This window comes from Antechinus flavipes, chromosome 2, assembly GCF_016432865.1.
Source record: "Antechinus flavipes isolate AdamAnt ecotype Samford, QLD, Australia chromosome 2, AdamAnt_v2, whole genome shotgun sequence".
In the NCBI taxonomy this organism is placed as follows: Eukaryota; Metazoa; Chordata; class Mammalia; order Dasyuromorphia; family Dasyuridae; genus Antechinus; species Antechinus flavipes.
The window spans coordinates 596,604,192-596,748,370 of NC_067399.1; the positions used below are offsets into that span (position 1 = coordinate 596,604,192).

The window sequence follows — 144,179 nt, forward strand, 5'->3', positions numbered from 1 at the left end:
CCTGAACAAGACTCTATGAAATAACTTTAAAAATTTACTGTTGTTTGATGCATTTTTAAAAGGCCCCCGATTTTAGATATTAGACTAATATCATATTTACCTTAATAATTCCCATCTACTTTTGCTTCTAAAAAGGGAATTATTTAGTGAGCGGACAAAATAGGAGCTCTGCTTCTCAACTTCTCTTGAAAGTTGTATCACTATCAGTGCCAGAAATTCTCTAGCTAACAAGAATTTCAAAAGCCATGCAGTGAGGGGATTTTACAAATGAAATAGGATTATGTCTGACATTGCTACGAATGTGACAATGCATAGTCTGCATCACACCCCAATTGCCATTTTGCAATATTATTAATGAATTATAATTTCTCTACCTTCAGAAGTTTAGGGCTGCTATTAATGATCAACAGAGACTCACAGAGGGGAGACATGTTCAAAGAATCTCAAAATTTGGGTAAAGGGGAAATGGTGAAGGGATACCTTCATGTCTTTAAAAATGTCTTTAAAATGTCTTTAAAAGGGCATAAACTTTTGGCTCTATTAACTGCTTTGTTACTAAATCTCTAAAATCAATGCACTTGCTTAAGTTGTTAAAAAAATTTTTTTTGAAATGGCCTAATGATTAGATTTTGATGACTTCATTCAGTGTTTTATATTGTGCAATTAGAAGATCTTTTTAAAAATTTTTTTCTTAGAAGTCACTAAATATGTGAGAAGTATATCTTATTATATGGAACATTGTCTCACAATAAATTTCTGTGTTTTTTGTTTGAATTGAGATGTTTTGTTTTTTTCCCCTAAATTGAATGTGTGTAAATCAGAAGTCTTTCTTCATAAAATTACAAATAGACCAGCTGGATATGGGGATGTATGAAAGTAATCTCTGCCTGCCACTTGGTGTCTAAGGTTGGTGGAGCATTTGAATTGTAGAGTTCGGAGCTACAACTTAAAATTAAAGCTGAGAACTAGAGTTATGTCAGGCATCGATATGGTGAGTCCCCCATAGTAGGAGGCCTTAAAGTTTCAGTTCTGAAACAGAGTAGGTCAGTTTTCCACACAGATTAGCAGTGTTGTTGAGACTGTAAGTGTTCATTGTACTCTCTGCTGCAGCAAGATAGGCAGATTGTTTAAAAACAAAAACAAAAATCCCAAACATAGTCTGCATCACACCCCAATTGCCATTTTGCAATATTATTAATGAATTATAATCAAACCCACTGAAATACAATAAAACCTATTCTAGTGGCAAATTTGAGAAGCTACCAAAATCACCAGTCTGCTTATTTTCACATTTCTTATATTATCTCCATAATTCCCATGTTACTGCTTTCATCTATCTCACTTGTTAACTGGGCATACTTTTAAAATTGTTTAGAAACCATATCAAATTTTAAAAAAATTTGCATGAAGATTTTGTTGTATATTTGAAAAGAATAGCAAGTTGTGCATAGTAGATTTATTATTTCATGTAGTCATCTCTCTTATTGTACTATATTATAGAAATGCTTATTTTATTCCATAAATAAAAATAAAAACTATACTGAAAATAAAAAAGATCAAATTTTATCTAAAATGCTTCTCTATCATTATCATTTTCAAAATGCAAATAACAAATTGGGAAATTGTTGATAATTTTTAATAAGTTGTAATGAGGTGCTATATCACTTGTCACAGCAGATCTGAAAAAAAGTTTAAGGATGTACATATTCAGAATCTTTTTAAAGACAGTTGCTAGCACCCATATATGTCTCATAATAGTGCTATTATTCTGGAGTAAGTTATAGTTGTAAAATCTCACATTCTCAATTCTCAGTAAGGAAACATAGCTAAGTTTAAAATTTATTACTAGAAATCACAGAAAGACAACTCTCCCCAAGTTTAGGAAATTGTCTATCCAGCTCAAACCAATCCCTGCTTATTAGCACTCGTGCAAACATAAAATAAAATACAACTACTGCAATTAGTACTTATCTTCTTTTGTCCTTAGGTAAAGAACACCTGACAGATGCATGCAGAGCAAAACTAACAAAACCAAACCATTCCTTTGCTTGAAGAGTTAAGTTACCATTACTGAATCACTGTCATAAAATACCTTATAGTGCATTCAAATACATTACCACTTATTTTAAATAAACACCAATTTTGAAACAATCAAGTTTGAAAAGCTGCACAAGTTAAAAAAAAATCCCTGATTACATTTCTATTTATTTATTGTTGTGGCCTGAAATATTGTATTTTTAGAGAATACCTACCACTTAATTTCTTTTTTTTTAAATCCCCTTTGTAATGTAGACTAGCAGTGAATCAGGAAAATTATGTACCTGTCACTCAGTTTCACCATAAATAAGAGCTGTAATAAAATGTAGTACTTCCATCATATCAGTACATGATAATATACATATCACCACACTATATGGCTTAGAATGTCCACACTGCCTGGAACTTAAAGGTTTGAGTTTTATCTGACTCCCACAACCATGCCAAATATAGTAGTTTATTTGAACTGAAAAATTTCCCGTGGGAAATCTTTGCATGGTTCAACTACTGGAATTTTCTGTTCCCGTATGCTAAACCATGACTCTGTTGTGGTTCACTCTGACTAAGGCAGCATCAATTAGATGTCAGTATCTCAGATATAAATTCTGCTCCAAAAACCCTCAGAACAGACTTCAGAATGGAATTTGCATGCATTAATGGCAGGAAATAATTTCATTGCTGCTGTAGTCACTCTATCACAAGATATTCAAGTATGACAGAAATTGATTTCTTCAGCATCTATAAAAGTGCCAAAAATTGCTAGATGCCAATGTTAATTAAACTACAGTATGGACATACACAAAATATTTACAATGTGTGGTATATCAAAAGTTAAATTCATTTGGGTAATTTAATTATTCAATAAGTGCCATAATATTTTTCCTCACTAGAGATAAAGAGTGGTTAGCCCATCATTTAAAAATGGATTTTTTTTTAACCATTGGAAAGTTATGACAATAAACAAAAAACAGCTAGGAAAAATCTTATCCCTATATAGTACAGAAAGACCAAAACCCAAACTGACTTGAAATTCATGTTGTTACAGAACTTACCAATGTGTATAGCTAAACTACATACAATGGGGCATTTAATCTAAATTCTTGAAAACATAAGTTCAGAATTCCAAGTCCTTGACAAGACACCCAATTTCATTATGTGCTTATTGAAAAGGAGTTCCAAAAATGGCAGCCATTTGGCTCACATATTAGCAGTTGGAACTGTCTGTCTCTTTGATTTTTTCAACTCTATCTTCTTTACATTCTTGTTTGTTGCCATCTTCATCCTCCTTGGGTTGACTTGATTCATTTTCAGCCACATGGTCTTTGGTTTGGGATTTGCTTGTGGAAATGGGATCTAAAAATACAACTGGACCCACTTGCTTTTCAATGCCCATATGTCTTCTTGCACCTCCAACATTATTGGGTGGTCTGTGGAAGGAAGAATTAAAAACAAAACAAGAGAAAACAGAAAATAAAAAAAAGCAGAGAGAAAATATTTGTCTATGATATTCCTTGATTTTAAAAAATCTAGTTAACTTTCAGATTTTTCACTAACATGCACAGAGATAGATTTGTAATCATAAATGCCAAACATTCAACAATGAAATGGAATTATTAGATTAGATAGTAAATGTACATGAAAAAGACAAAGAAAGGCAGTGACAGGAGAAAAGGAAAGAGAGCCAAGTAAGAGTAATACAAAAGTTGTGGGAAAGTAAACTGTACCTACCTTTTAAATTACGCTCTTCTCAGAAAGCATAAAGCCAATGGATACATTGTGCTTTCTTCCTCACTCACTGGCTGATCCTTAGAACTCTCTTGTTACAACTTTACACAGCTGGAAATAGCATCTTATCCCCTAATTAAGGATCTTAAGTAAAGTTTTATGAGAATATTGTCATGGCTGAGGAGCTAGTTGTGGCTCAACTTGAGGATCTGAAGGAACACAGCTTGGGCCCATCTGCTCACTGCTAAGATAATGCCTGCCCCAATAATATAGATAGATTGCTCTATGACAATGATCTTGAGGGAAACTTGACATCAGTTGTTGACATTATCAAGTGGAGCAATTTGGTTAAAACTGTTGTAGAGTAGGGAAACAGCACTCCCTCCTCCCTTTCCCCTCCAAGAGGTTAAGAGCACATACAGAAGAAATTTCCCCAAATCTTAAGCATAGAAACTTGACTAATACCATTTTTTAGAATTCTAGAACCAAAGCTCACTTCCAAAACCAAGAGACCTGAAATGTTTTCTGAATGTAGTTAGGTAGGTTTCTTGCCTATCTGAAGTTATAGTCCTTTCTTTTCCTCTCTTGAAATTGTTTTTGAGTCCCTATTTCTCAATTTGAGCAGTACTGCATTTTTTTTGCATCAACAGATGTTGCAGGTCCCCTCTCAATTACAGAATAGTACAGAACTCCCTTATCTATTCTATATCTTAGAAAATAGGCCATAATTAGGAGAGGGCTACTAAGACCATGGCCCCAGGGTTTATGGGATACCAAAGTTTAACACATGTACTTCTCTGACAGCCCAGAAAAATACTAACTTTTCCACCTAATTAATAAATTAACTCATAGAAAAAGGAAGCTACCATATGCATTACTCCTCTACCCACTCAACTCAATCTCTTTATTTCCTGTATTAACTTATTTACATGATGGATTTCAAAGTTGATTTGAGGGTCTATTCTGTACTACTGCACACATCAAATTTGCTTGTTAGATCTCTATAACTTGGAAACTTGGATGATTAACTTTGTCCAAGACAGGTTTCCTGGTTGTTGTGATTACCTTCATAAGGCTAACTTTTCAATGAAAACTTTTTTTTTTCTTCAATCAAGTCCCAGTGCTTAGACAATTGGCCAATTTTACGCATTTAACTGCTAGGGAAGCTACATACCAAAAATTTACTGTTGAGGTTTTACCTCCCATTTATGACCAGAATGCAAAAAAGGCAACCCTATTGGCTTTCTTGTATTTTTTTTTCTCAAAAATGCCTTCACAGATGGTCTCTATTAATAAATGATATCTTAAGTTCTTAGAGCTCAAAATGAATGCACTTTGGAGGACTCCATTTAGGTAGCCTAAAAAGTTTTGTTATGATGAGCCTTGGAAACCTCTTTCTCCCCACCCCCAAATTACTTCCCTTCACAAGGAAATTAATTATGATGTTTAAGCTGTTCTGAGGTGTTTTTTTTTTTTGTTTTTTTTTTTTTTTTTTTTTTTGATCATCCCAAACCAGCATGTTGGTTTGTCATTCTTTGTTAGAATTACTAACAAATATAGAATGAATCATAGCTATTGATTACTATGGTTTAAAGGTAGAATTTAATCTTTCAATTACTAATGAATACTTCATTTCCTTTAATTTATAGTTAAAGTCTATCAAATAGGAATTTGGAAAAAAAAAAAAAACTAGTGATGGCCAATCTAGAATGTTAGCCAAAGAAAAAGAGTGATTAGAAAAGTCTAGGATGAAAAGTTACTAATCTAGCTAGTCCCAAATCTGCCATTAGCTAAGATTATAGCCTCTCTGGGTCTGTTCATGTACCATGAACACATTACAGGGGTTCATTAGTAGCATTGTACTCTCTTTACCATGGGGTTTTAAAAAGTATGCCATTTCAAACTCTGGGAATCTTCCACAACATGGAACATTTATGGAGCCTTTCCACATGTACCAATCTCAACATCTTGGGTACAGGCAGAATGTTAATTCAACTTGCTTCATTTGCTTGAAAGCCAAAACACTACTAGATGAGATCCTTAGACGATTCCATACTTTTCTATGCTATATACATATACATACATATATGTGTATGACTGTATCTTGAATACTGAACATATCTTAGAAAGTGATAGGGGGATGCTTTGACCACTTAAAAATTTCCCTAAGTGTTCTCTGGGCTCTACTACTAAGATGAATAGTCATATAATGTTTAAAACATCTGGAATGTTTCATGATAATTTCCCTGAAATCATCTTGGTTTATAAATCCAATTCAGCAATGTGGCAATTTTGATAGACAATTTTTTCCTCTGTTTGAAGTCCAAGATTGTTTCTGAGTAGAAAAGCAAGTTGTAGTTTTTAAAAATGAATCACCTCATGTTATCATTATTTGATTTTTCTTTTCTTTTAGCTTTTCCAAACTATCAGTCTGGCTTCACCACTGAATTGCCCCAATTCCAAGTCTGCTTAGCTGGTAGTCAAGACTTCCCTTTGGAGTTTGATCTTTGTTCATTTTAGAATGTTCCCTATCCTGCTCATATTTCTATCTCATGGAAAGAGTGATCATCAGAAACAGATGCTTCTACTGTTAAAGAAACAAAAGTTGCTTTATTTTTTTCTCTAAAAAAGTCTGATAACAACACTACTTAGACAACTCCAAGTTTCATTGTCTTGTTCATGCCAAAAGCAGAAGTTCATATGCTGCATAATAATTATTACATACTGTATCTAAGTTTCATTTTATCTTCTATTATTAATTTTCTAAAGAAGATGAAAACAAGTAAAAAACACACTATTTGTGGGAATTCTCATCTATTATTGCCTTATGCAATGCAAAATCTACTTGACCTAATTAGAGGAATAGGTGGTGAAATATAACATTAGCCTCAAAGAACTATAAAGCTAGAAAGGAGCCTTATAGAGATGTACTAAATCAATACCTTTATTTTACAGATGAAAGCCTTAGACCTAGTATCTTCGGCAAAGTCACACAGTAGGGAGGGTACTCACTCAGGTTCAATGCCCACTCCATAAATTCATAAAATGTTCAGAGTTGGAAGGATTCTTAATTCACCCTGCTCATTTAATAGATAAGGAAAATGAGGTTTAAGCTAGAGGCAATGACTTGCCCAATAATAAATGTTATAGCTGACCTTGAATAGAAGCCTTCTGATTTTAAAGAAATTATTTTGTTATTCGGTGCTATTCAATAAATCCAATTAATTTAGATACTTATAATGGGTGACTTTAGGGGCTTGTGTTTAGAAAGTTTTATATGATAAAAAACCAAGTCCAATTGATCTGACAATATATAACCCTGGAGAGGTTATAAGTACATCCTGATGGACTATTAAGTACGGACTATTTTTCTACAACAAGAAGACACAATATCATGCTGAATTTCAAAGGTGGTGTCATTTCCTGATAGGAAAGACTTGGCTCCAAAGGTATTGTGGCTGGAAGAATCATAACAAATGAAAATTATTTTGGCCCAGTGGAACTTTGGGGAATTGGTGAATTTCCCTGTTTGACAAAATTCAGCACTCTAGATTTTTAAAAGCACATCATTGTTTGTATTTATTGAAATTCCTTTCAAAATCAACTTTCTATGTTCCAATTATATTCAACAACATCCAAGCTAACGTTTCAGCTGCAATTCATATTAACTAATGCCCAAACAAGCCCTAATAGATATGGTTCTGAGCTCAATTGAAAACAATCAAAGCTCATGAAATGAAGGGTGAAAATGCTCATTTTATGCAAATTCTACATATCACTCAAGCTTAATTTTACTGATAATACAAGGTGGGACATTTTGAACATTACAGTGAATATAACTTTTAAGCAGTGAGAGTTATTTTATAAAATAGTACCTCTGAAAAGCTGATTGCCAAACAGTACAAAAACGGTCTCTGGAATAAATGCCAAGTTCATTTTTATTTCACTTCGAAGGGAACTATCTTTCAAATCTCAACAGCTGGACTATTTAACACAATCTGGTGAATCAAAGTATAGTTCTTCTCTGGGCTCGCAGTAGGGTGTCTGCATTAGTGCATGGCAGTGGTCCAGCAAATGACAAACAGCCAGACAGTTTGAACTCTGTTTCATTTACAATAAAATGGCAATCATATTTACCACCTTCATGGACAGAAAACTGAAAGATTTAAATCTGTCTTTATAAAGTAGTTTAGTAGAAAAACTCCAGAGAACACATCTATTCTATACTTTCCCAAGGTTTAAAACAACAACAAAAAAGAACGAGAGCCTAGAAATCCTTCTTACATATTTTATTCTGGTCCTTCACCCAGTTACTACAGCAGTTAGACAGCAATGCTGTGATGGCAGAGATGGCTGAATTGTCTCTTTTAGAAATCCTGCTTTTCAGGGCCTTTTAATACACTTGTAGAATCTCTCCTTGTGTTAAAATGTGACAAAAAGTTTCAAGTAAAAGATAAAACTTCAATGAACAAAACATGAATGTTTCTGTGATTTTTTAAGAAACTGTTTCAGATGAAAAGAAAAATTTAATTCTGCATTTTGGGCTCCTTTTTGTCTTCTGGGAGAGGGGAGAGAAATAATGTCCTTTTATTCTGGGAAAAAAAAAACAGTTCAGCAGAAAAATGGAATAGTGACCACAGGTTAATATTTATATCACCTAAAAGTTTTATTTGTATTTATCTTGGAGATTACTCTTGGGAGATTTCATTTCTATAATATCTATGTGCTTTAAACATGATAAGGATGCCACAGCTACTCAGCAGCACTATTTTTTAAGTGAGTAAATGTAATGATATACTTCACAACTTTATATCTTTTAAAAAATGACAAGATTCATCAACAGCAATGACCCCACTAATAATGCCTCCTGCCAATTCTTTCCCTCTTAAAATAAAAAACATTTTTGATTGTGTCACAATTTAGCTAAACATAAAAACTTGGAGGTCTTAAAATATAGCTGAGCATAATTAATCATTCTCCAGCCAAGTCAATGCTGCTAATTATTTGCTATCATTGATTACATTTTAGCTTTTTAGCTGTAGTGCAAACAGTGGGTGCCTAATCAATGTTTGCAGGGTTGAACTGGATTTTAATGGTGACAAAGGTGCTGAAATCTATGTGACCTTGATTCCTACTTTGTTTATAATACCTATATACAATAAACCAAAGAAGAACAAGGTTTAAGATATTTTAATTTATCCAAAAGCTTGAAAAATTAGACAAGTAGGTTCAATCTGTACACCCTTACAAAACTATTATAGCTTAGGCATGTCACTCACTTTAAAAGTCTGAAAATCTAAACACTGCTTAAAAACAGGGACTTTAAAGGAGCAAAGTCTCCCACATGCCTTATGTGGTATATTCTTTATAATCATACATATATTTGTACCCCCAAAAAAGATCATCTTTCTCAAAACTCTTATGTTTTTGTTCTAAGCTCCCAAAACAATTAGATTCTGTAACAAAAGCTTTTTAGACTTATGACATGTTTTTTTTTTTTTAAGTTTGCCCAAATGTAATGCTTTATCACTAAACTAAATAAACAAACAAACAAAAAAAAAACTTACTTGCTCCTGTGAGCCTAAAATTACATTTTGGTTTTAGGAGGTCATATTTTTAATTGGTCATTTATTTATTCATTTGCTTGGTTAGGACTAGACCTGTGGTTTCATTAGAAGAAAAATTTCTCATTCCCATCATGGACATTTCTCCACTGGTGTGGATTTACATTTGCTCTGCAACTCAAAATAACCTTAGATTTGCCTCGTTAGTTATTTTTAGAAATTAAATTTTGTTTTCTCTATGTTAAATATATCCAAAGTGCAGCCTGAGATCTTGCAGAAACTGTTGAAAGGTGATGAAAAAAATACCAAAGCAAAAGCAAATACCTTACGATTTATCTTTGTGCTCAGTTCTCTATGTAGAAAGAAATAAGATATCCTATGCTAAGTCTCTGGCAATTACCAATGCTTTGAATAAGAAGTGAATGTTACACAGAACAAAATTAATTTGTTGAGGTATTTACATTTTTGGAATAACCAAGGAGCATTTTAAAATGCCAGTTTTTCACTACGTATATTTTTTTCACTACACATATGTCTATGACAACTGATGGGAGGATGTGTTAAGAACCCTTATATGATTATTAAACAATCTTTCTAGGAGCACATAATAATTCTGTAACAAGCAAATATGCAGAAAGTGTGTGTGTGTGTGTGTGTGTGTGTGTGTGTGTGTGTATTTTGGAGGGTTAAGGTAAAGAGGAGGAGGTGGGGAATTGTGAATTTGGGGGTAGGGGAGAAAAAAGAATCTCAACTTCCAAGACATCCAGTTGTTCTCCTAATTTTGTTGTTAAAACTTAATTGCCCATGTACAAGCTGCACATGGAAAACCTTTGTAGTTGCATCTTGCTGAGGCAGAGCTGTTTCCTGCAGTGTGAGTAGACAATTCAGTGGTACTAAGATTACAGCAGAGAGGAGAGCAAATCCTTTAATTGTACCAGATCATCAGATTAGGCTGGACCTTCTCTGCAGCTCATTCTGCTAACCAAGTTGTCTACTGCCCAGAAACCAATGTTTACTAAGTACAGAGAAGGTGAAAACACATAAAAAAAGAAAGAGGAGGAAGACCAAGCCTTAGTCTCATGGTGGGAGCAGCAGTGTGAAAGCATACCTTTTTTTTTTTTTTTTAAATGTAAGTGTGCACCATAGGAGCCAGGAGAACCTCTTGGGTTTCCTGCTGAACAAAACATTACCTAGAGACTTCTTAAGGAATAGTTGTGTGTCCATCCAAATTAAATTCCAGCTGAGACAAATATTTAGAGAGATAATTATATACCGAGTTTTCCTACAACAGAGTTCAGACCCTTAATTTCTATTTGGTGGTTTTAATCAGGTTTGACAACTTCAAACCAATGATTCAGTCATTTTCAACTTTTTAAAAAATTAATATCATATGGGAAGTAATAAAGTTGAAAAACGTTAAAGATCAAACAACTCAATCATCCTTTTTCTTACAAATATGAATGTGAACCAAGTTCACTTTTTAGCTAATAGAAAAATTTTATTTGTGTAAACATCTAAAATTGTTTTTTATTCACTATTCTTTGTTCTATGAATAGGGGCCCAAATGAGATAATCTCAGAAAAAATATGTAGGATATAGAAGACAGAAAGTCAAATACCTACAAGAATATCATCAATATGAAAAACAACTAGAAATAAAAAGTGAATCTTTAAAAACTGAAGATCAAAATCCTAACTATAACAATCTTTTTATCTTTCTGAGACAGAAAGTGATGCTCTCCTTCCATCCCATTTATCTAACTAATTACAAACAATATGTGGATCAAGTGGAAAAGCTTATAACTAGACATCTGTGAGTTTGAGGCATTTGCCCTGCATTTGAGGCTTAAGACTCCATTCATAGGAATAGAGGCTACATTCTTGTTAATTTAGGTAGACAGGAATTGAATTGGGCAGCCCTTCACTACAAAAAACTCCATCAGTATTTTCTCATAAAACCTTCACAACAATATTATGAAGTATCTAATACAAGCACTTCTCCAATTTAAAAATGAGGAAATCAAGAAACAGAGAGGCTAAATTATTTGCCTGAGACCACACAGCCAGTTTGTGTCAAGGCAGTGACTTGAACCCAGGTCTTCTGATTCCAACTGTGGTGTTCTTTACATCATAAAGGACTACTAATATTCTCTAATAATCAGTCAGAAAAACAGTTAAACTTCTGAGTTGCCTTTTCCAGTTAATGATGTAAAAAAAAAAAAAACAACAACAACAACAACAAAAAACACAACCGATGAGCCTTCATGTCTCATGGAGTTTTATATGATACTAATTTTCCTGAAACAGATTTATAGGAAGAGTAAATAATGAAGCTCCAACTTCAATACAGTAAATAGCTCAACCTGACCATATCTAAATGATACTACCTCAGAAAAGGCAAAAAAATTCCCCATTCATCACCTACATGACTATAAAATTTATGTTCTTTGAAAAGACTATAGTTTTTTGTTATCTAATACTGACCAAAAACATATTCTGGTTATTATTAGAGATAGCTTATAATTTTTACTTTATTTGTTCATTCATTCATTCATTTGATGATTTTCACTGGAGTAGGGAATGCCTGGTAAAGTCCTTTTCCTCTAGTAACATATACCTGCACCTAACCTGCAACTTTTAGTCTTTCAGAAGAGGGGAGGGGAGGGCATAGTGAGCATGGAGACTTTCCAGTAGCCCATATAAACATTTTGTATCAGAAAAGAAACTTAAACTCAGGGCTTCCTGACTCCATGATTTTTGCTCTGAAAGTACATGGGGAAATCAGTATCTCCTTGGGAATTCCTGTCTTAGGTGCCTGCTCTTCAGAAGTCTCTTTGGTGAAATCCTTGGTGATTCCTCATGAAAGACTAGATTGGGAGAGAAAGACACAAATAAAGGGAGAGGAAAGAAGGCAGGAAAGAGGAAAGGAAGAAAGGAAAGAAGGGAGGGAAGGAGAAAGGGAGGAAAGAAGGAATGAAGAAAAATAGTCTTTTCCTACAAGGTAGAGATGTCCTGAAGTCACCCCTAAAAACAAAATGGTCATTAAGTAGCATAACTCTGGAAAAGCAGGGTTTCCTTTCACGGAACAGCCTCCAGGGGCTCACATTGCCAATACTACAAATATAAGTAAGTGAAAATTGATCTTTGTCTTTACAAAAATAAATGGACACTTTAAAAAATTCTACTATGCCACAGTGCTGCTTAGAAAATCACATAAATACCAAACAAATAAAGCAATAATCAAAACAGTCAAAGGGTAAAAAGTTTAAACAATCCCTTGAAGAAACATAGGTAACTCAATTATCTGTAATAAAGGGAACAGAAAGCACAGACAGCCCACAGTGATGGATAATTCAAATCCACAAGCCTTTTTCTTTTGGCTTTGTGAGTAGAAACTCACTAATTCGGAATCTGTGATGATTCAAACAGGGGCTTGACCTTTATAGTCTTAGCAGAAACAAAGAGCTTCTGTGTGATGAATAGAAGAACAATTTCAAGAAATGTTTATTGTCTATTCAAGAAGACTGGAAGAAGTAGGACCCCGTGGAAAAAGGAGTGGATTTGGTGTCAAATGGATCTCAGTTCAAATCCTGACCCTGTCACTTCTACATAGGAAAATAGACAAATCATTAAATCTTTCAGGGCCTTGGTTTCCTCATCCATGGAGTGAGCTGGTTGGATTAGAAAATGTGCAAATGCCTTCCTTATCTAAAGGTATAATCCTAGATTACACCACCCTCATTTACTCTGGCTCTAGAATTTTTTTGCTTACTTGAAAATAATCACAACTGGATTTCTATACAATTATTTTATTTTAGACTTTTCACTAATCCATTCTGGCCTTCTCCCAAGTAGTCTGAATTCCTGGGGTTTTGTGCCGAATTAGTATTCGGTTTTGCTTTGTTTCCCTAGCAAGTTTACCTTCTAATTATATTTGCTCTAGGCTAGTCACAGAGAAGGAAAGAAAGAGAAGAGGAAACCCAGGAGTGGGCTTTGAAAAAGGAATTGACTGTCCTGGAATAAAAAGCAGGCCTTCCCCACCCCTGAACCCATGAGTATAAATATGTGCAATGGCCATAGAGTAATGTGGATGGAGAACTCAGAAATTGGAAGTCTTTTCTCTCTCTTCCAGAAGGAAGGGGATAGTTGTTAATTGTCCCACAGCATTATCTTTTAATATTTAATAAGTTATTCCTATTCATCTCTGGGGAGAAACTGTTTCAGTATCTACCATCCTTCATTCAGCCTATTTCTATAAATCTAATTTAATTCATTCCTGTTACAATTTAACCATATTTTCCCCTTTTATGTCTCCTGTGATGATGAAGGGAAAAACCCAACTTGTCATTCTGTAATCTTTTACCAGTGTAAGGAATAAGGAGACTATATATGTTAAGATCAAATGTCATAATAAAACATGGGAGCCCTTTTAAAAAAAAAGCATAAAGTGATACATAAATAAAACACTTGAAGCTATCTTAATATTTACGACAGGCTTTTGAGAAAAATACTAATACCACTTTTAAAACAATATATTAGAGTAATGCTGGCTTTTTACTCTTAAAATTTTTTTCATCTTGTTTTTGTGACCGAGTTACTAATTAGATTTCTTCATCTGTTGAAATCTTAATAATGCTATCTCCTGATCCCCAACTATTGAAAAGAACCTTGTTCAAAAAAAAAAAAGCTTATGCATTTTGTTTTCTTTTTAGCCCTTCCTATTTATATGTCTGATTGCCCCCTACATTCAAATGACAAAACTATCTTGTTTTAGTTATGAAAACTAGTTCTCTTGAATAAGCCTCACTACATTAGCTTATTCTCAGGTACAATATATTTTGGAAAGTAATAAAATGGCATTTCCTTTTTTAAATAAAAGATTTAAACTTTTTTAAAGTGGGCTGGTCTTCCCTGATTCCCTCAAATAGTTTGAAATAATACATTTTAGTATAGCTATTCTAATTTCACAAAATTGATCTGCCTCTATCATATGATTATATTGGAACTGCACCATATTTAAAGGAATATTCATAAAGAACTTGAAAACAGCAATATTCTTGATATTGTTTACATGCTCATGAGATTTTGCACTAGAAGCAAAAAAGCAAATCTAAAAACAAATAACTTATGTTTAATGGATGAGGATGTAATGTAAATGTTTTGCAAAAATAATTAAAATGATATTCATAAGTCCTGATCCCTAATATATGGTTGTATTTGCTTTGACCAGATAGTTATAATAGTGTTAATTAATTCAGTCTTGCAAGGAAATTCTGAAAATATTTTATGTCGTCCCAACTGCTTTTGCAGATTCACAAGTTATAGTAGTAGTGATAAAAGGCAGCAGCTATAACAAGAACAATAGCTAGCACTAATGTAGCACTTTAAAGTTTGCAAAGTGCCTTATAGACATTATCTCATTTGATCCTTATAACAGCCTTGTAAGGTCAGGTACTATTATCAAGCCCCATTTTATAAATGAGAAAACTGAGGTTGAGAGTGGTTAAGTGACAATTAGCAACTATCTGAGGCAGGATTTAAATTCTGGTTTTCCGGATTCCAATTCCATCATTCTACATACTGTGCCAGGTAGCTATCTCAGTAGTAAGATGAACATTAGGTTAAGTAATGACAGCATATTTTAAATTTATATTTTACTCTGTGGTTTACAAAGAATTTTTCTATGAAAATCCTATGAAGTAGTTTCTGCAATTATCATCATCCTATTTCCAACAGATGAGAAACCAGAAATAAAATAACTTGTCCTTAGTTACACAGCTGGTTAAGTAATGGAGCTGTGATTTGAACCCCAAACTCCAGATTTCCAGGTATAATGCCCTTTCCACTGTAATAGGATGATTCTACAACTTTAATAACAATAATCATGATGATAGTAATAATGATAATGATAGTAATAAAAAACATCCTAGCTCTCTTTATACAGGGCTTCTGAGTTTGCAAAGGGTCTTACAAATATTATGTTACAACAACCCGGGGAGGTAGATGCTGTGTTATCCCCATTTTATAGATGAGGTAGTCACATAGCTAGGAAGGGTCAAGATTGTTAAGAGATAAGCAGCTCGATTCTGGATTCATTAAGTTCTTCAAAACTGGGGGTTTTCTCTTTCCTATAATGTTACTAATAGCCACAAGACAAAGACAGTGAACACTGTTACAAAATCACAGACTGAGGACAGGAAATCTTGATCCTTTTATTGTAAAGGCCTGCAGAAGCAGCTTTAAGGATCTGGATGAAACTCTAGCAAGGCAAGGGCATCTTCAGCAAGTCTTCATCAATAATCCCTTCTTTTTGCTAATGTTTTGTCTCTCAGCAAAGTAGCATCCAGGGAAGGGGAATCCAATAACTTCCTATCTCAGAATTCCACTAATCAAGGGCTTTGTGTCTCAAGAATTATAACAGTCTACAATTTAGTCAGAAGACCTCTTAACAAAAGCTGATAACACATGGTAAATGACAATAACTTGTAATGACTATTCCTTTCAAAGTTTCCTAAATGCACATTTCCACAACAAGTTTACAAGTCAAGTAATACAAATATTATTATGCCCATTTTACAGATGGGGATACTGAGATTTGGAGAGGTATATATAGATCCTGAAGTATGTCTGAACCCAAGTCTGCCAGCTTGTGGGCTTCTCTGTCCAGAATTGCTAGTGCCTACTCCAAAATTAAGTGATAGTCTGCAGACAACATAAGTAAATTTCAAGTGTAGACAAATGACCTCAAATACTCTGTCAAACTTTATGACACAAGGCAAGACAAACAGATTAATTTGGAGTGAAGAAAGCAGATGAAAAGATTGAAGAGTTGTAATGAAACTCAGATTATTCAGTTCAAGCCTTCCTGTTATTGAAGAGGATGATGAGTAGTGGAGAGGCTGTGACTAGTTCAAGGTCATACAAAAAATGAAGAGACAGAATATGAATCCAAGCCAGGTTTTTGGATTCTAATTCAAGAACAAGACTTTCTAGGCATATAACATTAAAAAAAGACCAGAAAGTCTAGTGGCTAAACTAGAATTCATGAAGTGCTACTTATAAACCCTGCAGTTTCACATTTCATTCTTCTGTCACTGTTAGGTTAAACTTCATTTAGATACAAAGGGACCAGATTGTACACAATGAACTCTATCGGTTTGGGAAGTAAATAATTACCATGTTTTAAAAAAAATCCCTGGACTTGTTTAAGTAGTGTAATTGTACTTAAGAAATGGGTTTTTCAGGATGGTGCTGTTGTTCATTAATTGACTGTCAATATGAAAAAAATATGTGCCATTTAGTCATTTCAGCTAAAGAACGTCAAGAACTAAATAATCAAGCATTAGGTTACAAAGTTGAAAAGTTAACACAGCAATACACAGTGTTTGTATTACTGCTTTAAGAAGGTAAATTAAATTGAAATGTGTCTCTTAGGCAGTCATTGAACAGGCAAGATGAGAAATAAATTGAGCTTCACATATGCCTTTAAAGCATCTAACAACGGTGTCTGTCAACACACGGATCCTTTTCACTGTCAATTCACCACACATTCTGCAGACCGTGGGCCTGCAATTATTTCATTTCCTTTCTTGGAAATGTAATTTCCACTTACTTTTGTTGAATAAAAGGCAGACAAAAGGTGGAAGGAGTTGCAGTATTTTCTGATTAAGATTATCTATGTAATATGGTAGAAGGGAAAAAAATCTATACACACACACACACACACACACACACACACACACACACATACACACACACACACACTTTGAAGCATTTGTCAGAAATTAACTTGTCTCAACCCAGTGGCTTTTGTGTCTGGATATTGGTTCTACTGCAGCCAGATTGTTGATGCCAAATTAGGTATTAAACAAATTTAAACAGAAAGATGAAAGGTGAGTATGGATCATCTTTCTGTCTAAATGATTCCAGTCAAAAGGATGGGAAACATTCCTGGAGGAAAAAAGAAATGTGCTTTTGAAAACAAAATGAAATTAGCTAAAACCATAAATCAGCAAAGAAAGTCTTTCATTTTGAAAAAGGGTTGGGGGGAGGAGGAGACAAGGAGGTACAGAAAGGTTAACAACAGCAATAAGAGAATGTAGCAGTGGGAAAAAAAATACCCATTTGGTAAAAATAGACTCAAATTGAATTTCCAGTTCATTTGTCCAGGATTCACCCTTTGAACTAAGTAAGACAGCCCGAAGTACAAAAAGAGGGTCCTTTCTCTCCTGGTGGAACAGGAAATCAGAGGTTTAATTAACCATGATTACAATATTCTGCTGATCTGATTTGTCTCACCTACTTCCTTTTCTTTAAGTGACAAACCAGATGATATCCTGGCAAGAGAACTGAAGCAAAACTGTAGACTAATTTCGAAAAGAGGCTGGCATTGTTAGAAAACAAAATGATCCTCTACCGGATCTGTTGGAAACATAGACTTCTGTAGCAGGATTAACTCCTTGATGCTGACAGTGGCACTTTGAAGATCCAGGTCTGTTGAACCACATCTCTTTACTAGTCTATTTTCCCTCTTGGGATAGTTCAGTATTCTCTTCTGATAAATCTTTTCCAATGGTTAGAAAATGAGAATATGAAAATAGATATTTTTAAACAGATCTCTGGGACATCTGTCTACTGTCTTCTTGTGCTTGTCAAGTACTGACTTAAGAAGTGAAATCTTGAAATATGTAAATCTTGAAAAAAAATATTAAATCCCACATAACTTAAGACAAGCTAAGCTGTTTCTTCATTCAGTATTTTCAAGATCAAATTTTAATAGAGAAGAAACTGGTTACTATTTAGTTTAAGGAAAAAGGAATTCAGGGAAAGGAACTGGAAGATGAAGTTTCCTACATTCTTGAAGGAATTTAATAGAATTTTATTGTCTATAATAGGAATATGACTTCAAATGAAGAAAGAAGAGATGCTAAAGGAAGCAACTGTTCAATTTCAAGGACTTATTGACTATCTAGAGAATTTTCCAGAAAGGAAAAAAAAAAACACAAACAAGAATAGTAAGTTAGTAATCACAAATTCTGCTACATACTACATAAAAAAGTGCATCATTACTTACTGAAATGTAACCTTGGAACTTGTGCTTCCTTCCAGTTTATGAGGCCCTCCACCTGGCTCAGGTGTTTTGGGGGCCGGGCTGTTGAATTCTGCCTCCAGAGTTTTCTTGTTCAATGCAGTTTTTGTTACACTGGATACAGAACCCAACACTGGCATGGATTTGGACTCTGAAGTGGCTAATATCCCCGTTGGACCTTAAAACCAAACACATACCTACAGTTTAACAATTATGGGTTATGCCTGTGTATAGGATATTGAAAAATAGTTTAAATGAAAATGCCTAGACCTGGTCAAAATTCAGCTGCATACAGAACAGCTGAAATCCCAAAAACATTCTGAAAAACATTCCTTTTGGAAATCTGTTCTACTTCTTTGGTTCTGTTGCTTTTAAAGTGGTGCAGAGGGAACAACTATAGGACTTCTGTATTGTCCTTTGGAAGTTCACCTGGTCATTTCCCTGACCAGAGTCTATGGCTGCTCTAGGAGGTTTATAAAAACCCTTATTATAAAGCTCTGGTTTACTAGCAACCCTCCTTGAAGCAACTCTTTATCCTTCAAAAAGTTAATTCTTCACATAACACCGCTCCACATTTTTAATGGAAAAGGGAAAAGACTTCTTTTAAAAGGTTCATAAGGCTTCTCTAATATAAAACAGCTTTTATAAAATATTTCATTTTCAATGTGAATGAGAAGTGGATTTATTTCCTCTTAACATAGAGAAAATGGGTAGAGAAATTAAGAGATAAATTAAGAGGTCTAGACTTTTGTGATCTCTAGCAAGGTATTCAAAGACTACAGAATAAGATTTAAGTTCACTGGCTATTATAATTATTAATACTGCATGAATCATTAGTATCAATATTTATTATGCATCAACAAATAGTTTCATGTTAAAATCTGTTATCTACTGATTTTCTTCATAACAGGAATTTATCATTTGTTTGTTTCTGCCCCTGAAAACTTTTAAAATCCCCAGAAAGGCCAGATTCATGTCACAAAAATATGGGCAAGCACTGGCATAGTAGAAAAGACTACTCTTTTTTAGTTTGCCTAGAGATTAAGAGATAGAGAGGGTAGGAGTCAATTAGGTGAGGTAATTAAACATCCTGATTTTCCTTTGCCCTTCATGTTGTGGGCATGAAAATAAAGAGATGGCATTAAGGTCAATAAATGAATGAATATAGCTGTAAGGAGACTGCTTTAAGCCATCTAATCTGCATTTCTCCTTTCCTCAGTTCTGAATACACTAGTTCCCGCTGCTCATTCCGTAACTGAAGCCTTATTAAGGAGGAGGGGGAGTAGGCGAGCCCTTGCTTTTCCTACATCTAAAAAGAAATAAAGAAAAATACATAATGGTTAAGTTGGACTTTTCTTCATCCTGTATAAGCTTCCCAATGTTTTTTGAGAGGCACTTGCTGCTCTCTAAAAGACCAATTTTGTAGACCAAATTACTAGGTAAAATGTGGGAATGACAATTAGAGCCATATGAAGTGTTTTAAAGGAAAATACATTTTAACAGGCCACTGGAGGAGACCAGCTGCAACTTAGGATTTTGGTTCTACTAGCCTCAACCCTGTTCCCAGCCACTCTTGTGTATTTCTCATTATAATTCTCCTGTTTCTGCCTGTCACCTTACATTTGAATACATCTATACTTCTTCTATAAGCTTTTGTGTGCAGATAACACACTGTAACATAATGATATCCACTTTCTTCTCGCTAGAGACAAACACACCTGTCAGGACATAATCTTAATAAGTTCCTCCAATTGCTTTTAGAAGATGGAGGGAATTCGAAGAGTCCTTTTTCCTTCTAATTCTCACCATGTCTATAAATTTGCTCCTGACATTCTCTACACAATTAAAAATAAATTTCATAGCTACAAAGCTGACTGGGATCTATGTGAGAGATGATCCAGTCCAATCTACTCATATAATAAAGAAAAAAAAAACAAAACAAAAACAGAAATCCAGAGAGGCAATTGATTTGTCCAAGGTTACACAGGTAATAAGTAATAGTGCTGGAATATAGACAGCTCTTCTGACACCAAATCTGGTGTTAAAGTCACTGTACCAAGTGGTCTCTTATTCTTTCCTCTGTATGTAAATCTTTTCATTAGCACACTGGAAGACTTTTCATTTCTACTGAAAAACAACTTACTGAGAAGCATTTTCTTTCTGACACCTCTTCCACTCACTGCTTTTAGAGGGTGATTTTCTGTTTGTCTACATAAGGATGGGAAAATGTGGACAGCAAGGAACTTTGCTAACAGTTTTGCTAATAGTTTGGTTGAGTCAGAGTCACACTGAGAAACAGGAATCTATTATTTCATTTCAGGTTTCAAAGATACTTTTAGGAAGGGAGTAATTATAAGTTTTTGGAATTTGAACAATATTCAAGGGTATTTAGTATGGTGGGGAAAAGAAAAGGCAATAAAATAAAACTGACTGAAAGAATAACAGTAAATTGGGCAAAATCTCAAAGGTGAAAGAGTAGAGAGCTCAACAAACTTCTCCATTAGCTGGCAGAAGAGACTCAGATGCGCTTTTTTTTTTTTTCCCAAGTATAAAACACTCTTTCAGTGACTGATCAAATATCAAAATCTTAAGTATTTCCCTATGTTTTAGGGAATGTTTAAGTCCATTAAATTTAGTTTCTTTTAAGAAAATCATTAGCAGGAGTAAAACTGGCAATGAAATCCAATGGGAATCACTTTTATCATAAGAGAAATAGGTTTCTTTCCCTCTCTGATCACCTCTCCTCTTGGTTACTCTTCTCTGGGTTAAAATTCAAAGACTTTGCAAAAGGTGGAGGCTAATTTCTTATGTGGCAAAAACAAAATCTTAAAGGCTGCTTCAAAGTCTTTAAGAATTGAGTTTTTTTTTTTTCTTTCATTCTATGGAATCATAGAATGTTAGAGTTGAAAGACACCTCAAAAAACTTCTATTCTAATATCCTCATTTTACAGATCAGGATATTACAGATAAGGAAACTGAGGCTTACAAAGATAAAGTGACTTGTTCAAAGGCACACTATAATTCCACTAATCAGCAAAATTTGCCTAATGTCTTTAAATTATGAGCTGAATTATAAGACTTTAATTGATGTAAAATGGTTATATAGTTTTTGCAGTGAGCTACATAGAAATACAAAGTATTTTTATATCTAGGTTTGTTGAATCATCATAATGTAGTGGGAAACCAAATATCCTAGGTTCAGATGAATCCTGTTCTGTTACTTATCAGTCATGTGACATTAGGCAAAGAACATGATTTCCACTATTTTCTGTTCTTTGTGTATAAAAAATAAAATAAAACTTACTACTAAGTCAATATTATTTTGAACATGAAAATATATGTAAATTGCCATATAAATGTAAGTCATTACTAGTAGTGATATTAATCATAGAAAGCTGAAGCTAGCATAGATTTTAGATATTGCCTAATCCAACTGACCCAAAGGGAGAGGGAGAAATGACTTACTTCTCTGGGTCTTAACTTCCTCGTGTGTCCACCCAATACTTCTCACTCACATTAGAAAATTTGCTCAATAATTAAGAAGAGATTTTTTTCATACTTAAAGATCTAATTTAAAGAAATTGAAGAGTAGGACTGTGAAGAATTCAAACCAGCTTACTACTGCTATCTGGCTCTGTTGTCACCTTTCTGCGCCGTAAAATTCTTTCTAACTCAGTTTCACTGTTTTCAGTATCAAAAGATTTTAAGTTTCTTGAACTAGCAGATGTGTTAAGTGTCTCCTAAAGTAAAAACAAAACAAAACAAACAAAAGATTAATGTCTTAATACAACACAGAGAAATTTATAAATTCAAACAACAAAATCATTACCAGAATTTGAATGGAATTTAGAAACAAAACACAAATATCTATTAGAGAACCAAAAGAAAACAAAAAAGTGGTTTGAATTCCGTAGAACACTGTGAGGATCTCTTTTACCTATGACCTTTTTAGGAAGTTAAAAGATGCTATTGAAGATGTAGATGGTAAGTTTCATGTAGAAAGAAGACAATAACTGTATTTCTTTATGAACTACTTCCTGCATGAAGTTCAATAATGGAAAAGTTCTGTACATCAATGATTCAATTTCTGATGTTTGTGGAGTCAATGTGGAAGAGAAACAAATGTGATGAACTCACCTTAGAGAGAAGCACATCTTGACATGGCAGCCATGTGTCAAGGAACCCAAATCCTGTGGTACTTGGGAAAAAAAACTGTAGCTGATCCTTCAAATACAATGACTTTTGATTCATTGATTTGCTGCTCAAAGCAAGTAGAATTATTGCCAATGGAGGTCTATCATAACCTCAAGCTGGCTCCCAGAAGAGAGGGTGCATCAAATGCACCATGATTCAGAATTAGAAAATGAAGCAATATAGCTCTTTGGGAGATGGGGTGGGGAAAGAGGGTGTTAGGGGATGAAGGAAAGAAAGAAGGTGGTCTTCATTCCATTTTTCTTAATGGAGGTAAGAAGATTATATCCAAAGCCCAAAAGATTCTGGAAGAAGTAGAAGGCACAAAAGTTGTCCTTCCCACCATCCACGCTTACTATAGCTTCAAGAAAGATAGAGGGGACCTGGTAACTCTAAGTTCTTTTGATCTAATTCCTCTGTGGTGAAATTTCTGAATGGAGATCAATGGAAACATTCCCACAAACAGACATTATACGTGCACACACACACACACACACACACACAAAACCGCTACTATTTTTCTTTACATTTATATATAAGAATATACCCCCCAAGATGTCAAATATTAAAACTTCCAACCCATTTTATTTTTCATGAGATGCCTAGTGATTTTATCTTACCTGTGTTACAGGTAAGACTTTTAAAAGCACAATGCTGATTTGATTATAGGGAATGATAGATCTGGCATCATTTATGTACCCAAATGATCATTCTTTATCACTTAAAATTTCTTGTGCTAGAGTTCGAATGAGGTTACTGTCATCATTGATTATCATGACATCAGTCTAGTCTTTATTAACCTTGAATCTTGTGCTTCCCACTTCCAATCCCAGTTTCTATTTAGCATCTTCATCGAATAGACCATTTTGCTTATAATTATATCCCCAGAAATTAGCCATATGGACCTAAACATACTAAGTGATTAATAAATACTCGCTTATTCCCTCCCTCTCTCCTTTTCTTTCTTCTTTCTCCCTCCCTCCCTTCCTCCCTCCCTCTCTCTTTCTTTCTCTCTCTCTCTCTCTCTCTCTTTCCTTTCTCTCTCTCTTTATCTCTCTCACACGTACACACACACACACACACACACACACACACACACATACATCTCTTTATATCACCTATAAGTGTGGTAAGAATGCTACCTCTACTTTTATCCAAGTCACTGGTTTTTGTCTGGATCACAGAAAGACTCTCTCACCTTCATTCTTTTTTTAAATTGGATTACCCCCACAAAATTCAAGGCATAAGAATTTCATTTACTAGTAGATTCCAGATCTCTTCCTTCATCAAAATGCTAATACATTTAGTTTAACTAAGGACATTAAAAAGTAACAATACTAAATGAAAGAGGTGTCATTATATAATTCACATTTGTACTTGGGAAGCAAGTTACTATTACTCATTTTCAATACTAAACAATAATATTAATAAATATTTGTTGACTTGACTTGCGATTGAAGGCTCACAAAGCCAATAGAGCCAAGGTCAAACTTAAAGACAAACTAATTTAATTCTTTTACTCTATAGATCATAACTTACACTCTCTGAAAATGTCACTCAATAGGAAAAAACCAAACTCCAAATGTTTAACAGTGTAGAATGACTTTCAAAATTCTTACAATTTATGACAAGTTCAGTAACAACAAATATAACTTTAAAAAGTAGAGGAATTGAACTTGAGAAAATGGTCTAACTTCATAATTTACAAAATAATTTGTTCTATGTTTCATTTAGAATAGAACTAGGTTCCTTAAGTTCTCTCAAATGTACCCTTGCCAATAATCTATGACCTTACTATAAGCAGTAGGCTTGAATGTCACTGTGCTTTTCACAGCTAGGGACTCTGAATTCAGCACAGAAACCTCTAGGGCATCTTTCATCTGATGAGCTGAACAACTATGCCTTTTCCTTTTGCTCTACACTGTTCAAGGATTTTTAATAATCATCTTGGCCCAAAAGGATAAGACACTATAGGGCTTCAATATGTACTGCTTCCCCTTTCCAGGAAAGCTCTATGTTTTTTTTTTTTTATCTTTTTCTTTTTTAAAGGAATTTAAAGAGCCGAAAGAACATTACTTCATAAAATGTGATTGCAAAGCACTATCATTAATAAAGTTAGGTGTCAGATTAAAAAAAAAAAGTAGTTTCTAGTCAGATTTTATGAGAGCAGTCATTTCATAACAGTAGAAGATGTACCTGAGACCAACTAGCAGCAGAGCATATAAAACTTGGTGAATCCAATATTTCCTGAATCTATATACCAAACATTCGGGAGGCAGGGGGTTCTTTAAATTAGTAAAGTAGTTCATCTTCTGAAGATAAAAAATGAATCCTCAATCTAGATATTGGAAGGTAAAAGAAAATGCTAGTTTTCATAAGAGCACATTTTTTGTTTGAGTGGTTTGCTTGTTCTACATTCTACTGAAATTCTAAAAACTGGACATTGGAGGATATAAGACTTATTTTACATATAATTCTACCTCAAAAAGGAAAAAAGTTCTTACCATTAGCAAGAAGTTAACTTTGCTTTTTAGAATTATTGGGAAATGGAAGTTATTAGAGTTGCCATATATCCCTAAGAGGTCTGATTGAGATTTATTTTTTAATTTAAAATATGATACTTAAAAACTACACTAAATATATCATTAATCTTTAATAATTCAGAAGGTACTTTAGGATCTTATATTGTCTGACATTTTTTATTAATATCAATAATTGTTACAAAGTAGACAATAATAATTCACATTCTTATAGGGCTGAAAAGTTTCAAAGGTACTTTCCCACAACAACCCTGTGAGATAGGTAAGTGCTGCTATTATCCCTATTTTACAGAAGAAAAATCTAAAGGTTTGAGGAGATGATATATGATCTAACTTGCAGAAGATCATACATTGGTCAAGTGCTAGAGTAAGGATTTGAACCTGTCTCCAGGCTTCAAGCTCCAGCATTCTTTCCATTTCATCTTACTAAGACAAGTGGAAGTCTTGGCTTATATAAAGTTCTAGTTAGTAGAACAACAAATAGAGTTTTCTGCATAAGAGTCCCCTTAGATAACCATATTTATTATACAACAGCTTAAATTTGCTATTCTGTAGGTTGACTGAACCACCCCTGTTAACCAATGATATGCATCACTTCAGAGCTAATCCTACTCACCTAAAACTAAAGCAAATAATTGAGCTATTTTGCTTTTTAAGTCTACAATTTAAAGACAGACTTAATGAAAATAATTTTGTTTACGACAATTATGTGGATGTCTGCATGAAATGCATAATTAGCACAGTAACAACAAACACAGGAGTATTTAGTCCTGCACCTCCCGCCCCCATGTTTGTTGACGTACTGTGCATAATAACTGGTATTGAGAATAGAATCCTTGTATCCTAAACACTTTCCAAGCAATGAGTTTGCCACAGAAAACTCAATGATTGTTCAAGCTAGTGCAACATTCATTTATAAATTCAGTGATGGCTCACAGACATTACTGAACTATAGAATAGAGAACAATGACTACAGATAAGGACATTAAGCAACTTTAAAAATATCTTTGAATTTCTTTTGGAGGATAAATTCAATTGTTTACAAATTAATATTTTAATGTATAATTTATCATCAAAGGTTTAAAAGAAAAATACAAATGAGAATGGATGATAATAAATCTATTAATTGGTAGTTCCAACAAATTTGGGGTATGCTCAAATTTCCACATGAATGTCAGAATATTCTTCTCATACACTAAGCAAACTTCTATCTCTCTAAAGAGTCCTAATGTATTTCTATTAACTAACAAGCATGACATTTGTAACATATGGGTCAACATTTTATCTTCAAATTGGAACTTCAGGATAGAAAAGAAAGAATAGGAAACAATTATTTTGGCAATTTAGTACGAGTATAAAAAGTGATTAGGACTAACTCTCAAATGGAAATTACAAATGTGTTATTTGATATGTTATTAACACCTGTGAAAAAGAAAGGGAAAATAAATATGGAACAAAGCAAATAATCAGAGAAAGAAACATGGCCTCAAAAAAAGGTCTCAAATATATCAAATGTAATTATTCAGAAAAAAAATCAGCTTTATAAAAACACTTTCCTCTAATCCTCCACTAAATGAAAGTGAATGAAGATAAGCTAAGGTTTGTTCTTACCAGTATTCCTTTTAGTTCATTCACTGCACTTTCTGAGCCTTTTGAAGATTCTGGCTATAATTAAATGGGGAAAGGGGTGGGGAGGAGACAGAAACAGCAGGTGTATTATTCTGAATTTAAAACTATTAAGCCACAGAAATATACATTTGTCAAAAGGTGCTATGGGTTATACTAGCAACATACATGAATTGCATCATTTTGTTAGGGCCATTTCTTAGGATAAGAAAAAAATAAAAATAAAATTAGAAATGTTAGTGTTCCCATGGAACAGTTGGCAAACTAAAAATCAGTTGTTTAAAGCAGTGTGAACTACCCAATCCAAGTCAAAGTTACACTTCCTCTGTAACTTGGAGAGTTACCCAAGACACTGAGAGATGTGACCTTGACTTGACCTTGTGACCCAGCCAGTTTGCATCAGGTGGACTTGAAATCCAGGTTTTCCTGACTCCAAAGCTTCACCTCTCTGTCTACCACACTATGTTTCCATGCAAACCCAAGATAATGGACTTGATAATGTATAATTTGATTTTTGTATTTAATTTGATTAACATCACTGTGCAAAGAGGTATATTAAATAATAAGTTTCAAACATTTCTTCTAGGTCTTTTCAGGGCTGTTTTCAACACACTTTCTCATTTTAATTACTGATGCTTCTTGTCAAGAAGAATGGGAAGCATCTATACTGAAGAAGCAGCAAGCGAAAGGACAGAAAACTCATTCTCTATCTTTTTTTTGGATCTAGCTGGACAATTATCTACCCCAGATTATCATTGAATGCCATTTCTTTTCCCTATGAAGGGATGGTGAGCAGAGAGACTCAAACAGAATGGTCAATGCTGGAAGGGATCCCTTTTTTCCTTCCGATTTTATAAACAAAAACTGAAACTTTGAACATGTTGATAGTTTTTCAATGTCATGTAGCTAGAAAGTTGAATAGTAGGAACTAGAAGTGAATTTTACTAACTCCCAGCACAATTCTTTCCACTATACTAGAATGGAGGGAAAAAGAATGTGAAGATGAATGGATCCGAAGTTTTAAAGAAGCTCTGGACCCTTGATGCACCTGGCAAAAATCCCTATTTATGCTCAATTGATGAAGTTGACTATGGAGATCAATTTTGATGTGGGGCCTTCAAAGAAAAGATGGTGAAGCAGAAGATCTCTAATTTTCCTATTGTTTCCTCTAACAAAAAGGTAGTGATAAAAAAAAAACACAATATCATAATTATGATTGTTAATGATAATAATAATAGCTATTATATAGCATTTTTAAGTTCTGCAAAATACTTTACCTACATTATATTATTTGATAGAACTCTCTATGATAGGCGTTTATTATTATCACCAGTTTACAGAAGAGGAAATTGAGGAAGACAACAATTAAGTTACAGACAATTAATTAAGTTAAATGTCCTAGGGTTGCCACTTCCTCTACTTTAAAAGACACAGGAGGCCTCAAACCCACCCTCCTCAGTAAAAAAGAAAAAGAAAAAAATGTAAAGAGACAATCAGGCAGTGAGAGGGTGGAGGGAAGGAAAGAGTGGAGAGGGAGGAAGAAAGAGACAGAAAGAGAAAAAGAGACAGAGAGACAGAAAGGAATTTTAATTGTTATTTAAATGCAGATTGAGCAAAGGAACTAAATTTTCACTGCCAAAAGTTTTCCTTAGAGATGCCACATGCCATCAGTGCCAGTCAAAAGCTTTGGGAGACACTAGCTTAATCACAGCATCCACAAATTCATTTAGAAAACATGGCCTCCGGGCTGGCCTATGAATGCAAATTATTCAGCCAGAAAGCTGGTGCTCTTGAACTCACTGCCCAAGCCAGCCAACTGGAAGGCAGCTGTGAACATACACTCTCTTCACTTTTAGCACGACAGATAAGCAGGGATGATAATGCAGAAAGGGGCTTGGACTGTAGCATGCATCAAGCGTGAAGGTTATTTAAAAAAAAAAAAATTATTGACCAGTTAAGTCAAAACTAAATCTACACAGGTTAATTATTACCATCGAAAAACCCAGTAGTCCACTGATCGTTGTTCAGTTTCTTTCCAGATTTTGAACTGACTTTAAATAATGTGTAACTGCTGAAAGAGTCATATGAAGAAGAAAAAAAGGTGATATACCAAAAGTGGGGTGGGAGGAATATAGCTAAATATTGATAAGTTTAAGAATAATAACTTTTTAAAAAGCATTTCTTCCTATACAACATAATTTAAGATTTATTTGGGTCAGTATATTACTTTTGTTTTGTAATAAATCAGGTTTGCTTATCTATAGCTGAGTTTATTAAGTTATGAAAAAAAATTCTTTTAAAAAATGGCCTTTCATTTTTATGGTGCTTCCACATACATTCTAATCACTACTACTACAATCCTTCCAATGAAATATGTAGACTCTGTATTATTTCTACTTTATTTATAAACTGAGAAACAAAATGTGGTATGATTTTCAGATTAACATTACTATTATACACAATCAATATCGATTTGAATCAGGTGTCTAAGACAATATGGGACCTAAAAGCCAGCTAGTTAAGCTCCCTCATTTGATGAAGAAACTGAGACCCCGGGACTTTAAGTGACTTGCACAGGCTCATGAAGGAACTATGCAGAAAGGCAAAGTTTGAATCTGGATGACAGGTTCAGGACTACCACCTAGATCTCCTAATTCCTTATTCAATACTTTTTTGGAGGGAAGGGAATTTAGATCACTGGACCATAGCACCAAAGGTTAAGAGACCCAAACAATAGAAACAACTTGAGCCAGGGAGCTTAAACCATCTTACCAGCTGTAAATTCTCAGGGGGCTTAAGCCATCTTATCAGCAGTAAATTCTTTATCTTGGTGGGGAAGCTGTTTTGACATTTTTTGTGTTATTGGTGTAGGAATGAACATTCTCATGTAGAAATAAGTTACTTTCTATAGATCAGTTACTTTCAGATCAGTCCAAGCTGAAAATATGAAAGATTGCTCTCCCATCTCCTTACTTCACTTGGGATGACCTACACACAGTGGTCATTCTGATAGCAACCTAGCTAAATTTGCTTTCTACTTATGGTAAAAATGTAGGTCCAGAACATCTGATTCTAATAAAACCCTAGCAAACTCTGAAAGGCACAAAAAGGTACTCTTAAGGGTAAGAAAGAACTTTTAAATTGAGGGAAGGAGAGAGAAAACTGTTCAGAAAGCTCTAATTAAAGGGAAGAAATTGTCCATCAAAGTGATTTTTTTAAAAATTTCATAGCATCATTTCAATAAGACAGGGATACAAAGTAAAAAGAAGAGTGAGATGTTAATCATTGTATCAAAGAATTTCAAGAAGGACCCTGAGAGTTCATTCATTTAGGTGGGGAGGTTTCTGGACCAAATAATTTTCCAGTATATTTTTTTCATCTCTAACTGTCTTAGAGGGAATTTGATGACTTAAATTTTTTGAAAGTAGCAACTCTGGATCTTTTCAGTGTTTTTCAAAATTATGTTTATTGTTCTGGCACTGTAAATCTCCTAAATGAATCTTAATCAAATGAAAAAAATCAAGGAACCAAGGACAGAAAACATGATGAGAAGGACTACCTCACACCTTGTCTTTTGTTTGTGGGAATAACTAATCTATTGTCATGATTCTTTAATAAGAAAAAAAAAACTAAAATATCATGAATATTGCATAGATTGGGGTTTGCCATGGAACAAAAATTATGTCCTCCCAAGGTAAAATTGCACAAAAATAAATCTTGACATAATGCAACTGTATTAGAATATCCATATCAGTCCTGTTCCTTGACATTTATATAAAGGTATTACTCTATGTTCCATTTTTCATTTCTAAAGTAAGCACAAAAAATGGGAGAAAAAAGAAAGAGGATTTAGCTGCTATATACCTTGGCTTTTGGCCTGGTTGCTTGATTAACTGGTCTAAGATGAACACCCTTCTTAATCCTATCCATCATTTCTTCAACTGCTTGTCTCTTCAGGTCTGTGACTTCTTCTACTGTTCAAAGAAAACACATTTCATTGAGTTTCAAATGAAGAAAGCCCAGGAAAACTGTAAGAAGAAACATTTTTTCTACTGTGAAATGAGAATTATCTTCTCAATCCATTGCTACTTTTCTACAATTTGTGATTTAGAAAGACGGCAATGTGCCACACCACACAGCCACTATTCAGATGCCAAGAATCACAGAACACCATGATCCTATTCAAGTGAACAGCAGTCAGGTAACAAAGTTTCTATAACAGAGCTGAGTCATAAAAATAGGAAGGTTTTTGTTGTGGTGGTCTTTTTAAATTAAGGTATTTAAGTCAATAATGACTCTGCCACATCAAACAATTAAAATGAATTTTGCCCTATTTGTCAACATAATTACAGACTTATTACTGAATACTTGGTTCAGCTCTGGAATTTCTCCAGATCTTATTAAACCCAACTTTGCACTTAATCCTAAATAATCATGCCTTTTTTCCTTGAAGGGGATTTTATACCTTATTGGCAGACGTCATATATTGTCCCTCCAAGAAATCAGTATAAAGGGGAAGGAAGTATCACAGGTTTGACTGAAAATACATAAGATATATTTTCCTCATTGGAGGAAATCCAGACAGAAACAAATAATAAGTCTGTTTTTCTTCATGTCTACTTTTTACTGATGACTCACATGATATTCAGACAAGTCTGTTAAATTTTAAATTTCCTGTTGGACAAAAACATAAATCCAACAACGATTTCAACTAAGTAATTAAATTTTAAAAGAAAATTTATTGGATTTACATCTGAATTCTATCAAACATTTAAAGATCAATTAACTCCAATGCTAAATAAACTATTTGAAAAAGTAGGGATTGAAGGAGTCCTACCAAACTCCTTTTATGACACAGATATGGTACTGATACCTAAACCAGGTAGGCTGAAAACAGAGAAAGAAAATTATAGACCAATCTCCCTAATGAATATTGATGCTAAAATCTTAAATAAAATATTAGCAAAAAGATTACAGAAAATCATCCCCAGGATAATACACTATGACCAAGTAGGATTTATACCAGGAATGCAGGGCTGGTTCAATATTAGGAAAACTATTAACATAATTGACTATATCAACAACCAACCAAACAAAAACCATATGATCATCTCAATAGATGCAGAAAAAGCATTTGATAAAATCCAACAGCCATTCCTAATAAAAACACTTGAGAGCATAGGAATAAAAGGACTTTTCCTTAAAATAGTTAGGAGCATATATTTAAAACCTTCAGTAAGCATCATATGCAATGGGGAAAAACTGGAACCTTTCCCAGTAAGATCTGGAGTGAAGCAAGGTTGCCCACTATCACCATTATTATTCAATATTGTATTAGAAACACTAGCCTCTGCAATAAGAGTCGAGAAAGAGATTAAAGGAATTAGAGTAGGCAATGAGGAAACCAAACTATCACTCTTTGCAGATGATATGATGGTATACCTAGAAAACCCCAGAGATTCTACTAAAAAGATATTAGAAATAATTCATAATTTTAGCAAAGTAGCAGGATACAAAATAAATCCCCATAAATCCTCAGCATTCTTATACACCACCAACAAAATCCAAGAGCAAGAGATACAAAGAGAAATTCCATTCAAAATAACTGTTGATAGCATAAAATATTTGGGAATCTACCTACCAAAGGAAAGTCAGGAATTATTTGAGCAAAATTACAAAAAAGTTTTCACACAAATAAAGTCAGACTTAAATAATTGGAAAAATATTAAGTGCTCTTGGATAGGCTGAGCGAATATAATAAAGATGACAATACTCCCTAAACTAATCTATTTATTTAGTGCTATACCAATCAGACTTCCAAGAAAATATTTTAATGATTTAGAAAAAATAACAACAAAATTCATATGGAACAATAAAAAGTCGAGAATCTCAAGGGAATTAATGAAAAAAAAATCAAATGAAGGTGGTCTAGCTGTACCTGATCTAAAATTATATCATAAAGCAGCAGTCACCAAAACCATTTGGTATTGGCTAAGAAATAGATTAGTTGATCAGTGGAAAATGTTAGGTTCACAAGACAGAATAGTCAACTATAGCAATCTAGTGTTTGACAAACCCAAAGATTCTAACTTTTGGGATAAGATTTCATTATTTGATAAAAACTGCTGGGATAACTGGAAATTAGTATGGCAGAAATTAGACAAGGACCCACACTTAACACCACATACCAAGATAAGATCAAAATGGGTCCATGACCTAGGCATAAAGAACGAGATTATAAATAAATTAGAGGAACATAGGATAGTTTATCTCTCAGACTTGTGGAGGAGAAAGAAATTTGTGACCAAAGATGAACTAGAGACCATTACCGATCACAAAATAGAAAATTTTGATTATATCAAATTAAAAAGCCTTTATATAAACAGAACGAATGCAAACAAGATTAGTAGGGAAGCAACAAACTGGGAAAACATCTTTACAATTAAAGGTTCTGATAAAGGCCTCATTTCCAAAATATATAGAGAACTGACTCAAATTTATAAAAAATCAAGCCATTCTCCAATTGATAAATGGTCAAAGGATATGAACAGACAATTTTCAGATGAAGAAATTGAAACTATTACCACTCACATGAAAGAGTGTTCCAAATCACTATTGATCAGAGAAATGCAAATTAAGACAACTCTGAGATATCACTACACACCTGTCAGATTGGCTAAGATGACAGGAAAAAATAATGATGAATGTTGGAGGGAATGCGGGAAAACGGGGACACTGATGCATTGTTGGTGGAGCTGTGAACGAATCCAGCCATTCTGGAGAGCAATCTGGAATTATGCCCAAAAAGTTATCAAACTATGCATACCCTTTGATCCAGCAGTGTTTCTATTGGGCTTATACTCCAAAGAGATACTAAAAAAGGGAAAGAGACCTGTATGTGCCAAAATGTTTGTAGCAGCCCTGTTTGTAGTGGCTAGAAACTGGAAAATGAATGGATGCCCATCAATTGGAGAATGGCTGGGTAAATTGTGGTATATGAATGTTATGGAATATTATTGCTCTGTAAGGAATGACCAGCAGGATGAATACAGAGAGGCTTGGAGAGACCTACATGGACTGATGCTAAGTGAGATGAGCAGAACCAGGAGATCATTATACACTTCGACAACGATATTGTATGAGGATGTATTCTGATGCAAGTGGATTTCTATGACAAAGAGACTTAACTGAGTTTCAATGGATAAATGATGGACAGAAACAGCTACACGCAAAGAAGGAACACTGGGAAATGAATGTGAACTATATGCATTTTTGATTTTCTTCCCGAGTTATTTTTACCTTCTGAATCCAATTCTCCCTGTGCAGCGGGAGAACTGTTCGGTTCTGCAAATATGTATTGTATCTAGGATATACTGCAACATATTTAACATATATAGGACTGCTTGCCATCTTGGGGGGGGGGGGAGGGAGGGAGGGGAAAAAACAAAACATAAGCGAGTGCAAGGGATAATGTTGTAAAAAAATTATCCTGGCATGGATTCTGTCAATACAAAGTTATTATTAAATAAAATAAAAATTTAAATTAAAAAAAAAAGAAAATTTATCTACACCCTAGGCTAACCCCAAAATATTATTAAATGAACTGAAGATTTATCTAGATTCTAGATATTTATCTAGATATCTAGAATTTGTACCTGAAATGAGTTACCAGTTCAAGGTCATTTGCTATAATAATGCTGGATTCTTTCAAAATATGTGTTCTTAACTAATTTTGAATAGTACTTAATATTTTGCTCATTTGGGCATGCCTTAGAAGTCCAAAAGTCTTTTGAATTGGGATTAGGATACATGTATCCAAGCCAGTTGTCTCTCTTTAGTACTAATAATGCCAGGATCTATCTCCAGAATGGGCATTTTACCTTTTTACATTGTTATTGACTCATGGAACCCTTAACACTAGCTAATTATCTCCCAAATGGATACTCTTGTTCACAAAGTAAGAAAATGTATATATTCTAGCATAGTAGGTCAGTAGTTACTTATATGTGTATGTACATACATATAAGAATATATATATATGTTTATGTACATATATATAAGAATATATGTATATATGTGTATGCATACATACACATATTTTTATATTCACCAAGGCCAGTGTGTTGTTTACTATTTTTCACATACTGTCACAACTTGGAACTTTCTTGACGCCTTAATGTATTGCTAGTTCATAGATGCAAAATGTCAAGAAACAGATATATACTAATGAATTATTATGGGCAAAATCAATACCTTCTGCATTTCACTGGATAACACAAACCTCGGGTCTGCCATTTTGGCACTTTTACAGATAAATGACTCACTGAAAACTAAAAGTGGCTTCTGAAAAATACTAAATTAAAAAAAAAATGCCATTCTGAATTAGGATGGAAAAATTGCATGGCAATTGATGGTAAAACACTTCCTACTAACTCATCAGCACTCTGGAAGACATAACTAAAGCCCAATTAATCACACAAGACAAAAGCCAATTAAGGCAGACAGATGGAACATTATGGTCAAAGCTATTTCATTAAAAACATCTAACATAATAGGAATTTTAAACAGTCTCTTACACTCATTGATTAGTATAATATTGATGATTCAGAAATGGATGACTATATCCTATAAAGATGTAAATGAGAATTATTTCCTTAGGTATGTTTTTTTTTCAACTATAGGGGGAAAAGACATGAAATTATCCATACAAATACAATACAAACTTAGAATAATCTACAAACATACACACATATATTTTTTTCCTTCTCACCCTCATTTACGTAGTCTGTTGAACTAGCTAAAAAACAAAGAATATAAACTTCAAAATGACTGACTCCACAAAATATGGAAGAATAGCCTACAGAGAACTCATGGAATATATATTTTTAAAAATTCTTTCTGTAATGACAGAATGGATAATTGTCTCACAAAACCTCGTAATCAAAGAGACAAAAGAAATATCCAGGTTGCTGGAAACTAAAGAAAAATGACAAATGAAGACAAGTTTTATGTAACTGAACTATGCACCAAATAATCAAATTTTCCTAGGAAATAGTGCTGTGAGGTTAGTCTTGACTCGATAACCTAATGCCATTATAATTGAGGCTTAAATATTTAAGACCTATTTGAAAAATAAGGAAGTAAGAAAAAAATTAGCGGAAAAACATTCTTAATAATGTTCTGTTATCACTTAGTTTTTTCTCCCTAGCTTTCTACTTATTTTGACTAGAAGCCCATTTGGTAAGAAACTAGTAAGAGCCTAAATTCAACAGACACATTTCTTAGGAGACAAAATTTGGCCTACTAAGTTGGTTCTTTATCATAAAATTAAACTCTTTTAAATTAATAATGGCATACACCCTGATTAAACTAACCATAAATTATTTCACCAAACAGTAATAACTAAAGTTGGGTAACAAGAAACCAGTTTTCTTGGGCTCCTATTCCCAAGGAAGTCATAGTACAAATGATCTCAAGGACCACTTTAGGATGTAATTCCAAGTATGCAAGTTATGCTCTAACTGAACCCTAGATTAGACATTCCAATCACCAATTATGAACACAATAGAAAGTTCCACAGTTGAAATCTTAAAATTTTCCCATTCGTATACTCTATCATATATTTATGATATAACTATCATGTTTAAGATATATGAAAAAATAAATCACCACTATGAGCATAGAGAATGATGTTTAATATGTATGTTTTAATAAGGTATTATGAATCCTTTCTATAATTATGACTTTAAAGTTATTCACAGATACCATTCAAAATGCTAAGGACAAATTCAAAATTGTTTTCAAAAGCTATCAAAGAATTATAACTCTATAGAAATATTTATACTTAGTTTCATAAAGCAACAATCTAAAGGCAACAGCAGTCAGAAGGAAAACATTTTTGTATTTAAATAAAAAATTCTTTTAGAGATTGATAGAATTTAGAATACTAGATGCTTTAATGTCATTAAGGGATATATTTTTATACATTTGAGGATAATATATTCAATATATAGTCAGTTTCAGGGGAAATACATTTTATTCTAAATGACCCTATTGAATCTTAAAAGTAAATATCATCCTAAAGAAAGATGAAATGAGAGACAAGTTCAAATAGCTTAACAGGGAAATGCTAATCATGAATGAGCAAGGAAGCTGGGTAACACTGACAAACTGCCAGAAGTAGGGCTATTTTTGAATCCAATAATCCTCAAACCAGGATTGTGCTTCCCTGCCATTCTATATTTCTATTTCCAGAAATGACAAGTGGGAAGACTCTAGTTCTCAAGTCTCCTGAGCCTTTTGTCAATACCTAAAGGACTAATTGTTCAGGATTGCTATAAAAACCCCTGTGACAAAATTATATCATATGTCTATTCATAAATTTTATTAACAACATTTCAGAGTCAGCGAGATTTCATATGGAACAGTAATCACTGCATAAATGACAAAGATGTAACTGAATAAAGTGAACAAAGGTGACACTTACCAGTTTCTGGCTGAACTGCTTTTTCTTTCTTGGCTCCACCACTGCTAGGATGGGATCTCTTTCGTATCATGGACATAAGAGACCTTTCAAAAAAAAAAAAGAGAAGGAGCAGGAGAATTCCTCTTCATGATGACATTTTTTTCATAATTCTGAAATTAACATAAATTCTATAATAATAATGTTTAGCTCCTCTTAATGAGCATAAATTTTTTAAATGGAGATCAAGAACATAAAAAACTGATATCACTTCCTTATCAGAAACAATAGAATTTTTGAACACAAAAATATGTGGTATGCCTCTCTGCCTAGACATAGAGTGAATTGTAGTAGAAAGGATGCTAAATTTAGAGTCAGAGAACTTGGTCTGCTACTGTTTGTGAGATCTTGAATAATTCACTTATTCCTTTTCTTATCTGAGCAAGCCTTAGATTCCTCACCTGTAAAAAGAGGTAATAGAACTAAACAATCTCTCAGGTACTGTCTAGTTTCAAATCCATGATCCTATAAAAGTATAGTAAGGATTGCTTTAGATTTAAAAAAAAAATTATCATCTATGAAGTAAAAACAGTTAAGAAGCCAAATGTGCAATTAGATAATAAAATAGAAGTCTTTATATCTAGAATGTTCTCAAAATTATTTTCAATTTCATAGTTAAGGTAATTCTCAAGACTATTTTTTGGTAAAGGATAACTTAAGATAAGTGAAAATTTTTGAACAGCTCAAAAAGGAAAAAAAAATGGTACATACAATCTAAAAAAGCTCTTACCTGTAGACAACCCCACCTGATATGAAAAATCATAATACTAAATTTCTAAAGGCAGAAAACAGGGGAGAAAAAATAAGCCAATCCTACTACCTCCTCAAGCCTTGGAGGATTTTGGAACTTTAAAACATGAAAGCTATGTATCAATGGAATGCTTCTTCCTTGTGTACTTAGGCCAGTTAGATATTCTCCATACCAAAAAAAAAAAGTTTCCAAGTAATACACTATCTTCATAAAAGTTTTCAGAGCATAATATGACTGCTCACCATCTACCTTTGCACTTTCTTAAAACTCTAAGATATATAAGCCTTTTCATTGATTCTTTCCTCAGATCAGCTAGAAATACAGGGACTATGAACAGTTCTGATCCTACTACTAATCTGCATAGATGCTTTCACCTGTTTTGGACCTGAGCCCTCTTTATAGATGATCTGGAGGACCTCCCTATTTGAAGAAATTAATGACAAACTGAGTGTAGACATGTGACTAGAAGAACCATGCCATAGGTCATAACTCCTGAGCATAAGAGATCGGTTAGCCTCAGTAACCTTGGTAGCTGGACCTCCATCTAGCTATAAAACAGTCTTGAAAAATGTTGTGATCATAAGGAAATCCAAGTGCTTTGTTATATTTGGTTTCAAACGTACAGTAATCTTTACCAACCTACTTACCGGATTGGATTAGGAGGTGGAGGGGGAAGTGGCGGAGGAGGAGGTGGTGGAGGTGGCACTGAATTTTCTGACTGGTGTACTCGTTTCTGGAGTTCATCAACTATATCGAGAACAAATATGGGGGGGGTGGACATTTAGCGAAAAAAAAAAAGCAATCATATGCCTTCAAAACAGGATTAGGACTAGAGAACTGAGATGAAAGAGGTATTAGTTTTCCCAATATCACATAGGTTGTCAGCAGCAGAGCCAAGATTAGAAAGCACTATTTCTGATTCCAAATACTATGTTCTTTTCTACTTTCCACACTTATGTAACTCAAATACAGGGTGTTTCAAAAGCCGTTAAGATTTTCTAAAATGCATTAAGATTTTTGGGATACCTTGTACCATAAATAAGGAAAAATCAGAAAATGCCAACTCTGTCTTTGAATATTGTTTTCTGTCACATGGTCCTACTACTCCTCTAGCTTAGTGCTGTTCCCTCACTGATCTGTCAAAAATTGTAACCATCTGCTATAGCTGTAGAAAATAAAGTCAGAATAGTTGGCTAAATAGATGAGTGAGTGAATAAATAGAAGAGGAAAAGTTTATGTGCAAAAGAAGAGATTACCTAATATAGATTTTCAAAACTTTAGATAGTTGCCTTGGATTCTAAAGAACAACTCTCCTTTTTTTCCCTAAAACTCACACCAATTTGCTTTTGGGGGCAAACTAGTGAAAGCATCTGAATTTTAACTGTTTTATTAACTTCCTTTTTATATTAAATTTAAAGTTTTTTGAACACTTGTAATTTACAATCTCTATATCTATGATAAAGCATTATGACACTAATCACTACTTCATTCAGGCAACAATTATTTGCCAAGTGTGAAAGTCTACATGCTAGAAGCTTATAATTAAGAAAGAGAAGCCATGTGTATAAACATATAAAGTAAAATATCCCAACAGTATAGATTAAGGGCTATGGAAATTCACAAAAGAAGTTACTTTCATTTGAGGCAATTTGAGGAAATATTATGGGACGTGATTTTTGAGTGAGATTTTGTAGAAGGGGTAGAATTTCAAATGGGAAGATCTAGGGGGAAGATCTTATAGGCATAAAGCATGCCTTGAGAAGTCTCAGAAATTTCAAGTCACATTTATGACTCATTGAGAAGAGCATATGTGGGATTTTTAGCATCCTTTAAGAAATATGCTATAAGATCTCTTCAATGAATCCACTACCACTTAAAAAAAGCAAGCCCAATAATATATATGGAAGAAAATGGGTAAAATAACTGTTCTTCAGATTATATTTAGCATGCAGCAATCAATACAAACACCTGAGACTGGCAGAACAGATGTACAATAAGCAAGGCCCAGAATTGAATTGTCAGAAAAGAATAGGCTGGACCACATGTCAAAAGTAATGCAGCATATTTCAATAATCTTAAACTGCTCTCTGGCACATATGCTTGTGTGTGTATGTTGTATCAATGATATAAACATTTATTAAGCATCTATTATGTGCTAGACACTATGGTAAATGTTGGTGATGTGCTTAATATATTAAGTACAAAAAGAGGCAAAAGATAGCCCCTGTCCTCAAGGAGCAATCTAATGGGGGAGAAAGCAAGCAAATAAATACATACAAATAAGTTACACACAGGATAAGAAAAAAATTAAGAGAAAGAAGGCTCTAGAATTGAGATTAGGAAAGACATCTTGTAAAAGTTAGGACTTTAGGACTTAAAGCAGACAGAATGAAGACTATTCCAGGTATGGGAGAAGACACCTTGTTCTTGGGGCAGCAAGGAGGCCTACATCACTGAATCAAAGAATATTTGGCAGGGAATAAGGTATAAAAAGAATGGAAAGATAAAAAGGCCCCAGATTATGAAGGTTTTCAAAACCAAACAGGATTTTTTTTTTTATTCAATCCAAGAGTGTAGTGATACAGACCTCACCATCAGGGATGGTATCATGGTGTGAAGTCAAAGAGGTCATATACAACACAGTAACAACAGGCTCTAGTAACTGATTAGATATGGGAATGAGAGTGAGGCACTGAGGATAACACTTAAATTACTAATCTAGATGACTAGGATAGAAGGACCTGTAATATCACATAGGAGACAGAAAAAGGGGAGGGTTTGGTGAAAAAAGATGATGATATTATCATCTCAGTTTTGGACATGTTAAGTTTAAAATGTGTATGGAACATCCACTATGAGATGTCCAAATGGCAGCCAGAGGAAAAAAACTGGGTCAGCAGAGAAGCCATTTAGCTTTCAGCCATTTCCAATTCTTTGTGGCCCCTTTTTTGGTATTTTTCTGAAAAAGATGCTAAAATGGAATGTCATTTCCTTCTCCAGTTCATATTTACAGATAAGGAAACTGAGGTAAACCAGGATAAGTGACTTAACCAGAATCACAAAGCCAGTGTCTGAGATCACATTTGAACTCAGGTCTTTCTGACTACAGGGGCAGCACTCAATCCACTGTGCCATGTTGCTACCCTTGACAGAAAGGTTAGTGCTGGACAAATCTGATCATTTGCTCAGAAATAATTGAATCTATGGGACTTGGTGAGATCATTAAGTGAATATTATTGAGGGTTCTGAATAAAGTGTTGGAAGATACAAACTTATTAGCATGATAGAGGGAATGAAATGGCCAAATATTGCATTATGAAGAGAAAAAGCAGAGTGTTGGATAAATTAGAGGGGAAGAGAATAGTGACTATTCAAACATTTTAGTCATGTAGACCTCAAATGGGTTTAGCAATGGGAATGGAAAAAGAGGTAATAGTGACATGTTTCGGTGGTAGAAATGATAGGATTTAGCAACCAACAGAATGTTGAGGGCAAGGAGTCAAATATAATTTTAGCTATTTCATCACACATTGTTTCTCCAACAGGACTACAAGTTCCTTGAATGCTGGAGTTATATTTTCTTTTATTTATAATGCTTAATACAGGATTGGGCATAAAGAAGCTACATAATAAATGCTTGCTGAATTGAACAAACTGAGAAGTCCTTGTCTCAGCTTTCCCCAATGACAAAATCAACAACATAATTGTCTACCATGAATAAGGAACCACACTAAGATCTAGAGGCACAGAGTGGGAAAACAGTAAATCCATACCCTCAAAGATCTTACAGATTAATAGGGTTGATTAAAAAAAATACATAAGCAATTAAGACACAAGGTAGATAAAAGGGGAGGAAAAGTCTAAACAACGTGCCTTAAGAAATACATAGGAGAGGTCCATTTCAGCTGGAGAATTAGGTAAGTTTTCCTGAAACAAGTCGCACCTGAGCAGGACTTTAGGGGAAGAGAGCAATTAATGTCTTTCCCAAATTAGAAAATAGTTTAATGATCACACACCAAAAGTCACATGATAATGTTTAGTTTTTACAAGGGAATAAAATTATTCTATCATTCCACCATTTACTAACATTGTAAACTAAACTGTCAAATTTTACAAGTTACAAATTTCTGGCCTGCTGCAGACAGGAGGCCCTGATAAAGTAATTTAGGGTCCCAATGCGAATCTTGCAAAATAACGTTACTTTTGAGAATAATCAAGATGAATGTTCCTTAGAAGAATTTTATCCATTTTGAAACCGGTACTCTGAAAATTTGTGCAAGGAGTGTATAAATAAGGACTTGTCTCCTTTTTAGTTAGAAGTTATGATCCCACATAACCTGAACTAGACAGAGCTACATCGGAGGAAGGCAATCGCGAAAGAGGATGCTGCTTCACTAACAGGTCAATCGGCTGTGGAAGACCCGCGGGCTAATGCTGGAACTTTGTGTCTTCAAGGCTGGGACCGCGGGGTAACACAGAACAGGGCACCCTGCGCAGCAGGGGCAAGAAGAAAGTCATCTCCTCCCTTTGGCGGGGAAAGAGAGGGTAAGGCTCGCAAAGCACTCGGACCTAGTGAAAGATGATCTTTTTGTGCTTCGAGTTAGGGATCTGGCCCCTCGACTTGAGCCTTCGGACTGCCTCGCGCATGTGCTTGGGCTGCAGGGGGGGCAGCTCTCCCCACTTCTCGCACACGTCCAGGGCTTCTTCTACCACCTCCCCGACGAACACCTTGGAGATGCCAGACATGGCAATGACGACGTTCTGAGACACCGAGGTGCCGGTGATGGACTGGATGAGTCTTTTGATGGCGGCCTTGGGGAAGGCGGAGCGGCGGTACATTTCATAACGATTTAGCTGTTCTTCAGAAAAGGAAGAGACCAGGATTTGCATCTTCTGAATTTCATCTTCGTCCACTTTGTGCTCTTTCTCTTTCCTCTCTTTGGTTTCTATCTTCATTTTCTTGGCTGCGGGAGGGAGGACGGTGGAGTCCTCCCTTCCAGCCCCGAGGAAATCGGACGCTTCCTGGCCTCTGAGTTCAGTGTCCTCGGCCGCGGCCTCCTTGGAGTCCCCGTTCTCCTCGCAGTCAGTGTCCTCCGGGGCCCCGTCGGGCGGCTGGACAGCTCCCGGGGCGGGCTCAGGAGTGGCGGCGGCGGCAGCGGCAACGACAGGCACCTCGTCCGCCGCGGAGCCCTCTCCGGGCTTCTCCGGGGACGACTCCCCTGGCTCGTCCATCGCGGCTCAGGGTAGGCGGAGAGAAGTGAGGAGCCTCTCCGCCAGTGCCGGAGAAGCCTCCGAGTCGGGCGAACCTGGAGAAGACTTCCGGCGGTCGCGCCGCGATGACGACACCCTACGGAGTGCCGAAGGAGCCAGAAAGGATTTTTAACATTACGAAAGAAATATGCAGGAACTACATCTAATGCTTGAGGAGCTGAGTACGAAAAATACAGGGCAAGCAAGGGTTAGAGCAGGCAGCAACCAAGAGACAAGGACGGAGAGAGGAGAGACCAGTAGTTTGCAGGTAGACTGGAATACTTTAAATGCAAACTAAGGGAACTTGTATCATAAATTCAATGGAGAGCTAATGACATTTTATTTTATTTTTTTAAAAAAGATCGTTGGACCGTGCATTAGGAATATCCCATCAAGAAATTGAAGAAAGGAGAAAATGGAAGCAGGAAAGCGAGTTAGGAGGCTGTTCTTGGAAAGAGATCCTGAATGGAGGGGAAGGAATCAAAGGGGTAACACATGAAAAAAAAAAAAAAAAGGATATTGAGCATTATGGGATAGCAGTACTGGACCTTGAGTTAGGAGACCCAAGATTAGGACGAGATCTCAACCAGCCGTGTGGCTCCAGCACAATCCTCTTTTTTTGTTCAGTCGCAATACCATGACACCATTTGGAGTTTTCTTGATAAATTCCTGGAGTGCTCCCTATTTCCTTCTCCAGCTCATTTTACAGATGAAGAAACTGAGGCAAACAGGATGAACTGACTAGTCCAGGGTCCCCACCACTAGCAAGTGTTTGCAGCCAGATTTTAACTCAGTAAGAATAGTCTTCCTTATTCCAATTCCAGTATTTTATGTAATGTACCAGCCAGCTGCCCTTTACCATTGACTATATATTATTGCAGCAGGATGCTATGATTTGTCCATGGGGTTTAGAAACATTGTATCAAGTATGATGCTGCAAAATTATGTTAGAATAACTTTATGTGAGATATGTGTATATTTCTATAGTCTAACACAAACATTTAAAAATCTTCAACAACAATAACAAAACATATATGAAACACTGAAGCAATATGGAGAGAATCACCTTTTTAAAAAAATTAATTTCTAAAAGAAATTTACTTTGTTATGTATGGTGATCCAAATTTTGCAAGTAAATTCTATCAATCCTTTTAACATGTATCAGTTTCTTCACTTGTACAGTATAAGGGTTGAACCTGGTGATTTAACCTTCTAGCTCTTAGTCCTAAGGAATACATTCTTGAATTATGGTTTGAAGTTACATATTTGGAATACTGGAGAGGCAATACCAGTTTTGGAGTTAGAAAGAACCAGTTAAAAATTCCACTTTTAACCTATATTACTTGTGTGATTTTGGGCAAGTCACTTAATTAATTAGAGCTCCTGACAACAAACTGCACATGTTAAAGGAGTTTCCTCATTGACAAATCAAGTCAAACACAAGCATTTTATTAAGAGCCTACTCTGTAGCAGACACTGTACTAAACACTGGGGATAAAGAGGTAAAAAAAACAGATTTTGTCCTCAAGGAGGTCATGATGTTATGAGAGAAGAGGAAAGGAAGACAATATACAGCTATGTACAAACAAGATATATACTGGATAGATCAATTCCTTATTAATGAAATCACAAATTTAGGCCAAATAAAAGTGTTTTACTGAATGCACCATATTATTAAGTGAATATTACTGTCCATTGTGTGTCATGAAATGCTCAATATGCTGGTGGCCACATCTTATTCTGTTTAGATTAAAAGAAAGGCAAAGCAACATATAGTAGAAAGAACAGTTCTGTCAGTATTTGAAATGAAAATCTTAAAAAAAATTCCCCAGTTTGAGATATTTTCAGTTTGTTTAATTGTGTGTATATCTTAGACAAGAAACACCAAAGTTCATGAAAAAAAGATCAAGAATTAGTGGATAGATTGTTTTATCATCCCCTGTAATTCTGTAAAGCCAGAACAATGTCAGTTAAAGGAATTTAAATGCTAATTTTGAGTCTGTACAATTTTACCTGAATGCTTTAGATTTTTAGCTCTCTCCTCAGAATTCTGACACTTCAGCTCCAATTCCTTCTTATCTTCTTCCAGAAGTTCCAACTGCTGTTTGAGATTATGGATCTCCTTATGAAGTGTTTCATTATCTAGTTGCTCTTCTAATTCTTTAACCTGTAAATTTTAGACATTGGTTACTGTCATCATTTGGCAGAGAAAACAGAAACGATTGTTCTTTTGACTGTGTACTTCATAGATATCTTGGGATGCTTAGAAGATGACAAATTCTGGATTACAGATTATTACAGTTAAAATCACAGAATTTGAGAACTGGAAGGGCCCTCACTGGCCATCTCATCCAACTATACACAGAAAGAACTCTCACTGTCACACACTTGACATGTGGTAATCTGGCCTCTGTGGGAGGATCCCCACGGAGGAGGAAGCCTCAGTTTCTCATCCACTTGGGACAGTTAAAAAGTTTTTTCTTCTGAAGTTAAACCTCAATTAGCCTATCTGTTACTCTCCTTTTCTCTTGCTAAAAGTTTAATTTTTTCTTCTGAAGTGAAACCTCAATTAGCCTATCTGTTACTTTCCTTTTCTCCTTTGCTCCTAGTTCTGTCCCCACCCCATTCCCAGAGGGCTAAATAGAAGAAGTCTAATTTTTGATTAACAGAATATCCTTTCAAAACCTTGATGCTAGCTGTCATATCTAATCTTCTCCAGGCTAAATAAGTGTACTGATTCTTTAATATCATGAACTTAGTGCCCTTCTTTGGATATTCTCCAGCTGATCAATATCCTTCTTAAATTGTGGTACTCAGAACTGAGAGTGATACTTCAGAAGAAAGTTTGATAAGGATAGATTACAGTGGGATTACCATTTACATATTCTTGAATTCAGTGCAACCCTGGACTTCATTAATTTTTTTGTCTGCTACATCAATCACACTGGTAATCTGTGCTGGGTGGTTTTAGGAGTATACCAAAAACCAGATCTTTATCAGAACAATGGTGTAATCCTATTTTCCCTATTTTATATTTGTCAATTGTACAATGAAGTTAGGTGGTTTGGCAGATGGCTCTGGAGTCAGTAAGAACTGAATTTAAATTCTGCCTTAAATACTTATTAGCTTTGTGATCCTGATCAAGTCATTTCATCTGTTTCCCTCAGTTTTCTCTTCTATGAAATGGGAATAATAATAGCACCTACCTCTCAGGGTTGTTGTGAGGATCAAATGAGATAATAATTGGAAAGCACAGCCCAACACAGGGGAACACTATATAAATATTAGCTATTATTATTGTTGTTTTGTATCTAAGTGAAAGACCTCACATTCTACTCTACTGAGCTTTGATTGAACCCAATGCTCTGTACTGTCAAGATCCTTTTGAATCCTGACAACTGACCAATTTTTCTTAGTTTCATGGCATCTGCAAAATTGATAGGCACATCATTTATGATTTTATCTAAGTCTCTGATAAAAATGTTAAACAGCATAAGGCACAGGATAGATTCCTGTGATATTTCACTAGGGACCTCCTGTCACACTGACCTAGAACCTAGAATAAGTATTTTTGCAAGTGCAATCATACAAGCAACCCTAAATCCATTTAAATTTATTACCCTCTAATCTATAGCTCTCCATCTTCTCTATGAGCAAAAATATGAGATAACTTTATCAAAATCTATGATAGCATAAAGGAAACTATTTTTACAATGATTAGCTCAGAAATTCAGTTAAAAAACCAATATTGGTCTGGGATGACTTGTTCTTAACAAAATTATACCAATTCTTTGTAATCACCACTTCCCTTTTTAGGACTTCATCAACTATAAAGAATTAACTTAAAAAAATTCGCCAGACCCAAACAAGTGGCATATCCTCATATAGGTTAGACTTGGATGAAAATTTACTTAAAGCAGTTGCTCTCCCCACCCTTTCCCCCCCAATTTGGGTTCACTTTCTAGTGAAAAATCCAGGTATTTTGTAAACTGAAGTGTGTCACTTAAAACAACAAGAATTAAAAGTAATTCTATGCCAGGAATTGTATTGGTGCTTTGGACACAGAATGGAACTTGATGCCCTCAAGGAGATTACATTTTATCATGGGAAACAGTACTGATTCATATAAGTATTTCCAAAGTAAGTACAAGGTAATTTTAGAGAGAGGCTATAATGACCAAGGCTATGTTGTTGCCTTCATGTATTAAATAGGGCTTAAATTGAACTTTGAAGGAGCTGGGGATTCTTGATAGGCTTAGTGCCTTCCATTCATGGAAAATAGCCTAATCAAAGGCTTCAATCTCTAGAGATGGGAAATGGAATGTCCCATGTAATGAAGAATAAAAAGGTCAATCTGACTGGAAGAAAAGACTGTGAAAGGAAGTAATATGTAATAAGCCTAGTTGGAGCCAGATTGTGAAAGAATTTAAAATGGAGTTTTATTTGATTCTAGAAGCCACTGTATCTTGTTACTCAGACCAGATTGGTCAGGGCTGGGCTTTAGGAATAACATTTTGGCAGCTATGTGAAGGATGGGCTGGAAAGGAGAGAGATTTGAAATATCAAAATTAATTAGAAGGCTCTTCAGTATCCTAGACAAAAGGTGATAAAATTCTGAGATGAATGACATGATATCAAAAGTCCAGATACTGTAAGACTGAAGGATGGTATAAATTCTTCTGAAAACATGCACTAAATTACCAAAAACAGAGTTGTATATGAATCACATAGGATAATGATTCTCATATAGTCTTATGTTATGATAGTAATTTTCATGTATATATGCTTCTACTGACAATGAGGTAACTTAGACTATCTTATCCTGACAAGATGAAATTTGATTGCATTGGTTTCTCTAAATTGGTGTTTAGTTAGCTCTGTCTAGATTTTGTGCCATATACATATTTTATTGCTCTCTTTTGTTTTGTTTTTAATCCTGTAAGTTTGAAGAATGGATAAGATTCTTGACAAACATGAAAAAAATATATAACTTTTTTAGAGCACACTTTGATGACTGGTCGAGATATTGTAATGGCTTTTGGTATGGAGAAGTCAAATGTTTTAAAGAATCATTCAAGTTCACACCTAAGCAGAATTAATTAGCACTGAACTGGAATGTAAAGTATGATAGAAAATGAAAAACAGTGCCACAAACTCACAAACTTAAAGCAATAATCTTCAGAAAAAACCTAGAAGGCAGTTATGTAGTATTGAGAATGGAATTAGGAAGTCCTGAGTTAAAATTTGACTTCAGACACTTAACAGCTCTGTGACTCTGGGCAAATCATGTAATGTGTGTCTGTTTTCCCAGCAATTTCACTTATCTCCTAGGCTTATTGTGAGAATCAAATTGGATAATACTTGTAAAGTGCTTAGCACAATATTCAGCATATAGTAAGTGCTTAATAAATGGTTTTTTCTCTTCCCTTCCCCAGAAGGATTGCTACTGGTTCCTCTACAAGGTAGCATAAACTTCTTGAAAATGGAGGAATAATGAAGAGAAAAACAACCAAACAGCTACTTATCTTTGCTATGAAGAAAAAAAAAATATGAACAATGTAATATAAAGTTGAGAGTACTGAAGCTTGAAAAGAGATTTAAAAAAAAATTTTTTTTTTTACTCATGAGACTTGTTCAATCAATACTTTATCAAAACTGTTATCAGAAGTCCAAGTAATCCTATAAGACTATCAAGCCTAAACACTCAAAGAATGTTTGAGGAATTTTTTTAACTTCTAGTGGACTTGAAAGTTTAGCTCTCATTAAAGAAATGATGGACTTTGGTAAATACAATGACATACAAGACATAGAACTTTTCCAGAATTACAGAAATTATCCAATGGAGATGGACTCCTGAAATATGGATATTGCTTCATGCCACACATCTTGAAAGACTAAGAAATTGATCCAGATTTAGAAATAAATTTCATTCTCAAAAAGCCTCAGAACTTAACTGAATAAAATCCAACTGAAAAATATATGAGTTATATTAAAGACTAAATTTAGGGAAATTGACTTTATATCAAAATGATCCTTAATATCCAATGTAATAAGAAAATGTGGTTTCATGATGAAGGATTAAAGATTTGTCTTAATCTTGCAAATTTTACTACATATCATGTAAATCAAGTGACTACCATAAAAGGAAACATTGTATATTAATATATTACATATGAAGTCACTGATAAAAATGATAAGATCCAAATATAACAAAATATTTATAGCAGCAGTTTTGGGGTTAACAAAGAATTAGAAAGGGAAAGCATATGTTAATTTATTAGAGCATGATTAAATAAGTGGTGGTACATGAATATGACAGAACACTTACGTGCTACAAAAATTAAAATACAGAGAACCTTTAAAAACTGATATGGATTTAGGCAACATGAAGTAAATAGAACCAGGACAACAGCAGACTTAAAAGATTATTACAACGTAAACTGAAATGGAAAGAATAACTACAAAATAACCAAAACTAAATAATGAAAAATGAAGAGATGGAAAAAGACACATCCTTTTCCCCACTCCTTTGCAGAACATTTTCTGATGTACTGATTGATTTTGCTTAATTTTTTTTTTCTTTTTTAAACAATTCTTTGCTATATGGGATGTTCCCTGATAAGATAGAGGGGAAGAAATACAGAGAAAAAATAGATAATGTGAGAACAAAAAATATCATTAAAGATCTATTTTAAAATATTTTTAAAGATGGAAAAACTTCTAAGATTAATTGTATATCAGTGAATGTAATTATTTTACTTTGTCCCAAATAATTCACACACTGTTGTACCTAAATAGATTAAGTTAACTCTATCCTTCCAACCCAAGCCTTCCAGTGACTTTTGTAAAAAATATGAGCACTCACAAAAAGAAATTACAATTGCTATTCAGTACAGTAAGCATTAACAAATGACATCTTATAAACCCTTTCCTCCCTCCACCACCCCCAACTCCACCCCCAAACATTTTAAATGCTGCCAGTGTTGATGTAATTTTTCTAAAGTAGATATTTTAATTTTAAAGTCCTTGTTCCACCTCTTTCCTTTTTTCCTCTCCCCCTTCTTCTCTCTTCAGCTACTACAATGACTATCCTATTCTGCTTGAAGCCTCCAGTTCCCTATAGGTAGGCTATATTAGTTTGAATGGCACATTGAAAGAACCACTCACCAACTCTTTAAATGTATACAATTTGGGCTAGTTGAAAAAACTAGCCTTTCTATAAGCAAGCAATTAATACTCCCATGGGTCTCTTTTCTTGCCTGTGAAAGTTAGAGAATAAAGCTTCAGTATTCCCTAAAGATAAATTTTGAGAATACTGTTCACTTTACTTCAAAACCTAAGACTCTCAGTTATCCAGTTCTGCATTATCCATTCCTCTTACAACTTCTCCTTCCCTTGCTCCTTCCTATTTTTTAGTCATTCATTCAAACTTTAAATACAGTATGTCCTTTAATTCAATTTGGTAAATTTTTTTGGCCAAGACTGGCTTCAAGAAGACAGAAACCAATGAATAACATGAACAGTAGAATTATATATGTGGACTTCATTCATCCATTCTGTGCTGACCCCTCAGTTAGAACAAATAATCAATAACTAGTTGTGTTTAAATTTAAAAGAAAAAAATTTAAGTCTTCTGAAAGAAAATCTAGCTTTACCTTTTGTTGATGTTGAATTCTCTCTTCTTCTAAGATCTGGGTGAGTTTTGCATTTTCCTCTAAAGCTTTCAAAAGCTGCTGGTCAGGGGCCGAGCTCTGCAGCAGAAGGTGGCTTTGTCTCTTAAGCTTGTTTTGTTCAATGAACATCTGCAAAAGTTAATAACAAAGAAATAGACAAACTGTTCCACTTAGATCTCCAAGTGCAACTTGATGAAAAGGAAAAGAAAGGCCCATTGAATTTTCATTTCCAGGGTAGGTAAAGGAATACATCTTAAAGGCTCTTTAGCTGAGCTAAGATGCTAGAAAAAAAAAAAAAAGACAGCATTATAAGCAGCCTTATAAATACGTAACAAGAATATATACTAGACTATTAGGAGGGGACCACTATGTGTTTCCTCCTACAGAGTTTACAACAGTTTGTTAGCAGGAGTGAAAATGATTTTTTCTTTTTACTTAATTAATTTTTTTTCACCCTGTATATGTTAGTAGGACCGTGACCCCAAGTCAGATTTTTTCAAACTGAAATTAGGCCACATTTTTCTGGTTCAGCATTCCAGTCTTCAGATACTGTAAGTCACTTTTTAAAAGATATAGAATCTATATGTTCCATTATCATATCAAGACATACTCTTTTTTTCTAAAAAAGGCAAAATCTTCCAATTAGACACAATCAGAACATGATCACTTATTGAGATTCCTTCCTCCCTTCCTCTTTTCCCTTTCAAGGACAAAGCATGAGATTAACCTTTTAGAACCAAAATCACTGCTGGGAAATACAAACCAGCAGGTGGCATGGTGCCTTGCAAATAGGAAACACCCAATAAACATTTGTTGAACTGAGTAAATAATATAGGACGCAAGCTCCTTGAGGACAGGGACCATGTGTTCTTCCTCTGTATTTGACCTCCAATGTCTGGCTCTCAGTATCAAGATATATGGCATCATTTAATGATTCTTAAATGAATCAGGGAGAGACAGGCAATAATGATTTAGCTTTGCCTGGAAAACAAAACATCTCAATTCCACCATCTGTAGGACTAGAGGCAGGACATACATGAATGCTGCCGATCTGCTCTTTGGAAGCATGTGCTTCCACCTGTCAGTCTCTCATGGGTAGAATACACTCAACTAAGATACTTTTTTCATGCAGAAAAATGACAGAACACTATTATTTGCACCCTGATTAATTTTCAGAGCTTGGCATTCACAAACAGCAACATCAGCTGCAGGGAAGCCTGGCATAGTCTGTCAACCAGCATTATTTTGCAAAATGTCTGCATTTAAAGCCTTAGGACACTTGGTTTCCTATAGGACTCACTGCCTGTGTTATTTATTGGCACTAAGCATATGCCATGAGTGGCAGAGCAGTAGAATAGACAGAGTGATGGATTTCAAGTCATATCCAAGGTAGAATCCTGATTCTGCTACTTGGGTCATCTTAAATAAGCCATTTGTCTTTTTTGGACATTATTCTCCTCATCTGTGAAATGAGAGATATGATTCAAAAGCAAAAATAGGGTGTCAGGCCTGGAGTCAGCAAGACCTGAGTTCAAATTCTGTCAATTTATTAGCTGTGTGACCTTGGCAAGTCACTTATCCCGTTTACCTAAATTTTCTCATCTGTAAAATAGGACTATTAATAATACCTCCTAGGAATTCTGTGAGAATCAACTGCGATAAAATCATGAAGCATTAAGCACTATGCTTGGCACATAGTAAGCACTATATGCTTATATTATGCTTAGCTAAATGTTAGCTAAATATTATTATTATTATTAAATTATAGTGGCTTCTGGGAGAACAGAGAGTCTGTCTTTATGGGATATCCCACAGTCTCAACTGTGGTATTCTGTTCTCAGTAGATATTTGTTGAGTAATCACTCAATGGAAAAAGAACCTCAAATGAGGTTCTCAAATGAGACCAGTATTAGAAGCTTGAGGGTACTTCCTTCTCCTGTTAGACTGTAAGCTCCTTGAGGGCAGGACTCTTTTGCTTTTCTCTGTGCCTCCAGTTCTTAGTACAGTGCCCAACCCTTAGTAGGCACTTAGTATAGGTTTACTGACTGTATATAATGGAGCCACTGGGATTAAATTCAATTGCAATTCAATAAAATTTATAAAGTGGCTTCCATATACAAGTTAAGATCTAGTTCCTGTTTTCACTGAGCTTATATTCTAGTTAGCACATAGAGTGCAGGATTGAAGTCAAGAAGACCTGAGTTCAAATCTTATTTCAGACACTAACTATGTGACCTTAGACAAATCACTTAAACTTGGATGGAGTTCCTCACTTTCTTTATCTGTAAAATAGGGATAATAATAGTACTTACACAGCAGGATGAATACAGAGAGGATTGGCAAGACTTACATGAACTGATGCTAAGTGAAATGAGCAGAACCAGGAGATCATTGTATACTTCAACAACGATACTATATGAGGATGTATTCTGATGGAAGTGGATTTCGTCGACAAAGAGATATAACTCAGTTTCAATTGATCAAGGATGGACGGAAGCAGCTACACCCAAAGAAAGAACACTGGGAAATGAATGTAAACTGCTTGCATTTTTGTTTTTCTTCCCAGATTATTTTTACCTTTTGAATCCAATTCTTCCTGTGCAACAAGAGAACTGTTCGGTTCTGCACACATATATTGTATCTAGGATACACTGTGACCTGTAGAGTACTGCTTGCTATATGGGGGAGGGGGTGAAGGGAGGGAGGGGAAAAGTCAGAACAGAAGTGAGTGCAAGGGATAATATTGTAAAAAAAAATTACCCAGGCATGGGCTCTGTCAATAAAAAGTTATAATAAAAAAAAAAAAAGAGAGAGAAGAAAAAAAATAATAATAGTACTTACATCACAGGGTTTTTGTGGAGATCAAATGAGTTAACATACATACTATATAAGTGTAGCTGTTATAGTTGAGGAAAGGAGAAAGAATAGAATGCATACACAAATAATAACAAGGAATAGTAACATACAGTGAAAACATTATGGAGCTACAAGCAAAAAACTAAATGAGACTGCAGGGAAGGGAAGGAAAGGTATGAGGGATGGGCTTCTGAAGAAGGCAGCAATGGAGAGAAGCTTTAAGAGATGGAACTGAGACAATGGGATGCAGCAGAAGGACCAGCTTCAGCAAAATTCAGAGAGACAGAAAAGTATGGTGAGGGAAAGGGGAATAAAAAGGGACACAGGAAGCTCACATTGGCTGGAGCACAAAATATAGAGAAGGGAGGAATGTAAGAGGTAGAGTTAAGTGGTACCAGATTATGGAAGGTATTGAATACCAGGCTAAGGAACTTTACTCAGGAGGCAAAAGGAAGATACTAAAATGTTTTTAGCAGAAGACTACAATCAGATCTATGAAAGGATCAGACCTAGAGATGTCTGTTGAGAAAAAAATTGAATTATGTAAAGTTGACTTGAGGTCAAGTGAGCAAAACCACTCTCTTAAAACTCAAATGTCAAAAAGCATAATTTGTTTCTGTCCAGATACTTATATAATTTGTTAAATCATCTTACACCACTCCTCTTCACAATCTTTAATTCCAGATACTTCATTGAGTGCCCTCACAACATCTAACACGTTGTTTTTCCCATATAAGGCTGAATTTGGACACTATACTAATACCATGCCAGGAAACTGAATCACTTCCATGTGTATTGTCTTAGGAAGATTCTGAAGATCACTTGGCAGGATAAGATATCAGACACTGATAGCCTTTCTTGAACTTAGTGCCAATAATTGAACTGGCATTCAAACTAATGCCAGAGAGCACAACTCCATCGAGTGGCCACATTGTTCGAATTCCAAATTTACATTTATGGGAAAAAAACATTTTATGGAAAGCATACACAGGACAAGCACTCACAAAGTAGTCAGACAAAGTGATACAAGGACACTCTCAAGGTCTTTCTTAAGAACTTTAGAAACAATTGCATGACATAGGAGATACTAGTATAGGACCACCTAGAATGGTGTGCCTTCATCAGAATGCTTCCTCAGCTATAAAATGGGGAATAATAATAACACCTACTTCTCAGATTGTTGTGAGGATCAAATGAGGTAATATTTGTAAAGTACTTTGCAAACTTCAAGGTTCTGGAAAAATAATTTTCATTATTATTACTTTCTACCTATATATCTATGTATGTTGTTTCCCCCAGCTAGATTTTAAGCTTTTATGGGCAGGGACTGTTTCACTTCATAAATATTTGTCTATTATATTATATTACATTATAGATTATATATTACATATTATATATCTATAATATAGACAATAATATATGTTAGCTAGCACATGGACCATACATATAACCAATTGATGATAAAGACAAAAAGTTGGAAAGATAAATCTATAAAGAAAAACAATGCACAATTTTTCACATTTTAATACAGTCCAAAAGAAACCACTGAATTACAAATCTTGTTAAAATGTTCTGAGTTTCCTATTTTATAGTACTGGGTTATTTCTTGTTTATTTTTCCCCTTATGCTATTTTCAATCTGATTTTATCTTTTTAAGAAGAGAAAAATTATTCACTATCACAATAAAGTGTATGCGTCCTAGATTCATTAACATATATATATTTTTTATGTTCAACACTAAAGCAAGTCTCCCTGTAACTGATAAAATTAAATGTCACTGTTCCTGTAATTCTATCCCTGTTTCACTTTTCCATTTTGCTCTTTTATTGGGGTTAACATGCCAATGTTGTTATCACCACCAACTAATATTTATTACAGATTTGCTACATGCATGGAAGAATAACTAATTCATTTTATTATTTTTTGTGGAATCTTGCTTCTTCCATTTCTCCTACCATGGCCTTCAAGGTCTTCTCCATGAAGCTGTGTATTCTCACATCATTTCATAAAGAACAGACAGGAAACTTGAAATGTTTCACAAAATATACCCTGGCATTTGGGTCAAAATCAGAAAACCTTTTCATTTTAGCAATGTAGGTATATTCAAGCTGATATCTTCGACTCCAACTCCTCATAACCCCATTGCTTATTTATGTCCATTATTGATACTACTACAGCAATCCCCCTCTTCCCCCCCCCCCCCGCCCCACATACACACTTTTCGGTTCATTTCCCCCCACAGTAATTAAATGACAATATTAGTTACATTTCACTAGAATTTCTGAAAGGAATGAATCATAATTCTTTGAGATAGATCATTTTCCATTAAACCTTTCCCAAAGCACAATGGCTGGATAATGACATTTAAGCTTGGATAAACTATTTCACCAAGCCAAAATCTGATTTTCAAATGTCATCCTTTTAATTCTGATTCTTTGACTTTCGATCACTCCTACTTTCCAATCATGGCTTTCTTTCCCTTCAATCAATCTACAAGAATTTATTAAATGCCAACCAAATGCTTAGCACTAGGGATACAAAGTCTAAAGGGAATTAGTCATTGCTTACAATTCCTTGTAATTGTATACATTGCACACATTTAGGTCTATTAAAAATAAATAGCAAATGATTTTGTGAGAAAGATACTAGTAGGAGAGGAAAGAGCAATTCAAGAAGTGTTTTATGTAAAAAAGTAATATTTGAACTACATTTTGGAGAAAGTTAGAAATTCTAAGAAGCAGAGATGGGGAGAGGAAGGAAATGAACAATTTATACAGAGGCATGAAGATAGGCAAGAATTACTATTTGAAAAACAGAAACAAGGACAGTTTGGCCAGGCTAAAGAGGTCATGAATTCAATAAACATTTATTCAGCCTCTACTGTGAGCCAAGTACAGACTATGCTGAATGTGAGTTATATAAAAAAGACAAAAAGCAAAATAAACAAACAAAAACCCCAGTCAGGGAACTCACAGTCTACTGGAGGAAAATAATTTATAAGAAGATAGATTAGGGCCAGTTCCTAAAAGGCTTTAAATGTCAAACAGAGGAGTAATAAGAGGTAATAAGAAACCACTGAAGATGAGTAGTGGAATTGACATGATAAGATATGCACTTTAGAAAGTCACTTTGCAATGTGGAGGATGGAAAGGGAAGGAAAAAAGCAGAGAAATATATTAAAAGGATCTATGCCACAGGTGATAGCTAGGTGAAAATAAAGAAAGAGGTGGTCTTTTTGAAAAAAATTTATCTGGATTTATTCTTAATATCTGTTTTTTCATGTACACATGCAAATCCCATTTAACACTTTCACAACAACCCCATATTCCATCGATATTTTCAGCAAAGATGGAAAAGTGATGGTAGACACCTATCACCAAGATTCAAAGAGGTGGAGTCTTATTGAGGAAGAGTTTTGCACAACTGATTAACGATGTTCAGTGAGACAGAATGAGGAACAAGGGATGAGACTAACTGAAACCCATGTGACTGGCAGAATGGTAGTGCCTAAACATTTATAGGGAAGTACAGAAGAAGAGTGAGTTTTACAGGGAAAGATAGTTCTCTTTTTGATATGATGAATCTGAAATGACTAATATCTTATCTGAAATGTCCTAAATATACATTTTGTGCTGTCACTCTGAACTTAGGAGAAAGGCAAATATTTTGGACACATGTATTGAAATGTTTAGTAAGCTCTTGAAAGCTAATCAAGTCACCAAATGAAAACAGAGAAGGAAAAAAAAAGAACCACAGACAGAACTAGAGGATATGAGAGAAAATGATCCAGCTAAGGACACCAAGAAAATGCTGTAAAACAATAAAAGGAAAAGATAGGGAAAGTAGTGTCAGGAAAATTCACAGAGGAGAGAGAATCCAAGAGGAGAGGGTGGTCAACAATATCAAACATTGCTCAGAAGTCAAAAATGAAGACTAAAAAGAAGTAATTAGATTTTAGAGAAGATAGTTCTTTCACCATTACCTTTTAATTACATTCCTTACATTCCACAGCCTGATACACAGAGTCAGGAGACCATATGTAAATGAATCTTACTCCAGTGACTTACACAGTTTCATTCAATTACAGCATTTATCACTTCAAAAGATTAATAGGACTAAGAGCCACAGTATTCAAACATTTTAACTGCCCATCTTAGTCCTCCACCTACTCTATTATAGCTTCTTTTCTTTCCTTTGCTTTCTTCTCTTCCTTTTTACCCACCCCCCCATCATAAGTTCTTAGTTTGTAATCTTGAATTTTTAAAAATATATTTTGATAACTATTTTAATAGAATTTGTTTCTTCTATAGTTTTGTGTTTTATATTGTCAAAAGGGTCCACAATTAAAAAAAAAAAAAAAGCTGCTGTAAATGTTGGATTTCCCCAATCAACTGACTTCTTTTTCTGTGTCTCTGTCTCTGTCTCTCTCATGTGCTTCTCTAACTTTTCCTGTCAATTCGGTAGATGACTCTCAGATTAAATCTTTTTCTGACTTCTGCTAAGCTCTAGATTTTAATTTTGAATATTTCTTGGTCATATAGATCCTCCAAGGCCAACACACCCAGAAGTCATCATATTTCTGAATTTCCTTCTGATTTCTCTCTCTCTTTTTTTTTTTTCTATTAAGGGTATTTTTATTCTTCCATGTTCCAAATCTAAATACAACTTCACAGACCCTTCTTTCCTACAACAAACATGTATCTAGTTTTATAATTTTTACCTTCAAAATTTCTTCTTCATCTACCCTTTTTCCATGCTAACTGCTACTTCTCTTATCCAGGTCCTTATTATCTCTCATTTAGAAAAATGGAAAGACCATTAGACTCGAATCTCTCACTATTTCAAGTCATCCTCTGCAGCAATACATTTGAATTTCCCCTAGGCATAAGAATCATCATGTCTTTTGCACTGCTTAAAAAAATCTTTGCTGATTCTTGCTTACTCCAAATTTAGGATCATAGATTGAGAGTTAAAAGGTCCTTAGAATCTACTATCTACTACAATCCCTCTCGTTTTATAGGTGACAAAACTGAGACCTGAAGAGTTTAAGAGATTTGCCCAATTCATATTAAAAAGTTATCAAAATGTATTTCTGCCAGCCTCTGAAAAATTCTGCTTCATTTGTTACAGTTGCATTTGTCACAATCCCAATGGCAACAGAAGCAGTACATAAGAGCTGTATAGTTGATATAAATTGTGCCACTGAGGTAGAATCCATTTCTATTAGTACTAGCAGTAATACGATATAGAGGGAAAAAAGCTAGATTTGTGATTTGGGTATTAGTAGTACTAGTACTAGTAGTAATATGATAAAGTGGAAAAAGCTAGATTTAGGAGTCCATAATACTAGTAATAATAGTAACCAATACTAGTACTAATAGTAATATGGTATAATGGGAAAAGAGCTAGGTTTGGAGTTAGTAGTACTAGTAGTAATGATACTAGTAGTAGTACTAGTAGTGATATGATATAGTAGAAAAAGAACTAGGTTTGGGCAGTAATATGATATAATGAGAAAAGATCTAGATTTGCGAGTTGGGAGAACTAGTATTAATAGTACTAGTTCTAGTAATAATATGGTATATTAAGAAAAAAGCTAGGTTTGGGAGTTGGTAATATTAATAGTATTAGTACTAGTACTAGTGCTAGTAGTAATATGATATAGTGGGAAAAGAACTAGGTTTGGAAGTTGGGAGAGGCCTATATCTGATTCTCATCTTCGGCATTTACTAAATGACATTAAGGACGAACGATATATTAACCCTGGTAAGCCTCAGTTTCCTCTTATGTAAAATGGAGATTAAAAGATACTTTAGTGTTTTTTGCAGTGATTTGTCAAATAAGGAAATATATGCAAAGTATCTTACAAAGCTTAATAAATGTCACCTTTTATGAATACTCTATTCTAAACTCCCATAACTCTTTGCACTTCCCTCACACACTTGTTATTTTTACATTTGTTTTATCTCCCCTGCTAAGCTGTATTCTTTCTAAAGGTAAATGGAAAGTTTTGATTTTTTAAAAATCTTTTTATTCCCCTCTGTATCTGGCACAATACTTTGTAACCAGTCAATCAATAAGCATTTATTAGGCACCACCTATGTACCAGGCACTGTGACATAAAGATAAAAAGTGGATACAAAGAAAGGCAATAGGTAGTTCCTGATCACAAGGAGCCCATGGTCTAATGAGAGAGACCAACCTGCAAATAATTATGTGCAAACAAGCTACAGACAGGTCAAATTGAAGATAAACAATAAAGCAAACATAGAAGGTCTGCTGAATGAATGAATGAGATGAATCAGTGAAATGAACAGCATGTAGACAAAGGGAATATGATCAGGATGCTGTTTGCTATCTTATCTCTAAGGTAAGAAGAGAACCATTACAACTGAGGAGTGACTGGGATAGTGGATACACATTATGGCAAAATTCCAAAGGCAATGGAAAAATAGCCTGACATAAAGATAGCGTTGTGGAGTAATTGAAAAGAAGCATGGGGACAAAGATCCTTTATCATTCTACCTCACGCCTCAAATTCCCAAGGCTCTCTTGAAGCTTTCTGACAACCTGGCCATAGGTGGTCCAGCCTTCAAGTCATATTTTCTGCTGGGATGTCAGTGGGTGATTAATTTTATTCTACCTTATATAAATTTTATTCTATTTATTTATATGTTTTATCCCTGCCTCAGAATGTCAATCTGATCTTTGGCAAAGATTTTTGTTGATTTTTGTTTTATCTTAAAACCAGTCCCAGTTTTGTTTGTATGAGCTATACTCACCTCCTGTGCAAATGTCTCAGCTTTCTTCCGAAGATCCTTTTCCAATTCAAGGTTCACCTGCATTTCTTCATACTCTTCCACTGCTAATATGGACACTGTTAAAAGGATAACAACAGAATCATGATTAAGAAGTTTATTACATTTGTGTTTAATGAGGTAGATAAGATGGAGGAATGGGTAGAATATTGAACCTGGAACCTGGAAAACCTGAATTCAAACAGAGCCACTTACTTGAGTGACACTGGGTGAGTCACTTATCCTTTGTTTGAGTTTCTGCATCAGTAAAATGGGGATAAAATGGGGGTAGATAGCATCTACTTTTAGTATTATTCCAAGGATCAAACAAGATATTGCAGTTTGAAAAACTTAAAAAGCAAAAAATATTAGCTATTATTTTGTCAAAGAGGCAGATCATTTGATTAGATCTAAGAAGACATGTTACATACTGATGTGTCTTTGAATAAATGACTTCATTTTCCAAATCCTTGGTTTCTCACTTGAAAAATTAGAGGACTGAGTTAGATTACCTCTAAAGACCCTTCAGCTATACTATGAAACAGTTTTAAATAATGTGGCATGTTACAGTACAAACAAGGAAAAAATCAGTAGTGACCAAAAGGATGTCATAAAAAAAGGCTTGACTGGGAAGAAAGATGTTCTAGCCTCAAGTAGAAAGCAAGGAATGAATGACAATTTATATGGCTTCACTGGTAGTCACAAGAGGTGTGCAGAAGAGGCAAGAATGAATGGATTGTGTTTGACATTGTTGGAGTTATACCCAAATCAATGAGATCACAAATTTAAGAATACTGGTATGTTTTAGACAGAAAAGGGAGGGCTGTAGATTTCACAGACTTAGGAAGCAGCATTAAAGGTTTATATAAAGTGATACCATCAGAAAAAAAAAAAACAGATCAGATGAATTTCTTTGCTACCTTTTAAATTGTGTCATATTTTGTTAAAATGCAGTGCTGATGGAAGGGAGGGAGTAATGATACTGACAAATATTAGGCTTAATATAGGAAGACACTGTTTACTTTCTTGTTCTCTTTTACCAGTGTACTCAGTCTTAGCCTACAAGTCATATCAATAAAATAAATTTTAAAAAAGAGAATTCTCTTAATAATTGCTTTCACTCTCTGCTCTGTCGATGCACTTCAATCCTAACTGGCTAAGGACTAGTTTCCAGTGTAATGACATAGAATTTCAAACTCCATACTCTATAAATCCTCTGCCTCCTTGTACAAAAGCCTAACAGTCTTATAGTGGTAAAGCAATATAAGTGGCACTTTGTGATGTGGATTATAGGTCACTTAGAGTCAACTGATTTTCTATCACCTTCTAAAAAGATACTTTATGAACAAGACAAAGAATATTTAAGACTATTTTAAGGACTACAGCCAAAGCTTCTCTTCTATGGCAAGACAGTAAAAAAGGTGAGCTGTCACATACAATGATTTTTGATATCCCCTGTTATTCAAGGAAATTATTCTCTCATGTACACCTCTAAATAATCTAGGGTCAACATTATTAACACTTCATAACATGATTTTAAAAACTCTATTATAATCACAAAAAATATAAGGCTAAGAGAATAAATTTGTGAAAAAAAAATCAGCATGGTCCTTGAAGACAGGCATAATTTACAGCCATGTCACAATCTCTTTGGGCCTCAGTTTTCATAATCTATAAAAGAATAGGGAGGATGGCATGCAATAATGGGATGAACTAGATGAACTTTAAAGATCCTGATAATTCTAAAATCTTATGATCTATAATAAATTGGTTAATATGAATTAATACTAGTATTTTGCTTAAGAGTTTTACATATCTACAACTAGTGATATTTTGAGTTGTTAGGATATCTGCAACCTAATGGCAAAGATTCTTTACAGTCTTCATAGAAACTGTATTCAATCACTGGAAATCAGGCTAGTGTGAACTCCTTGAAATCATGGTTTATTTTCTGATTTTCTGGTATCTCTGACACTTGACACTACCTGAAACTTAGCTATTTCACTTACTAACTGACTATTATAAAAACCATTGATATATCACATTAAAGTTTCCAAAGGTTTGAATATTTTATGTTAGCTAAGTTTCTGATACTTCACCTGAGAAATTCTCATAACCTCTAAGTTTCACCAACAACTGTTTAGTTGTCAGTTACTAAAGAACTGATGAGCTGCTTTGATGGAAGCTGCGTCTTCACTGGAAGTTCTCTTCATTGATGAAATTACAGGTCCAATTCTCACCTATCCACCCAATCCCCCCCAAAAACCTAGTCCTCACAAAAATTATAACTATTATAAAGATTAATATTCCCATTTTACAGATAATGAAACCAAGGTTCAATAGTTAAGTGACCTCCTGTCCATTTTCACACAATGAAGTAAACGTCAGAGTTAGAATTTGAACCCAAGACTTCCTGAATCTTAGGATAACATTAGTTCTATTAGGCTACATTTATTCCTTTTGCAGAAGAAATAGTCACAAAGGTTCTCATCAGAACTCACATAAGAATGGGCACTATCCAAGCAGCGAGGGACACAGTTATACCTTCTATATCACATCTTTTCCCATCATGGTTTTGATATATCACAGATAAGCATCAGAAATTAAATGGGAATCTGAAGTAGTTTTGGAGAAGCCACAGATAGCATGCAAAGGCCAGCAACAACACAGAGCCTATGATCAAATACTTAAGTCAAATCTTATATGGTACTATAAAAACTTCATAAAACACACAAAAAATTCAGACTTTTCTTGTATGAAGGGAGGACTATACAATTTTATGCAGATTTTCCAGATTGTGGAGGTGCTGTGTATCCAATCCTGACAATGTGGAAGGAATAACTATATATTTCCTATAGCTACTACAGAGCGTGGTATTTAATTTAAAAAGGATAAATTCAGAAGCATTTATTAAAGACATGGTAACTGTGATGGTATACATTGAGTAACTGTGGAATAAGCTCACATTGGGTGGTGAACTTTTAAAATGTGTTCAAGGATTTCTTCTAAATTCCAGTTTCTCAAGAGAAAGCACTTGTAATTATTCATAACATATCAAGAGTAGAAGAAAAGCAGTGTGTGATATAGTCATATGATGAATTTGGGATTCTAAGAAGGAAAGCAAGGAAAAGGGAGTAAAGGAACTCCAGGGACAGGAGTTAGTCTGTACCCCATTAGATAAGATAGTAGTGAACCTGGGTCCAACTCCCAGGCTTTGCCATAAACAAATTATGTGGTTCTTGGCAATTTCTTTTTATTATCTGGGCCTCAATTTCTCCATCTATAAAATGAATGGGTTGTACCAGATAACCTCTAAAGATCTGTTTTTAAATTCTTTAAGTCCTAAAGCGATCTGTTAGTTAACTATCAGGAGAGGATGGCAAAGCAGAATTTGAGAACCATTACAAGATCAAGAATACCTGGCTAGTGCATGAAAATAGCATAAAGAAAGAATAACAAAAACAAATGAAGTGTTATTGTGTACAACTTTTTGGCTAAGGAAACTGAACATACATACCTCTATTGCATTTTTCCAGTACTTTTCTTTGTTCAAGAACTTCTGAATTCAAAACAGCTTTTTCTTGTTTAACTTTATTTACCTAAAAGTTTTGAGATTTTTAGAGAAGAGATAACAGCCAACAGTATAAAAATGAGACTATATGGTAAAATGTCATTTCTATTTTACATTCAAGACATAGTTATAGCTTCAAATAGATTAATGTATCTTCATCTATAAAAGCACTTCTCAAAGCCAAAAATTAGTGAGGCAGTCTTTGTACAGCACTCATTAAGAATTGAAGTCTTATAAAGAATTTAACATTTTCAAATTCTAACTACTGCTCTAGTCACAGAACAAATATTTTGATTTTTAGCTCTATCTCTCTGCAAGAAAAATATTGATAATATTTAATGCAAAGATCAAAATCAAGAATTCTACAATGAATACAAATAAAATCTACAATCATCCTCCAGGAATTGTAGGCTAGATAATGTGGTATGACCAGAAGTTTGACACAAAGCTCTGTCAATTACTATTGTCTCAAAGATTATGTACTAAGAAGGAGGTGAGAGGCATTTAAGGCTTACAGAGGTAGAAAATCTCAGATTTTTGAAGTATTGTAGACAGTATTAATATTGCAATGGAAAAATCTGTATTTTACATTTATTTGACTGAATAATTTACTCAATATCTATGACCAGAGACATCTAAAACAACATTTCCCCACTCATATGAGCATTTTTTGTAAAGAACCAAAGACAAAGTAGCAAAATGACCTCACAGAACTGACCCTTGGATTTAAAAACTTTGAGAACCATTTAGATTCCTTCTTCACCAAATTTATGCTAAGCTTAAAGATATTCAATGAAAAGGAAGAATTCCCCTGAATGCCTTTAACAATCTAGTCTATCAGTATATTAGAAAGAACACTAAAAATGGAGTCAGAAGAACTGAATGTTAGCTATGGGTGTGATACTAATCATCTAATTTTGGGCAAGTTCCTTTTTCTCTAGGAGAATCACTTTCCTAATCTGTAAATGAATGGATTGAACAAGGTGATTTTTAAACTCCTCTTTGGTTCTCATACTATAATGTGACCTTATCTATTCAAAAATTATTAGAAGGGAAAAAAATTAGTTTCTTCATCTTCCTACTAAGTTTAAGTTCTCAAGTAAAAGATTTAGTGGCTCTTCTCTCAATATTATTCAGCATAATTTTTCAGTTTTAGAATTTCAGTGGTTTCAGTACCACCGAACACAAAATAAATTTGTGTTAATAGACACAAAGTTAAAGAAACTCAATGTTTATATCAAAATTAAGTGGCTGACTAGTTATGATTTTTTTCTTATCCACTTCTAAAAATCCCTTAAAAGTATTCCTCATTTTATTGTTCCAATACATACTTCCTCAATGGCTTCAACAAGCTTGGACCTCAGATTTTCTAGTTCAATAGCCAATGTCTTCTTTTCTTCTTGAACAGATATAATTTGATCTCGAAGCTCTAGATTTTTCAAAGAGAAAAAGATAAAACAAAGGAAAAGAAAATGAAAATAATCAGGTGAAAAGAACACCAAATACCTGGATATTGCATATAGTAAATGTGATTCAATATCTGAGAACAAAAGGCAACGGCAAATTTTAATGAGCTTTTTACTGGGTTGTTCTCACCACAGAAACAGTTACCATAATTCATAAACAAAGTATTTGTAAAATATCAAAGGCCCTAGTCTTTGGTTTCCTTATATTCCACAAAGCCCATATTCTGAAAAAAAAATCTGGCATTTTTGAAAAAGATATTTTTAAAAAGCTTCCAGCAAAACCAATTAAGGCATTGTACTAATTTCTTTTTTATTTCTTAGTGGTCATGGGCTCTTGTCACAAAACAGCATAAACAAACAACAGGCAGTTTATACTTTGGGAGGTTTGATTTGAAAAAAAAGTCCTGAATAACTGCCAATTTATAGCCCTTCTGACATTATGCGAACTGAGTCAGAATATAACCTAGTTTGATAGAAGGGTTAATGCCAGTAATTTTCCCTTCAGAAATGTGAATGTTTTGTTTCTTAATTTACTTCATATATTTTTTTTATTATTGGGATATAATAGGTGAAAATTTGAAATTGACACTTGTTAAAATGAAAACACTTTACAAAAGCAAATGCTAAAGATTCTGTTTTATCTTTAAAGATGCTTCATTTATTCAAATGTTACAAGAAATGTTAATAAATTCACTCAAAATACTTATTTCTATTGCTCTACTATTTTTTTTTTTTTTTTGCCATTTATTCTCCCTTTTGAAAGTTCTTGTGTTGTAAAGAACTAAATTCAAGACACATATTTAAGAATCTATTCTGTGGAAAAGAGCATCAATAAAACATTTTTTAAAGACCCTACTATGCATAAGACATCATGCTAGGCCAAAGAAGAGGGACAAGAAAGGATGGAGAGAGGAAAGGAGACAGAAAAGGAGAGATGAAAGAATGGTGGGAGGGATGAAAAAAGAAAGGAAGGAGGAAGAAGGGAATCCTTTCTGTAGCAAGAGTTGCTGTGTTATTGTTCAGTTATGTAAAACTCTCTATGACCCAATTTGGGGTTTTCTTGACAAAGGTATTGGGGTGATTTGCTATTTTCTTTTCCAGCTTATTTTACAGATGAGGAACTGAGGCAAACAGAGTTAAGTGACTTGTCTAGGTTCACACAGCTAATAAGTGTCCAAGGATAGATTATGAATTCATGAATATGAGTCTTCCTAATTTTTATATGTGTTGTAGCAGGAATAGTTACAGGAATGAATTCATAGGTCTCTCCATTGATTTATGATCCAAAGAACTGGGTTATATTATGTTTCTTCAACCATACTATAAGCACCTGAAGGCCAAAGATGATGTTTTATGTTTCTCTTGCATCTCCAAAAGTTTCTACAATAATATTGGGCCGACAGTGAGTGCTCAATAAATACTTACGATGTATTGATTCTCCAGGTCCAGATTCTTAAAGTACAGAATCCTAATACAAAGCTTAGCCTGAGTATGAGTAGAATCTGATTAATAATACTCTCAATTTTATAAAAAAATGATCATAAGCTGAATAACAAATCCTACCTTTTATTTGCTGTTGACATTGTACAGAGTCACAAGTCCCAGAGGTTTCTTCTGTTTCTGTAGCTGAGTCTTCATCATCAATATTTATCTCTTCAGTTATAACATCAGGCCCCAGTTTAGCCATATAGAGCATGCTGATTCTTTTCAAAGTCTTATTTTCTTTATTTAACTAAAGTAAAATACAACAGTTATGATAATATTAAAAAAGCCAAGACTTTAAAAAAAACCACAACAGATAAATTATTCATGTAAGAACTAAATGTTAGCTAACATCCACAGCAGGAAATAACAATTAGAAAATTAATTAATTAAGGGCTTTGTTTATACTTCCATGGTGAAGGATAATAATTTATTACTATAAGTAAAAGCTCACACCTGGATTACAATCATTGGTAAATGAAAATGTTGGTTAAGCCTCATTCCTGCTGTGGACCACAGAAGAATGAAATGCAAACATAACTAGGAAAATCTGAGGATATTTTTAATGTATCCATGGCCTTAACCAAGGAATCTTTCTTAAAACAATTTGAACAACAGAAGAGTAAATGGAATCCTAATGCATGAATGATAACACTAATTTTCCCCTAATATAAGTATTTGTTCAGTTTGGTCATTAGCTTCAACATTACTTGATTTTCCATAACAATAATGGATATATATATATATATATATATATATATATATATATTCAAATATGTATATATCAATATATGTGAATGAATATACAAATATGAAATTATATAGTTTGTTGTCATTACACAATGAAAACCATGCACACAGGTATAAAATTTCAAATATGACAGGGAAGGAACCTTGGAGATGGTTCAACCTATATCTATCTATCCTCCCCTCATTCCCTCTCCTTTCTTTTTTCCTTTCTCCCTCTCTTTCCTTTCTCCCTCTTTCCTTCCTTCCTTCCTTAGTGTTCCTTATTTCACCCAAATGAGATGAGATAAGCTCCTCATAAATCTCACCCCTTTACTGAACAGCACAATATCTTTGACTTGTTTCCAATCTGAGCTGGGGTTACGCTTCTTGAAAAAGTCTAGTGGCTCTCCTTCCTCATTTTGGTTCCAGACTTAGAGCAGAATCTACTACAATTTAGAATTTCTGAGAACTCAAGTAATCCACCTATCTAAGCTTTCCAGTACTAGGGATTATAGGCACATGTTACCATATACCCAATGGTCTTACATCTGTACCTATAACATCCCCAACTAATGCTAAATAAATTCCAACCAACTATTACTCAGGATATTGAAGTAACTAATTCTTACCTCCCCTTTTCTGAGAATCTGAAGATCTAAATGTTTGAAAGTTCTGAAATTTTATGCTGATGTTGTTTTGAGTAAATAGCTCAAAAAGATACTAAAGAAGGGCAGATGTGAAAGAACCATCTCAGATGAACAGGAGGGGGAAAAGATGATATCCATACCTATCTAGAGATATAGTCCTATTTCCTGCTTTCAGGGGGCAAGTGCTTATTGTACTTTGGTCAGTATTCTATTTCAAAGTCAGCAAGTAAGAATTCCAGTGTACAGATTAGTTGTGTGTCTGCATTATTTTTCTGGAATGTCCCTATTTCTACAGCATTCTCAAAGGCACCATCATATGTGACTCTTCTAGGCAATTCTCTGATTCTATCAGATCCAACTACCCCCTCCCCTCATAGCCACCTACTGCTATAGTAAAATTTCGGACAAATTTAGGACAAATTCAGATTTCATAACCTGATATGGGGAATTTTGGAATTTAGGTAAGCTGCTATTCCTGAACCTTCTCTGTGTAAAATATGCATGAAACACAAGAATAACTTGCTATGGAGAGTGCTCAGAATAGTTCACATAGAAGAGAGTAAAGATCTATAATGACAAGGAAGAACAAGTGAATCAATGACTATAATAAATGATTTTCACTCCACAATGTAAAACTAAAAGATGAAAGACACTTCCCAAGTGGCCTGGTGTTCTGGGGTCTCCAACTAATGCAATTAGATTATAATTGCAAAATGCAGGAAACTCAATTAAATAATTCAATTCATATAACTTTTTATTAAGTTCATGTAATATGGGTAATGAATGCACTGTGTTAATAAGTACAAAGCTGTATAAAATCTAATGTAGAAGCGAGGATAAGACATGTACCCAAATGAATCTAATATAAAATTCATAAGAGAGCTACAATGAATTATGAGATGCCAAAAGAGAAAAGGTTCAGTTGTGGCCAAGAATCTGAAAAGATTCCATGACAGAATTGTCATATGACCTGCACCTTCATAATCAGTAAGGATTTCTGAGGATAGAGAAGTAGGAAATGACATTAAATGACAGAGCTGTCATCTGATCGGCACCTTCAAGATCAGTAAGGATTTCTGAGGGTAGAGAATTAGGAAATAATATAAAATGTTAGTCAAGAATTTTTGTCATTATTGTCATTGTTGCTTTGCTTTTTTATTACTGGGATTCATCAAACAAACTTTGGAAAGATATTCACTCTACTTAGCCATCAGGTAAAAATGGATCCATTTTACCTACGAAAGAAGATGGAACCAGAAGCAAAAGACACAAGTTGTAGACACTATTGAGACTTGATATGAGGAAAAAAATTCTTTTAGAGTTGAGTTCTTCAAAATATAATGCCTTAAATATGTTGGTTTGGGAAGACTTGGAAGATTTCAAGTAGAGAACAAGAATGGGTGGGGAGTCCTTTCCAATACTGGTTAAACTAATATTCCTTCTAGCTCTAAAATTTTGAAGATTTTGATTATCTAGCTTCCATTTGAAGATATACAGTGAAATGAAATGCTCTTTAGGCCAATGAAATTAATTCTATCTTTGAACAGTTCTAATTATTGGGAGGTCTATCCTTCCATCAAACCTAAATCTGTCTCTCTTCAAATTCTACCTATTGTTCTATTTGCTGAAGTCAAAGACAACGCTGATACCTTCTCAGGATCAAGGTCCAACAACACCTAAAGACAAACAAATCTTCTTTTCTCTAGTCTAAGCATCCCCATTGTCTTCAAACAATTCTTGAACAGCATGGTCACCGCTTCCTTTTATCTCCTGATTGTCCTCCCCTGGACAGATTCCAACTTGTCAATTGCCTTACGATATGATACCCAGGATTTATTCTAGATGAGATCTCACTCCAGGGTGACAGGATCTAAGTCCAGGGTTCAGGGGGACTATCATTTCCATTTTCCTGGACACTGCATTCCTCTGGATTCTGCATAACATTATATTAGGTGCATTGTTGTTATTATTATTCAAAATTTCAGTCATGTCTGACTCTTCATGACCCCATTTGGGGTTTTCTTGGCAATGAAAGATATGAGAGTAGTTTGCCATTTCCTTCTCCATCTCATTTTATATTTGAGTAAATTAAGGCAAACAGAATTAAGTGACATAGCTTATGTACCTAGTAAATGTCTGAGGCCACATTTGAACTCAGGCCACAAAGAGGAGGACACAACTGAAACAACTTAACAACAACAACAAAATAATAAGAGAATTTCTGAACTGAATAATCGACATTTGGAATTGAAACATAAAGAATCTCAAGTTTTGGATAAACCAATTGTTCTTACCTACCCTGACATTAAGTTACTTAGATATTTAGCTGTGAGATATACATAAACATACATACACACACATTAATAAAACTAGGGATACAAATGATGGATCAGAATAGAAAGAGCAATGATTTTCTAATTAGAATACCTGAGTTAATAGGCAGCTAGGTGGTACAGTAGATATAACCCTGAGTCTGAAGCCATAAAGACTTAAGTTCAAATCTATCCTTAGACACTATCTGTGTAATGCTGGATAAGTCACTTAATTTCTGCCTCAATTTCCTCATCTACAAAAAAGGAATAACACTAGCATCCTAGTTACTAGTTATTCTAGTTACTAGTATTCTATAAACCTCATTGCACTATAGAAGTGCTAACAATCATTTGTTAAAATCCTGTAGTAACCTGATACTACTTATGTGGCAAATCAATTTGAGCTAATCACTTAACTTCCTGGGGTTTCAGTTTCCTAATGTGTAAAATGAAGGGACTAAAGTCCTTTTAGTCCTGTCCACCTTCACATCTATGACCCTATATTGCATACTATACTAGTCCTTTCACCTAATAGTCAATAGAATTGAAGCTTTTGAGGGATTGGGGACTATTTATGAATTTCAACCTGTTGCAAATTCCATTTGGGAAGAAGATTCTTCAGGGAAAAATCCCAATTCTTCTTCCTGCTTATCTGATTCTATCCTCAACAACCTGGGATCCATATAGATTTGGAGAGGGAAGGACATATGAAAATGAACTTCTAGCAAAACCAGGGGCTGATTCCATGTAATGGTAAAAGAGCTTCCCTGACTGGTGAAGAATCCTCTGGTTATCCCATAGATTGTCCCCAAGGAATAACTACTGCCAAACATTTATATGAAAGACTGCTAGATGGAAGAAGGAACAGATTGTTTAGCTTAGCCTCAGAGGGCAAAATAAAGCTAATGGGTAGAAATTACTAATGAAAATCATAGGATGATGGAAGGAAGAACTTTGTAGCAGTGGAAATCATTTTAGCTAAGATCTTTAGGCATAGCCTGGATGAGGACCTCCCAGATACATTATAGAGGAAATTCTTGTACAGGAATGGGATGTGATTAGGTAGACTTTGAGATCCTTTTTTAATTGTGAGATTTTATATTTCAAGCAGAACTTTCCTAATATGACTCTAATATTTTTCCCCTTCAAGGTCTCTTTTATATAGCATGAAGAAAAAAATAGATTCTATTTATACACCTGAAGTTCACTCTAATGGGACTTTTATTTGAAATGTGAATTACAGAATCACAGGAATGTTAGAACTATAAATATGGAAGCCTTGGAGATCACCTAATCCAATGATTTCAATTTACATGCTAGAAAATTATTATTCTAATTAGCTTTACTATTGTTATAACAACTTTTTAGTAGTATATACATAAATTACAGGCTATTACCATTTGAAACTATATTAATAAATAATACTACAGAAATGTCTTTATGATACTCTACTACAACAAAATCTTCTATCATATGGTTCACACAGTTTCATACTGTCAAAAAGCACTTTCATAAGAACTATTACCACACATTGTATAATTTGTTTTTTACAACAGTGAACCTGAAAGTAAAAATATTCCTATAATCATTTTACAGATAAGAAAACCAAGTCTCAGACACTTGAACTGATTTGATCAAGGTCCCACCACTGATAAATGATAGGTTTAGGATAAGAACCTACTCTTCTGGTCTTCAAGATCTGTGTTCTTGCTGTTACAGCACAATGACCATGTATACAATTTTGGTACTAGACAACTTTTTGATAAACTTAAGTATAAAATAAGAAATAAACTACTGATAAACTACTCTGTACAGTTGCATACTTGTTCTACATCCTGCTTCCTATAACATTTTAAAATGTCAAATTGTAGAAGAGGAATAAAACATCTATTTGTCATTAACTTGATAATAATCTAGAAGGATTAAGAATCAATTTTAAGGTATTGTCTTGCTAAGAAATTTAGAAAATATATTTAATAAAATCTAACTGGCAACTCAATCAGGACATGTCAATATTCATCTTTCTATTTTCAATTTTCCAAAGATCTCAATGAGAACTACAGAGTTTAATACATAAGTTACTGTATTTTCTTAACCAATTAATATGCCTATAATTGTTGAATGATATTAAAGTATGGAAACCAAAAGTTTCATTTAGCAAATGGTTCCTTTTTCAGCATACACCCAAGTTATGCCTACAAACATAAAAGGTATCCCGAGATTCACAAGGGGCTACTTAAAGAGTGGTGATAAACAATAAGTATCAAAGTAGAAGTCAGATGACCACACATCAAGGATATTGCAGAGAGACTCATGCTTCAGAGAGAGATTCTACTAGGTAACCACTGAGCTTCCTTTCAATTTCAGGTCATATGATTCTAAGCTAGTGATTTTTACTATGAAAGGCTAAATCTTATAAGATGTTAGAGCTAAAAGAGGACACTCCCACATTAGCTAGTTCAACCCCTTCATTTACAGCCAGAGAAACTGAGAGCCAGAGAGATGAAATAATTTGTTTAAAGTCTCACACCCTGTTAGTGGTATAACCAGGATGGACTAAGGCATGGTTGGCAACCTACAATTCTAAAGTGAATGACCACTTATTGAAGATGTGATATAAATTTTCACATTACAAGTAAAGTTTAGACTGGATGAACTTTGAGATTCCTTTTAACTCTTAGATTATACATCCCTTGTGACTGTTCTCTATAACTCTGCTACTGGCTGAAGATAGTATTTTCTATGGAATGTATGTCTGAAACTATCATACATGTTAATATGGAAAAAAAAAGTGAAAAACTTCTCCATCTTTTTGATATCAATAATTTTCAAGAAGGCACTGTGCTATGAATGGATCTTTCCTCCTTTGGTTTCATGTTCCAAAAAAAGGAAACAGGGAGAGAATTCTTACACTAATAGGTTCCAGTCATGTTAGGCAAAGTAACATGATGGAATGACATTAGATTTTTTTTTTAATGCTATGGGCCAGTAAAACTGGCTGACAAAGTATCAGTAGAGCACAAGTTTATGTACACAAATTCATTTGCTTAGTTAGGCTCTGATTAAATATCTTATGAATTCTAATGTAGTGTCCTTATACAAACAATTAATTAAATACCTCCAGGAAATACATTGCTAATGCATCTAAATTAACGAGATTTCTAGCTGGTAGGATTTCTTTCACATCCAAAGATGTACTTTTGGAGGAGGGGGAGACAGAGAGGAAAAAAAAAAGAAAGAAAGAAGCACAGCCAGCATTGCTAATGAAATTTGGTTGAAAATTGCTGTAATCCATTTTCTGATGAAGTGGCTCAGATGCATTTTACCCAACCCAAAATACATAAGACAGAGATAAAAACATTCTTTAATAATAATGTACTTTTGATGAGATGGAATATAGAAAATTACACACTTGGTAAATTCATCAGCTAGAAGCAATCAGTAGAGCATTGGAGGTCACCTTTAGCATGTCCTCCGTTTGCTTTCATAAACAATCACCTGAAATGGAATGCTTTGACTGACTTTTTCATTTAATTCAAACATGAAATGCTCATTATTCTTTTATGTCACACCAGGTTGATTTTAAACTTGTTCATCATTTAACCCAAATGCATACACATATGAAAGTAATGTTCAACAGACTGTTATGGAACTCTATGTCTTCATCAACAAACAAAGGCTGAAACATACTCAAAGGCAGCTCTTCCTACAATCAAAGTCCAAAGTTGTTTGTGGTTTTATAGAAGACATCTGTATTACCATTTTCATTTTTAAACTATATCAAGCTTCTCACATGAACAAACAGTTGTAATTTGATGAGAAAGAGAGGAGGGAGGGAGGGAGAAAGGAAGGAAGAGAGACAGAGAGACAGAGACAGAGACAGAGACAGGAGGAGAAGAGAGGAAAGGAGAGTCAGAGACAGAGACACACAAAGACACAGAGAGACACACAGAGAGAGACAGACACAAAGACAGAGAGACAGAGAGAGAGACAGAGAGAGAGAGACAGAGAGAGAGAGAAAAAGAGAGAGCGAAAAACAGAAAGAGAAACAGAGAAATCTGAGGAAGTTATAAAGGGAAAGAAGCAATTCCTTAAGGAAAAAAAGGTCAGACTAATTACCTCTAAATATTCTCACCTTTGTTGCAAGAGCTTCAGCACTTTCTCGACAAGTCTTCTCTATTTCCAGATGGTTCTGCATAAAATTTACTTCCTCTATAACCATGTGAGAAACTAAAATGAAGAAAAAAGGTTTATGACATTAAAAAATTAGTCAGCTGTTTCCAGGGATTCATGTCATATGATTGTGGATATTATGATTCTATTACTAGCCAACTCTTTAACTACTACCAGAAAATTTTAAATTTTTTCTCAAACTGGCAAATATTTTAATTTGAACAGAAAAACAAAAAATTGACTAACTTTATAACTTTTTATAAATATAACTTTTTATGTAATATACTCATTACATCCATATATGTATAAATATACTGCCCTTTAGAAAGCATTAAGAAAATTAGTTAATATTTTATTAAAGGAACTCTCAATCTCTCTTCTCCCTATCTATTTTTCTTTCTCTCTCTATTTCTCTTAACTAAAGTGTCACACATGATACAAAGTCCCTGACAGGGTATCATAGATGGATTCAGAGGGAAAATCAGTTAATCAAAATTTAGAGAAGATATGAGCTAGGAAAATAAATAATTTATCCTAAGTACCCATTGATCATATTATCTTGGAGTGACTATGTGGTAGCATTAAGCAAGGCAAGAAAAAAATCTATTGCACATATTCTTAATTTGTAGAATTTGTGACCAAGAAGTTACTGCAATGTAATAAACTCTACGGAGAAAAGTACAAGAACAAAGTAGCTATGCTCTGTATGTCAATGAAATCAGACAGAGACCAAAAACTCTTGCAATATATCTAATAGAAGAAAAGCAGAGCTTTTTATTTTTAATGCTTTCTCATTACTTAAAAAATACTCCTTTTTAGACTTTCCTAAGTCAGTTTACTGAATTTTGCATTTGAATGCTCCAAGTTATTTGAATTTGCATTATGTTTTTGAGTACAGAGAAGAAAAATTACATCTTTTCCCATATTTGGGGATTAAAGAAAGTGCATTGTCATGAATTGAACTGGAGATATATGGATTTATTGACTCTTGTCACTCACGTACTCAATCATGGAACACCCAAATGTGTGAAGCCTACTAAAGTTAGGCAAAAGGCCCTGGACTTGCGTCACACAACTAGAGATTACTTTTGCTTCATTTAAGCTTAATTAACCTACAATTATGATTAAACTCAGGGAAAAATTTTCTCTCCAAATTAAATACAAAAATGTATTACTTCCTAAGTCTGTCCAAAGTTCTTATTATGTTAATATTCAAATTCATAAAGCATCACTAAGTGGCCAGAAACATCTCTAACCTTGACATTTTTTCAGGGGTAATAATAATCTGCAGCAAATGCAGGCCAACCAAAAACCACTTAACTAATTAGTAGTTGCAGTCACCGAGAAAAACATGAATCAACACTGTTATTACAAGTGGCACATTTGAGTGGCATCTAATTATGACTTGATGAGCACGATACTTGCATTATCAACATTACTACTGCATCCCATCAGGGACTAAAAGCTGCTGATGGCATTGACTTCGAGAAACTCCCACTCGATGGTACAGCAGCACCCAACAATCCCCTTGGCAGGGGCACCCTCACTAAATGACACGTTAAGTGTAATTACTGGTAGACATTGTAAATAAACAGGATTGGAAGTGAAAATTGTACCAAGTGCATAAGACACAATCTGACACATTGGAAGTGGCAGCCGTAATTGCGAGTTTCTTTGACTGCTCAAGATCATTTCAACTGCATTTCTCAGAGGACAGTGATTATAACTGTGGAGACAGACGGCATAATGGTATCAGCACTGCTGACAGAGCAGTGAATTAAATTGTATCTGCTGTTGTGTGAAAGCCTTGATGAGAGGTACAGATGCCTTAGTGGTCTTATCATTATAACACAATGGTCATGTTGTCATCAACCTTTCTGGCTCCAATTGAAAAGAAATGATTGTGTGTTGAAGCCCCCCCTCCCTTTCCTCACCACCCCCCTCCTCCCCTTCTATCTCTTGTTCTGAATAGAACCAATTTTCAGAGAGCTATGAAATCACGCAATAGGGCCTAAAATGCAGCTGCTTGGCATACAAACGGGTCCCCATTAAACTGGAATCACACACAATATGTGTTTATGCCAGAAGAACAAATAAAAGCTGAGTACAGGCCAAGTTTATTCACAGACACAAAGCCCGTGTAGCTCTTCATCAATATAATTGCCTTTTATATTGTAGTTTAAATAATAGGCTCTATTATTTCCTTAAAATCCTAATATTCCCGGCATTTTATCACTATGTTTACAAGGTATGTTCTTCAAAAAATGTGAAGGAAAGAGAAAAGAAACCTATACAATTTTACAACATCAAATATTACTTTGAATTTTTAGTTTTAACTACTTGACATTTTCTGCCACAATCTGGTATTTCCAGTATCATAACAAAAACATAAACACCCCACACTTTTCACAGGAATTTGACTTTTTATTCAACAACATTCTTACTTATGGGAGAGTTAGAAGATCATTTCAAGGTAGTGAAGTTTAGGCCTAGTAGAAACACACATAAAAAGCAACATTTATTTTTTTAAACAGTTTGTAAAAAGCTGTTATGTCATTTAATTTCATAAATTTAGCTGGTTAGCACAAGATCATGGTATTCCCACCCTTTTCCATTCCCTAACCCCATCCATGATTCTATGTCTGCTGTTTTATCAACGCCATAAGTTTGATTTATTTGTTTGTTTGTTTTCCTTTTGAAAAAGGCAGGTCCTTTCCAGCAACACCCTTACCTTTTCTTATCAACAAACTTTCTTATTGGATCATATGCTAAATTAGCAGAACTAAACCTAACTGACCTCTTAACTTTCTGATCCAATGGGTATGAAAAAGCCTAGTTGAAACTGCATTGCAATCACATTCATGAGATTTTTATATATTTGAGATAGATGGAAACAAAGTCCCCTAGATTGGGAGTTCTTAATCTTTTTTTTTTCTTTTTTTGTGGGGGGGAGGTATCATGAATCTGTTTAGAAAAGCCTCTAGATCTCTTCTCAAAATAATGTTTTTGAATGTATAAGACAGAATTACAAGGATACCAATTATACTAAAATATAATTATCAAAATATATATTTTTAATGTCATAGATCTTAAGCTAAGAGGTCCACCCTAGAGATTAACTAATATTTTTTTCAAACTAGTTTTAAACAGTTATGTTTAACCAGTTATAAATTTTAACCAGTTATAATAAGTTATAAGCATATCTAGTAATTTTTTTTGTCAGCAAAGATCCAATCACAATCATGTTTATCTGTTAAATAGATAATTCTCTTATTCTCCTGAAACTTCAAGTTAATTTTTCTCAGATTGTTGTTGTTTTTATTGTGAAAAGAAGTCAAGAGTATATTCCCATTGGAAAGCAAAACCATGGATCAGAGATATTTTCTTGAGAAAAACTTCTCTCAGTTAATGGAATATAGGCAAAGCCTATCCATGTTTGAATAGCACATGCTATCATTCTTATCCAACATCACTAAACATGATATAAAATAGGTATAAAAACTTATATGTATGCACAAAAAATAAGTGTGAATCTTAGTTCTAAATAGAGCAGGACCAAAGGGAATCAGGTTTCAGTCCACAAGACATCTTTTAAAAACTAATTATAAGGAATTTCATGAATATGATGATATTAGTCATCTATCATAGATCTATCTTAGTGTTTTTTTGGCCTGCAGTGATCATTAGGATGAGACATGCTTGAAAAGGATAAAAGTAGTAAAACAAAACATGTACAAAATATTGCCTGATGGCAGCCTATGAAAAATGTAGTCAAGGTAAATATACCATTGGAAAGTTTTCTAAAGTATTATACAATTGACCCTGGTTCTCAAAAGCTATCCTAAACAATATTCAATTACTGACAAATTTAACCTATAATAACCATTTTAACAACTCCTCTACAGAGTTCACCAAGCATTTGACCTGAATTAACCTTTCAAACTTAAAAATTTAGTATGCATCAAATATTAAACACAAAACCAAAAACTTTACTGAGGACAGTTTCCTCAAAGAAAATGATAATTTCAGGTGAAAACATACATCTTTATATTGACTCTTTATTCAGATTAGGGGAGAAAGTAAACAAAGAGGAATGAGGAAAAAGGCAGCTGGGGTTAAATAATATGTAAAGTCACAGCACCAGTTAATGTGGGGGTCATGATCCCTATTATCATTTTTCCCCTCAAAATAGCAATAAATTCAAGTACAAAAACCTGAACTATATCCATTGCATATAGCATGAAGTCAACTGTACATCAATAATTCTAACACACTATAAGAGATACTGTCAATGCTACCATAATAACTCTTTCAGATATGACACAATGTCAATACAAGTGTGAGAGTGTTCCATTAATCTCTCTCATTTGGGGACTAGGAATCCCTAAGCAATCATAATTCATACATTCATAAATGAGAGATACACCCATTACAATATATTGCCTTCAAAAAAATAAGGGATATCAACAACACTTTCCTCAGCTTGTCTTTCTTGCTGCTAGGCACCATAAAATAATAGAAATTTAACTAAATTGATGAAGTTTACTTATTTTAACAATAAAAAACATAAAATGTTTTATTGCAACAGTTAACAGGAGAAAACACTTCAAGATACAATCTAAGAGCCTGATTATATTGCATCATTTGCAGTTGACTGCAGAGTAGGCCTTACTTCTAAAGGAAAGAGCATTAGAAGTTGAACAGCTCATTCCCCACTCCTCACCAATTTTCCCTTCCCACATCTAAAACCTGACCAGAAGTGGCTCACTCATGTTATATGTCCAAGGAAAGCATAGTAGCAGAAGTATACCATCTCAAAAGAAAATCTTATCCCCAACACTGAATTTCAGAGGTCAAGAACATGAAGTTATGTCTTATTATAAATAAATAAATAATAAATATAAATACATGTTTATTGTAAATAAACAATATAAGTAAAAATCACAGTTATAGATATTAATGTGGATCTAGATATAATGTGGATTATATACAGATATAGATATATATATAGGGGTAGCTATATGGATAAAGATAGATGACAGAGACAGATAAAATATGAATATGGATGATAGAGATATAGATTTAAATACAGATACAAATAGAGATCATATAGATATACAGAAACAGAAAGAGAAGATCTATATATAGACACAGAGACAGAGGCCAATATATACACAGATATTGATAATAATAAAGATGTGCAGATATAGATTATATAACTGATACAGATATAGATAATAAAGATAGAAAAGAAAATAAGCTGAATTACTTGTCTCTCAGTATAATAGTCTGGTATTTCTCTGCAAGTGACACATGGCAAGAGGGAGCATGCTAAGGCATTTGCTATGTTTTACTATATGAATGAAATTGAAATGTCTACATACTTTTCTGAAACTCCTCCAGTTTCTTAACAGCTTCATCCCGTTCCTGTTTAATTTTGTCACACTGCAAAGGAAAAAAAGAGGAAGGGAATATTAATTTGATTCAAATCTGTGAAATGTATTAAAAACCTATTATATGTGAAAAATGCTGGTATTAAAAATAAAGCATATCAAAATAGTAAACTGCTGGATATTAAAAATAAAGACTTTGAGATGACTGCAACAAGTTTTGAGGCAGGGATTAAGTAAGCATAGGCAAATTATACAAGCAACTTCTGAACAAAATGTTCAGACAAGTTTCCAAAAAAAAAAAATTGCCATGGGAAAAAATTTAAAAAGTGATGGTCATTCTCAACTGCTTGAATAATTTTCCTAAAATAGTATTTCCACCATTGTATTCTGCTATTTTCTAAAATTTTCCAAAAACAGAGACATTTTATTCCAACTATCTATTCAATAATATTTCCATATAGCATATTCATGCTAAAAAAATCAATCTTTAAGACAACTGTCATGGGCATTGGTCAACCCCCCTTTTCTCCCATGTAGTCATGTAGGTCAGGTAGAGTTTTAATAAGCTATGAATTCAGCAGTGTCCTCCAGGATCAGATGTGCTAACTGACCCACTGAAGGTTATACAAAGGATAATTGATGAATAAATAAATGAAAATATATTTTTTAATATTTTACCATATGCCAAGCTTTATGCTAAGGAGACAAATACAAAAACAAAGGCCATTTTCATGGAGTTTAAATTTTAATAAGGAAAGACAATTCATATAAAGGAGTAGTAACCAGGGAGTGATATTTAGTTGCAAAGCTATAACAATGGTAGGTAGGGTTGTAAAAGGAGTAGATTGATAATAGAGTTGGCTAGTTTCAGAATACCAAAAGGGGTAAGAATATGTGTGAAACAACATGAAACAATAAACTGATGAGAAGATGATTAGGGAGTGAAGCATGGTTAGATTACTAAATAAACACCAATCAAGATTACAGATAAACAAATTCTCCAAAGTAGTTTCTTTTCAAGTTTTGGGGTTGATCCCCATGCCCTGACAAGCCACATCATAATTGGTGTTTATAAAACACTTTAAAGTTTATAAAGTACTTTATATGTTTTGCCTCTTTTTGAGACTCATAACAACCTTGTGAAGTAGATTATCATAGGCATTATTATCCCCATTCCAAAAATGAGGAAATGGAGACTGAAAAATTATGTGATTTGTTCATTAACATAAAGCTATGAAAAATAGGATCTGGAACCCAGTCTCCCAATTTCCATTTCAGCACTTTATCTACTATGCCCTATTGCCTCTCTCATCAACTCACACATCAGGAAGAGGTACCTCACTTCATCAATTAACAAGCACTTATTAAATGCTTTTATTTGCATGCCACTGTATGCTAGGAACTCTGTCCAACAGAGGAAATACAAAGACAAAAATGGAACAGTCCCTATTCTCAATTCTCCATTGACAGATGCTGTTTTTTGTTATTGGTACTATGTCCTGCATATTTCTAACCTTATGTCTTATTTTATTTATGATTCTAAGGCAATAATCCTGATGGATGACTTCTCTTGTAGACATTCTGTATGAACTTTTACACAATTATATTCTTCTACCAAAAAAGGTCTTTTTTCTTTCACTTCTAGATATATGAATATGTTCTTTATGAGTAAAATTATAATTAGTCTGACTTCGGATAAATAGCTACTTCTGAGATGCTAACAGAGCAGAAATTGACTTGGTTAGTGTAAGCCTTGAATTAGAATGTCCAAAATCCTAGCTCTAGAAATAAATGAACCTTATAAGTCACTGATTTCACCCCCTCATCATTATGAGGAAAATGAGACCAGAGAGGTAACTAGGTAAGTTGACAAATGTTTCATAGATTGATATCTATGAAAGTCATAGAGTCAGGATTTGAATTCAAGGCCCTACAGCTCCAATTTCAGGGCTTTCCCTACACTAACATACTATACCTATCTGTACTAGCTATGAGGCTGCAGGGCCACAAATAACCAACAGATCTCCTCATGCTGCTGGATTCTTCATACGCATGACATCCCTATTGTGGATTGGCTTCCTTCTTGGGATTGTCAAGAGCATCTTCATGATATGTGAGTTTACAAAGTCAACCCTAAGATTCAGACTGCAGTGTTTCACATATGCCTCTGGAAAACATATTTATCTAAAAGTTTATCATTTAAGTGCAAAATCAGCCATGGTATGAGTCTTGTTGGACTAACTAGCACCATATACAAAATGATATTCATTATGATGACCTATCATATAATTCCTTGATAAAAATCCTTTACTCCTATATGATGAAAATTCTCTTTGGTTATATGTTGCAACTCTTTTACATTCACCATGCACCACTACCCTCTGGGTGATATCCATATTTAAATATTCCATGCTTAGTATATTCTTTTTATTTAAGATAGGGAGTATGTATGTTAGAAATATTTCCATTATAATAGCTAAAATGTAAAAATTTCAATGCTTAAGAGGGTAATTATCTAGAATTATGAATTATCTAGAAAAATCATTTATGTCTAATTCACTTTTCAATGATGTTGAATAAGCAAGGTATCATCATAAATTATATTTTGATACTTTTAGCTAGATTAACATTCTTTGTAAGTTAGACAAATATATTAAGTCTTTTAGAGATGCCAAAATTTCAAACTAGTAAGAGTATTTCAAATAATTAAAATGTAAATGGAAGTGTTTGATTTTTTCCTCCTCAAAGATATCCATAGAAACTTCTAAAAAGTTATATAGTTTTACAAATCTTATCTGGTTTATTCTGGTATATCTATTATTTCTGATTTAACTGATAATGACTCATTTACAAGTGCTTAATCATATATGAACAAGATTGTGACTAAATTTTATTTCCAGCACTAATGATTTTCTAGAGTCACCAGAATACTTTCCTAAATCAAAATGGAGAATATCATTTAATCATTAGCAAGTACAAGCATATGATACAATCCCTAGTTGCCATTTAGTTTTATGCTATATTTATAATCCTAAAAGCATAAAATTGGGCTTTTCTGGATTACCACTTAATTATTTAGTGTTTCATGTTATGTCCTAGGCATTGTTAGGTATATCTTATATCTTTCAAATGAAATGGAAGTTCCCTGAGGACAAGAATCAGAATTTCTATTTCTTTTGTGTAAATCCACACTATGACAACTTGATGAATAGAGTAGAGGTTAATATAAACATGATGATTTGATTCATATTTCCAGTTAACAATTTCTTCAAGTATAATTACTAGTTTTGAGTAAATTTCATATTTCCAAATTTCTCAAACCAGAAGGAATTAAACAGATCATTTTACCAAAGAGGGAGTAGGAGGAAATTCATCTAGAGGCATCAAAAGTAAGAGGAGTTTCTTTCCTGTTTGTCTATTTCCCTCTACTCTCAAAGAGCTTCCCAAAGGCATGAGAGAACAATTCATTTTCAATTTTAATCAAACCCTCAGTCCCCTCCATTGAGACTGCCAGTAGCAGCAGAAACATTGAATAGGGACAGCATTCTATTCACACCTAAACAAAGACCACACAGGCCACCAAATAACTGTCAACCAGTAACTTTCTGCCAATGCCAATCTCAGATGGTGGCTCATCAACAGTCCAGATGTTAAAGATTCCATTACTAAAATCTGCTCACATCAAGTCTTAATTTCTACCCAAAAGGATTAGATAGAACGCCTCTAGCACAGTCCAGGCCAGTGTGGTCCAGACTTTAAAAAAAAACAAAACAAAAACAAAACAAACAGCAAAGACAAAAAACCCAGGTGACCAATCTCTACAAGCAGTTTTTGTGTAATCCCTGCCTTCATGAATAGCAGATTCTCTAGCAGTCTGCAAACCTACAGCTGTGTAATACCAAAGGTCTTCATGTGTCTGTGGCTTCTATTTTCTGCAACTGCTTTATGAGAGAACTGGCAGCCACAGAATCTACCATCTGCTATGGATATTGAAAAGAAAAAAAAATGTACAAGAGCAGCAAATGTAGCTTTACTTATCACAAGATGGAACAAAATCCAATGTAAAGGATGTGTCTATTCACTGAGCAAGGGTCCCAATGACCAATTAATGCATTATTTTAGGTAAGTCCTGAAAAAGATTGTTCTTTTTCATTTAACTAGAAAAGAAGAGGAATGTTAAAAATATTATAGGTCTTTTAGGTGCAATATTGTATCTTCAGTTATATTACGCTAAATCACACAGTCAAAGAACCCACCCCCATCCCAGCTGCACCATTTATATAAACTGCTCCCTTTTTGTGTAAGAATTGCCCGCAAAGACCTTGCAATAGCAACAGATGTTCTCGGGACCACGTTGCTTAATTGTAATTCCCGATGATTCTCTGTTGCTTACAACTCACATGGAACATAGCAGCATGATTGCTGGCTAGTTTAAGCAACCTGGATAATATTACGCCTGCTCTATCGTCTCTATTTTGGCTCTTTATGAAGTGGCAAATTGATCCATGGTTGGCCTTGTGAGTTTTGAAAGCCTTTCATAGAGGAGGCTCTGGCTATTTTCCAAATCTCTTCCTTGAACCTCATCCAGGGAGATACCTGGCTTCTGATCCTGAACCTGAATTTCTGGGTTTGGATAGGCATGTTTGCAAAAAAGGACTCTGCAGTATGAATCTGCAACACCCAGAGATGTCTTCCAGACCCTTTGCCATCCACATGATCTTAAATTATGATCAACTTTGAATTATCTGCATCAACAGTGAAACAATGAAATATATAACTGAGTGAAACAATGTCTACAGTCTGTGTACAACTGAAAAAAATACACACCTATATATACATACATACATATATATATATACACACACACACACACACACACACACACACACTTGAAAATACGGATCAAGAAGTAGCCAAAAATAATCTAAAGACTACAATTGTAAGAATGGTATGTGTGGAAGTAAAAAAATCATTGAGTTCAACTCTCTTTTTTTATGGATGAAAAAAAACTAGCCCAGAGAAGGGGCATGCCTTCCCTAAAAGCATTGTTAACTAGTAATTGGAACAAATTAAAATTTAAGCTTTGGTTCTGTGATTATAAATATTCCGATTGCTACAAGGTGACATATATGTGCAAATTAGTCTTCCATATACATTCCTTAATCTTATAAAGTAGGTAGCTACAGGTTTATTACTCAATTTAACAGATGAGAAAGCTGAAATCCAGGAAGTTAAGTTATTGTCCTTGATTATGTTACTAAAGCCAGACCCTCTGAAACTTAGTACAATGTTCTTTTCAGTAAACTATTGCTGCCTCTTGACTAATCTCAATATGGAGAACTAACAGATGATTGCATTTGGCATCTAAATGAGTATTTATTTTTAAAATGTTTTATACGATCATACTTTCCCATTTGCCTCCTTCCCTACACTTAAGACATTTTCATTTATTTTTCTCTCAAAGAGCCTATGTGTCCTAATATGTATCTTTTTTCACATACATGCATATTATGAGAATTTATACATATTTCCCTAATATAGAATAAGTTGCCTCCAATTATTTTTCAATAAAACTACTATTTAACACTTCATTTGTATAACTCAGACTGGACTTCAACTACAATTTATAAATTGTTATATAAATTCCTATAAACATGTTCAGAGCATACAATAAATTAAACTTTCAATTTGCAAGAAATTCTAATCTCCCTTTTCTCTCTCCAAATGTTTTTAAAGTTCTTTGTTTCACTCCAATTTTAACAGGAATAAGAAGTTGGAACTACCCTAAAGCTGTCTTACTGCATTCTCCAAATTCTAGGTATTTATTGTGTGTGAGATGGAAACACATGTCATCAGAACAGAGATCCTTGTTCTTTGTTTCTGGATAGATTGCTGTTAATAAGAGACTCATTTTCACTTTCAAACTGCTAAGTAATTACTTTTTTTTCCCCTGGCACAACCACTTGCTATTCCATCTCAAAGAAATTGCATGTATATGGATGTATTATGCATGAACAGTTAGCACAATAGATGCATATCTTGCTTTTTAAAATGATTTTTATTGAATCCTTTAAAATAAAATACTTTAGAACCTTTACTCCTGAAAATTATACAAGAGGAGGAAATGTTTAACAATACACAACTCAACCAAGACACAGACAGTATCATATGGCCAGCTTCTTGAAATATAAGTCTTGGAAAGTATCTGCTTCTCTCCCTTTTCATTCATGGCTCCTGGCAGGGTGACAAAAACCATTTATGTGTTGCTACAGTATATCACCATAACTACTTCTATTACAAACACTCAGATATTTACTCATTTCAAAAACTTTCTCTAAGAACCTCATATTAAATACAAATATTTTTCATTTTTAAGGAAATCATCATCAGAATTTGTTCTCTCTTTTTTAGTAAGAAATCTGAAGATGATTACGATCTGGTTTGAATAGGAGACCCCTCCCCCAAAACTCATACATATCCCTTATGTTTTCTTTCACATAAAAAAAAAAAGCAAAATCCAAACCCCAATCAATTATGATATAGTCCTTGCTCAATACTTTAAAGCATGTCTTCAATTGTTTGGCAGCACAGGGCTGCCAATGAAACATGTTAATGACACAAGTATAGTGACGTCAGCAATTACAAAGTAAAGCATTTATTTGGTTGATAGCCTATTTAATCAATCCACTATTTTTCAAAAGTCAAAGAAGGTGATCAACAAAGTTGCTATTGAATGCAACATGATAGATCCATCCATTTTCCAAAGTAACAGTAGCAATCTCCAACTGTACACTGAGAAACAGAATAGGAGGGCATATTGATTTTCACTATCCCCCAAAACTTGGCCATATGTTAGTGAAAAAATTCCATTTTAACTATAACCTTTTATGGATAAGAGATTCATACACTCAAGTTCTAGTCTGATTTTTTGTGCTGTATCAATTTCTCAAATTAAATGTTAATCTTACTCACCTTTCTGAATTGGTGCCATCTGCAAACTTAATGACCATATACTGATTCCAATCTCAAAGTTATTGATGAAAACAAAATTCAAGTCAAATCCCAGTTAAGCAGGCTAAGAAAGTGTAACAACCCAATCATTCAAAATCAATCAAAAAGCCATTGGCATTTACCTTTAGAATTTTTTATGTGACTATATAGTTATAATATCAACACATAATTATTCATGTTTATGTATTCCTTTAAAGTTAATAAATTGTTTCTCATGAACGATCCTGAGTATAATTATCTCCATCTTACAGATAAGAAAACTGAGGTTCTGAAAGCCCATATTTGTTGCTAATGATCACAAAGCTAAGGAGTCTCAGTAACAGAATTCAAATATACCTGTATAGAGTCACCTTTGTGACTCTAAGATCAGCACTCTTTCTGCTATGCCACATTGCTTGAGACTGGTTTATGCTTAGTTTTATATTATCTCAGGCATAAGGTTTACCTTCCTAATTCTATGGAAATGTTAATGAAAATATTAAGTTATCAACTGCTATAAAATCTTTATGAAATTTAGAAAATAGTCAAAGCTCCAAACAAGACTGTCCTCAATGGAAAAAATTAAAGAGAACTAAACAGCAGGTCCCAAAATGCTATTCTATAGCCAGACAAAAATGATTCCCTCTGTTGTATTAAATGTGTGTTGATTATGAAAACAACATTCATTGGGGGAATAAAAATTCCCTTGGGATCTCCTTGGACAAGACATCTCACAAACATATGTTAGGATTACACAAGAATCCCTGAAAGATGCAATTACAGAAATAACTGAGTATCAGCATCAAGCAAGGCATCATCCAGGGAGATGTCTGCTCATTCAAGATATTTAGAGTCATGGTGTTTGTCCTGAGCAAATTATAAATAGAAGATTAATTTTTTAAATAAATAGTGAGATTGTCTTAGTTTTACTTTTCTTAGACAGAGTTAAGCCAGTATATGAAGCATGTGTATCTCACAAATTATGGAATGTAGTTGAATAAGCAGGCAAGTGAATGAAAATTTGGGCTTTGTTTTTTGGGGGCAATTTTTTAGACTTGTGACTTCATTTATGTAGAGAATTCTGGATAAGGAAAACAAATACCAATGCAGATTAGACTATACCCTAAATGCAATTTATATTCTTAGAGAGCCTCTACAGAAGTTGCACTTAAATCCATGTCTTCCAGACTCTGATCCTGGTTCCCAATTCAGGATTCCTTACTCAATGAGTATCAATACAAATACATTAGGCAGGCATTATAAATGAATATAGCCCAGAGATAGCTATAGAGGAGGTGAAATGGCTAAGCAATATTTGTGAAACTGTCCATTGCTTTCAATAATTCTGAACTGTTTGCTATCACAAAATACCATATCTTTGGCTTTTTCTCAATGATGTTAAATGCCTACAAATCATGAAAATGACACAATGTAAAAAAAATCAAGACTATCAAAGATCTAAATGGAAATGGAAAAAAAATATATATATAGTGGATGGTAAAGTAGACTGCTGAAGACTGCTAAAATGACTTGTCTCTTACACCAACTCTCTTGGACATCATTGAGGATGTGTATCTACATAAAAGGAGATCTCATGTAATAGGGTTGAAATATTACAGAGAGATAGCCCAAGAACAATACCAATACTCATAAAATATTAAAAGAACTAGAACAAAGTATCTAGTCCATTGGGGAGCATCTATGGAAAACTTATGTACAGACATAGATAGGAGTCATATAAGATGAGAAGGCATTTATACTTAGCTTGTTTTATATATTAGTTTGCTTGTGATTTCTACCTTCCGATTCGGAGCTCCTTGAAGGCAGAAACTGTTTTTTGGCTTTCTTTGTATCCCCAGTACTTAGCACACTGCCTGTTACATAGTAGGAATTTAATAAGTACACACTAACTGAATCAACATATGGTCTTTTGACATTTTCATAACTTCTTGGTAAGAATATCAAAAAGAAAGAAAGCCCAACTTAAGATATTATAGGTATTTCTTCCACTTTCCACCTTATCTACAAGTTTCATTCCTCTGGCATTTAAAAACAAATAAATAGCAACAAAAGATTCATATCAGTAATTTTTTCAACTGATGCTAAGGTCAAATTACTATCAAGGATCTCTGTTAACACTCTCGTTTATCAGTATATATATATATATATATATACACACACACATACACACACATATATATTCTGGACACACAATGTAAATGAGTTTGGATCAGAAATCCAAAGATGGATAGGTCACTACTCTTTTCAAATCACATATTCCTGGCTAGAATCTTTTCTTTGTTCTTTCCTTTATTTTTCCTCTGTCCACAAATCCTTATCTAGTGATGCCTTGCCCAAAGAAATGAAAACTTTCATCTCAGATACTTTGCAAAGTATAGAACCAAGCTTTATATCCAGATCACTCTGGATCTCATTGATTAATCAATGAAAGATCCCAGGCCAAGCTCTACTTGGTCACTGATTGAGCCTGGATTGACTCGGAGTGAATGTAAATAACATCTGTTTCTGTTTTGGTTATAAACTCTAAGCTTCTTCCTCTCTTAGACTGATTTACATACATACAAAAACATACATACATGTATATACACACATACATACATATACATGCATTTGCATATGTATTTTTTTAACCAAGTAAAAGAGGCCATTATTTTGCCTCATTTCTTACCTAGTCTTAATCATTGATTGGGCACTGCCTCAGTCAAACTGACATGGGTTAAAGATCTTAGCTTAAAAAGGTCAAGGTTTCCTATTGCATCCAAGGCATCCTGATCTATATCCTGCCACTGGTTCTAGATGGCTCCAGAGGAGAAAATGAGGCTGGTGACTTTACATATCCCTCCACAACTTAAATCCAATTCAATTGCATATTATAGTATCACCTTCCTTATGACATGGCCTTTTCAAGAATAAAGGAAAAGCAGCAGCAATAACAACCACCATGTCTATTAGGCTCATACTCCATAGAGATCAAAGCAAGAAAATAAGAAGTTATATACATGAAAAATATTTATAGGAGTTCATTTCATAGTGGCAAAGAGAGTACCCATTATTTAGAGAATGGATGAATAATTATGGTATATGAATATAATGGAAAACTATTATTCCCTAAGAAATTACAATAGAGATGATTCAGAGAAACCTGGGATGATCTGTATGAAATGATACAGAGTGAAGTGATCAGTACCAGGGGAACAATTTATGCAATAAACAGTATCATAAAAACAAACAACTTTGAAATCCTTAAGACTGTTGATCAATCAATGATAAATGTTAAAAGGGATGTGGGGAAAACTGGGACATTAACCCATTGGTAGTAGAAGTTGTGAGCTGATCCAACTATTCTGGAGACCGATTTGGAATTCTGCCCAAAGGACTATCAGACTGTGCATACTGATCCAGCAGTGTCTGTACTGGGTCTGTATCCCAAAGAGATCATAACAAAGGGGAAAGGACCCACATATACAAAAATGTTTGTAGTAGTTCTTTTTGTAGGACAAGTAACTGGAAACGGAGTGGATGTTCATCAATTGAGGAATGGCTGAATAAGTTATCATATATGAATATAATGGAATATTATTGTTCTATAATAAATGATCAGCAGGCTGATTTCAGAAAGGCCTGGAGAGACTTACATGAACTGATGTTGAGTGAAGTAAGCAGAACCAAGAGGACATTGTACACTGCAACAACAGGATATGATGATTAACTGTGATGGACATGGCTCTTTTCAGCAATGAGATAATTCAGACCAATTCCAATAGATTTGTGATGGAGAGAGCTATATGCATCCAGAAAGAGGACTATAGAGAATGAATGTAGATAACAACATAGTGTTTTCATCTTTTTTGTTGTTGTTTGCTTGCTTGTTTTTTTTCTTTCTCATTTTCCCCCTTTTGATCTGATTTTTCTTGTGAAGTATGATAAATGTGAAAATATGTTTAGAAGAATTACACATATTTAGCCCATATTGTATTACTTTCTATTTGGGGAGTGGAAGGTGGGGAAGGAGGGAGAATAGTTTGGAACACAAGGTTTTACAAGAGTGAATGCTGAAATCTATGTTTATTTTTTAAAAATAAAAAAGCTATTATTATTATTTTTTAAATTGGTTACAAATGCAATGACCGACAGTGACTGAGAAAACCAATGAAGATTCGTTCTGACAAAGAAGCAATAGATTCAAGATACAGAATGAGATAAATATTTTTGAACATGAATAACCTAGGAATTTTTGTTGTCTGACTATGGCATAATTGTTACAAAGATTTTGTATTTATTTCTTTTATGTTAAATGTGGGAATAAGAGGGATATATAAGTGCCTGTTAATTAAAAAGGAAAATAAAATGAAAAAAAAATTACAAGTTTTTTGATAGTGGGAAAGATCTCAGTTTTGCATTTGCTTCATCAATACCTATGAAAGTGCAGGGAGCATTAATAAATGTTTTTTTTTTTTTTCCATTCATTTGTCTAAAAAAAGACAAACAAAAAGGAATCTGAGTTTTCTGTTCCCCAAAACAAAAATTATCCCCATATTAAAGTACATGATAAAATGGGATGGGAAAGGGGAGCTATTTTGTCCTCCCTATCGCTGATAATTGAAATTAAATGTCTTTGGCATAGTGTTAATTGAAGGTCATTGAAAAAGGGTTAACCAGTCCCAGGCACAATAAAATTTCTCTGCTCAAATAGTGGGGGGTTCTGCATTTGCCACTACTAGAACTAAAGCTGCTTTTACTCTTTCTCATCTGGATAAAAGGCTTTTATCACATTTCTTTCCATAGCTATATACTTCCTCCTTTGGATAAAGATCCATAACAATAAAGTGGCCTGTCTTTTAACAGAGACTGATAAATAGTACATTGGGAACTTGAAACCACTCTACTTTGTTGTACCCAACCAACCAGGTTGTTCTCTTATGCTTTCTTCTCATTTCTATTAATAGTTTTAAAGAACTATAACAGAAAAAGATCAATAACATATACTATACATGGATATGATGAAAGCTGACCTATACTCCATATAATGAGATTTGTAAATAGTTGATGGTCAGAGGTAAATTAACTCTACTGTCAATCATATGCTCCTATGGTATGCTTTACCTATAAAGTCAGAGTTTTCTGAAGGGTGTTTCATTTAAAGTACTACTATAATAACCAGGTCTTACTTTGTTTAAATTTTCATGTAGAGGCATCATGGTACAGCGGAAACAGTAGTGGATTAGAATGAAGACCTAAGTTATTGACTGCTGTCCAGGGTTGTTGGAGACTTTCCTTCTGAGAACTGCCATATATGCCATGTTAGCTGGTAGGATGGACCCAGGAGGTAAAAAGGAGCTTGGCCTCTGAGGCAGGAGATTGTGTCTTAGATCTTTTCTTAGGACACAGCACTAACTCCAGGTGCCTCCCTTCTGCAGCACCTACACAGTGCTGAGTGGGCTAGGCCCAAGGTAATTCCAGAGGAGAGTAAAGATAAATGGCCAGCTTTGCCATAGACAAAGAGAAGGGAAGTCTCTAACACAGGGTAGTCATCATATACAATCTGTGAAACCTTGGGCAAGTCTAATAATCTCTGTGGTTTTGAATAGCTCCTCTATAGAATGTGAATATTGGGCTAGAAGACCTCAGTGGTCCTTTCTAACTCTAAATTTATGACATCAATACTCAGATATAAAATACTGCATTAGGGAGTAGGAAAACAGAAGCAGTAGAAGGTATGATTTCTCTTTTTAAGAGGTTTATAGAGTATAGTCGGATATCCAGGACATAATTATAAACAGATGCCAGTACAAGACAATATTAGGGTCAAATGAATGACACAAACAGTGTCACATAAATTCTAAGGACAAAGGGTTCTGTGACAGGTTCTATCAATAATTTTAGTAATCTGTGTCTATGATGCCTGCACCTACCATTTATCCAAGAAGAAACACTTATGAGTGATCCCTATTCATTTAATTCATTTATTCAATAAATATTTATTAAAGATTTCACTCTTCTCAAGACTCAGATCCAAGCCCACAAATGAATGACAAGAAGAAAAGAGGAAACACCACAAAAATATTATCGTCATCTTATCCTAAGGTCCTGACATAAAAGTATTGGGTGAAGGAACTGAAGAGCATTAAAAAAAAAAATTGGAAAAAAAAGAAAAACTACAGAGTAGAAAGACAGCATAGTGGATAACGTGCTAGACCATGAGTCAGGAAGACTCAAGAATTTTGTGGCTGTCTGAGTCTGACACCTCTACTCCACCATAATCACTACAGTACAAATTTTCTTGTTTCTCCTGAAGCCTCCATACCATACCTACTTCCAAGCTGGGGACTTTATCTAATACTTGATTTTTTAAAACAGAGGCCATTTGCCAAGAATTGTTTATTCTCATCTTGTATCTCCATGACATCATGACTCAGTATCTTCTCCTATACTCAAGGGATATTGTTCTTATTATCATCCTCACTCTGATCTTTTTTTTTTTTTTTTGAGGGGGGGGGGGAAACAAAAAATTGAATTAAGTGATTTTCCCCAGGGTCACCACAGTCAGTAAGTGTCAAATGTCTGAGGCAGGATTTGAACTCAGGTCCTCCTGACTCCAGAGCCAATGCTCTATCCACTATACCAGGAGTCCTCAAACTTTTAAAATAGGGGGCCAGTTCACTGTCCCTCAGACTGTTGGAGGGCTGGACTATAGTAAAAACAAAAACTTTGTTTTGTGGGCCTTTAAATAAAGAAACTTTATAGCCCTGGATGAGGGGGATAATCATCCTCAGCTGCCGCATCTGGCCCACAGGCCGTAGTTTGAAGACCCCTGCCTATACCATCTAGCTGTACCACTTGACATCATCTTTAATCTTTCCCCATCTACAAGCATCTTTCCATTTGCTGACAAACATTCCCATGCTTCACCAATCTTTAAATATCCCTCCCTTGATCATACTACCATACTAGTTATTGTCCTTTTTCCCTTTTCTCAGTGAAACTGAAGGAGGGAAAGTTTATATTCTGTGTATCTATGTCCTCTCTTCTAAACCCTGTTTTGTAATCTGGCTTTTGCTCTTTCAGTTAAAAGCTTTCTCTCCAAAGTTTCCAATGATCAAATTTTAATTACCTAATCTAATGGCCTTTTCTTATCCTTTTTGACCTCTGTGCATTATCTGACACTGCTGGTCATCTTCCCTTAAAAAATCTTTTCCTACTGAGTTTTTATGACACTAATCTTTCTTGATTCTCTTCCTAATTACCTCCTTCTCAGTCTCCTTTACTAGATTTTCATACATACACACAAGTGTACACATGTGTGCATATGTATACGTGTGTATGTGTGTGTATGTTTTATGTACACAACTTAGCTTCAAAATTAAATCGCTATGCTGGTCTATGACAAAGTTTCTTGAACTATGAGTTACAACCACATATGGGGTCGCTTAACTAAATGTGGAAGTTGTGAAATTATGATTTATTATCAGTAAATGTTTGCTTTGGACACCTATTTTACATACTATATACCCAGGGTCATGCAAAAATTTTTGGCCAAAAATGAGTTATGAATGGAAATTTTTATAGGTATAGATTTTGCAATGTTTTTTAGTTGCCAAAATACCTTTGAATTTTGTGTGAAAGGGAAGAAGTGATCCTAGAATGCAGATATAACCACATTAAATTATATGCTCTTTACCAAAAATGTACTAGGCTACACCTAAGATTCTGTCTAATTTTGAAATGTTACTCATCTGTTCATCAGAGAGAATGAATACCTTCTCTATGAAATGATACACTTATTTATAAAATAAATAAGATACAATCCTTACCTTCTAGGCTCAAAGAATTTGGGAGAGATAAAAAGAAAAGGACAAATAAATATGATATAAATTAAAATGTAATAAGCATGTTTGAAAAATATGAAGTAATAGGAGGTCAGATTTCAATACCTGTATTTTCAGTGCTTGGTACACAGTAGGTGCTGTATACCAGCTAATTAACTGATGATTAATTAATGAGTGGGAGATCAATTGAACCACACTTATGCATGGTGTACAAATAAATTAACATTTTTCCTCTTCCACAGACAGCACTTTGACTTCTCATCCTCCTATCAATAATTATTCAAGGTATTAAGAAAACTTGAGAAGTGTTAACAGCTCAAGACTTTTTATGAGAACCTTAAAGCATTCTAAAAACTCTTGACCTGGAAAAATGATCATTATTTAACTTCTCTTTGAATATATAACATGAGTATTATCAGCCATGGCATCATTATACAAGTTATGAAAATCCTTGTCTTACTATGTTATTTTATGTTAGAAAATTAAATACAATTTTTATGGAACCAACAAGTAGAAGTTGACCAGATGTTTCAAAAACATGCATGTCACTGCTGCTTTTCATTGTCATTTTCAACTGACATTTTAAATGTAAAGATGAAGAATTGAAAATTTTGAAAAAGCTGAATGCATCCATTTCTGATAGCTAAGGTGCCTTTCTGATCATTATTGCCTCTCTTTACCCCCTTTTCTCCATCTCCTCCTAATAAAATTCTCTATTTTTCTCTCTTTGTCTCTGCACGCTAGATACTACTTCCCTCCAATCTGTCATCTTGTGTTATTTCAAGGAAAAAAAAAATTTGTTAACACATGTTCACAATCATCAAAGAGACAATCTATGGGAGTAAGTAGAAGAAAATTATTTTTCAACTGTATAAAAGCCAATAATAAAAACCTCTTGCACAAAGCTTCCAATTTCCATTTTGTGCCAAGCAATTTTTAAAGTTACAGATTTACAATTACTACATTCAGAGTAAGCAAAAAACAGAAAAGACTTCTGAAGTCATTTATTCTAAGTACCTACAAAAAGAATACAGAAAAGTTTCCTCCAATATTTGGAACAAAGTCCTAAAGCTTAAATCTCTGGGGATTTAATGTCTATCTCTAACAAGTACGATCTAGTTATTAAAAGAAAGCACATTTCTTCAGGCTCATGTACTATGCTACACATTTGCATCATGTAGTTAATATCACAGAATATACACACTGTGTGACATGTCTGCTATTCTTTACCATCTGGTGCCTGTAGTTGACATTCAGTTTGAAAAGCACATACAAGGAAAAAAGAAAAACTACTCTCATTCACTCTGAGCTGAAATAGGTAACAACAATGAATGTTGCAATCCAAATTTTTGGAAAGATGGAGAATCAGAATTAGAAATGAAAAAAAAAAAGAATATTTTTAAATCACCAAACATTACAAATGACAAACCTTCTCTTTTGTTTTCTTGTTTTCAGCTTTAAGATCTTCATATTCACCAATTGCTATGAGAGAAAAAGAAAAACAACATTAAAACACTCAGAAATGAAAAATAATCAAGCTCATTAAATTAAAATGTTGACTTATCTGAACTCAGAAGGTTAGAACTTTCAGTTATCTGGATTTTCCCTAACCAGTCCATTTTTAGGAAGAAGTGGCAATTATAAAGGAGTAAAAGTCACAAAACAACAAAACAATTAAGTTAGATCAGAATAAATTTAGCTTAATCCCTTGTACCTTCAGTTCTACATACTGAAAATTCAGTTCCAAATCATGACCCTTGGCCATTGCAACATCCTCAATTATCAAACCAAGATTATATGCTGTTCATTAAACTCTATCAAGTCAGAAAAGTGACTCAGGTTTTACAAAGACTTCCTATATACTGAAATAAAAAGGACTGCTCACTTTTAACTAAGTTTTAACACCTCAAATTAGTTAGTATTTGATTATATATTAAAATCCAGTTGGCAACCCACGGTGTATTAATTGCTCTCAAATGAACAATACAAAAATATCATTCTAACAAGGGTGATTCATACCAAAGATTTTGGCTTCTTTAGCATTCCCATAATTATTTTTATTTCAGAACATATACTAATAGATAAATGCACCTAGAAAGTCAAAGAAATCAAAGTTTAACAAACTCACAAAGACCAATTCTATGTGGTTGAGACCAATTGTTACAGAATTGAACAAATTATCCCCCTTCTCTAACCTTAGTCTCATCATCTGTAAAATAAGAAAATTGGACTACATTGTCTTTGAGGTCTCTTTTATATGTAGCATTCTATTTAAGCATATCAGAGGCAGGGCTTCTGAAAATGATTTAATCTAATGATTAACTGCTTCCCATTCCATTCTACTACTAGCAACAAATCCCAATATTTCAACACTTGATTAATACTAGTGACTTTCCTGATCTACTGAAAAATCCCAAGGCAACGCAGACCTTTTAAAAATATTTTAAATAGGATCTACATGCAAAAACCTATAAGGAACAGAAATAGAAAATACTTCCAAGAAGGCCAAAATAAGGAAACAAGATTAAATAATAATAATAATAACAGTAGCAACAGCAACAACAAAACCCCATAGCTTTTCAATACTATCGATTACCTGAACCTTTGTTTGCCATTAGTGCTTGAGGTGTTTGTTTGCTTCCAACTACCAGAGGTAAAAGAAATCTGAGAATAGCTCATAGGAGTATGGATCTAGAGTCTGAAAAGACCTTACAGATCATTTTATCCACTCTCACCCCAAGCACCTCCCTTTTAAAGAAAAAGAAACTGAAGCCCAGAAGGTTAAGGTAGGAGTAAGAGACAGAGCTGAGATTTGAACTCAGGTCCTCTTATTCAAAATGCAACAATTTATTGGTGAGAAATAATCTTATTTTCATACAGCAACAATCTAAAGTGATAAGGGCCTACTTTGACATGATTACATAAATAACTAAAATTAAAAATATTATAAAACAAACCCCCAACCAGCAGAACCTTTAAACCATGACAGCATCTATGTAGTTAAACATAAACTCTCCATCTTTTTTTTTCCTTATTTTCCCTCCCTGTAAATTTAAAAAAAAAAAAAAAAAAGGCCATTTCTCCCAAAGTTTACCTTATGAAGCAGTCAGCTAAAAAAAGGTGACTTTTAAACTGATGAGGTGTCTTTATCCAAAAAAAAAAAAAAGAAAGAAAGAAAGGAAGAAAGAAAGAAATACTAAGGCTCTTAAATAACAATTGGCACATTATGTTAGATTTAGTCTGGCAAAATGGGAAATGTGCTAAACTTAGATCACAATCAGTAGAACCTGGGTTCAAGTCTTGAATCCATTACTTACTAAGCCATGTAACAAATCTTTTAATTTCTTTGGGTTTTCCTGCATTATTAAATGGTAGCAATTACATTTATTCAGTACCTACTTCAAATGGCTGTTTTGAAGAAAGTTCTTTATATACTGTCCAGAAATTGAACAATTCTGATTCTAATATTTTATTGTCCATTTAAGAAATAAAAAAACAGAAATAAATAAACTATTGGCTGATAATTTAGTATTTAAAAGTGGCTATAGATTAAATTAAAAAATCAAAATTTATTTAGTATATCATTCCTAGTGATCTAGTCTGTGGTTATGCAAGTCATAATAAAGGCATATAAACCCATAATCTCATATAGGCACTAAGGAGTTTTTTTTTTTTTTTCCTCCTATTTAACACATCTGATAGATGCTTTGAAGGCCTTCTTTATCACACTAATACTATTCTTTCCATTATATGGCTGATAGCACCCAGATGGAACACTGTTGATTCTTTCAATTACTAGGTCTTTATGGAAAGAATTAATTAAGAACCCTTCACCTACAGTATCTTAATGGAAATCAGGTGAAAACATGTTTTCTTGTAAATGACTACATGAAACTTTTTTAAAGCTTGTGGGTATGAAGGGGAAACAAGGAAAACAAGAGCTGAAAGGGGGAGGGAAGGAAATCTATGAGGAGAGGTGAGTAAACAGGCAATGTTCGTTAAAAAAAAAATTCTAATTATGTTTTGAATTATTCTTCAAAGCTACAAGTTTAAGATCATGTAGACTAATCTATCTAAAAAATTAATTCACTCTCTCCTCCTTCTTTCTCTCTCCCTCTTCCTTTCTTCTCATCTCTCTCTTCTCTCTTCCTTCCTCATTTCACATCTCTTTATCTCTCTCTCTCCTCCCACTACCTTAACTCTCCTTTTTCCTTCTCTTTTCTTTTCTCTCTCTACTCTTTCTCTTTCTCCTGATTTCTCTTTTCTTTCTCCCCTTATCTCTTTTCTTTCTCTCTTCCTCCCTTTCTCTTACAAACACTCTCTCTCTCTCTCTCTCTCTCTCTCTCTCTCTCTCTCTCTCTCTCTCTCTCTCTCTCTCTCTCTTCTCTCTCTCTCTCTCTCTCACTCACTCCTCCATTCTCACCAACATTCCTATAGGATATATTAAATTAGTTTTTTAAAAGCAATAAACAACTATTACTATTTTGTCTTGAGTAAGTTCTTACTCAAGAAGTCTTCTATCAATTTATGAACACTAAACACTCATTTTATCTATCTCCAGAATATAAGAAAATCTCTAAAATTACAGGAAGCTTTAAAAATATAACTCGTTTCCTATAGGCTTTCACCAGGCTTTCACAATCTTCACATGAAAAGATATGTCCTCCCAATGAAAGCTCATGATTTGTAACTTTCCTACAGTGCTGGCTTATAAAGAAAGATGATAAGGTGAATAACAAGGAATTTTTATTTGTGGTAGGTGACATTGTTTTAATTATGAGGAAAAAGTCCTGAGAGAATTCAAGGAAAAATAGAGAAGCAAAGAAAGTGAAGTATCAGAAATGAAAGTGGAAACAAATATAAGATAAAAGAATAGAAAAAAAGCCTACATTCAACTAGACTTTCCAGTTTCCTTTAAATCCTAACTACAATCCTATTTTATAAAGGAAGCCTTCCCCAACCTTTCTTAAAACTAATGCCTTGCTTCTGTTAATTATTTCTTATACATCCTATATATTGCTTATTTGTATGTAATTTTTTTGCTTCTTGTCTCTCTCCCAATATAATGTGAGCTCCTTGAAGGAAGGGATTGTTTTTTGCTTCCTTTTTGTATCCTCAATGATTAGCCTAGTGCCTGGCTTATAGAAGGTGTTTAATAAATATTTATTGAGAGTTGACATTTGGTGTCCAAAAAAGTGGGAATAAGAGTTAAATTACATAAAAGAAAACTAGAGAAAATAAGGGAAATGATTTAAGGGTAAAGTTGGTTCTTTATTCCCCAAAACTCAGTAATACTAAGGAAAAGTTTTCTTCATAATAATAATTCAAGAGAATTTTAGAGCATAGAGATCATTTGGTACTCAACCTAATTGACAATAGATATGACTTCAGATATTTAGACAGTAATTAAATATTGCAGTTGTTATTTAAATAGTACTTCTACATTTCCTGTGCAAGGTCCAAACATATTAGTTCATTTTATCCTTTTAACAATCTTACCAAGACTAGTAAACAGGTCTCCTGACTCAAAGCTCTTTCTACTAGACCACACTGTTTCATCGATTGGGTCAACTCTATCACACCAGACTTGGCCAGAGAATATTAAAAGACTTTCCATGTCCCCATCCATTATGTTTTATGATGAGAAAATCTAAGAAAAATAGAGCTTTTATGGTCATTAACTATAACCTGAAATTCACTGTCTAAAGAGATGTTCTAAAGAGAATTTGTTATGTAATCATCATATACATGTATACACACACATATATATACATATATAAAAATATATTAAAATGACAGAACACAGAAACACCTCTTAACAATGATACAAGAAGGAAATTATTTTTCCCTTTTCCCTAATGGTGAATAAGGACTTTAGTCATAAAAGACTCTGTTCAATTAGGACACTATTCCTTTCTGCACAGATACCAATAGGTGCTGCACTTAAAGCCAGAACTAAAGAAAGAAGAGCTATTTATACCTACCTTGTTAATTAAAGCATTAGGGAGGCAGAGAGAAAGCACTGTTAGAATAACTGATCAAATAACAAAGGTGACATACTGAAATCACATCTGGAAAGAAATTAATGGCAACTGTGAAATTCAGTGGTTCTCTGGGAAGTACACAGTAACTTGTTCTAATAATAATAATGAAGTACCATCAATAAAGCATAGGCAAGGCTCTCCAATTTAACTAAATAAAATAACCAAAAATTGGGTAACTAAAAATTTCCAAAATGATTTTAATGTTTACTATCCGTGTTTTGTTTTTTTTTTTTTTTTCAGTTTAGAAAAGTGATATTATACTGGTTAAAATAGTAACCACAGACTCTAAAGCTAAGAAGAGCTTTGCACATGGGGGAAATGAGATTGCCCCTACCATAAGGTAGTTAAATAGCACAGCCAGCTTTTGAAATAAAATTTAAAAATTTACTAAATCCTATGTCAATATGCTTTCTCTCATAAGAAGCACAAAAATGAAGGCTATGTAGCCCCAATGAAAAATGAAGTCAGATTAATCTCAGTTTTAGAGGATGAAAGTTACAAGAAAATCAGATTTGATGACCAAATTAAATTTTCATTCTTCTAAATTATATATTAATGTTGATGTTCCTCAAAAATAATACCATCAAAATACCTATATAAATGTTAGATATTACTTTACTACTTTTACTTTTTGCTACTATTATTACTACTAATAATAACAACAATAACTATGATTGCTATCAAGCTTTAAGGTTTGCAAAATATACATTATCTCATTTGATCTTCACAACTTTAGGAAGTAGTGCCATTTTATAATGAGGAATTATCCCCATTTTATAATGAGGAAACCAAGAAAGACAGAAGTTAAGTAACTTGTTTAGTTATATTCAGAATCACTCTATTAAGTAGCTCAGACAGAGTTCACACTTAGGTTCTCCTGACTCCCAAATTTCACATTATCCACCTTGTTACCTGGATCTCTCTAACAATGTATTCTAATTTATTTGGCAGTGCATAACTACATCACAGAGTCTATGGGTCTGTCTCAAACTCTACTGAAACCACTTGGGATTTGTATTTACTTACATTTAAAGACCTATTGGGGGGTAAATGACAGTTCAGCAAAGGAAATTTCAGGCTCATGTTGCAAGCCCTACTAAATTATCAAAATAACTACATAATAATCCAGCTCAGCATCAATACCATACAGAAACCATGTTATAGAATAACTGATGGTAATAAATGTTATAACACATTTCTGAAATGAGATAAACAATTATGGATTGTTTCTGAAATGTAACATATGAACATACTTTTAGATTTTTTTAAAATGGGTCTTGAAATAATTTTGTCCAGGACTGGATAGCAAAATAACATAAATATGCTGTAAAGTTTTCCAGTGTAATAAAATCATTCACCTAATATTATATTTTCTCAAGTCAAGAGGATAGCCATCATTAGATTGCTTCGGGGACGAGGGTATAACTACTAAAACATAATTTATAATGTCTTTCCATTGTTTCACTTCAGATGAATTCAGTTTTGAAGCAAAAATAAGGCTTTCATAACTGGTATGTCAACATAAGGCTAAATTCAATGACTTGCTTTTGTAATGAAGTCCTTTTCTCTTTCTTCTGTGTACACCAACTGTTCTGAGTCAATGTAACAAGTAAGAATTTGCTTGAATTTTTATTAAGACTATAACCATTAACTAAATAACGTTGTAGCACCAAAAATAAAAACATTTTGTTTTGTTTTAAAGGCAAAGAATATCTTTTTAAAATTTCAACTTTAGAGGAACCCACTTTTATTCAAAGAATGATCAACACTAAACAATATCATAACAGTCCTTCTCTGGCCACAAATGGTAACTTTTCCCATCAAAATATTGATCTATATGTTGATAATAACATGATATTTATATGCTCATCAGGTGATAAAGCGTCATGGATTTCTATAAATTCATTGATTTGCATGAAAAATCATAAATCTCATCAAGGACTATATCAAGTCTATAATATGAAAACAGTAGTTATACATGGAAAAAAGTTAGAACAACCAAATGATAAGTAAAGAAAGTAAGGCATTTATTTAGGGTCAAGGAATTGCAATTCAGAACAATGTGCTGCCTTTTCAGAAAGGGATATCTGGGAAGGCAGAGGTTTACACAGAAAACTGTCATATTTTAAAATAGAAACATGCACTTCAGGAAATAAGGGATATGCACAATATAATATCCAAAGATGCTATTTCTCTGTGTTATTAAAGATATCTATCACCTTAATAAAATGAAGTTCAAAGAAAAGAAAATTATCTCAATATCTTCTTGAACATAATCATGCAGACTTCAAATTTTTAAGAGGCACATAGTATAAGTTTCTAAACAAATATAATACAGATAATTATGTCACTTGATTAAAAACAGTGGAATTTTTCAAATAATTCAATAGTTGGAGGAGGTGTAATTTAAAAGCCATGGAATACAGGGAATAGAAAGTATAAATTAGATTGTTCATATTTTGACAGGTGTAGGCATTATATTTCAGCACTTTCTTCAAAAGTACCTTTATTTATGACATAATACTGTGCATCTGGTTTTAAGCAGATTGTTAGTTCTGTAGATGACTGATTTTTGTCCTTAGCACCTTGCCTAGGGGTTAAAACTAGACACTTATGAAAAATAATTTGTTGTTTTTCATTTTTAAAAATGTCACTGTGTGAATTGGTGAAGTTTCAGGGTATAATTTTCCATATGACTAGGTCAAGTAAATATGATTCTCACTTTAGGGTTTAATTCTAACTCTAAAAGGACACGCAGTTTATTTGATAGTAAAATCTCCTTTAGAGAAGAGGCAAGGGAAACTATTGTTAGCCCAAAATAACACTCATTCAGAATTATTGAGAAATGATGATGACCATTAACTATTTTCAAATCTCAGTATTCCCTGATTAGCTTGACCAAATCTAGAATACGGAGGAAAGCAATTTGGAACTAGGGCCCAAAAGTTACCAAATTAGGCATACCCATTGACCCAGCAACATCACTATGAGGCCCCAAAAAGTTCAAAGAAGGAAAAAAAAGGGCCAACATATGTAAAATACTTATGGCAGCTATTTTTATAGTGTCAAAGAAATGGAATGTAAAGAAATGCTCACCAATTATAGAATGGCCTAACCAATCATGGTACATAAATGTAATAGAATATGACCTAAGAAATGAGAAAAGAAATAGTTTCAGAGAAACATGGAAAGATTCTTATGAATCAATGGAGAGTGAAGTGAGTACAACCAGAAGAATGATTTAAACAATAATAGTGAAAAGACAACTCTGAAACACTTAAGTCCTCTGATCAAGGCAATAACTATAATTCTAGAGGGCTAATGATGAAAAATACTACCCATCTCTAAACAGAGCAATGATGATTGAGAGTCCAGAAGAAAACATATGTCTTTGGGATATGGACTATGAAAGAATTTGTTTTGTTTAATTACATAATTTTTGCAAAACTTTATTTTCATTTTTTCCTTTCCAATGAGAATGAAAGGGGAAAACAGATTTGTGTTCATTAAAAATGTAATTAAAAAACAGAATGTGAAATCTTCAAGAAACTTTCAACCTCATCTAACACAAAAAGGTTTTGGTTGATTATTGGACTAATATCAGTCTAGTTAGGAGCCTCTAGTACAGCACACCTGTGCATATAAACATTTTCAGCCACAATTTATTTTTTAAAATTATTATTATAGCTTTTTCTTCACAAAACATATGCATGGGTAATTTTTCAACATTGAATCTTGCAAAATTTGCAGTTCCAAATTTTCCACTCTTTTCCCCCATCCTTCCCCTATATGGCAGGTAGTCTAATATATGTTAAATATATTAAAGTATATATTAAATCCAATGTATATATACGTATTTATCTTTTTAGCCATAATTTAGATGAAGACTTCTGAAATTTATGTATAACACGGGAAAGGATAGCTAATTTTAAAAAGTTAAGATCTGGTTACAAGTCAGACCAATCAGCTTCTAGCAAGATAAACGTAAATTCCTGCATTTAGATTCAAAACTATCAGTTACACAAGTATGGGATGTTAGAGAAGTGAATAAAAAGCAATTCATATGAAAGAGACCCAGGCGTTTTAATTGCCTTCCAGCTCAACATAAATGAACTGTGAAACATGGCATCCTCAAAACAAAAACAAAAGCAAAACCCTAATTCAATTATACTGTATTAATAGAAAAATAGAATCTAGAAGAAATATGATGGTTCCATTGCACCCTGTCATGGTGAGGCCACATCTACAGTATTATACCCATTGTAGGGAATTATACTTTGGTAAAGGCATTCACAGCCTAGTGAAGGTCCAGAATGATGATGAACCTTGAGATCATACCATCCTAAGTAAGACCAATGAAGAAATTACAGATGTTTAGCCTAGAAAAGACGAGAGATATATTCATAGTCAGTATCTTTTCAAATATGAAGAAACTATCACATAAAAGAAAGAGTCAACCTGTTGTCCATGGCCCTGGAAAGAACTAGGACCAATGGGTAAAAAGTTACAAGATATCAGATTTGGCTCAAAAGCAGATCAGATTTCTAATAGTATGAACTTTCAAAAAATTAATATTCTGATGGTAGTGGATTCCTAAGCACTAGAAGTCTTTAAGATGAAGAAATATGACCCCTTGTTAAGGACAATCTTGCAGGGATTCATTTTTTCAGGTTGGAGCATCTGAGTGGCACAATGGACAGAATGCCAGATCTGGAGACAGAAAGCTTCACCTTCCTGAGTTCAAATGTGGCTTCGGACATTTATTAGCTGCATGACCCTGGGCAAGTTACTTAACTCTGATCACCTCAGTTTATTCTTCTGTAAAATGAGTTGAAGAAGGAAATAGCAAACCATTCCAGTGTCTGCCAAGAAAACCCAAAACGGAGTCACAAAGACACAATTGAAAATGATTGAACAGCAACAATCACAAAACTTTTGTGTGGGAGCTGGATATAATTATCTCTGAGATCCCTTTCAATTCTGAAACGACTTGTTCAAAGTGACACAGCAAACCACAAATAAAATGTTTATCATATCTGTGAACACAAAGTGGAGATGGATAGAAAATGGATATGAGAATCAAGAGTGGAAAAAAGAAATCTAGTAAATTGAAACAATTAACAGGAGCATAATCAGGACCCAAACTGAGGTCTCTCAATTCTAAATCTATGCTTTTTCCATTACACCTTCGAGTGTTCATCAAATTACCTCTTCAGCCCCCACTTTTTCTATCTTAAAACCATAGCTTCTCAAACAATAAGGTTAAATGGCATTGAAAAATTAATGAAATCAAGTCACCTATCATCACTTAGCTCTGAACCAAGCCCACTCCTGGAATTGGATTAAAAAATTATGCTCTGTATTAAAAGGTCTCAATGCCTGAATGACCGAAGGTATGAACAATTCAAAAGTAGATATACATTTCAAGAGAATCAGGTTTCAAAAAGTATCCTTGCCATTCCATGACCTTTGGAAGTGGCCTTGGCCAATGCGACCTTTGTAAGTGCCAATTATGGACTTTTTATTTTTTCTCTTATGAGTGTTCAAAATAGATGATGGCTTACCTCACACATTTATAAATCTTTAATCTGAAAACAAGAGGCACTGTGGCATAGATCTGGAGTCAGTCAGGAGGATGTGGGTTCAAGTCTTATCTATATGTGATCCTAGACAAGTTACTAAGGAAGGAGGAAGGAAGGAAGGGAGAAAGAAAATGGGGGGGGGGAGAAAAAAGAGAGGAAGGAAGGGAAGAAGAAGGGGAAGGAAGGAAGTGAGAGAGGGAAAAAGGAAAGGAAGGAGGGAGAAAGAGAGGAAAAGAGGGAGGAAAGGAAGGAGAAAGTAGGGGAGGAAAGGAAGAAGGGAAAAAAAGGGAGGAAGGAAGGGAGGGAGGGGGGAAAAAGGAGGGAGAGAAGAAGGAAGAGAGGGAGGGAGGAAAGAAGAGAAGGAAGGAGAATTGGAGGAAGGGAGGAAGGAATAAAGGGATAGAGGGAGGGAGAGAGAAAAGGAAGAAAGTAAAGGGAAGAAGAGGTAAAGGAGGGAGGGAAGCAGGCAGGGAAACAAGATTTGGGGGACAAGAAGGAAAGAGATAGCTAATGCAAACTCCTGCAACTATGATGACCCACTGAAAGAAGACCTCCATGATCATTATGTGCTTATGTATGAAGGTCCCTATCCTCAGTTAGTAAATAGTCAGCTCTAAGATAGTAGAGTATAAAAAGTATCTAAAGGACATCCCAAGAAGCTTCATGAAGAAAAGAACTGATGATTAAACTATTAACCTGATAACACTGGCCAGACTTGTAAATTGAACTTTAAAGGGATAGAACACAGAACCATAATATTCTGGAGTTGAAGGGAACCTTAGAGATCATCTTGTACAAGTACTTCATTTTAGAGATGTTTAGAGAACAAGGCCCTACAATGATTCATGACTTTTGCCAAAATGCTAAGTGGCGGGGCAGATGGGATTAGAAACAAGTTTACATGTTCCCAACTCCAGTATGCTCTCTCTGCTTGAGGTTGCAGGTTGAGAAACAGCTCTCATGGAGATTTTGGATTTGGGATTAGAGACAGATAGCTAATTGGTGAGGATAGATTATATGGGGCTGGATTTGAAGTTAGGAAATGCTGAATTCAAACTTTACCTCAGAGAAATTTACCTTCTAGTTGTGTGATATTGGGCAAATCCCTCAACAGCTTTCATCTCAATTTTCTCATCTATAAAATGGAGATGATAATGACTCCTCACAAGGCTGGGAGGATCATATATGAGATTTTATACATGTGTGTGTGACGCATTTTGCAAATCTTAAAGTACTATAAAAAGCTATATTATTGGAGATATTTTGTAAATAGACATAAATTTTGTGAATCTTTCTAAAATTGAAGATTTTGTTCCTCTCTGGCTCTGTGTCTTTCTCTCTATCTCTCCCTCTCTTCCTCCCTCCCTTCTTCTCTCCTTCCCCTTTCTTTACACTGTCTCTTTCTCCTTCCCTCTCTCCCTTCCCCTCCCTCCCCTCTCTCTCTTTTCCCCTCCTCCCTCTCTTTCTCTCTTGGTTTGTTTATCAAGGTATCCTGGAACAGATTTCAGAAACAAAATGTTGTCTATGAGTTTATGGGCTATTCAGTTTAGTGCATCCCTGGCACAGTACAATGTGCCTGGCTGAGTTTCGAATGAAGAATAAAATATACTCATTGTTTCAGCTTTAGTAAAGTACAAAGAATATGTGTTTATAAATCAATCAAATATTTATTTAGCACTAGGGAAGTAGAAAAACCAGTGACTTCACAATCAAGAAATCATTTTCCAGGCCTAGCTTTACCACTAACTTGAGCTGATCTTGTTCAAGTGACTTAGCTTCTTTAAGAAAATCTCTTTTTACAAAATGAAATGATTTGACTAACAACCTCTGATGCCCCTTCCAACTCTTGGTCCTATAATCTTTAAATTCTAAGATCACTTTCAAATTTAATAGTCTAGGTTGTTGTCATTCCAATATTATGTGCCTAGCACTGTATTGTTTAGCTAAACACTGTGGATTATCTACAGCAAATTTTGCCCTTACCTCACTATGCTACTACCTTGAATCAGCAAATCAAAATTAGGAAGGCTAATTTCTTACCATTTTCATAAGATCATAATCTCCCACTCCATAATCTTGTACAACACATGGCACAAAAGAGGCACTTGATAAATATTTGTCAAATATATAAATAAATGACAATGAATTCCAAAAGCAAAAGTAAAAAGCCTTCAAATGTGACTATTTTAAAAAATGGTACTGGTTCCTGGGGTCATGAAAAGCAGGGCTCTAGGGAGCAGGATTCTGTTAAGTTGTTTGTTCAGAATCAAAAAACTCTGTGTGTCTTTGCATGTGTATAAAATAAAGTGTGGGAATCTAAGTCAGGAAGACTTAAGTTCAAATCCTCCCTTCAATATATGTGACCCTGGGAAATTCCTTCAGCTTTTTTGACTCTTAATACAACTCCCCAAAACTAAGTTACCTAGAAAGAAATCATGGACACTTTCTATATGAATAAGATATAACAACATGTTTCCATGATTCCACTCACCAACCCAGTGACTTCCCTCAAGTATACATGCTGTCTGTCTTCCATTATCAGAATGTAAGGTCCTTGAGGACAGAAACTGTCTTGCTTATCCTATTTTTATTCCTACTCCTTACTATAGAAGCTTCCAAATAGGATTTAAATGCCTTTCATTCATTCATCTATTTATCCATCCATCTTCACCAATCTATAAAACAAGTTGAGATAGCTATTAGTCCTACTTAAGTCATTAAACATGAGAAATACTGAGCTTTTGTAACTTTTCAATTATCACCTATATGGTTTATAGAGTCATTCACAGCTTCCATAGTTGTAAGAACCTCAAAAAGCAATTTAGTTCAATCCTGGGCCTTCAGGGAAGTAAACTAGTAGTATTCCCATATTACCATTGAGGCAACTGATACTTAGAGAGATTATCCAAAGACACAGCCAGAAGAAGGATTCAGAGAGGGAATGAGGGAATAGATCTGGCATTCAAATTAATGTCATCCAGGAAAAAAATGTACATTGCTATAAATTCTCACTTCCTGAATTTGCATTATTTTTTTCCTGGAAATCACTTACCCAGACCATCCTGGGGTGAGAGGAGAAGGGGTATGTAGTATGAAGTTCATACTCATTGAGTGACAACTTTAATTTAAAATAATATTTGATTATTTTGAATTTTTTAATCTTTAAGAGAAAAGTGGTCAAAACCCACTAATTAGTATGCAGAGATAAGTAAATCCACACACTCACTCTTACATCAGCTACTGACCTAGCTAAGAGCAGAGATTCCCACATAGCTTAAGTGTTGACCTACTGTCTAATAAATTGCTAAAAATGGAAAGTGATAAAACACCTTCTGGCCTGGAAAATGTGACCTAGCTTTGAAATGGGAGTGGGGGAGGGGGAGAGCATGGAAAACCAGTTCAAGCCAGAATTGAAAAAGATGGAAAGGACCAGAAAAATCTGACAGGCCTGGGCGCCTCTGGTAATCCGAGGGTGGGGTTCAATGAAGGTTTGGAAAGAGAGGCAACATTCACTCAAAGGTATCCTCGCTGCCCATGCCAATGCCGGGCAGCAGGCAATCACGCGCCACGTGTCTTCGTGTCTTTGTCCCGCCCAACCCACGGCAGCTCGGGCCCCTGCCCACCCCACTCCACCCCTACCTCCAGATACCTCCCCCGCGCTTTGCATTTTTCTGGGCTACGGAGATTGAAACCCTTAGTCCCTGGCAGTGGGACTAGGCGCCCAGAGATCAAGGCTGTGTGTTCCGAGCGTCCTTCCCCGGCAAATGGCCGGGAATAAGGGGAGAGGGCAGCCCACCCCCCATTTCGGCTTCCACCTGCCCAGGGTAGGGCGTTCCCGCTCTTCCCGCCTTACCTTCTCCCTCCCCCACCCCTTGGTGGGCAGCTGCAGCAGCAGCCACCGCCCCCTCCCCGCGGGTGGCCCCCTCACCTTGCTCCTTCAGGCTGGTGATAAGCTGCAGCTGCTTCTCCTCGTCGGAGCTGTTCATGTCGGCGTCACGGAGCAGAGGGAAGGCAAAGGGGCGAGAAGGGGGAAAACAAGGGGAGGGGGCTGTCCTGGGGGGTAGGAAAAGAAAGATGCCGGTGCTTTGCCGCCCTACTACCCGGAAGTTGGGCTTCCTCCCGCTCCTGCTCCTCCTCCTCCTGGCGCGGAGTGGGCGAGTGAGATCATCCCTACACACCTACTGCCGCAGCAGCCACCGCCACGCCGGCGGTGGCAGTGGCTCTGGTGGCAGAGAGGGCGGCTGCTGTCTCACCTGCGGCTAGGACTCGGGGAGTAATAGGAGTGCCAGGTGCTGAGGAGCGAGGTGTCTACGGGGACTTAGGGCGTAGCTGCAGACGCGGCTGTCCAGGACCCCGGGCGGCTTTCCTGCGGCACGCGCCAACCCACCCTCTCGTTAAGAGAATGGGGGGCGGGGACGACTAGGGACAGTGCGCTGCCCCCCAGCCTCAGAATGCTCAGAGTACGGAAGGAATGGGGGGGAACTGGCACTTTGCTTTCTCTTCCCCCTATTCCCGACACAAAGACCCTACGGAGAGAGAGGGATCCCCACCGCATCCCCAAAGCCTTTGAGATTTCCTCGAAAAGCACTTGGATTCATGTTAGCTGTCACCTCCTAGAAAATCCATATGGTTGAGGGGTAGGAGGAGAAAGCGAGACACCTAGAATGAATGATTTTGTGCTCTGAATAACCAATGATTTCCCAAAAAAGTCTCTTTGGCGCTTCCTGAACCATAATAGGAAAAAACCAGTGAGATTCAATGTAGTGTTGTGATCTGCCCTAGAGGAGAAAGTAAGGGAAGACACACCCATTCACTTCTAGATCAAAGCAGGAAACTCAGAAGAAATCTTTGCAAAAGGAAAGGAAGAAGACAAATAGTTTTGAAGAATAATCTATAAAATTGATCTGAATACATATAAGTGAGGAGTGGTGGGGTTAGACTGTCACTTGGGTCCTGTGTGACCATTTTTTTCTCCTTATGAACTAGGGACTGAACTTGTGATTTCGTTGACATAGGGATCTCCAAAGGTGAGAAAACTTCCCTTTACCAAAGCTGGAGGACATTCTCTGCTAATTAATGTTAGATAGATGTGAAGAACTCTGGCGTCAGAAATAGGAATGGAGTCCTTTAATCCATACGTAAGGGTCCCTGTGGGCTGCATATTGACAGTTTTAAAGTGTAATGTTATGTATGTCTTATTGCAGTTTTGTTTGTTTTTAAATCTTTCCCCATTCAATTTTAATCTGGTTCCAGCTGTACTAGGGAGTATTGAGTAACATGCTTGACATTTCTGACCTTGAACACTTTTCCAGGATCACAGGGACAGTATATGTAAAATATCCATACTTGGCTATACTGAACTTTGAGGCCAGCTCTCTATCCACTACACCATATTTCCTTTCTTTTTCCATTGTGATGATCCTGGTTAAAATATGCTAGTAGACCAGGAGGAAGAGAAGGGAACAAGCATTTATTAAATCCTTCCAGGGTGTCAGGCACTGTGCTGGGCACTTTCTTTTTTTGAAACCCTGTGAGGGGTTATAAATAAATACTGTGTATTCACTAATTGCTTGATACTCTCCTGGTGATTTTAAGAAGAGTTGGTGTATTCACAACCCCAAGTGTACCAAAGAATCATTTACACAATTATGAGCCAAATCATTTTCCCCTCAACCACAGGTGGAAAACACAATTGTCTAAAGCTGCATCTTTGTATTGTACAATTGTACTGTATTGATAGAGACAGAGTTAAGAGATAATATTCTTAGATTACCCATTTACACATATTTCTATTCTAGGCGCCAGAAAGACAAATAAAACATACATTGTTCTGATCAGAAGGGATGGTTTATATTTTAAATTAGTCCCAACTTAATTATTTCATGTAGTCTTTAATGATCACCCCGCCTCTGATTTCCTATGGTCTTTATTTCCTGTCCTAACTCCATGCCATTTACAAAATCTGAAAATTGGAAGGCAATTCAGATATTATCTTGTCTGGCCCTGCCACAGGAGCAATAATTCCTTCCACACTGTATTGTCAAGTTGTCCCCTAACCTTTGTTTGAATTGAAGATATCCAAATGAAGATGGCTCACCCCTCCTTCCCAAGGCAACCGGGTATATACTTGAATAGCTCTTAAGTGTAAAAAATTTTTTTGTGAAATCAAGTGTTTGCTTCTGTAGTTTTCAAACACTATTCCTAATTCTGCTGTCTACATCTAATCTTTCCTTTATATGACAGCCCTCCCTTCAAAATAGTTTAAAGAGCTTGTCTACTTCTCTTCTCCAGATTAAGAGAGAAGGGAATAAGCATTTATGTGGCACCTATTAAGAGTCAAGAATTTTACAAAAAATTCATTTGATCTTTACCACAACCTTAGGAGATGGATGCTATCAATTATTCCCATTTTTACAAATGATGAAACTAAAGTAAACAAGTTAAATTACTGGTTGAAGGTCACAGAGTTATCAGTGTCTGAGACCAATTATGAACTCAGATCTTCCTGACTCCAGTTCCAGCATTCTCTCTACTGCACTATCTCATTGCCTCTAAACAGAGATTAGATGATCACCTGTAAGATGTCCTAGAGGGAGAAAACTCTTCTTGGGTGTAACCTAGATTAGATAGCCACAAGCATGCTTTCCAATTCTCAAATTCTGTGATTCTATTAGTTCTGGCAGAAGTTAAACTCACTAGCTTGTAATATGCTAGTTATTACAAGTTAATTAGTTAAATTAGAATAACTCTTGCCCAATCCCATGGTACATATCTCTTCTGTTCTCATCAATCCCAGATGAGATTTCATTTACTATCTAGAATAACCATGTTTATTCCCATAAAGTACAAAAAGTATGTCAAGGGTGTATGGGGAATATTTAACAAATCTCTAAATTAGTCTGTTTTTCTTAAATGTATATGCAAGGTAAACTCCAGAATTTATTTCTTTTAATATTGAAGGTTTACAAAGGCAGGCATTGTGGAGACCAAAAGAAGTTGGGAACCCGTGACCAAGGATAAGTTTATCTGGGCCTAGGTCTTAAAATCATCAAATTCATTTAGGTATCCTCTTCCCACTATCTCTGTACTTAAGTAACAATTCACTATTAGACAGTTTTGCCTTGCCTTTTTCATTTCAAGGATCATTATATTGAGGAGAAAAAAAGATGAAAAACAAGTTAACATCTGTTATTATTGACTTATCTACCCTATACAGTGGTGTTACCATTTCTCTGCTCTTTTTTTTCACTAGTCACTTTTTTAAAATATACAAGTTTTGGTTGTCCTTAGTTTTCCTTATCAGACACAATTCATTTTGAGTACTCTGACACTGTTCTTGCAGGACTGTGCCATGCCTATGTAGTCATTCTTCATATAATACTCCATATTTTGCTTTGTTGTTCTTAAGTCATTTCAATTATGTTCAGCTCTTTGTGAAACTACTTGAGGTTTTCTTGGCAAAGATTCTGGAGTGGTTGGCCATTTTCTTCTCCAGCTCATTTTAAAGATGAGGAAACTGAGGCAAACAGGGTTAAGTGCCTTGCCCAGAATCACACTGCTAGTTAGTCATATTTGAACTTAGGAAGATGTGTTTTCTTCATTACAGGTTTGGAACTCTATCCATTGTGCCATCTAACTACCCTCCATCTTTTGTGCTGATCTTTAAAAACAAAATCTAAGTAGTTTGGTAAGTTCCTTGTGTGTCTACATTGGTTTCTTTAGACAAGTTCCTCTGTTCCTCATCAAAAATATTTCTCTTCATGTCCTCATAATTTTATTCTTTTATAATTCATTTTAATCATATATGTATATATGTGTATATAGATAGATAGATAGACACACACACACACACACACACACACACACACACCATCCTCCAGTCTAGACTTTAAGCAAAATGAAGCTTATCTTGTACTTCATTTATGGCTGAAAATACGTTGGCCACATAATAGGTGCTCCATAAATATTTGCTGAATAATTGAACTATAACATGTCCAATAGGATATGAGTTTTGAATTGGTTTCCTAGTGTTATGAATGAATATATCATCCATTCACAAAACCTTAATTTCTGAGATTACACATTAAAGTTAGTGTTGGGACAATTGATCAGAAAAAAAAATCAAAATTAGATGATTATAATGGAAAATTACTAAGATATGAATCAGAAGACCCATGTAACAGTCTGCCCCTACCATTCATTAACTATATGACCTTGAGTTAATCATTTAATATTCCTGAACCTGAACCTCAGTTTTCTCATCTGTAAAATGGAATGATAATTTTCTTACTACCTGCTTCTCAAGATGATTGTAAAGATCCAATGAGAATATATATATATATAGATAGATATATAGATATAGATATATATATAAATTGATTGTAATAGGTCATAGGTTCAAAGGACTTTAGTACATTATATTTCTCCTAACCCAACTGTGGAACCATAAAACACTATATTAAATGAACATTATAAACAGCATCCTTCACTCTACCAGTTCATTACCAGCTCATTACTCAGTAGATAGTAAATGAAGAAAAGTCCATTTCTCAGTGGGACAGATCAGGGAAGGCTCAAAGTGTTCATGGAGAAAATGGCATTGGTGCTAAGTGGCTTCAATAGACTTGAGAATGGGGGAAAGGAAGAAAATTAAGAGAATATTATGAACATGGGAAACATTATAAGCAAAAGCAGAAAGGCATAGGTTGATTTAAGAGAAAAATGTTAACTGGATCGTAGACAATTTGGCAGGGGAAAGGAAGAAAACATATTTTCATGTTACTTTTATGTAACGTTTGGGAAATTTCAGTTATCTCAAACTGCTGATTGCTGGAAAAGCTTATGAATACTGGCATTCTTCTGTTGATGTAACATCATTGAAAACTGTTGGAACACTATGATCTCAAGAAAACTAAAATTACAAAAAAAAAGTACAGTAAGGAGGCAGAAGCATTACCAGAAGTGGTATAGGCAAAGAAAGAGAGAAGGGACCAAAAAGTATTACTGATAGCATGACATGTGATTGAAAAAGAAGGTCTACTAGGAATGTTTAGAGAGCAAAATCACAACAGGAAGCCTAAATACTACAATAGTATTGCTAAGGTTTTAAAAGAACAAGAAGAAAGCCTCCTTTAAGATGCTGGATGAATTTTCTATGGCTAATTTGTGGAAAATATGGGCAAGAATAACTGGAGTTGAGAAGACAAGAGGAATGATTAAAATATGCATAGGTAAGAAAAGGGAAAGAAGGAAGAAGGAAGAAAGGGATGAGAAGAGGAAAGAAGGAATGAATGAAGGAAGGAAAGAACAAAGGAAAGAGGAAGGAAGAAGAAAAAAGAAAGAAGAAAGAAAGGGAAGAAAGAAAGAAAGAAAGAAAAGAGAAGGGAGGAAGGAAGGAAGGAAGAAAAGGAGGGTGAGAGGAAAGGAGCAGAAGGAAGAGGGAGGTGGGAGGAGGGTAGAGAGGAAGGTATGGAGAGTAAGGAGGGAAAGAAGAAGGGAGGGAGAAAGAGAGGAAGAGAGAAAGGGGTGAGATTGATGGGGAAGGGAAGGAGGAAAGAAAGAAAGAAAAAAATCCTTCCTAGATTTATTATCATTTTAGTGTGTTTTTTGCCTCGCCCTTCCAAAATGTCAATATTCATACTAAAAATTTAATAATTTTAAATTTTAGTGGCCCAACTCAGCATAACTTCTATTCTCCTACTTACTACCCTCTTATATGTATTGTCTGCCTCATTAGAATGTAAATTACTTGAGGATAAGGAATTGTCTTTGTTTTTGTTTTTAATATCCATGGTGTGCCAAAGCTGGAATATTGTAAGTGTCTAATAAGTGCTTTTTCCAGTCATTTGAAATCTTGATTTTATTTTGTTACTCTTTTCCTTCACGATTTTTTTCAAATCCAAATGGTTACTGTCAATTTTGCCTCTGAAGTTTCTCTAACATCTGTTTCCTACTATCTATTTCCATTGTTAACACTGAAGTTGAAGTCCTCATTACTATCCAGGTAGAAAATGACAATAGTATTCTAACAGGTCTTGGTGTCTCTATTCTATCTCTTTGCTCATCTGTCTTTTAAACCTTGCTAAACTAATCATCCTTATCCATTGTGTTGTCCCTGTTACCTCTTTGTTTAAAACTTTTCAGTGATTCATTATCAAATAAAGCTCAAATTCCTTTGTCCTCAGCAGTAATATAAACTATCATCTATATCCCTAAGCTCTTCACTTTCTTGACCAGATTTCATCATCCCTAGCAATGCTTTCTAAAATGTTGTGATTCCATGCCACTACCCCTAGATTCCTTCTGCTAGTATCCCCATATAAATCAACAGAATTGAGGAGTGATTATTGGACTGAAAAATCCCAGAAGGCTTTTCACCATAGTTATTGATAATATATGACTATCTAAGTTCTTAAATGTCATGCTAATAGAGTTCATTCTATGACAGGTTCTATCAATCTGGAAAAACTTTAAATATGGGAACTAGTATTGACTAGAATGTCCACTTAAGGACAACCACAGTTTTAGAGCCATATTATCAAATGGACCCCAAAGAAGATAGAATTTTCAGGAATAGCTAACAATTCTTAAAGACTATTTTTCTCTTAGAGTGGGGAGTATGTGGGAGGACTTTTTTTTTCTGCTAGGAGCCATTGGAATATTTATAACATCATTTGCAGGCCCTATAAAATTATTAACTTACAGAATTTAAGCAGTGCTTGCTTTAACAAATGATTTCACTGACAGCTACAACAGTGAGGTGATGTTCACATGCCCAAAACCATAGTTTGTAGAAATATCAAATTTCTTATTTGTAGGTAGATAGATGATGCAGTGGATAGAGCACTAGGCCTGGATTCTGGAAGACTCATCTTTCTGGGTTCAAATCTAGCTTTAGACACTTATTTGTGTGACCTTGAGCAATTCACTTAATCCTGTTTGCCTCAGTTTTTACATCTGAAAAATCATCTGGAGAAGAAAATGGCAAATCATTCTAGTATCTTTGGCAAGAAAACCCCAAGTGGATCACAAAGAATTGTATGCAACTGAAAAGTGACTAAATAACAACAACAAAAATAAAATATTGACTTTCAAATTTTCTTTCTGTCCTAAATCTTTCCTTTGAATCTATAAGAATCTATGGCACACCAGAGAAGAAATAAGAAAATTATACTCTTTTACTTTGGAGAAACTTCTCTGATGTTGGCTTGATTTTTTTTTTTTTTGAGGGGGAGGGTATTTTTGAGTATTTGTACTTAAATACAAAATGAGAAAAGAAAAAAATATTGCCATGTATATAGTAGATCATGAAAGGATTCAATATAAAATAATACATTTTGATTTTAAGAAAATTAATATAATCTATATTGTTTTCAAAGTTGTCCAGCTTTTCTTTGCTTCCTTGTTGGTTTTCTTTTGTTCTCTGCTGTGTACTTTTAACCATTTTTCTCCTTTCTCACCCCACCCTAAAAAAAAATTGCAGTTAAGTGTGGGTATACACAAGACATAGATATCTATAAATATGGACATATATACACAGATACACATATATGTAAAATAGTACTATGCATATTTCCTCCTATCATCTGTTTTTCTGAAGGTGACTACCATCTTCTTTCATAAGTCCAAGTCATTTCATGTTTTTCTAAATCAACCAGCTCATTATTTCCCCTTCTGCAACAACATTTCTTTCTGGATTCAAACAGCATATTTCTTCACAAGATCTTTGAGGTTAATTTGGGTATTTATAATAGAACGATTTGATTGCTCAAAGTTGTTCTTAAAACAGTACTGTTATTACATCTCATATTATGATATTGCATATAGTAATAGTGCATATAGAAGCATCTTAGCTGAACAATGGCCTGTAGTCAAGAAAATCTGATTTCAAATTCAGCCTCATATACTTAGTAGTTCTGTGATCTGGATAAATCATTTAATCTCTTTCTACCTCAATTTTTTCAACCACCAAATGAAGATAATAATTGCACCTAACTTTGAAAATTATTATAAAGGTTAAATGAGTTAATATTTATAAAGTCTTTAGCATAGTGTCTGGTATATAGCAGATATTTAAATTTTTATTCTCTCCTTTCTTCCATATGATGTCAGACACCGTTGAAATCATAGTTAATTTTGTTGAAATACTTTTTAAAAGTTTTTCTTTTTTGGTTTTGTTACAAGAGATGGCTTGCCAAGGAGGGGAAAGATAAATTTAGAAATGGTTATATAAAAACAAAAAGATTCAAAAGAAAATGAAAAACAAACAAACAAACAAACAAAAGGATCTAGGTTATCTTTCCTAAGAGCAAGTATGGAAAAGGAGGGGCAGCATGAGAGTGACGGATGTCTATAGTCTAGCAAAAGCTAAAGGCATGGGGGTATGGGGCCCACATACCATAGCTCAAGGTCAGAGATGCTTGCATCACAATTTGCCTTAGACTAAATCTGGCCCAAAGGCATATTTCATTTTTATACCATTCAATTTGATTCTATGAATGTTTGACATTAGAGGAAATTGGGTTATGTAATGAAGAAAGATACAATATGGTTTCTATTCTTAAAAAAACTTATTGTGTGTGATTCAGGCCATATAAAAATAACTATCAAATAAGGAAAAGTAGGAGAAGTATAAAAGACAGATCCAACAAAGTGCTATGAGAAATTTAAGAGATGATTCACCTTGGAGAAGTAACAACAATAATAACAACAATAGTAGAATGATTGATTGAATAGCTAACAGTTATAAAGCACTTAAGCTTTGCAAACCACTTGACATATGTTATCTCATTTTAGGGGAAAAGTTTAATGAATTAGCTGGCATATGAATTTACCCTTAAAAGGAAGTAATTTCAATATACAGAGATTAGATAGAGCTTGTTTTAAATCTGAGGCAGAACAACATAAAAGACATGGAAATGGGAGAGAACAGGATGAAAAGAGGTAGTGAAGAATAATACAGTTTGGCTGGAACAAAGAATATATGAAAGAGAATGTGTATCATAATCTTGAAAATGTAAGTTAAAACAAGATAACTTGAGCCCCTCGAATGTCAAACAAAAGTTTATTTATCTGTTCAGTAAGATCTAAGGAATCACTGGTTTTTGAGAAAAGCAGCATGATTATAGTAGAATATTAAAAAGATTATTTAGGAAGTAGTGTAGATTTGAGAGGTGATAGACTACAAGCAGGAAGACCTATTAAGAAGCTGTTATAATGGCTTAGGCTTCAGCCTTAATTGGGGCAATTCAGTGAGAAAGAAAAAAGAATATTGTATTGAAATTAGAGAACCTGCTCCAAATCCAAGCTACTATTTATTACTTGTATGATCCCGAGAAAGTAATTTAATCTCTTTGGGTCCCAGTTTTTTCATCTGTAAAATGAGGGGACTGGATCAAATAATTTCTAAATTTCATTCTAGCTTTAAATCTTATGATTCAATGAACATGTGGAAGCAAGAGATATTATGGAGAAATGAAAGAATTTGGCAATTGATTGGATTGTGATATGAGAAAGGAGGAATTAAAAGTGACTTCTTTGAACCTAGAAAAGTAGTAGATTACTAATGCTATTCAATTAACATGTATTTATTAAATTCCTACTATGTATGAAACACTACACTAGGTACTAGGGATAAAAAGGCACAAATGAAACAGTCCCTGCCCTCAAGGAACTTAAATTTGTTTGGAGATAATATGTATCTATATAAGCAAAAGCAAAATATATACAAAATGAATACATAAATACAAGATAATTTGGAGGAGTCAAAATACAAACAACTGGGAGCATCAGGAAAGCCCATTAATAGAAATAGAGAAATTAGGCAGATGGCCAGTTTAGGGAGGAAAAAGTATGGATTCAGTTTTAGTCATGTTGAGTTTGAACTTCCAGTAAAATATCTACATGGGAATCTAGTAATCAGTTGGAAATATGAAATTAGAGCTCTATTGAGAGGTTGTAGTCAGAAATAATTTGAAAGTCATTAATATGGAGATGATCACTGAATCTTTGGTAGTTGGTAACAGCAGGTAAAATTGACCAAGAAAAAGGGGAAAGGAGGACCAAGGACAAAACTTTGGGGCATAGCCATTGCAGGAGTAGAAAAGAAATGAGGAGCTATAAAAGGAGAGAGAGAAAGAGCAGTTAGAGGAATAGGGGAATTACTAGAAAGTAGTCATCCAGAAGCTCAGAGAGATTTTTTGGAAACAAGAAGGAAGTTACAGTATTAAACACTGTAGAGAGGCTAAGGAGGATGGGAAAGAGGGAGAGACCACTGGATTTTATGATTAATGATGTGTCCAAAAGCCCTATTACAAGGAGCTACAGAATAAATGGATAGTAAGGAAGTAGGAAAAAAAAAAACAAGTATGGACAACTCTTCCTAGAGCTGAGCACCAAAGGAAAAGGGAGATACATGACAAAAAGTTAAAGGAGTGGCAGAGTAAACAGGAAATATTTTAATGATAAGATTAGGATGTTGAGCACATTTGTAAGGAAAAGAGTACTCAGTAGATAGGAAATTAGCAAAGACAGACTACCAATGGAATAAAGCAAGAAAGGAGGTAGAAGGGGATGGAATAAAAAATCCAGGTGAATAAAATAAGTAACCCCTTGTCCCTCTTTTCAATACAAATACATCATTATTTCCAGGACTGAATTTACAGAGCTTACTTGTAGTAAAATAGACTCATAAAATGTTAATGCTGTGAACAACCAATTAGTACAATATCAACATTTTACAAATGAGGAAAGTAATAAATGAGTGAATGAGAAAATGTAACTATCTTGCATGTTAATTCTACTCAGTAGCCACTTTGAGTCATATTTAGTATGAGTATATGGTATAAGTCTGAGGGGAAAATGATTATATCTTTTATTAGAAACCTCAAATGAATCTTCTCTTCCAGGGGAAATGTAATCACAGACCACTGGGTATTGTAAGTGCCCCAATGGGAAGGAGAGACTCCTAAAAGAAGAGAAAAGATATCCTCCATGTTTATGTACGATTCTTATGAGTCCTTAGTAACCAGTATACTTTGGTCAGCAGTGACTAGATCACCTGAGCAAGGAGTGTCATTAAGAAGAGCACACTTACTTAGGCCATTTAAAGAGTTTTGTTCAAGCAATAAGATTATAAAATTGGGAACATCATGAAGTTTCAGAGGTAAAAGAGAAAAAACCCATTGGTACTCAATTCATAGAAGTTCTCCTTGCCATTATAATAGCCTGTAGCTACGTGGACATTGCCTGGAGCCTTTCACCTATCTCTGAGTGCTATAGGGACAGATGGAAGGTAAGCAGTTTCATGTTCTCAGCAAGTGACAAGAGAAGGTTGTAAACAACCAGGTTAGGAATATGAGACTGAGGATACTGGTAAAATGGGTACAAGAGTGATCAACTTAGTCAACTAAAGTTTGGGATCAGCATTAATAGAATCTAACCACAGGCTGCAATAAGTTAAGTTCCTGTGATAAGATGAAGTGACTCCCAGACTTTGAAGATGTCATGCCTTCTGTGGTGAGTAGGTAAGTTGAGCTCTACACCCCAAGTGTATTTGTTTCTCCTGTTAATGCTTTAGGGATAGGGACAGAATGAAGTATCTTGGGTTGGAGGTTTAAAATATGTAAATAGATAAATGAAAATTACTCAATCTTATTTATATATTCATTTAACTATGCTTATATTTCTTTGATTAAATATGTATTCTAACTATACTCAGAGCCTTGAATTATTAGGAAATTAAGAAATTAAAGGAAGAATATGAGGGGGAATTTTTTTTTAATAGAATGGGATGGGCATGGGCTATGATATTTGAATGAACACATCTATCACTAGACTACCAAGAAAAAAGTAATATTATCACCCACAAAGGAATGGAGATAAGGGGAGGGAGGCAGGTGGCTCTCTGAGAGCCAGAGAGAGCTAGCAGTTACCAATAATACATTCTAACATTGTATTGCTTGCATGATTGATGGGTATGAGTGCTTGATAGGCAACATCTGGCCCCTACTAATATATAGGATCATACGCTAGTCATAGTGTTCCTTAGTAGCTATAGAGGTTTTACTTTCTTTCTGTGGGTTGAAATAAAGGCTGTCTTAAATCCAATATATATTGTCCACTTGAGTGCTTTCATAGGAGGTGGGGATATTAAGCCTACATTTATGGAGAACCAAATATGAGCTGTATTTTGATAGTCTCATAGGAAAGCCTGGATAGGGAATAATGAGCCAGAGAATAATTCATGAACAAAGAATAAGATTAAATCTAGTCTGTATAGATCTAGAATGTGGGGTGCTATCATAGGCTATGTAACTATTCAGGACCTAGTAATTATTTAGATATTAATTGCAAAATTGATTCAAAATCTTATTTGCAAAATTGTAGTTCAATTCCAAACAGATTTTTTTAAAAATCCGAATGAGAATACATTGTAAGCCTAAAATTTCTACATATGTGTGTTATCATTTTTGATTATATTAAATGGAATTGATAACACTTATGAACATTCTGATAAAAAGCATATGAAAGGAAGTATCTCTTTCTGTCTTCTTGTTTCTTTTTTCCCATATTCTGAATACTGTCACTAGTTAATTAGTCGGCTTTTCAGAAACATGGACAGAGATCTGCAAAGTTCTTTCAAGTTTTATGAATAATTATGATGTTTTATGGATAATATAATAATTTGATTGAAATTTAAATATGACTTCAGTATTTGAAATATATTTTAAGTGCTTTCCTTTTTGAGCTCTACTCCTGATGTTCTTGATTTTCTGTACTATTCCACAGCAGCTCCCTCACCATGAAGTTCACTTTGCCCCTCTTACCCCTTCCTTTGATTGTTCTGTTATTCCCAGAATCTCTACTTTTAGTAAAGTATTCAATCCAACCATGTCTTTATTCCTTTCTGGTCCTATCCATGATTCTCTGAACTTTCTCCACCATCCACTCACATATGTATCTTCTTCCCTTAACTCTGACTTTTCAAATTCTTTTTATGTGATGTCTTCCCCAGATAGAAAGTAAGCTCCATGAAGTCAGTGATTGTCTTTTTTTGCTTGTATTTGTATCCCTAGTACTTAGTAAAGTGCCTATCAGATGGTAAGTGCTTAATAAATGCTGACTGACTTATTGACCTTAAGTAATTTATCCTCACAATAATTGTGCGTGATATCATAGATATTATCACCTTCATTTTACAAAGGATATCAGAGAGCCTTAGCTATGATCATAGATCTAAGTGTTGGAGGAGGATTTGAATAGACTTAGTGCCCTCAGCTGCTAATATGGAACCTCTATCATGGGGTTGGAGAATTGGAAAGAGAAATTAGTGATTATCTAGTGCAGGTTATTCATTTGACAGAGAAGGAAACAGGTAAAGTGACTTGCCTACAGTTATGCAAGTAATAAAAAGAACTTGGATTTGAACCAAGTTCTTATTTCAAATCCAATTTTCCTCATACCAAAGATCAGACCTATCCCCACTTTAGCCTATTATTTGAACAGTATAGAACAGAAATTAAAACTGGAAATTTTCAAGTATGAACCATGACAAGTCACACTAAGTGTACTGGTGATTCACTTCAAAGTTAATCTATATAGATAATGTTAATAACTACTTTTCTTACTATCTTACTATCTTTATTAAAAGGATACTCTACCATAATGAGTCCCAATTTCTTTTGGCTCATGAAATTCCATTGTTATTTGTTTGATCTTAGATTGCTTGAAAATCCATATATTTTAGAATTAAGATTTTAAAAGGTTTACATTTCTAAGGAATATATAATATGTATTTATTATGTTATATATATATATATATATATACATAGCACATGTGTACATATATATACACATAAATTTTTTGTAGCATTATAGATTAATGATGTACACTAAGGAAGGACAAAATAACATTATAACTTCACTCTCCTTCAGAGTTGTAATTTTTAAAATATGGTAACTGTTTAGATATAATAAATATCATTGCCCCTAACCTTTTCTTAGGGCATTTTCCAGTCCTTGATAGGATATTCATATGCCATGCTTACTTATTTTGTTTTGGGGCTAGTCTACTCTCCCTCGTGTATTTCAAAAATGATTTCTGAGACAGTTCTAAGTCCACTGACACAAGGTCACCAGAAGATAGCCATTTAATGACCTTTGCTCAACAATTGACCTTGAGAAAGTCGGTGGCTTCTCCAAGTCTTATTTCCTACTCTGTAAAATGAGGGGATTAGACCAGATGATTGTGACAGTTCCTTCTAGCTCTAAGTCCCATTATTCTCAGTTCCTGTGATTTTCATTGTTCCAAGAAGGATTATACTCACAGTTCAGTGTAGGAGTTTGGAGTCAGCTGCATGCATGTATGCATTGGAATGCATCTTCAACACAACCTTGGATCTTGTTACTTCTTCTTTTCGAGGAAAACCAGGGAATGTTGATGAAAAATTGTGGTAATCCCTGTGATATTTATAATTGCTGGGAAAGAGTATTAAGGCTTCAGTGATAACCTGCTCAGTCTCTCCTTGATTGCCAGTGTGTTAGAGGAAACCTCCCATCAAATGTATATAATTGGATATATTTTCTCATGCTTGACTGAAGGCAGGCAAAGCTTCCATTACAACTGTTTGTGCTAGTGTACAAAGTTCCATGTTTTAAAAATGACTGGTTTAATTATCTCTTCCAATTATACAGTAATTAGGTGACACTTTTGAGGCTTAAGAGTGAGTTAATTAATTATCAAATCTATAATCAAACTGAGTGGATGGCTCCTATACTGAATCTGCATCTCCTTGAAACTCAACCAGTTTACTCTCCTTGAAATTGAAGTAGCCTCCTAAACAGTGAAATCCAATCTGATATTATCTTGAAGGCTTGGAATTAATTATTAGGTTAGCTATTAGAGTTGTTTGTTGTTGAAGTCTGGTCTCCAATTACTTTATGGATCCTTTAAATGATGTGAATGCTATTGGAGGAAGATATGTTTCTGTTTTGTGTAACAGTAAATGAAAGATTTACTATCACAAGTATCAATTTAGGTTGAGGTTTGTTTTTTTCCCCCATTAGCTCCCAAAGTGTCAAGTACAATTCACAAAGTATCACTTACAATATATCATTTGTTTCATAAACATTTATTAAGTTTCTATGATTTTTATTACTTAGAAAAAGGTAACATGGGGAAGTGAATAGATAGGTAGTGCTGGAATCATGAAAACCTAGGTATAAATTCTGTCTCTGATATATACTGACTATACAATCATGGGAAACTCACTTAATTTCAGTGCCCTCAGAAAATTCTTTAAAACTAAAAATTACAATGCTTCCTGAATCAGTATTTGTGGAAGGAATTTCCAAAATGAGAGTTGCCTATATCAATGAAGTCAAAGGATTAGACTGGAAATTATTAATTAATAAAAAGCTTGCAATACAACTCTACAAGAAGCTGGCAATTATACAGAAATAGATAAAATGTATATGTGAATGTATATATGTATATATATGTGTATATATACATATGTGTGAGATACACACACAACTAACACAACTTAGAAAAAGCCATTCTATTTAAAATAACCATAAAAGTAATAAAATATTTTGGAGTCTACCAATACACATGAATTATGTGAATACAACTACAAATAACAGACTTAAATAGTTGGGGAAATATTAATTGTTCATTTAGAACTAAACCAATATAATAAAAATGAAAGCACAATCAATTAATTTACTTATTCAGTGTCATAGAAATTAAATTATCCAAGGATTAATTTAGGGAGCTAGGAAAAATAATAGAGAGAATAGAAGGAAAACTCAAGGGAAATAATAAAAGAGGGAAGTAAGAAGGTAAAGAACCTAGCAGAACCAGATCTTAACAATACCATAAAATGGCACTTATCAAATTTATTATCTTATTTGGCACTGATTAAAAGTTAGAGAAGTTGATCAAGGAAAAGATATACATAACATACAGAAGTAAATGTGTATAGTAGTCTAGCACTCAGAGCCTAAGAGCCTTTGGACTCACACAGAGTTACTGGGGAATGAGCTACTATTTGAAAAAAAAATTGGGAAAACTAGAAATCAATCTGTCAGAAACCAGGTATAGACGAATACCTTACCATATACTAACATATACTCAAATGGATACATGACAGAGGGAGAAAAAAGGATAGCATCATAAACAAATTAGAGAAGCAAGGAAGAAATTACCTGTCATATCTATGAACAAGGAACATTTAATGATCAAATAAGGAATGGGAAAAAATCACAGAAGATAAAATGGACAATTTTGATTACATAAAAAAACCACTTTTGCATGAATTTAACTACTGCAGTTCAAATTAGAAGGGATGCAGGTAACTGGAAAGCAAGATCTTAACATTAGGTTTCTCTGATAAAGGTCTTATTTCCTAGACATATAAGGGATTTATTCAAATTGTAAGAATAAGAGCCACCTCTTAATTGATAGATAACAAAGAATATGAATGTGCAGTTTGTTGATTGTAAAAATTTTTATTTACTTTAAAAAAGTTAAACGACTTGGTGTCTGATCTAAATTGAGATTATAATATAAGAAGAAGAAAGACGAGGATGCCAATAGATATGTTATAAATTAGAATATAACTCTCCATAAAGTCCGACTCCACAATTACCTCACAGTAAGGGGTAAACTTGTTTACTGAAAGGGTATACCAGCAGAACGCAAGTTCTAGAAGATCCTACCAGTGCTTTGAGCATAAACTCAGTCAGGAGTAAGAGTTCTATGTCCATTTTCTGAAGTTAAACTCAGAAAGGATCATCACCAAAAAGTAGGCCAAGTGGTATTGATTTGGTAGGGAAAACATACATAACAATTAATGAATCAACAAGTATTTATTAAATATATGTTAGGCACTATGCTAGATACAAATACAAAGACTGAAATAGTTGCTATCCTAAAGAAACTTGCATTCTAAAAGGAAATAAGAAACACACACACACACACACACAGTCACACATACATATAATATAGACATAATGCATGTTAAAAAAAAAAAAAAAAACAAACAAAAGGTAATGGGGGAAGAAAAGGGGGAATAAGAATGAGGAACAAATGAGGAGGAAATGCCTTTTATTTCAGTGATGAAGAACTAATCATTTCAAGGAATGAAGACAGTGGTAGAGTGTTCTTTGAGGAAGAGAGACAAGGCCAGTTTGGCAAAATCTATAAGTAATGACTCTGGCTGAGGTGAATAATAATAAACCATTGGTTTTAAGAAGACTGAGGAATTAGAAAATGAGAGAGTTTGAGATAGAACAACATGGATGCTAAAGAGCTGAAGAGGAAGGGAACACAGTAAAGCAGGCGCTAGATTCCTTGCAATAAATCAGAATTATTTTCTAGGTTGGGCATATAAAAGCTAAGATCTCTTTTGCTGACATATAGCCACAATCTTTAATCTTTGAAATATTAAAGCAAGTGCATAAAAGACAGATAGGTGGTACAGGTAAATATAGTGCTGAGTCTGGAGTCAGGAACAACTGATTTCACAATTTGGCCTCAGATACTTACTAGCAGTGTGATTCTGGTCACATCACTTAACTTCAGTCTGCCTCAGTTTCCTCAGCTGAAAAATAGGGATAACAATATCATCTACTTCCCTGGATTGTTGTGAGGATCAAATGAAATAATATTTGTTAAAATGCTTAGCATAATGGCTTCAACATAGTAGGCACCATATATATAAATGCTATCATCTATTTATCATAATCATCATCATTATTAAAGAGGAAAGTAACATTCTATGCATTCAGATGAAAGACAAGTTGTTGAAATCTTAATTAATCAGGAAAAACATCATGGAGTTGATGACATTTTAGCTGTTCCTTGGAAGATAGGTAAAATTTCAACAGAGAGAGGTAGCAGAGGGAAGGGCATTTTAGATTTAGGAAACAATATGGATAAAGGCATAGGAAATGAGAGGGTTTGGAGGACTGACAAATTCTAACAAACTTCACTGACTGCCTAGTCATACAATAATCATGTACTCATAATTGCCCCCATGCTTCTCTGCTCTGAATTATAGAGTTTTCTTATCTGTAAAATAAGAGGGTTGTATTTAATCACACTTGAGGTCTTTTCCAAATCTATATCTATAATTCTATGATTACATTCATATTAATGGCAGAATTCTCTGATTTATGTATCTATATGGCTATCCAAGCAAAGATGAAGAGGAACCTACCTCTCCAAATTGGCCTAAGGATAAATTTATATGCCAGAGATAGGCCTAAGATGAATTCAATACAGAGGAACAGCGGTTAGAAAGGGAATTTTGGAGACTGGTCAGTAAATTCTTGGGTATTTTCAAAATATTTTGTTCACTTTCTTTTCTTTCACTTCTTATTTTAAACACTATCAGTAGCCACTAATTTTGTCTTCCATCCCACTAAAGGATCTCCTTAATTACAAGCAGCATTAAACAAATGAAATTAACTCACTATGGCTGAAAATATATTTTTCATTCTATTTCTTTCATCAATCTCCTATTGTGGTGGCAATAAGAATGTTACCTTAAGATGAACAACTTCATTTTGTTTTAAATCTCCACTTTATGACTAAGTAGTTATAATAATAGTTGTAATTATAATAGCTAGAATTCATCTGATTCTTTCTAGATGCCAGGAACTAAAGTAAGTACTTTACAATTTTTAACCAATTTGATCCTCCCAACAACCCTGAGAAGTAGGTGCTATCATTATCTCTATTTTATAGATGAGAAAACTGAGACAAATTTGGCCAATAACTACTAATACTAAATGTGTCCTGCAGATTTGGTAAACAATTACTGACAGGTGTGTTGTTTCCTAACCCATTCCCCAATCTAGTAAATAATTGATCAATACTTACTAATGACATTGGGAAACTAAAACTTGGCTAAAAAGTTTCATCATAAACTTAAATGATTGATCACCAATAAGAACTTAGATTTCATTTGCAAACCCCTTTAGCCAGAACTAAGCTCACCAGAGGCCCAAATCATCAGCTTGCTTCCAAGTTGTGACTAAAATAGACTCCTGAGTTTTCTAAAATGTGGAAATATGAGCATTTTATGTTCCTCTAATGAAAGTAATGATTGCTAAAGACTTAAGAGAATCTTATCTTGGGAGAGACACACACTGCCTCTGGCAGAGGGGAAACTTTATTGTAAGTACCAGTTCAAGACAAGTTTAACAGGATCTTGAGGAATATGATTGGTGGTTTGTTTCTATAGGGTTTGACTCTGAATTACTAAACAGTTAATAAATTTTGATTGCAGCATGGATGAGTTATGACTTATGACTTATTAAAAACAGCAAGGTTTTACGTGTGCATCTTATGTTACACCTCTTCTTCAAGAGACAGAAAAAAAGTTTCATCATTAGACTTTTAAAATCATAACTGGTCATTGCAGTGATCAATTCTTAAGTCTTTCCAAAATTATTATCCTATATGTTATGGTAGTAGATGTATAAACTGTTCTCTTGCTTTGCCTCACTTTGCTCTACATCAAACTCTTCTCAAGCTTCTCTGAATCTAGACACTGACAATGCAATTGTCTTGAGGCTGCCTTTGAAAACTGTTTTTCTTTTAGTATTGTTGTTATTGTTGTTGACTTGTGTCTGACTCTTTGTGATCTAATTTGGGATTCTAGAGAATCCCAAGATATTATGGAGATGATTTACCTTTTTTTTTTCCCAGCTCATTTTATAGATGAGGAAACTGAAGTAAACAAAGCCAAGTGACTTGCCCAGAATTACAGAGCCAGTGAGTGTTTGAGGTCAGATTTGAAGAGTCTTTATGACTCACCCAGAATTATACTTTATTGACTGCACCAGCTAGAGTTATATACTACAATATGGGATGGACAACAATGAGTTGTGGGTTGGTTCAGCATTGGGGCTGCTTAGTGATTAGTGAGTCCCACCACACATTTCAATGTATAGAAAGCTGAGGGTTAGGACTGGTTTTCCACATCAAAGCCAGTAAGTATAGAATATGGAATAGTTGATATCCATCTGTTCTTTTGTTTCCTTAATAAACATGACTAGTTTTCCAAGTCTTTCCTGAATCACATTTAACACCTTGTAATTTGAACCTGTGTTGACCAAGGACTTATATAAAGATATAGAATGCAGATATATCAAATTTGCAAAAGATACAAAGCCTCAATGTTTAGTTAGCCCAGTGGATGACAGAGTCAGGATCCCAAAAAACTGAATTTTAGAAGATAAAATTTAATAGCAAAAATATAAAACCTTACAAAAACTATATATGTCCAAAATAGAATAGGTATGCTTAGATTTTAGCTTGTCCAAAAAAGATCTGAAATCTTTAGTGAACTGCAAGCTTAACATGAGTCAACAATAGTATATGACTATTAGAAAAACTAAGGCAATCTTGGGCTACTTTGAGAGACTTTGCTTCCAGAAATAAGAAGATGATCATTCCACTGTGTATTGGTCTAGTTAGACCTCTGCTGGAATATTGTATACAATTGTAGATATAACAATTCAGGAATAATATCAATAAGTTGAAAAATACCCAAGAAGAGTGTTTAAAGGGCTTTGAGTCCATGACAGTTGAAGAAACAAGGGTTGTTTAACCTGGAAGGTATATGGGAGCAGGGGAGGGATAAACATGTCAGCATTTGAAGGCTTTTATTATAGAAGAATGATTAGACTTATCCTTTTTGAATCCTGGAGGCAGAACAGGAATTAAAGGAACTATTAGGCTTAATATCGGAAAAATCTTCCTGATAATTGGAACTATCCATACACGAGATAGGCTTTCTCAGGAGATATTGTTTTCTCTCCCAGTGAAGATATTTAAGCAAAAGTTATATCATCAAAAAAAAAAAGTTATATCATCATACTTGTTAAATATATTGTAGTGGGGATTCTTTTGTGGTAGAGTTGGAGTAGATGGCTATTGGGTCTTTTTGAAATATCTTAAAACTATGATTTTGTGATTATGCAAATAAGTACAGTTTGTATACATTGTTTCTCATGTTCATATATTGTTTGACTTTTGCTTAGGACTGAGAAAGTTTGTCTTTATTATCCTCAGTCTTTCAATTCTGTGTATATGAACTTTCCTCTGATGGTGGGGGCATGAGTTCCTCTTTTCCAGATGTATCATGATCTCATCTTTTCACTCTCCTATTCTCAATCCATACCACCTCTTAGAAAATCACACCAAACTCATTTGCATTAAGGTGTTAGGGGCTAATAATCGCTTAAATAGTACACACACACACACACACACACACACACACACACACACACACTCCTATAGGTCTATGCATCTAAATAGGAACCCAAACTGAACTAAAAAGATGATCTAACAAGAGGTAATATTGCATGTATTGCATGCAAATTGTATGGAAAGCTATCCTTAAAAGAGAGACTACTATGGTTCCCCAAATAGGAACTTTATAGGATATCAGACTGATGTAGGATATCAGACTCTTTAGAAACCTACTTTATCTGAAGCATCTCATTCTTCAACTTATCAGTGGATAATTGAGGAGTTATCTTAATGATTTTCCAGTTGGTGATCTGTATTATATGTCTTTAATTTTATAGAGTCTTATCTATGATGCTAGTAATCATGGAAGTATTTCTGCCATTTCCCTCTTTGTCAGTAACATGAATAAGGTATCCTCACCCCCTAGTGGTATTTCTGTAGTGTTGGTCAATGCTCCATGAAAGAATTTTTTTGATACTGATATGTTCAGTATGGACTAACTTTTTGCATCCCAAGGAAAATTATATAGTGAGAAAAAAACCATCAGACTGGCAGTCAAAAGACTTGGGATCTAGTTTTGGTTCTGTCATGAATTAGATATTTGATCCCTGGAGCAAATTGTTTAAACATTACAAGTTTTCATTTCTTCATTTGTAAAATGAAGACAATTATAAGTACCCTGCCTAGTTTACAGAGTGTCTGGAATAGTGAAATGTGAAAGCCCCTTGAAAAGTGTAATTATCATATGCACACAAGGTCATTATTGTTGCCATGATCATTATCATCCCAGAATCTACTGCCTATTCCTTAATTTGTTCAGTAAAGAAACTCAAGTTTCTCTAGTCATCCCTTTAGTCTGGCACATAGAAAGTAGGAAGAAGTCAATAGTCCATTACTTTCTCTGCTGCAAATAAGTATATCATTCTAATGAACTAGCCCTGACTATTGTCAGAGTCCAGTGACCTCTGCTATTGGCATCCTGGAGAGAAAAAAAGGATGAATGAGAAGCTCATATTGACCTGGTGACACATTCTTTACCACCAAATCCTTCCATGTTCTTTGTGCTTAAAACTTCTGATAATTTGAAGCAGGACCCAGCAAGAGATTTCCCAAGAGACACACACTAATGAAAGGAGAATACATGCAGTAAGAAAAGTTATCCCAAAGCAACACATTGCTATAGGCAGGCTGTACTACTATGAGGAAGTTTCATCTAATTCACTATATCTCTCCTTTCAATACAGGCAACTTGGCAAGCAAAATAGAGTATAACAGCCTTCAGTGTTTCTTTGTTTTCTCTTTTTCTGATGCCTGCAAGCAGATCCAGAGTAAGAGACAGAGGGAAGAGAAAGAGAAACAGAGAGAGAATCAGACGGAGAGACAGAGACAGAGACACAGAGAGACAGAGATCACTATTGTCTCCAACTCAGTTGCCCTGGTTTCCTTATTATTGTAACTGTGATATACTGGCTTAAGAAAAAATGGATGCTCCATAGAAAGCTACCAATTCATCATTTGCAACACTTATATTTGCATTTCTGATTCTGAAATGCATCAGTGATCTAAGAAGACCTCTAGGAATCATCATGAATTGTATTATAAATGTTTCATTGTGTAGAAATTTCCAATTGAGTTCTTTCTATGTCATCTAATATGTTATGCCTTTTGTAAGAGTTAGATGACATTTGATGATGGACTTGGTATCTCTATAGTCTCAATGATAATAATGATGATAAAATACTTTCCTGGGACCCAAGAACACAGTTGTAAGCTTAGAATTTGAAGGAGTATTGAGACGAGGGGGTTTTTTGCTTTTGTTTTTTGTTTTTTGTTTTTTTTTTCTGATAGGAAGAAAATAGTCATTTAAAAACTCCATTGAAGAGGTTACCTTCTGGCTCCCACTTAGAAACTATTTATTTAGAATCATTTAAAAAGCATCACAGAGAGTTAGAAACACTCAAGATACTCAACAGCAACAACGACACTTATCTCAGCAGAATAGAGCACTGGATCTGGAGTCTGGAAGACCTGAGTTCAAATTCAGCCTCCGATACTTACTAATTGTATGACATTGGACCTCAACCTCTGTCTTCCACAGTTCTGTAAAAAACGGGATAATAATAGCACTCCCCTTAAAGGATTGTTATAAAGATAAAATGAAATGTTTGTAGAGAAGTTGCAAACTTTAAAGTTCTAGTTGCTGCTATCACTTCTACTTCAACTACTCCTACTATTTCTACTCCTATTCCTCCTACTACTCCTATTCCTCCTCCTCCTCCTCCTATACCACTACCACTACACTTTATGTGAATAATCCTTGAACCTTGAAAAATATGTATTCTTGTTTTCTTATTCTATGGGATAGTTGCCTCTTTTTTTCAGTCTTCAATAAATAAAAATTTACACACAATGCCTTGGAAGCTTTTTTTAGTTCTTTTTAAAATTTGTTTCTTTTTTCTTTTTTGTAATATCCTTTGTTCTAAAGTGTTTCCTAAAATACAGAACAGTGAAGATTTGTGTCAGGAGAGAGGCAATAGTAAAAGGGGAGTACAGCTACAAATCTGTGGGAGTGTACTAAAGGTCAAGATGGGATAGGGAAGCCATGATGCCGATGGAGGCAGGCTTTTCCTGGTTGCTTCTTCTGGGTTTTTGTTCTTCTGAGACTACTAGGATGTTCAGGCCTTTCCCTATGATGTGATTACCAAGCCCAGAGTTCCTCTAGAGTGTCTATCAGGATCCAAGGATCAGTCCTGCTATAGCTTTGTTGAGCTTGTTGTGGAACTGTGTGTGTGTGTGTGTGTGTGTGTGTGTGTGTGTGTGTGTGTGTATGTGTGTTAAGTGCATAATATATTTTAATTTATTTCTTTTTGGAAACTCAAGCAAAGACTCACTCTAAATTTCCTTGAACTCTTAGGTTTGCATTGATCCTAGGCTTTGAGAAATTCTGGGGCTTAGATTTTTCTTTCCCAACATGTCTCATATGGCAATATATAAAAAATGAGTATACATCTATAACCTAAAAAATTTTTAAACAAATTTTATAAATACAAGTAATTTCCTTACTCCATGCCCTAATTATATGAAAGGGCCAGTCGGGGTAAGTAAAGATATCACAGTAGCAAAGCTAAAATGAGCTCAGACAAATTGGAGAAGGCAGCAAGAAGAAAACAGACCAGCCAGGGGCAGAACCCACTGTGGTCTGCCTGGTGACTAATATAGAAGTGAGACATTAAGGTAAAAGGTGAGATCTAATACCTGGCCTGATGTTAATATTCAAAGAATCCTTGAATAAAGGTATTTCTTTCATTGTATCTTCACAGCAATGTCCTTGAATATTGATAGAATCTTAATATATACATTAGAGATGTCTTGTTGAAGGAGAACCCTGAAGTCTGGTTTTTGTAATGAATAAAACAGATTTTTCTAATCAACAAACAATAAAAACAGCAGGATCTTCCACTTATTATAGTTCTTGTCAATTGCGTGACTGTAAAAATATGATATATGTTATATAGAATTGACTCTATGAAAATTACCTATCCACTCTTTTTATGTTTATTTTAAGTATGCATATATAGATCATGCTTGGAAGAATTTTACAAAGATGAGAAAGTAGGGGTGTGGATCAATAGTTGTATAATTTTTTTGGTTTTCTTCCTTGTCCTGGGCTCTTTCCTTCTTAATTTGGGATCTACAGATCTCTAACAAGTCCATGGATGGATTTCAGGAGAGTAGTCTGTGAAGTTGAATGTGAAATAATTACAACTTTTTTTCAATGTAATTGTTTTCATTTTCAATTCTAAGTATTTTATGTATTTTTATGTATGTATTTTATGCTTATGCTAAGTATTTTAAAAACATTTTCTGAAAAGGAATCCGTAGATTTCACCAGTTTGCTGAAGGGGTTTAGGATACAAAGGAGGTTAAGAAATCCTTCTCTCTCTGTCTCTGTCTATTGTTCTCTCTCTCTCTCTTTCTCTCTCTCTCTGTGTCTGTCTCTCTCTCTGTTTCTGTCTCTGTCTCTGTCTCTGTCTCTCTCTCTCTTGTTATTGTCTCTTTCTCTCTCTCTCTGTTGTTCTCTTTCTCTTCAGAGTCTCCGTCTCTGTCTTTCTGTGTCTCTGCCTCTGTCTACTTCTGTGTCCATCTGTCTCTGTCTCTCTGTTTTTCTGTATCTCTGTCTCTGTCTGCCCCTCCCCCCATGTCCATTTGTCTCTTTGATTCTGTCTCTTATCTTTCTATCTCACTCAGTCTTGTTCTCACTCTCTCTGGCTCCCTTAATCTCTCTTATCTCATTAGCTTCCATGAGCTTAATTCTCATTTCTATGCAGATGATACTCCAAAATTTCTATGCTAACCCTAAACTCTTCCCCGAGCTTCAGTTCTAGATCACCAATTGCCTCTTGGACATTTCCCAGTGTATATTAAACTCTAAATGTTTCCAACTGAACTCAACATCTTTCCCTTTAAGCTTATTAAATTGTTCCTTCTTCCAAACTTCCATTTCTTTCAAAGGCAGTGCCTTTCTTTCATCATCACTGACAGGTTTGCAATGCTAGAGTCCTCACATCTCTTCTTCTCATACACTCAAGGAGTTGCCAAAAGTTGCTATATATCCCTTTTATAATACGTTATGTCCGATCCCACTTTTTCATTTCCTCAACTGCCACCACAAATCCTTATCAATCTTCCCTAAATTATTTCAATAACTTTCTTAATGATCTCCCTCCATTGAATTTATCTCTACTTTATTTCTTCACTGATAAAAAAATTTATTTTCCTTAAATGTAAATCTGATGATGTGATACCCAACTCAGTCAACTCCAATGGCTTCCTATTGTCTCTTGGATGAAATTCACAACATAGCCCCAGTCTATTTTTCTAGCCTAATTGAACTTCACTTCTCTCACACACTTTATAATCTGGACAAACTTGCATTTTTTCTCTTCCACATTCATGATTCTGCATCTTCTATCTCCATGTCATTATACTAATCATCCTTTAAACCTGTATAATAAGGGACTTTGCAAGCAGCCATATATCTGCTAAATTAATACACTCCTTCCCATGGAAGAAGTTGGAGAATTTATTGTCAGAAAGCTTGATGATTTGTAAAGAAGTATCTTGGAGAGACCGTAGTAAGCATTCTATAACTGATTTCTTTCTTCTAGACACATAATAAGAGAAGCTTTAAAAAATATAATATTATATTATTTTCCCCCAGATGCATGGCATGAAAATTTTTAGCATTCATTTTTACAAAATTTTGAATTCCAAAATTTCCTCCTTCCCTCTTTCCCTTCCTGCCCCCCCCTTTCCAAAGAAGGTAGGAAATTTGATCTAGTTTATGCATGTGCTAACATGTAAATCATATTTCCAGAGTAGTCACAGCTGTGAAAAAAGAAACAGATGAAGAGGAAAATAAACATGAGAAATTGACTAAAATAAGAGAAAAATAGTTTTGATCTGTATTAAGGGCCCACCAGTTTTTTATCTGATTATGGATAACATTTTCCTTTGTAAGTCCTTTGTACTGCTGACAAAAACTGAATTATTCATACTTAATCATTACTAATGTTACTGATACTATGTACAGTGTTTTCCTGGCTCTACTTATTTCACTTTGCATTACTTAGTACAAGTCTTTCCAGTTTTTTTTCTGAAATCTACCTTTAATCATTTCTTATTGTACACAGTATTCCATTCTATTCATATATCACAGCTTGTTTGACCATTCCCCAATAGATGAGCATAAAGAGGAGCTTTTTTGAATGGCTATGAAGCAGTGCTGAAGAAAATCTGAAAGCGCTAATCAACCAGGAGATAACTGTTTTCTGACTAGAGTGTTCAAGTTAAGAGGTAAGGACTTAGCCCTTAGTAGAGAGAAAAGCTTTGAATCTTTATCTCCCCACAAGATTACCCATGTATGTGGCCCATGAATGCATGGTTTTTCTATTGCTTCTGTAATCTTTGTGTATGCTTTCCTTGCTCTTAGATAAAGGAGATAAAAACTGACTGTGACCTTATGAATTTTGAAAGGAAGTCTCAAAGTAGAGTTCATGCTGGGGGTTGTAGCCAGTCATTTCAACACAGAGGCTGCAAGGAGTAACTTTATTTTTTTTTAACATACTATTTTATTATTTCCACCAATTACATGTTAAAACAATATTTTTAAACTTTTTTAAGTTTTGAGTTTGAATTCTATCCTTTTCTGTGATGGTAAGCAATCTGATATGTACTCCTCCCCCTTCAAATATGAAGAGTAATTGTCAAAATCCAGCTAAACTAGGAAGAGGAGTCATCCTGTAACTATACCTTGTTTTGGCAATTAATTATGGGGACCAATTTTATGTAGAGACTATGTTGTCTGTAACCACTTTTTATGTACCCAAGTGGTATAGGGAAGAGTCTATATTGAGGGTTCTTTGGTGGGGGGGAGGGAATAGCTATAACTTTATTTTAACATATCTTCAAAGTAAATTGTCCTTTGTAAAAGGGAATAGACTTTAATTTTCTAAACAAAGCTAAGACATTAATCATTGACAGGTAAGAAGAAGGGGAAACTTCACTAGAATAAGAATTCCAGTAGATGGAATTAGAGAAAGATATCCCACTGCTCCTCAGGAGTATCTTAAAAATCCTGAGATAGTAATGTAGCTAGCTTACCTCTAGGACAGTAAGTCCAGAGTATTTGCTACCTAGAGCATACTCCCATCTTATCTTTGCTTCACAAAGGCCTTATCCCTTTTCTTACATTCCCAGATACTATAGAGGACAATACCATCCTTCCAGTCCTTCAGGCTTACAATCTAGGAGTCACCCTGATAGGCTCACACACATTACTTCCCCATACCCAATCTGTTGTCAAAACCTATTTATTTCACCTGTGTAACATCTGGATATACACCCTTCTCTTCTGTTACTCTGTCAACACTATAGTATGGGTCCTCATCACCTCATACCTGGATCAATGTAATAGCTGCTATTGGATCCCTAAGTCTGTCCCCACTCCAGTCCATCCTCCATTTAGCCACTAAATTGTTTTTTTCCCCAACATACAGGTCTGACTATGTCACTGTTCACTTAAACTCCACTGAGTCCCTATTAAATCCAGGATCAAATACAAAATCATTTTTAGCATTCAAAGTTCTTTAGAAGCGAACCCCCTCCAGTCTTCTTAAACCTTTCTCCCTGACATATACTCTTTGATCTAGTACCACTGATCTCCTGGGTATTTTACAAACAAGAAACTCCATCTCAGTTCTGAGCATTCTCTTTGGTTGTCCCTGGAACACTCCCTCTTGTACTGTACATACTAACTTCCCTGATCTCATATTGTTACTTCAAGTCTTCTCTAATCACTCTGTTGCCTACCCTTTGTTATTTGTTTCCTATTTATTCTGTTTATAACTTGCTTTCTATATATTTATTTGCATGTTATTTCCCTTGTTACCCTGTAAGCTTCTTAAATAAAAGACTGTCCTTTACTTCTTTTTGTATCTCTAGCACTTAGTACAATGCCTAGCAACATAAGAGGCTGATAGACATATGGAACATTTCAGCTGTAAGCCATATAGGAGGGTCCCATTGGTCTAAAAGTGCAATGGCAAAGCAGATGATACCTCTTCTTTAATGTCAGTTTGATTCCTAAAATCATATCGGTTTATCACGATGAACCATTTAAAAGTTACAAGGATGGACTTCCGGTTAAGATGGCGGAGAGGAGGCTCACAGTTGCATAAGCTCCGCGCTTTCTCTCACTATCCACTTCATTACAAGCCTCTGAATCAATGCTTGACTGAAAAAAACCCACAAATAGTTACCAAGAGAAGCCATCCTTGAGATCCGCCAAGAAAAGTCTGTCTTTACTGGAGGGCTGGGGCGGTTTTAGATCGGGCGCAGGCTGAGGGCAGCGGCAGTGAGAGCACGGGAGCAGACTGGAGAGGGGGTGGAGAGTGATCGCAGCCATCTCTGCGGGGAGAGCTTCGCTACAGGTTTGGAACCTGCAGCAAATCAGCAGCCCAGCAGAGAAGCTAAAAACACCGGGGCTGAAGAATACAACCCCAAACAGCTGGAGTCTCTCAGGACCTGGCTGCCCCCCCCTTCCCCCCCCTCAGTGACTCAGCACGCTTTGGGATCTCAGAGCGCAGGCGCAGCACAGTCCTGCTAGTGCCTCACTGCTGCCCCCTGCAGTCTGTAGAGGAAGCTCGATAACACACCCAGCCCCCCCCCAAAGAAAGACTCCAGTTTTTTCTGTTTTTCTTTGGTAGTTTATCTCTGATTAATAGACAGAATGAGCAAGAAGCTGAAGAGGACTTTAACCCTTGACAGCTTCTATACAGATAGAGAGCAGACTCTAAATCCTGAGGAGACTAAAAACAGGCAGTCCCCAGGTGATTCCCCAAAGGAGGAGATTGTCTGCTCCTCAGCACAGATGAACCTCATAGAAGTGATTAAAAAGGCTCTCACAAGGGAGCTAGAAGAAAAATGGGAAAAGGAGAGTGAGGCTTGGCAAAAGGAGAGAGAGGCTTGGGAAAAGGAGAGGGAGGCTTGGCAAAAGAGCCTGGAGAAAGTTAAAGAGAGAGTGGATAAAGAAGTAAAATCCTTGAAAAATAGGATTAGTGAACTGGAAACAGAAAACAGCTCTCTAAAAAACAAAATTGGCGAAATGGAAAAAAATTCCACAGAACAAAAGAACTCAATTGGACAATTAGAGAAAGATTTTAAAAAAGTGAGTGAAGAGAATACTTCACTGAAAATCAGAATTGAACAAGTGGAATTGAATGACTCGAGGAGACAAGAAGAATCAGTCAAGCAAATCCAAAAAAATCAAACAATGGAGAAAAATGTGAAATACCTTCTGGGGAAGACAACAGACCTGGAAAACAGATCCAGGAGAGACAATCTGAGAATCATTGGACTCCCAGAAAAACATGATGAAAAAAAGAGCCTGGACACTGTCTTCCAGGAAATTATCAAAGAGAACTGCCCAGAAGTCATAGGAACAGAGGAAAAAATAAACATTGAAAGGATTCATCGATCACCCACTGAAAGGGATCCTAAAATCAAAACACCAAGGAATATAGTGGCCAAATGCCAGAACCCTCAGGTGAAAGAAAAAATATTGCAAGCGGCTAGAAAAACCCAATTCAAGTATCAAGGAGCCACAATAAGGATCACCCAGGATCTGGCAGCATCCACATTAAAAGATCGAAGGGCCTGGAATATGATATTCCGAAAGGGTAAGGAACTTGGTATGCAACCAAAAATAACTTACCCAGCGAGAATGAGCATCTTTTTCCAGGGAAGAAGATGGACATTCAACGAAGTAAGCGAATTTCATCTATTTCTGATGAAAAAACCAGAACTTAACAAAAAGTTTGATCTACAAATATAGAACTCAAGAGAAATCTAAAAAGGTAAAGATTAATCTTGGGAACTATATTTTGACTATATAGATGTATAAAGAATACATGTATACCTTGTTCTAGAAATTGATGTGGAAAGGACATTGTACCAGAAAAAGGGTAAAGTGGGGGTAGTACATCTCATGAAGAGGCATAGGAAACCTATTATATCTGAGAGAAAGAATGGAGGGGGATGAATATAGTGGGTATCTTACTGCCTTCAGAATTGGCTTTAAGTGAAAAATCTTAAGACATATTCAATCTATGGTGAAACTTCTCCCATCTCATTGAAAAGTGAGAAGGGAAAAGTGGAAAGGGAAGGAATAAGCTAAGCGGAAGGGAATACGGGAACTGGGAGGGAAAGGGGTAAGATAGGGGGAGGAACTCTAAGGGGGGGAGGGACACTAAAAAGGGAGGGCTGTGAGAAGCAAGGGGTGCTCACAAGCTTAATACTTGGAAGGGGGGGAAAGGGGAAAGAAGGGAGGAAAGCATAAACCGGGGTTAACAAGATGGCAAGTAATACAGAATTGGTCATTCTAACCATAAACGTGAACGGGGTAAACTCCCCCATAAAGAGGAAGCGGTTAGCAGAATGGATTAAAAGCCAGAATCCTACAATATGTTGTTTACAGGAAACACACCTGAAGCGGGGAGATACATGCAGGTTAAAGGTAAAAGGTTGGAGCAAAATCTACTATGCTTCAGGTGAAGTCAAAAAAGCAGGGGTAGCCATCCTGATCTCAGATCAAGCTAAAGCAAAAATTGACCTAATTAAAAGAGATAAGGAAGGACACTATATCTTGCTAAAGGGTAGCATGGATAATGAAGCACTATCTATATTAAACATATATGCACCAAGTGGGGTAGCATCTAAATTCTTAAAAGAGAAACTAAGAGAGCTGCAAGAAGAAATAGACAGTAAAACTATAATAGTGGGAGATCTTAACCTTGCACTCTCAGAATTAGATAAATCAAACCAGAAAATAAATAAGAAAGAAGTCAAAGAGGTAAACAGAATACTAGAAAAGCTAGATATGATAGATCTCTGGAGAAAATGTAATGGAGACAGAAAGGAATACACTTTCTTTTCAGCAGTTCATGGAACCTATACAAAAATTGACCATATATTAGGACATAAAAACCTCAAACTCAAATGTAGTAAGGCAGAAATAGTAAATGCATCCTTTTCAGACCACGATGCAATGAAAATTACATTCAACAAAAAAGCAGGGGGAAGTAGACCAAAAAATAATTGGAAACTAAATAATCTCATACTAAAGAATGATTGGGTAAAACAGCAAATCATAGACATAATTAATAACTTCACCCAAGAAAACGATAATAATGAGACATCATACCAAAATGTATGGGATGCAGCCAAAGCGGTAATAAGGGGAAATTTCATATCTCTAGAGGCCTATTTGTATAAAATAGAGAAAGAGAAGGTCAATGAATTGGGTTTGCAATTAAAAATGCTAGAAAAGGAACAAATTAAAAACCCCCAGTCAAACACTAAACTTGAAATTCTAAAAGTAAAAGGTGAGATCAATAAAATTGAAAGTAAAAAAACTATTGAATTGATTAATAAAACTAAGAGTTGGTTCTATGAAAAAACCAACAAAATAGACAAACCCTTAGTAAATCTGATTAAAAAAAGGAAAGAGGAAAATCAAATTGTTAGTCTTAAAAATGAAAAGGGAGAACTCACCACTAACGAAGAGGAAATTAGAGCAATAATTAGGAGTTACTTTGCCCAACTTTATGCCAATAAATTCGACAACTTAAATGAAATAGAAAAATACCTCCAAAAATACAGCTTGCCCAAACTAACAGAGGAAGAAGTAAATATCCTAAACAGTCCCATCTCAGAAAAAGAAATAGAACAAACTATCAATCAACTCCCTAAGAAAAAATCCCCAGGACCAGATGGATTTACATGTGAATTCTACCAAACATTTAAAGAACAATTAACTCCAATGTTATATAAACTATTTGAAAAAATAGGGATTGAAGGAGTCCTACCAAACTCCTTTTATGACACAGATATGGTACTGATACCTAAACCAGGTAGGCTGAAAACAGAGAAAGAAAATTATAGACCAATCTCCCTAATGAATATTGATGCTAAAATCTTAAATAAAATATTAGCAAAAAGATTACAGAAAATTGTCACCAGGATAATACACTATGACCAAGTAGGATTTATACCAGGAATGCAGGGCTGGTTCAATATTAGGAAAACTATTAACATAATTGACTATATCAATAACCAAACAAACAAAAACCACATGATCATCTCAATAGATGCAGAAAAAGCATTTGATAAAATCCAACATCCATTCCTAATAAAAACACTTGAGAGCATAGGAATAAATGGACTTTTCCTTAAAACAGTCAGGAGCATATATTTAAAACCATCAGTAAGCATCATATGCAATGGGGAAAAACTGGAACCTTTCCCAGTAAGATCTGGAGTGAAGCAAGGTTGCCCACTATCACCATTATTATTTAATATCGTATTAGAAACACTAGCCTCGGCAATAAGAGTCGAGAAAGATATAAAAGGAATTAGAGTAGGCAATGAGGAAACCAAACTATCACTCTTTGCAGATGATATGATGGTATACCTAGAGAACCCCAGAGATTCTACCAA

The 144,179-nt window shown here is 34.5% G+C and overlaps 2 protein-coding genes across 3 annotated transcripts; both read right to left on the reverse strand.

Annotated features, from left to right (window-relative positions):
* Positions 1-1,441: 1,441 nt before the first annotated feature.
* On the reverse strand, positions 1,442-111,495 carry SHTN1 (shootin 1). 2 transcript variants are annotated; one of them, XM_051981506.1, is made up of 17 exons: positions 110,784-111,492; positions 96,659-96,711; positions 80,384-80,444; positions 74,962-75,056; positions 67,220-67,388; positions 65,522-65,619; positions 64,137-64,218; positions 60,605-60,699; positions 50,949-51,095; positions 45,307-45,460; positions 38,691-38,790; positions 37,257-37,339; positions 30,635-30,744; positions 26,756-26,809; positions 22,033-22,153; positions 18,399-18,591; positions 1,442-3,464 (listed from the first exon to the last, which is right to left on the reverse strand). In XM_051981506.1, exons 1-17 carry the CDS (start codon positions 110,839-110,841, stop codon positions 3,242-3,244), a joined length of 1,896 nt encoding a protein of 631 aa, XP_051837466.1. In that variant the 5' UTR covers positions 110,842-111,492; the 3' UTR covers positions 1,442-3,241. The 2 variants fall into 2 exon arrangements, with proteins under 2 accessions (XP_051837466.1, XP_051837467.1); XM_051981507.1 differs by lacking the exons at positions 18,399-18,591; positions 22,033-22,153 and having other exon boundaries at positions 3,357-3,464; positions 110,784-111,495.
* Positions 41,610-43,369, reverse strand: LOC127551620 (transcription initiation factor TFIID subunit 11-like). The gene has a single exon (XM_051981513.1). It carries the CDS (start codon positions 43,273-43,275, stop codon positions 42,613-42,615), a length of 663 nt encoding a protein of 220 aa, XP_051837473.1. The 5' UTR covers positions 43,276-43,369; the 3' UTR covers positions 41,610-42,612.
* Positions 111,496-144,179: the final 32,684 nt, after the last annotated feature.

Excerpts from the sequence above, each read along its gene's own strand:
- LOC127551620 (XM_051981513.1), bottom strand. The coding sequence starts at position 43,275 with ATGGACGAGCCAGGGGAGTCGTCCCCGGAGAAGCCCGGAGAGGGCTCC.
- SHTN1 (XM_051981506.1), bottom strand. The coding sequence starts at position 110,841 with ATGAACAGCTCCGACGAGGAGAAGCAGCTGCAGCTTATCACCAGCCTG. Across the intron at positions 65,620-67,219 it reads ATGTCAACAGCAAATAAAAG|AGCTTCGAGATCAAATTATA; the intron begins GTAGGATTTGTT and ends TGAAAAATCTAG. Across the intron at positions 30,745-37,256 it reads AGCAGTTCAGCCAGAAACTG|TAGAAGAAGTCACAGACCTG; the intron begins GTAAGTGTCACC and ends TTCTTTGAACAG.